The sequence below is a fragment of the Cervus canadensis genome, chromosome 22, assembly GCF_019320065.1.
Source record: "Cervus canadensis isolate Bull #8, Minnesota chromosome 22, ASM1932006v1, whole genome shotgun sequence".
Classification (NCBI taxonomy): Eukaryota; Metazoa; Chordata; class Mammalia; order Artiodactyla; family Cervidae; genus Cervus; species Cervus canadensis.
Window position 1 is genome coordinate 11168166 of NC_057407.1, and position 121896 is coordinate 11290061.

Here is a 121896-nt window from a genome sequence, read left to right on the forward strand (position 1 = left end):
TCTTCTTCTAGGGCCAGGATGTGCACATGAGCACTCAGGCTGTCAGAGCCCCTTTGGGGAAGCTACCCAGACGTGCCTCCAAGCTTCTTACTCCTCGAGGTGTGATGGCTTTTCGTGGAGATGGAACTTTTCCTTTGCAGGAGAGGGCGCCTCACTGCTGAGGACCAGGAAGCTCCTGCCGCATCTTGGGGAGAGCCTGTATGAGAGTAGGCCTGTCCTGGTCTCAGGGTGGCTCAGGCTGTCTGGGGAAGGCTTTCTGGTGGAATCCATCTGGCACTCACCAGACAGAATGCCTGTCCACCCAGTCACTGCCTCTCCTCCCTTCCGCCCCCGCTGCTGTCAGCCAGTCTGTGAGACTGAGCCACGTTCCTGAGACGGGAGGCTGTGAGGCAGCTGAGTTCTAGTCTGACGTTCTTCACCAGCGAGGAGGACCAGGGTGGACATCCCCCAGCACCTCATCCTTCGACCATGTGGGGCCCAGCCCCTCCTGGCCACATCCTCCTGAAAGGCCAGGCTCCTTCCTTCCCAGAGCCTCTCAGGTGCCCTTTAGGCAATGGCTTTGCATTCCCCACTCAGGACCTGGAGTGGGAAAAGCCCAGTCCCCAGCCTCCTCAACGCCCCCTTTAGCTGTGACTGCCTCAAAACAAAGCCAGTGGGTCAGCCGCTTGTCTCTCGATACTGCGAGCTCCGTCAGAAAAAGGGCATGGTTCTCATCAGTGGCAGTGGTTCTCTAGCAGTTGACCAGTGGCATTCACATATCTGCTGCTGCTCCTCAGACCCCGCGGTCCGGCCGTTCCTCCTTTCCCCTCCCCTCCTACAGTCCTTCACCTCAGCTGTTGCTGAAGGGCCACTGTTCCAGCCCTGGACTCCTTCCCGTCCACAGATGGACACCCTGTGTTACTCTTCGTCCAGGGCCCACTCTATCCATGGCATCCATGACATGTGGGGGCCAGTACCTGGGCCTCTATATGCTTCAAAGCACCCAGGGGCTCCACCGCCCTCCCTCCTCTCTGGAAGCAGAGGTCCCTGCTGGACCCAGCCTGACCCCTGGCTTCATATTCTTTGCCGCAGCAGGCACCGTATGAACACCAGTCCTGCCTAGAAAACTCCCGAGCATCCCAGGCCCAGCCAGTGGGCTCAGAAGCAGCAGAGGTGGGCAGAGCTTGTAGTTTACCACAGGCTCTTTAAGGGCCCAGGCCGTGCACCAGCTGTGGACACAGGCATCTTCTGCTGCCCACCCATCCTGCTCCCTGCTTCCCCATGGGGCCAGGCCCTAGGAGGGCCCTGACTCTTGACTTTGGTCAGAAGCGGCAGGGGTGCGCGGGCACACCTGTTCTCGCACGTGCTCACTCACCTGCACTCTCCCTCTCCCTCTCTTCTGTCAGTCTTGCCAGCCTGTTCCACGCTCCTCACCTCTTCTGTTCTCTTTTCTCCTCCTGGCAAGGCCGGGAGGCTGCCTCCTTGCTCTTCCTTCCTCTTGGCTTGCCTCCTGCCAAGTACTTTTCAGACAGCAGCTGACTCAGTAGCCATCCTCTTCAGTGGCGTCTGCCCCCGCCACTCTCCCCATGGGCCACCACCATGTCTTGCTTGGCCAGTGTTTTCTGTCTCAGGAGCTGGCATGCCATGCCCATGTGCTGTACCAAGTTCATACCTGGAGAAGTCCCAGGTGGTAGTAGAGGACTTCCCCCCTCAGAGGCTGGCTCGAGAAGTAACCTCCCTTCATGCCATCTGTTTTCGCCCTTCAGCGGTGCCAGCAGCCCCCAGCAGCTGGAGCCTGGATAGCGGAGCCCGAGAGGCCCAGCCCTTCCTGTCTGCCCACACGGGGTGCATCCTGGCCCCCCCAGTGCCTCCCCGAAGCCTGCTGCATGGTAAGAAGACCTCCAGCGGGTCCCCCAGGTAGTCCCCAGTCTCAGATCCTGCTCAGGGGTGAGGGCAGGAGCCCTCCGGGCTGAGAAGACCAGCCGACTCCACTGAGGAAAGAACCCCCCCACCGCAGCCTTGGAGTCAGTGAGGTCTCCAGGTGCAGCAGGTACACTCAGTAAGGCCTTTCTGAGCGCGGAGGCTGAAGACGTCGGAAGTGACTGTGCCCAGCGCGAGACTCCCCAGGCTGTCATCGCCCACAGCAGGCAGAGGGCCGCTGCTGTCTGTGGTCTGTCGTTCTGTGGGCTCTGATGCGCTCGGACTTCTCCATCTCTTGTGTGGCATGGGTGTCTTTACTCCAGCAGCCTGTGTTTTGGAGAACGTCAGTGAAGAGAGGTTTTCCCGTGGCCACCAGTGCCAAGGGGTCGCGGGAGACTCCTGTCCGTGCAGTTGGCCCCGGCAGCTCTGCTGTGATGCAGCCCGAGAAGGGCCCAGCTGAGGCTCCGCTTCTGTGTCCTCTGCAGGTCATTACTCCCTACACTTCGACGCCTTCCACCACCCCTTGGGTGACACCCCCCCAGCACTCCCCGCCCGGACCTTGCGCAAGGTAATGTTCTGAGGCGACAGCCCCCAGGCTGTGAGGGGAGAGACCCCTGAGGTCTGCCTGCCCTGTTCCTCCCGACAGCCCAGCCTGACAGAAGCTGGGGGTGTTGAGAGACATACTTGGGGTACAGGTGACGCACGTGTCCTGTAACAGATGTGATGGCGGTGGGGAGGTCAGAGGGTCCTGCAGACAGCAACACACGGCACCCAGTGTGAGCGCAAAGAGCAGTGAGAAGCCAGGGTGTAGGTATCAACACACCACAGTTCACAATGTGAGGAAATGTTAACTGTGGGAAGTCGTAGAGCACTTTAAACTGGAGTCCACTCAAAACAAGAAGCATCAGATACCAGACCTTTATGCAAAACTCATTAATTTTTCTGCAAATTGGAAAAGTCTGTCACAGATTCTAGCAGCTGAAGGCACTCATCTGGTCCATGGCCCACTAGGGTTCTTTCTGCCCTCCCCGACGGGCCTGCCGACCCAGCCCTTCTGTCTGTGACCCTACAGCCACAGCCAGAAGCCTGGGACCTGGCTTCATGGGGCACAAAGGCAGGGCCATTTTGGGGCCACAGAAATGCAGGTGATGCTGGGGCATCATAGGCTTGCTGGGGCCAGGGAGAAGGCAGGGGCTTGCTGATGGCTAAACGAGAAACATGCTGTTGATGAGTATTAAAGTTTATTAACATAGGAGACTCCTGGTCTTCTCATCCCGTGGCAGGTATGTCAGCCTGTCTGGAAAGAGGGATTCTCACGCTGCCCCCTTCTCTTTCAGTCGCCCCTGCACCCCATCCCAGCCTCCCCAACCAGCCCCCAGTCGGGCCTGGATGGCAGCAACTCTACGCTGTCTGGCAGTGCCAGCAGCGGCGTGTCTTCCCTGAGCGAGAGTAACTTTGGGCACTCCTCGGAGGCCCCTCCTCGAACCGACACCATGGACTCCATGCCAAGCCAGGCCTGGAACGCTGACGAAGACCTTGAGCCACCCTACCTCCCCGTCCACTACAGCCTCTCCGAGTCCGCCGTCCTGGACTCCATCAAGGCCCAGCCGTGCCGAAGCCACTCGGCCCCGGGATGTGTCATCCCTCAGGACCCCATGGACCCGCCTGCGCTGCCACCCAAGCCCTACCACCCCCGCCTGCCAGCCCTGGAGCACGACGAGGGTGTGCTGCTGCGAGAGGAGGCCGAGAGGCCTCGGGGCTTGCATCGCAAGGCCTCGCTGCCTCCCGGGAGCACCAAGGAAGAGCAGGCACGCATGGCCTGGGAGCACAGCCGAGGGGAACAGTGAGGGGCAGGGAGGCAGCTGGGACACCACCGTCAGTGAGCGGCTTGCCCAACCACCCCGGGTCAGAAAAGCAAGTCCCCCCGCAGAGAGTCCGAGAGGCCTGGCACTCAGGAGAGAACCGCCCCGAGTCTACGTTCTTCTACTGCCGTGAACTCGTGTGTTGCCATGTGCAGAGGCCACAGCAGCATGAAGGGTTGTGGCTTCTCTTTTTATTTCATTTTCTACATTTCCATTTCTATGGGTTTTCCTCTTTCCTTTGTGCAGTAGATGCTGTCTTCCTCCTGCAGTTTCAGACCACATGGAGCTCTAGATGGAGGTACTGCACCACAGAACCGCTTCGCGGGGCCCCTGGGGCAGGAGCCCAGGCCCTCCCCCCAGGGCAGCAATGCACAGAATGGAAATTGCACTAGGGACCTCTTCCTTTGCTGCGTAGACAGAAGAGCTAATGGTTGTATTCAGGGATTGCAGGGACCACGTGGACTATGTCACAGGTGGACAAGGGGGCTACAAGCCATTTTGCACAAATGCCTGCCCACCTGCCTGCTCTTCCATCCAGGAGTGTGCCCCTGAGGAGCTGGCGAGGCCAACCTGCTGGCACAGGCATGGGACAGCCTAACTGCACGCCCAGGGTGCACTGCCAGGCTTCCGTGGGCCAGCCCTGCCTCCTCCTCTACTTTGGATTTCCCGTCCATCATTTTTATTTCTGACTCTTCGCTCCCCTCCACTCTTAACATACCCCATGCCCTGCTGGAGGCCCGTGGTGCATGGATCTGCAGTGGTCTCCTAGCCTCTGGAGCTTGAGTGGGGGTTGGAGCCAAAGGGACTGCCCTCACCACCTTCCTCCCCGGGCCCAGGCAGCCATGTGTTGCGAGACAAGCTGATAGAGGAGTGAGGCTGGGGTGTGGCAGGGCCGGAAATCCTCTGAGCTTTCAGAAGTGGCCAGCATGCCTGTCCTCCAGCTCCTGAATCAGGGATTTTCAGCACTACCTCTGAGCAGCCGGGTGGCTGCCCAGCCAGGCTCCGAAGGCCTGAGGACTTGCAATCAGGTTCAGCAAGTTCCTGGGTAAAAAGGACAGTTGGCAGGGAGGGGGACTCCTCCTAGAAGCAGAAAGCCACGCAGGTTGAATTATCCCCTCCCAGGAGCCAAGTGCACGATCCCAGCTCCAGGCCCATGGGACCACCACTCAGGGTTCAGGGTGAGCAAGAGGGCAGTTTCTCCAGCCTCCGCAGTCTGTTGGGCAGAAGGCAGTGATGTCTTTATAGGAAACTTTCAGGTCAGGGCACTGATTTTCCTCTTGGTTTATTAGTTGGGGGAATAGGGTGGGGTGGCAATAGTATTTTACCAGGGTGCTTCTAAGTTACTTTTAAAAACTTTACAAAACATTTATTTGCTTGAGTTCACAACTTGACAGTCACGAGGCTGCCTTCTCCTTGCTGAGCAGCTACGTTCTCCCTTAGCTCCTCTTCCACTGGCCCATCTGACTTCCCTGGTTAGGGTGTCTTTCACCTGTAAACAAATGCCAACTTGTTTAACAGGAATGCCAGCAAGTAATTTATGAGCTAAGATGGGGGGCCACGTTACCTTCAGGGAGGCTGGGAGTATTTTATCACCAGTGTGGGTCCTGATACTTGAAGGGTGACTCCAAGCAGAGTGGGTCAGTCCAGGCAGGCCTGAACCATCTGGTGTTCCCAAGTGTAACAGTCGGGGACTAGCTTTGGATTTCTTAGATAGTTCACATTTTTGGTTTTGGGGCACTCCTGAACCTCAGTCCCTGGACAAGGCAGTCCTCATGTAAGAACACCTTCCTTCTCCACCTGGGGGCATGGGAGGGTAGAGAGGAGAGTGTGGGTTCCTTTGGTCTTGCCTTCTGCAGGGTGAGCCAGGTTTGTTTTCCCTCTCCATTTTTCCCAAATTCAATGAAAAGGACATATTCCAAATCCCCTTCCTTGGAGAATCAGCCAGTCTGAAGGGAAGTGGGAGGCCAGAGATGAGAATTCTCTGAAAAGATTGTGAAATACTGATTTTCATTCTTTCAAGCTTATTTGTAAATACCTATTTGAATGCTGTGTATTTGTACAGGAATTTGAGCAAAAAATGTATAGAGTGTGCTGTCCAATTGGTATTCAGCCCTATAAATGTGTTTTTAACCTCTGGCATTCTGTGCTTATTTAAAATAAGAAAACTTCTAACCATTTCTTTTGTGTATTTATGTTAAAAATAAGAAGTGACTTAATGGTCTTAACCTGTATCAGAAAGCAAAGTTAAAAGAAAAAAAAAAAATTTGTACTAGTGTCCCAAAAAAGTATTTTACTGTATATATTGTGGTAGCATGTTCTCAATCCAGCAAGTAATGTGAAATTTTAGATGTAAATATCTGCCACTTGCCTTCCCCCCTTTCCCCACTCCCTTGACTGCTGTTATGTGAATTAAAGATGAATTCCTGATACTGACCCACTGACTTCACTGACTGGGAGGGAGCAGCGCAAAGTGCCCCCTCCAACCCTTGCCGCTGGGCTCCAAGCCCTTTCAGCCCCATAGAAATCTCTTCTCCGTCCTGAGCACAGAGCCAACCTTTCCCACGTCCGGCCTTCAAGCACAGGGAGCCAAGACTTGCACCGGGAAGGAGGGCAGCCGAGGGCCCAGAGCGCTCAGCTGGAAAGCAAGAGAGCGAGAACCAGCCGCCTCGGCTAGGCTCCCGAGGCTTGTGAGTAAAAGGGGGAAGAAGGGGTCTTCCCGGGGGGGGGGCGGGGGGCCAAACCTCCGAAGCCGCCAATCTCCCAAGTAAGGCGGGATGCTTACGATCTCAAAGCCAGGCAACCAGTCCCGGCCCGGGCTCCCCTCTGAGCTCTGGGAAGACAGCCTGGAGGGGAGCCCCTCCTACGGGCAACCCCTCCTACCCGACATCTGTCCACCCCGACCGGGTCCTCCTGTCGACCTGTCGGAGCAATCCGGGCTCTCCTCAGCGGTTCCCCAAAGGCTGGTTCCCCAGCCCACGTGGTTCCTTAAGAAAAAGGAAAGAAATCTCTTCAGAGCCTTGCCTGCGGCCGGCTGCCCTCCCTGCCTGTTGGGTTGCGGCTGACCACAGAGCCCCTGACCTGCACCACGAGTCGGGACCAGAGCGGAGAAGTCCGTGGGCTTCTTCGGGAGGACTTGGGGCCCAAAACAGACAGTACACAGAGCAACTGAGCAGGCGCGGGGCAGCGGCCGAATCCCACTCCAGCCTGCGGCGATCCGTCTCGGCCACAGCCTCTGCCCCTACCAAAGATGGTGACTGAGCCGCTTCCGCCGCCTCTGCTGCCGCTTCCTGCGAGCAGCCCCGGTTCAATCAGCGGTCGACAACTGTCTAGGGCGGAGGGCGGGCGATGCCACCAGCCAATAAGGAAGGGTAGCGTGGAGCCGCTCTTGTGGGCTCCGAGGCGCGTGGACCAATGGGGAAACGGTGTGTGGGAGAGCGTGGGAGGGCGCCAGCCAATAGGGAGCCACGGCGCGCGGCCGGGACCTGGGGGCTGCTTCGCACGGCGGGCGCGGTTCAGTCCGGCGAAGGCGGCGGCGGCGGAGGGTGGTGGAGGATGTGGGCCACGCACGGGCTGGCCGTGGCGCTGGCTCTGAGCGTGCTCCCGGCCAGCCGGGCGTTGCGGCCGGGTGACTGCGAAGGTAAGGCGGAGTTGGGGGTCTGAGCGCTGTGGCCGGCCTGGCGGCGGCGCTGAACCCAACCCAACCCAACCACCAGAAGGCTGAGAGGCTGGGGCTGATGCGGGCGGGGGCGGCCGGCCCCAGCGGGGTCTGCGAGAGAGGAGAGACCAACGCCGAGTCTAGAAAACATTTCCTGGGCCTAAAAAACATTGTTCCGACGAGAACGTTAGGACTAGATCGTACAGACAGTTTGGCCTGAAACTGAGATAACGCCGGAGTTTTGGTCCTTAACCATCACTGGGCAGAGGCTCCTGGGAGCGGTTCTGGCCCAGGTTGGGGAGTCTTGAGGGCCGCCCGTGGGCACCGCGCCTGGTGTGATAGGGTTGCAAAGATTCATGTTGGGGTTCGGTGTTGCATTTGGGAATGAGTAGCATTTGCATTGGTTTTTTCTCTTCGGCCTCTAGTTTGTCCATTTATGAGGTCACAGTGAGCCTAGCTCAAGGACACGTGTTCAATCTCGGTTTAAACTTTATGGAAAGAGCAGATAGGGGCCATTTGTGGGTCATTAGGTGATGCTTGTTCCCCGCATCCCCTGGGTGTACTCGGGGACCCAGCAACCCGGAGCACGGTTCTGTCTACCTGTGGGCACCCGAGAAAATCCGGTGGCAGAAAAACTCCCCTTTCTCCGTGTCTCCTATTTAAAATTGCTGCTGGAGTTCCCGCCTGGTGAATTGGCCTGCAATTTGGTGATGACTGGAGCATCTTCCTTCTTTCTCTTTTCCAGTTTGTATTTCTTATCTGGGAAGATTTTACCAGGACCTCAAAGACAGAGATGTCACATTCTCTCCAGCCTCTATTGAAAAAGAACTTATAAAGTTCTGCCGTGAAGCTAGAGGCAAAGAGAATCGGTTGGTAAGTAGCTGTTTGGCCCTCCCCAGGCTGGCCCTTGCCAGCGTTTTAAGTATCCACTTCCCAGGCCTGGAAGTACAAGACCCCGCCCACTTGTCTATTGAGGAGGCCAGCTGTTCCTGTCAGTGAACTAATGTGGGTCTGAAGTGCTTTCTGTATTTGGCCATTGGGATGTTATTCTCTTAGTGTTGATTAAGCACCTACTGTGTGCTGGACACCGGAAATACCAGGGGAGAGTAGTGACAGGCAAATGATGCAGTGGGATGCAAGTTGTGCAGAAAATGGACCAGGAGGGTATGGTAGAGAGGGTAGGCACTAACTTAGACAGTAGTCAAGAATTTTTCTGAGACAGGGTCATCATTATGGAGGGGGAAAGAACCTTACAGGCAGAGGGAACAGCCAATGTGAGTGCCCAGAGGCCAGAGCAATCTTGGCATGAGTGAGGACCGGTGATGATGACGGAATGGGCACAGGGGAGGCTAGGGCTGAATTAAGGACAAGAGCCCTAATGAAACAATAGTTTTGGTAACCTCAGCTTCCCTGGCAGTCTCTGGTTTGTCTTTCTGTTTAAAGGTTTGAACCTTGGTGACTTTTAAATTCATCTGGTGACTGTCAGCTCTGGGACCAAGTGTGTACTAAGAGCCTGGGGTTTATGCTCAATCTGACTGCCAGTACAGATGGGGCGTGGGAAAATGAGGTCCTGGCAGAGACAGAAGATGTGTGCCTTGGAGGAGATAGCTCTCAAGGGGCACCTCCTGAAGGCCATTGTCCTTTCTTGCCACAGTGCTACTACATTGGGGCCACAGAGGATGCAGCCACCAAGATCATCAACGAGGTGTCCAAGCCCCTGTCCCACCACATCCCTGTGGAGAAGATCTGTGAGAAGCTCAAGAAGAAAGACAGTCAGATCTGTGAACTGAAGTATGGTGAGTGTGGCATTATTTAACCAACACTGAATTCTCTCTCTGCTCAGGCATTAATGAACTGTACTTTCTAGCCGGGGAAGGCAGGTGATAAACTAGAAACTTCATGAGTGAGTTACGTAGCAAGGTTGGTGGTGGTAAATGGGCAGGGGCACAGACTCAACCTTGCATCCTGGTGGGTGGAGGTCAGAAGAGGCCTCAGTGAAAGTGCAAGTCGCTCTGTCGTGTCTGACGCTTTGCCACTCCATGGACTGTACAGTCCATGGAATTCTCCAGGCCAGAATACTGGAGTGGGTAACCTTTCCCTTCTCCAGGGGCTCTTCCCAACCCAGGGATCAAACCCAGGTCTCCCACATTGCAGGCGGATTCCTTACCAGCTGAGCTCACACAAGGGAAGCCCAAGAATACTGGAGTGGGTAGCCTATCCCTCCTCCAGCAGATCTGCCCAACCCAGGAGTCAAACTGGGGTCTCCTGCATTGCAGGTGGCTTCTTTACCAACTGAGCTGTCAGGGAAGCCCAGGAGGTGACATTTCAACAGACTTTGAAAAGGAAGTGGGGGATTAGCCACTGGCACAGCTAAGGGAAGAGCATTACAGGCAGATGCAAAAGCAGCCAGTGCCATGATGGGTGGGCAGATCATAGAGGGCCTTGCATGTTGGTGAAGATTTGGGTTTTAGTCTGAGGGAAGATGAGAATGTTGGGATTTGAGCAGAGAAGAGATGTTGTCTGACTTGGCTTTAACAGGCTTGTCCTGACTGCACACTCTGAAGGCTGAGTGACTTTTACTATTTTGAAAAGAACAGCTGTGTCCCAACAGGAAAGCCTAAGGTTATGGGCACACAGCATCTCTTTTGCCGAAGAAGTTTCCAGTGGGAAAAACAGTTCAGGTCTTCAGAAAGAATCGGGTTGAGGAAGAGTTGTTCTCTTCCATAAAACTGAGACAGCACCAGCATGTTTTACCATGAATTGAGTGTCCAAGGCCTGCGTTTTACCCTGTTGTGTCAAGGATAACTGGTCTGAGAGTGATCCTAGTTTAGTGCTTCTGGCACAGATCTCTCTGTGATCACAGGTGGTCATGGAGAGTAAGCTCCTAACTCAAGAGCCCGACCAGGGTCTGTGTTAGGAAACAGGCCAAGGGGTCTGTCTGCTCTGTCGCCCTAGAACTGTCATTCTCTAGTGCCGTGAGCTCTACGGTGACTGTTTAGTAAGAGGCACTTGGCATGGGCGCCATCTTCCTCCTAGAAGGTTCCTTCTGTAGGGACCACATGGCCTCCATGTGTCCGTGCTGACACCTGCATGTGTCTCTCCCCTACAGTCAGTAGGTCTGCTTGTTTTAAGTGACAGTTTGGCTGTGCAAGGACTGTTGGGGTCCACAGTTGCTCCCACCCAGCTGGTTATTCTCCCTGCTCTCTCCTCCAGACAAACAGATTGACCTGAGCACAGTGGACCTGAAGAAGCTCCGAGTTAAAGAGCTAAAGAAGATCCTGGACGACTGGGGGGAGACGTGCAAAGGCTGTGCGGAGAAGTCTGACTACATCCGGAAGATTAATGAACTGATGCCTAAATATGCTCCCAAGGCAGCTAGTTCACGGACTGATTTGTAGTCGGCTCGATCCCTGCTGCTCCTGAGGGGGAAAACACTTCATTTGTGTCTACCCCAAACAGCCTTTTTGTAATTTATTTTTTAGGCAGGCTCCTGACAAAGTCAGGTGTGAAGCCTGGAGCTTTCCTGATGATGCTGGGTCTACAGCGTCCCCTTGGGGGAGATTCACTTTGTTCTGTTGCCGATTTACTCTAGGACTTCAAAGTATGTCTGGGATTTTTTTATTAAAGGAAGAAAATTTCTAGCTGTCCTTGAAGAATTAAAGTGAATACTGAAATAGGGTTTTACCCATGATGAAGATTTCACCGGTTTATGCTTTCCGGTTTACAGAGAGTCTTCAGGTGTATTCACATTTGTCCTTCAACCACCAGTCAATGCTGGGATGCCAGGACAGGACAGGGGCCTGTGGGGCTCTGCAAGAGTGGAGGGAGGAGGTGGGGCTTGATACCCCTGGCCCACAGGGACTGTCCAGAGATGGGGCTGGGTTGCAAGCAAGACTGAGGTTTAATGCAGTTTCCTGCAACGATGACGTCAATAACTGAGTATGTTCAGTACTGTCACATTTCTGAAGCTCCTCATGGCCTGGCTACCTCCATCAGTCACTATCCAGATCTGGCCATCTACTTGTTCAACTCAGTTTGTGGGTCCACTGTCAACCCTAAGCCTCTGGTACCTAGTTGGGGTTTTCCAAGACTGGCAGGAGTTGGTTTAACCAAGAGCCTGTGAGAGGCTGTCTTCTGCCTTTGTTTACCCAAGATAACCTTAACAGTTGAAGTCCTGAGAGGGTGGCCCTGGAGTCTGGTTTTTTAGTTGCTCTTTTGGGGGTTGGTGCCTGGGAAACCCAATGAGCAGCATGAACTGTGACTCAGTGGAGACACCTCTGCTGCTCATGCCCTCAGAGACCACCACAAGGGAAGGACTAAGAAACAGTGCTTCCTTGCTCTCACCTCAGGTCACATCATTTGTGCAGTTCCTAAATTCAAGATTGCCGACGTAAAGGGCCCCCTCAGCTGGCTGTGGGGTCCACTAATGGCTGGGAGCAGCAGGCCCACAATTTTCATGTCAGAAAAGAAAGAATGCACCTCTTAGGCCAGGTGTTCCCTATTTTGAGGAATGAGATGGGCTGTTATGGTCAGACAAGCAAAGTTTTCTGAGCCCCTGAAAGGTGTTGAGGAAATGCATGACTGGAACCAGAAATCTTAGTAGATGGAGCTGTTTCAACCTAGCAGCTGTGTTCTGGTGGCCTCTGTGTCCTGCAGGCTACACCAAACAGGGAAGACAGCCCAACTGCTACCTGAGGGTGACCCCCAAGGATATCTTTAAAAGGGTTAACTCCTTTCTGGAAGTTGCCAAGGAGACCTGGAACGTTAACAGGTGTTTCTTGTAAGACTCTTAATCTAGTGCACCTGCGTTAGCGGCTGCAGGCGCTCCTCGCAAAGGCTTCTGGTCGTGGGAGGACGGAAGACGCGCATGCGCTCTTACCCACGCCACGGTTTCTGTGGCTTAAGTTGGGTCAGGTCCTGTGAAGCCTCCGGTTAACTCTCCATGGAAAATGAAAGCCTCTCTGAGGGGGCTTGGCACCTGAACAGGATTTCCCCTTCATGTCACCACCATGGAGGTGGATACGAGAGCACTGGCCAGGGAGAGGTAAGCGTGGCAAACTGGGTAACTGCTGGGTTCGGCCTTCTCTTCGCCCTTGGTTCCGTGACCCTGCTCTTACAGCCCTCTGTACTCGAATGCCCACGCGGAGGGTGGGCCCCGTTGCTCTAAGGAGCCTAGCCTGTTCCCACCCTAGGAACCACAGGTTTTGTATTTCTGTGCCCAGCCAGGGACCCGACAGGTCTTGCCGTCTGAGTGCATAGCCACGATTCTCAAGACCTCTCGGGCGGGCTGCCACAAGTGAACCTGAACGCAGGGGATAACTCGAGATACGGGGTGTGGGTTCAGGTTGTTAATGCTGGACCCAGTCAGTAGATGCCAAGGCAGGGCTTGGGGGTGGTCACCCAAACCTAGTCCTGGGATTGAGGGAATATCCCATAAAGTTCAAGGCCTGGCACACCCGCGCCTGCGACGCCTCTAGCCAGGAGACCAAGGCTTCTGTCCCTCTCCAGGGCTCCAGTTTCTGTGGAGCCCCGGGCCTCGGCCACGCCAGCCGCACGGTGGCGCCAGAGCTCACAGTGCGGGCGGGTTCGCCCGCTAGCCACAGGGTCACGTGGTACGGGCGGCGCGGCCCGATGACGCACGCCCGGCGCTGCCCTCGCCCCGCCCACCGTGGGGGTCACGTGGGAGGCCGGCGCAGCCTGATAACGCGGCTCCCAGGCACTCAGCGCAGCTCCCGCCCCGCCCCGTCGCCGCGCCGAGTCCTTTTGTCCAAGATGGCGGCGCCGGGGGCGCTGCCTCCTCGGCCGCCGCCGCCGCCGCTGTGAGGGGCCTGCGGGCCGCCCGCCCGCCAGCCGCGCCGGCGCCATGAAGAGGCAGAGCGAGCGAGACTCCAGCCCGAGCGGGCGCGGCTCGTCATCGTCGGCCAAGCGGCCGCGGGAGCGCGAACGGGAGGCGGAGGCGGGCGGGCGGCGGGCGGCGCACAAGGCCTCGGGCGGCGCCAAGCACCCCGTTCCAACGCGGGCCCGCGACAAACCTCGCGGTAGCGGGGGCAGCGGTGGTGGGCATCGCGACGGCCGAGGCGCCGGGGACGCGAATCACCGTGCGAGCAGCGGCCGCTCCTCGGGCTCGGGCGCCGGCGGCGGGGGACGCGGTGGCAAGGCCTCAGGGGACCCAGGCGCTTCGGGCGCGTCGCCCCGCGCATCTCCGCTACCGCCACCTCCGCCGCCGCCCGGAGCCGAGCCCACGGGTCCCGGCTCCTCAGCGGCTGCACCCGAGTACAAGACGCTGCTCATCAGCAGCCTGAGCCCCGCGCTGCCCGCCGAGCACCTGGAAGATCGGCTCTTCCACCAGTTTAAGCGCTTCGGCGAGATCAGCCTGCGCCTGTCGCACACGCCTGAGCTGGGCCGCGTGGCCTACGTGAACTTCCGGCACCCGCAGGACGCGCGTGAGGCCCGCCAACACGCCCTGGCCCGCCAGCTGCTGCTCTACGACCGCCCGCTCAAGGTGGAGCCCGTGTACCTGCGAGGCGGCGGCGGCGGCGGCGGGAGCAGCCGGCGAAGCAGCAGCAGCAGCGCCGCCGCCTCCACTCCGCCCCCGGGCCCGCCCGCGCCTGCCGACCCGCTCGGCTACCTCCCGCTGCACGGCGGCTACCAGTACAAGCAGCGTTCTCTGTCCCCGGTTGCCGCCCCTCCGCTGCGGGAGCCCCGCGCCCGCCACGCTGCCGCAGCCTTTGCTCTGGATGCGGCGGCCGCCGCCGCCGCTGTAGGCCTGTCCCGGGAGCGGGCCTTGGACTACTACGGGCTGTATGACGACCGCGGGCGACCCTACGGCTACCCGGCCGTGTGCGAAGAGGACCTGATGCCCGAGGACGACCAGCGGGCCACGCGCAACCTCTTCATTGGGAACCTGGACCACAGCGTGTCAGAGGTGGAGCTGCGACGGGCTTTCGAGAAGTACGGCATCATTGAGGAGGTGGTCATCAAGAGACCCGCCCGTGGGCAGGGCGGTGCGTATGCCTTCCTGAAGTTCCAGAACCTGGACATGGCCCACCGGGCCAAGGTGGGCATGTCGGGTCGGGTGATAGGCCGCAATCCCATTAAGATAGGGTACGGCAAGGCCAACCCCACTACGCGCCTCTGGGTGGGTGGCTTGGGACCTAACACCTCACTGGCGGCTCTGGCCCGGGAGTTTGACCGTTTTGGGAGCATTCGGACCATTGATCATGTCAAGGGAGATAGCTTTGCCTACATCCAGTACGAGAGCTTGGACGCAGCCCAGGCCGCCTGTGCTAAAATGAGGGGCTTTCCCTTGGGGGGTCCGGACCGCAGGCTGCGCGTGGATTTTGCCAAAGCAGAGGAGACTCGGTATCCCCAGCAGTACCAGCCCTCCCCTCTTCCTGTGCACTATGAGCTGCTCCCAGACGGGTACACCCGGCACCGGAACCTGGATGCCGATCTGCGGGTGCGGGACAGGACCCCTCCACACCTCCTGTACTCAGATCGAGAGCGGACCTTTTTGGAAGGGGACTGGACCAGCCCCAGTAAAAGCTCTGACCGCCGAAACAGCCTCGAGGGCTATAGCCGCTCAGTGCGCAGCCGGAGTGGTGAGCGCTGGGGAGGAGATGGGGACCGGGGCCTGCCCAAGGCCTGGGAGGACAGGCGGAAGCGCCGGAGCCTCTCCAGCGATCGCGGAAGGGCCACCCACTCCCCTTACGAGGAACGGAGCAGGACCAAGGGTGGTGGGCAGCCTGCGGACCGAGGCTCCGACCGCACCCCGGAGCGTGGCCGCAAGGAAAACCATTCCAGTGAAGGGACCAAGGAGTCCGGCAGCAACTCCCTCAGCAACAGCCGACACGGGGCGGAGGAGCGGAGCCACCACCACCACCACGAGGCTCCCGACTCTTCCCACGGGAAGAAGACCCGAGAGAGCGAGCGCAATCACCGGACCACTGAGGCCGAGCCCAAGCCTCTGGAAGAGCCAAAACACGAGACCAAAAAGCTCAAGAGTCTCTCAGAGTATGCCCAGACGCTGCAGCTGGGTTGGAACGGGCTCCTGGTGTTGAAAAACAGCTGCTTCCCGACATCTATGCACATCCTAGAGGGGGACCAGGGGGTGATCAGCAGTCTCCTCAAAGACCATACTTCCGGGAGTAAGTTGACCCAGCTGAAGATTGCCCAGCGCCTTCGCCTGGACCAGCCCAAGCTCGATGAGGTCACGCGACGCATCAAGCAGGGGAGCCCCAATGGCTACGCAGTGCTCCTGGCCACCCAGGCGACCCCCAGTGGGCCTGGCTCCGAGGGGATGCCCACGGTGGAGCCTGGCCTACAGAGGCGGCTTCTCAGGAACCTGGTCTCCTACTTGAAACAGAAGCAGGCTGCAGGGGTGATCAGCCTGCCAGTGGGTGGATCCAAGGGCAGAGACAGCACGGGCATGCTCTACGCCTTCCCACCCTGTGACTTCTCACAGCAGTACCTCCAGTCAGCACTGAGGACATTGGGCAAGCTAGAGGAAGAGCACATGGTGATAGTTATAGTGAGAGACACAGCCTAGCCCAGACCTGGCCTTTGCAGCCTGTTCGTCACTAAAGCAGTTATTTTAAAATCTGACCACCGCCGCCCTGCACCCCCTGGCCCATCTTACACCCTTGATTTGAATTCTCTGCTGGGTTACTCTGTTTCATTTGGTAGGGGACCAAAGTCCTATCTCCCCATCAAAAACTAAGTTCTTAGGTTTGGGTTTTTTGTTTGTTTGGTTTTTTTTTACCGTGATGAGAAGGGACTCCTGTCATGTTGACTTCTAGTGTATGAAATACTGTCTGCTGTGTTCTGTATTTTTTTATTTTTTGACTAACTGTATGGAAAATTGTCAGTAAAGCCTTTGTCAGAGGATGGATTTTTAATCCTGTTCAGAGTCCTGGTTTAATCACATGATTTTCTCAAAGGATGGAAGACTGTCCCCCGCTGCCTGCACATATGCCTTCCGTCATCTTTCCACTGCCCGCGTGTCCCCCCGCCCTGCTGCATTGTGCCGGTCAGCCCCCAGCTCCATTCACGGGCGTTTCTACTTTGGGCTGAGAGCAAGTGGGTTTCATATCAGACCATGCCATGCCAGCCTCCACAGGGCCCATTGCACAGGAAGGGGTTAAGCCTAAGTCTAGCCAGCCGCCGTGGTAGTTTTTGTTTTCCTGCCATGAACAATGTGTGTGTCCGTCAGATTGAACAAAGCACCTAGTTTTCAGGCCTTTTTAAAGCAGGTGGACCTTAGCAGTCATGTGGTGTGGTAGTCATGGGAGGAGCAGCGCAATATTGGGGTCTTGGTGTCTGCGTCCAGCTTCCTTCTCTCGTTAGCCTCCCTTCTCCCCTTAATGCAGCAGCCCGGGGATACCCAGGTGGAGACGGTGCTCCTTCGGACTCCCAGGGGCACTGGTGGTCAAACGTTGGAGTGGAGCGGGAAAGCCCACTTTCCTTGGTTAATCCTTGAACTTTTCTCAGTGCTTGTGAATTGTGGCTTTTCCTGTGATGGTTCAGGGCTGGTGTGGGCCTCTGCCCGGTCAGTGGAGCAGAGTGAGGGACACGGGATCCCTGGCCTGAAGAGTTTTTGATGGCGGACAAAGGGTTAGGAAGATGCTCTTGTAAACTGACGTAACTTTCTCAGGTGGAAAGTGAGCGCTGGTACCTCGGGCCTCCCGCCCTGATACTGCTGAGGTGGGGACCACTGGAAAAAGGGGTTCCTCTCTGGGGAAATGTCACAGTTGCTGAGGTGTTGGGCAGTGCTGGAAGCCAAAGCCATGCAGGCTGGGGAGAAGTGGGGAGGCACCCCCAAGCTGGGAGGGAAAGCTGGCTTGCAAACAGCCCCAAGTTCTCTGACCATGTGTCTCTACAAGCAGTATGGCCAGCTTGGCAGATGAAGCCAGCAGTGTCGGGGACCAGGGAGGGACATCAGTCACACAGCAGTGGCCACCATAGAACACTTTTTCGGAATGTTTGTGGCGGTTTAGATGGTCCAAAAGCATCACTGTCAAGGCTGAGGGAGAACAGATGCTCCATTAAGGGAAATGAGCCCCCAGGTGACCGGGAACCATGGGTTCTATTGACATGCTGTCCCCTCTCTAGGTTTGGTCCACTACCCTGACTGCCACGAGACAGCGCAGGTGACAGCTGAGATGTTTTGAGAGAAAGTTCGTGAGATGGAGGCTGGGGCTCTGTGCGGACCTCATGAGAATACAGGCCTCTCCCCAGGAACAGTGAAAGAGGTGACTTTTTAAGACCTTAGAGATTTAAACGGGAAGGAAGGTGCCAGGGGAAGTACTGCTCCCTGGGCTTCAGCTGTTGCTAATGAACAAGCGCGTTCATAATGTGAAACTCAGGAAGTGTTGAATGTGTTTGTACTTGAGTTTCAGCCACATCTGCCAGGTATCTGAGCAAAGCAGTGTGGGGTGCAGACCACAGCTGCACCATCCCAGGCAGTGGGGACCACGGGGAGCCGGAGTGGCCTCATCTTGCTTGGAACAGGTGGTGGTGTTAAGTCATTCAGTCATGTCCGACTCTGTGCAACTGCATGGACCGTAGCCTGCCAGGCTCCTCTGTCCCTGGGATTTCCCAGACAAGAATACTGGAGAGGGTAGCCACGCCATCCTCCAGGGGATCTTCCTGACCCAGGGATCTCCTGCATTGCCAGGCGCGTTCTTTACCACCGAGTCTTCAGGGTTAAAGCAGGTGAAGTCGGGACAAATGCCCAGATCACAGGCAGAGTCACTTTGCTGCCATGAGCCCCAAGTGTCTTTGGGCTGTTCTTTTGCAGAGTAGGTGGTCAGGACCCAGAACACTACCTGGCTTTCCCCAAACAGAAACCTGCTAGGAAGTCTGGTTGGAGAGGACACTTGAACCCGTGCCTTGCTCACCCTTGTCAGGGATAGGTGCTCTCTGGCCCCAAATTGAACTAGAGTTTTCCTGCAGTGTGACCATTCTCTGCCTCAGACCCTCACCTCTTTCCTTCTTCCGCTCTTGACTTTTAAATTGGAGGATAATTGCTTTCCAGTGTTGTGTTGGTTTCTGCCATACAGCAAAACGAATCAGTTGTAAGTATATATGTGTGTGTCTATCCCCTCCCTCCGCCATCCCCATGATTTACGATGCTTCCCCCACAGGGAGAACTGCAGGCAACCAGTGCCTCCACCTGCAGTTCCTATCTGAGGTGTGGCTTAAAGGCAAAAACCAACGGAAGGTGAAATTTGCCTCATTGGTGGTTTGGTACTGTTCTGCATGTTCCTTCCTAAGGGACTGAGATCTTCGGCCTTGGCAGATAAAGAAAGAGGGCTGATGTTTCCTTTGCCTCCTGGGGTGCTTCCCTAAGGGTGTGTTGTCAGGTCGACCAGGATTCTGCGCTCTCGTGGCTGGCCCCCATCTCCACCCCAGAGACCTGTGGGTGGGTGCTCCCAAGGGCTGCTGGCAGAGTTCGGGGAGACTGGGGCTTGGTTGAGTTAATGACTAGAATAACAGTGTTTTTAGTGCTGCTTGACTTTTAGCCTTTTTTCCTGTAATGCACCAGCAGTCAGACTAGCCTACTGGTCAGGTGTTAGTTAGCAATCCATTTCAGCTGAGGCATGAAGCAGTTTATGAGCTGAGACCTCTGCCCTCCAGAGGACCACGAGGTGCCTGGCGTAGGCCCACTTCGGTGTGTGTGAGCCGTGTGGTGCCAGCCCAGCGGCGCTTCCTTTACTCTCCCCCGCTGAGTTTTAGCCATCTTGTTTACTTCACAGATTTGTCCTCACCTCAGCAAAGGGAGTAAAATCTCTTCAGTTAACAAAGGCCTACAACAGAAACTGGGGAAACTCAAAGGAAGAGAGACACTAGGTCTCCTCCTCCTTGTGGGAAAGAAGGGGATGAGGTGGGGTGAGTGAAGAGGTTAAGAGCATTTGGTACTTTGCTTGGTGGGAGCAGTTTAACCACAAGGCCAGCTGTCGAGGCCAGTGAAGCACCTGCTAACCCAGCCTCAGCTGCCCCCGAACTCCTAGGGTCCCTCCTCCTTGTGCTCCTTTAAGAAAACAGTAACGAGGGTCCCCCAGCCACAAGGATGGCCACAATGCTTTCACTCCTTAGGTCCATCAGCTCATGGCTCACAACACCCCAGGAGGGCCCCTAACACTCCAGCTCCCCCACATCTGTACTGGGGAGCTGCCTTCTTGCTTCAGAGCCCAGGATACCGGCGGGGGTGGGGGAGCGGCACGCAGTGGATGGTGCCTTGAGGAGCCCTCTTCCCCTGCGGGGCGAGCAGGAGACCAGGTTAGACGCTGATGAGGCTGCTCTTCTCCCAGAGCGCTTTGGGCAGAGCGCGCTCTCACCCCGGCTCGGGCTGCCTCTGGGAGGCGTCTTCCCTGTTGCCTGGGCTACAGCTGCAAGGTAAGGAACCCCATCCCACTTCAGTAAAAGAGAACAGGGAAAGGCCATAAACAAGCAGAGACAGACTTGTAGTTTTATTTTGTATTTTTTTTAAAATAAATACACTTTACATTAAAGAAAAAAGGCCTTTGATTTGTAATTTCCACATTGGGGAGAAAAGGAAGAAAAAAAGATTTTTGAAAAACTGAATCACAAAGAAAAATAGAGGGAGTGAACTTATATCCTAAGTTCCCTCAACTCCACAAAACCAATATCCACAATGACCTTGCTGCCCCCAAGCCGTGAAGGTGGGTGAACCTAGGCATTTACTCAGCAAACAAGCAGCGCCTCCTCCCCACCTCTGGCACAAAGGAAAACAAATTAACCTGACGGCATATGAGGCAACAAAACAGGTTAAAAAATCATATATTATATTTATAATAAAATATTCTTAATCCTTATCAATTTAAGAAACCACGATTTTCCTTTTCATTTAAATATGTGTGTAAAAATGCCTCTATATTGTTCTTTAGACATCATTTTCTTTCGTAGAAAATGAAGTGCAGGGACAAGAGACCTGGTGGATATAAGTTCATACCCTCAGTTATAAATGCCTTTTTTTTTTCTTTTTAAAGTTTTATAAAAAACTATTTCTTGTTCTTTAAGTAAAGAACATTATACAAAGAAAATATATTGTGAAATAACCCCAGAGACATGTTTGTTTTTTTTTTTCCCTTGAGGAAAGATATGTCCATCCTAGGAGAAGGGGAAAGCAGAATAGGGCCTAACCCCTGTTGTCTTTTTGTGGTTGTTATTGTTCTTAGAAGGACTCTCAGATTCCAGTGAGACTCTAAACCATAATTCTCTGAATGCAGGGCCAGGGCATGCAGTTCCTTAATAGAGCCCTGGGAGAGAGGGAAGGGAAGATGTTCTGAATTAATCTGACTCAGTTTCTCTCCTGCCAAGAATCTCTTCCACGTCGTGCTGACTCCTCACTCATTTAGAGATAAGATGATGTCATCTTCCAAATCGGAGTTGTCAGAGCTGTCGGCTGAAAGGTAAGGAGAGCAGAGACTAGATTACACACCAGGCCTCCAGGAAGAAAGCACCTGCATACACATTTATGCCTGAGCAAGGTTCATTACCAGGTTCCAGAAAGAAGAAAACACTCCAATTAACTCCTTGGAGCTGGCTCTGGAGACCACTATTTTGGCAGTGGTGGTTACCCCTGGGGTCTCTTGCTTCCCTTTCAAAAGACTTGGCTCTCTGGTGCCATCTTGCTTCCTAGAGGTTCCTCCTGCCTGAAATTCAAGCCCTAAAGGAACAGGCAAGCCCCCTCTGAAGCTCTTGCCCTTGGTGCTTCAAGTGGCTACAAAAAGGGTGGGGCTGAAAGGGGGGGAGGTGAGTGAGCCCCAGGGGTCCTTTGGCCTCTGGAGTCCCTGGGCACAGGCTGCAAGCACCCAGGACCCCTACAAAGGCAGGCTGATCCCAGTCAAAGATGACATTTCTGTTCAACTTCTCGGCCACTCTGTTCTCAGAAGACTTCATAAAGACACTGGTAGGCAACCTAGGATTCATTCCTCTGGAATTTCTAAATAGAATCTGCAGGGAATGTATTTCTAAAAAGATACAGGCCAGAGTGAGCAGCAATAGCAGAGAAGGGGTACCTAGAAGCTAGACCAGCAGGTAGTGACACCTGAAAGGTGGCGCTGTGGCTCTGGCCTTTTGCCTCACCATCTGCCCACCAGCCAGTGAACAGACCACACGAATACCTCCGGAAGGATCGAGGAAGAGGTGAAAGCAGGTGGTAACAGAGAGAACCCTGAAAATGACATGGATACACTTGTGTAACAGCACCTAGCTCTAATATTTACTGAGTGAAGGTAAAGAAAAGGTCTTCGTGCCCAGTTTGACTGCTCACAGCTCAAGAAGCTGTGGGACAATTTTAACAAGGTTTTCAGGGAAGTAGGCCAACAGGTCCTGACAGCCCTGCAAATGCCCACAGGCCCCGGGGTTCCCACGAGGAGAGGGACAGCCACAATTCCAAAGAGTTCCTCGCTGGCCCTTTGCCAGGTACCTTACTCCTCTGGGGACAGTTGAGGGAGAAGGGCATGTCCCCAAACCTTCACTCACTACAGTCTCCTTTAGGAAGACAAGTGAACTGGATAAAGTGAAACGGAGAAAGTGTGGCTGTGATAAAACGAAATCCTGAAGGTAAGCAAAAGTAATGGCTGGAAAAACCAGTGTTCCTGGGTCTGGGCACAAGACAGCCTGACCTCACTGGTGAGGAGTGGGGAAGACGGGATAGAGACCAGACTACTATCGGACACGGCTAAACTACAACTACGCCTCTGCAGCTTCCTTGCTGAAACAGCTCCAGGGGGAGGTGTCAGCAGGGAAGGGGGTGCCCAGGGACAGCACCGTGCCCTGGGCCCACGGCAGACCTGGGGAGACCCCCCCTGTGTATGTGTGATCTGTGAACCCACAATGCCAGACCCACCTGCCTGAAGCTATCTTAAGCATCAGCTGCAGAGCTATTAAGAATCTTAACTCATTACTGACCAGGAGATTTTTGCAGAAACTTGACACCTGTAGCTGGCGATTTTTGGCTTGGCTGTCCAAAAATGATTTCCGTTACTTCACTAACACCTTGCAGGTTATTACATTTCAGTAGTTACACCTGTGTGTGTGTGACCTGCTCAGTCATGTCTGACTCTCCAACTCCACGGACTGTAGCCCACCAGGTTCCTCTGTCCATGGCGTTTTCTAGGCAAGAATATTGAAGTGGGTTGCCATTCCCTTCAGGACTTGCCTCACTCAGGGATCCCACATTACAGGCAGATTCTTAACCATCTTGAGCCACCAGGGAAGCACACCTGTAAATCTTTTCCATCCCATGAGTGTTATTTTCACTTTCTCTATCAAAGTCAAATCACTATGGATTTTTGTCTTTGTTGGTCTAATATCCATGCTGTCTGAATCAAAACTATATTCTGAAGAACTGTCATGAGACACTAGTATATATGTCACTTGAACAATCAGAGAAACTATCTGCATACAATTCACCCAAAAATGCAGTGTCATTTTTGAAAATTTTAACAGTAATAAATATGCATTTATAATATACAAGGCTGGGGGGGAAAAACCTAATGGAGCAAAATCTGAATGATGATAATCCTAAGTTTTATAATGAACCCTTGATCATTTTTTTAAAGTGTGGAGCATTTTAAAAGTCTTTATTGAATTTATTACAATATTGTTTCTGTTTATAATTTGGTTATTTGGCTAACAAGGCATGTGGGGTCTTAGCTTCCTGACCTGGGACTGAACTCACACCCCTGCATTGGAAGTATGCAGCCTTACCTCTGGATCACCAGGGAAGCCCCATCCCTTAAAATCTAGCAACTACAGATGGTGATGTTAATTGTATCCCTCTCTAAAAACATATTTATATGTCTCCGGTCAATAATGTGTCACATGTAAGGACTAAGTGTAGCTGGATGAGGAGAACACAACCTTCTTTAAGCAAATGACTCTCAGGTACAAGGTCTGACAGCCTTCAGGGGTCAGGCACCGATTTCCCCCCTTCATGCTCAGGTAAGGGACTTCTTTCTCTGCCTTTCTTAGCCTTTTCTCATCCTCCAGAACAGAAAGAGGAGTCGAGTACACACTTTGCGCAAGCCATCGCGATGTCAGCACAATTCTAGAGCCCAGCTTGTCATCTGTAATGGCATTTTCACGTTATAGATACTCCCACCATGTTAACATGGTTAACATTCTCTGATCAACTCAGGGTTTCCCAGATTACCTCTTGGACTTGAAAGAAGGAATTTCCTAGAATAAACAATAAAGGCTAAAAGAAGAAGTAATTTTACAGACCAAATAAAAATGTATATTAACTGAAAATGGAAAGATTAGTAATACTCTTAGGTCAGTCAGGAGTACCAGCTGTTCCCCTGACCCACCTAATTTTAACTGAAGGGAAACAAATCTGTGCCCATGTGTCACAGGTAACGAAAGTGTTCAGTAAAACTTTCCTTTTTATTCCCATCAATATTGTCATTTTTCCCTTGCTCCTTAGTCCCTCTTACCTGGCGCTCTGACCATCGCTAGGGAAGAGAAGTCCTCCTTGACTGAATCACCTCAACCTCCAAGTACGAAAAGGTGTAAGTGGCAAACAGCAGATGGGCAGATACATATAAGGCACACCCTCCCAGCCCCATAAAGCGTCCTCAAAATACAACTTGGCCAAGAGGACTTAATGTAAGAAAGTCAGTCTCCTTTCAGTCAACTGCCTTCAATCCTAAGAACCTGATGTGTAAGATCCCAAAGAAAACAGATTCAGGTCACTGTGAAATAGGAGAATCACTCAGACACACACACAAACACACACACCCCTCACACCTACATACATAATGCCTTTCACCCCCAGCACCAAACATCTACTATGAAGAGGACTGCATTTGTTGGGTTTAGACCAGCACGGTTAAATTGTCTGTGATGATGTAGATGTTCTGTATCTGTGCTATACGATACTGTAACGAGCACTTGGAATGTGGATGTGGAAATGAGGGACTGGACATCTTAATGGCCTAGGTGGTTACTGGCTACCTGGTACCTACCGTGGCTGTGAGAATGCTGCCCGTGCGCTATGTGAACAGGGGCTGGATGTCACAGGTTACGCCCAGTCAGGCACCAGGAAGAACCAGGACCACAGCAAGCCCGAGTGTGTTCACAGTGACACACGTCACCAGTCACCAGTGATGCTGCCAAACATGTCCTCTTAAAACATGGGTATAGCTGCAGACCCCTGAGACTAGTAGCTGGTTTACTCAGGGCCCATTAGTATACTTGAGGGGACAATCTGACTTCAGAGACATGTTCTAAGCAGGAAGGACAAGCAAAACTGGAGCCTGTTCTGTAAAACGTAGAATAAGAATTTGTCCCCCAGCCTTTAGGAAGGAGTAGGCAAAAGCAGAAAGTAGGCGTTCCAACCCGCAGGACGGCTTTTATTTCCCACAGCTTTGGGAAGGAAGAGGTACAGCTCCCTGTGAGCAGCTGCAATTGACAAGCCAGCTCTAACGTCTCGGGAGAACTGCACTTTCGGCCTTCCAGGCTAAGGCTAATCCTCTGAATCAGGTCAACAAACTCCAGCTCGTGGGCCAAACCAAGCCCATCAGCTACTTACTAGAACAGAGGCACATGGTTCATTTACACCTTGTCTCTGGCTGCGCTCACACTGCAAAGGCAGAGATGAGTAGAGAACAGAGAACAGCCCACAAAACCCAAATGATTTACTGTCCAGACTTTACAGAAAGTACTGACCCTTGTTTAAACGAGGTAAGAGACATCTGGTGACAGACATCAAGACAGGGACACAGTGGAACAGAGACATGAAACTACTCTTCCGCAAGGGCCTGGGCGGTGACTCGTTCCGGGCGCAGAACCCCGCGGCTGCCCTCGGGGCTGGGTGGGCACAGGAAAGGGCCCTTCCCCGGCTGCCCAGGCTCACAGCGAGCCCCAGACTTACTGTCCCCCAGGATCAGTTCCACTTCCTCGTCTGCATCGGAGTCTTCGTCCTCCGCGTCCTCCCCCTCCTCCAGGAGGTTGGCCAGCTCCTCGTCGGAGGGTGAGAAGTCGTTGTCCCCGTCCTCCCCTGCATTCTCGTTGTTGTCGTCCTCCTCGAGCTCGGCCTCCAGCAGCTGGTCCGTGTCCAGCTCGTCCAGATCGTCGGTGTCGTCATCGTCCTCGTCGTCGTCTTCTTCCTCCTGCTCTTCCTCTTCCTGGTAAGAAAGCATGAGTCCATTAGCCGAGACACCAAGACCCAGTACACCTTGGCCACACAGGGAGTCTCTCCCCAGCTTCCCGAGGGACAGCAGTGGGAGCAAGCAGTAGAGAGCGCGGTGATCAGGTTTTAGCACAGACTTGACTCGTCAGTGAAGGCTGAGACAGGCGCACACAGGTCCCCCAAGATACGAAGGACTGGCCGCCCTCAAAGGCAGTGCTCGTCACACAGCCCTTCCCCAAGGAAACGGATAACACACTTCACAGAGGTCTCTGCCATCAATATTCTATGTTTCTAACTAATAATAAACCCAAAAGGGCTCTTCTCTCTTTCTTGCATCAACCAAACCAAATGAAATCAGTTGAGGTACTGGAATAAAAGCTTCTACCTGGAATCTAAAAAGCAGTGCTTTAATAAGACAAACAGTTGAGTCACTGGCTCCTAAGCCCTTTCAGTCCTTGTCCTCAATCTTATAATCACGGGCAAACCTCTGACACCGCTATCACAAGCATCCCATGATCTGAATATCCAACAAAATAGACTTTTACCATGTATATAACTCTAAGATACAGTATTTTCTGTTAAGCCACACACTACCCCCCAGTATGCAAGAGAAACTGTCCATACTTCATTCTTAAGAGCTCTTCCCAAAGGTAAGAAGATACCAGAAAACCAATGAAATGCTTGGCTCTGGGAACCCTGGGCTCTGGAAATGATACACTCTGGCATCTGCCACATTTCAGTTTTGCACCAAAATCCAAACTGTTTCCCTTCAACCAAGAGAGGACACAAAGACACCTCTGCTTTCCGAGGGATGGCAGCTGTTCCCAACATTCAATCACTAATCCTGCTGCTCGAACATCAACTGTGAGCATTGCCAGCAGCAACAGGATTCTAATTCCTGCAGTAATAAAATACAAGATTCATTGAACCAGAGCCTAATGAAAGTCACAACAGAACAAGCCATACACAGCAGAAAAAATATTTTTAAAACATGTTTGAAAGTGCTGCTTCATGCCAATCACTTAAAAACCAAGTGTATGCAGCTTATCCCGCCACTGGTGCTCACCAGCTGTCACGTGAGCCAGGCTCACATTCGGCACCGCGGCTCAGCTCTGTGAACCTCTGATAACCGGAGCCCCCACTGAGAGACTCTTTGATTTACTGTTTGGCCACTGATGGAGACTTTTCAACAATTTCTGGCCGCTACACGGGAAAAACTTTAAATACCCAGTATTCCTGGTGCCTGTACAAACACAGTCCATACTGGAGAGAGAGAGAGAGAGAGAGTGTGTGTGTACAGAACCCAGGACGAGTGTGTGTGTGTGTGAACAGAACCCAGGAGTGTGTGTGTGTGAACAGAACCCAGGACGAGTGTGTGTGTGTGTGAACAGAATCCAGGAGTGTGTGTGTGTGAACAGAACCCAGGTCGACTGTGTGTGTGTGTGTGAACAGAACCCAGGAGTGAGTGTGTGTGCACGCGTGCTGGAGTGTGTGTGTGTGTGGGGGGGGGGGTGCCTGTACAAACACGTTCCATACTGGAGTGTCTGTGTTTGTGTGTGTGTGTACAGAACCCAGTGTGTGTGTGCGCGCACACATGTGCAGGAGTGTGTGTGTGTGAACAGAACCCAGGACGACCTGCAACCCTTGCTGAACAGCCTCGCCACACATCACCTACACATGAACAGCTACTTAGCATTTATCCACTGGAAATGAACTGACAGTGCTTGGAGGCAGTAAAAATAAACTGACGCACGGACAAGCTTCTGGCCCCAAGTACAACAGCTCATACAAATAACTGCGAAAGGAGAGAAGGGTCAAAATTCAGGGAACTAATTCAAAGTGTTCACCAGATTACAAACTCTCGCCCCGCTTTTTCCAGGCACGTTTTCAGGGGCTTGGCCAAAATTAGTTCTAATTCATCAATAAAGTACCCCAGTTAAAAACAGTACATTAAAAAAGAGTATCCAGGGCCCTGTTTCTTAGGCTCTGGAATAGAAGATACATATGTTGCTCTGGAATAGAAGATATGTATGTTATTCCACATACAGATAGTACTATTTCTGATTCACAAGTGGCTATGTAGTGAATGATACACACACTCATCCCCTGTCTTCAGAGTACATGACAGGAAAAGACGCCCAGGCTTTGGGATCCAACAAGCATGAGTTAGAATCCTGGCTTTGCCAATTATGTGTTGTATGAACTTGGGCAATTTATATAAACTTTAAGTGTCTCAGGATGGCATAACTTTTAAAGGCCCGCAGTTGAGTAAATAAAAGGGTAAATTGTTCAAACAGGCATCTGTTATCCAGCAAGGAATATCAATCTTCATTTCTAAAAACATCAAAGCTCAGCTGATCCAGGAGAACTAAGAAAAAGCTCAAAAATCAAGAGCAATTCTAGAAAATAGGTCAACCAGTCTATTCACCATTCCAGATTCTTCCAGGAGCCTACAAACCCAACCTTAATCCTGCAGCAGAATAATTTACATATTTCTTCATCCCAGAAGGCCATGACGACAGATGTGACCATAACAGGAAAAGGGAAATGAACGGGAAGGAGAGATCTACCTGAACGTCCAAACACATCACTTAGTCATTTATACTCTGGATTTAATGGCCAATGCTTTAACATTTAGTTACACGTGGATATGACCATAAGCTCACTTTCTAACTTTTAAATCTGAAACCTGGAGCATGAAACAGAAGCTCAGAAGATCTATCCAAAATGCTGTGGTAAAATCTAATCCTGTGGTTGAACCCAAAAGAGAGTTGAGGAAGCAATTTTAAGAGCATTCTTGCAGGTTTCAGTACCTGCTTTGTAAAATGAGGCCCTCACCTCATCTACAGAACAAAGCTTCCACTAATTTGAGTGGTCAAAAAAGTGATCCAAAAATTATTACTTAATGAAAGAAACAATCTTGCTAGAATCCTGACTCAACTCCAGCCACATTTAGATCAAGGAGTATTGTTTTAATTCCCTAAGACCTCTCTTTCAGGGCTTAGAAACACGACTTCAGGGCCAGGCTGTTTTAAACTAATAAACTGTACAGAAAGAATTTCAAAGCTCTTTCCTTCTGGGTTCCATCTTAAGTCAATTTCATGGTTACCCAAAAGCCCCAAACCTGCAGATAAACCAGCCCACTCCCCTCCTGTTCAGGGAGCGGATCAGCTGGTGTGCACTCCCTCAGGTGTCCCCTCCAGCCAAGCATGGGTGTTTCCCGACTCAACCCTAGTGTGAGAAAGAAGCCAGTCTCCCTTCCTGTTCCTGACCTCAGTCCAGCCCAGGTCCTTATTACCACACTGCACCTTTCTCATGCCCACTCCACTCACAACCACTCTCACATCTGTCTGCACTAGCTTCTCATCTCTGAAGAGATTCAGCTTCCCCAAAGCTAAACTTATCAATCCACACAGGCTTCAAACTCTTTCCACCTACAGACTTTTGAAAAAGGTAACCTGAACCCTCCCTCCTGGCCTCCAGGTCCTCAACTTGCTCCCTCATCTACTCCTTCAGTCCTCCACTCCTCTAACACTTGACAGTCGGCTTCTGCCCACAGCACTCCACAGGAAATGCTATGTGCCCTGGAGCCAGGCTGCCTCGAAGAATCCGAACTGCTGGCACTGTGTTTGACTGTGGGCCATCAACTTAGCCACATAGGGTTGTTGTTAGAATTTAATGGGGGGAGGAGAGGATATATGTATGTAACCTCCTTGGAAAGTGCCTGGCATATACTAAGTGGTTGGTAAGCCTGCTGCTATTGTAGTAACCAGAATCTTCCTAAAGGAACATGAAGGCTTGAACAGCCAACCACAGGGCTTCTCTACAGTGACTGACGCTGACCAGTACTGGCCTCTGCACTGGGCTGACAATCTTGACCTCGTCCTGACCAAACCTCCTAAGCATAAAGGTTCCTACAACTTAAAATTTACTTCTGCCTTCATATTCCCTTTAAGTCATAAATCCTGAAACTCCCATTAGATAGCTCTACCCATCTGTACCAGAGAAACTTACTTCTGAAACTGAGCTCCAAGCACCTTCTAAACCTAGCACCTTTCCCACACCTCTCCCAGTGACCGATGAAGTCTCAAACAGCGGCCCCTTTCCCCCCTTGGACAGCTCAACACCCAGTTAACTTCCGCCACCTACAGACAGGGGCGCCCAGCACTCCTCTTGCTGCACTCACTTACTGCATTCTCCCTGCTCCTGTCTACCTGCAGTCTCTAAATCTCTGTGGTCTTATCCCTTCCCAGATTAAAAAACCCAGGAGAGCTCCATAATGCTGCCCAGGCTGCAGAATTACAACAGAAGCAGTGATTACTAAACAACCATTTAATGCCAACTTCTCTAAATAAATCTTAATTTCTTGTTACAGGACATGATTTAATTACACTAGTGGTTCCTACTCATGTATGGCCATCAGAATGTGTATTTTGGAGAACGGGGAAAGTTCTCCAAAGTAAACATGCCTAAACTCCACCCAGCGTCCAGGCTGACAGAACCAATCTTTACAAATGAGGCTTCCACAGGAGGGTTTTGGAAGGGTTCCCCAAGAATTGTGGCGTGCACCGTAAGGAATAACCACTTAACAAAACGGTTCTAGGTCGGCCGCTGGCTCCGAGTCGCACTTCCCTGTAGTGATTAATATATCCTACTCCTGATGACAGAACCAAAAAGGTGAATACAGGCATACCCTGTCTTTCTGCGATTATGCTCTGCAGATACTGTGGTTTCTTCGTGTTTTAAAACAAACTTCCGGGTTGAAGCAACCCTGTGTCAAGCAAACCTACCAGCACTGTTTCTCTAACAGCATTCGCTCACTTCATGTCTCGTGCCGCATTTTGTAATTCTCAGAATTTCAAACTTTTTCATTATTATTATATTGGTTACAGAGATCTGTCATCAGTGATCTTTGATATTACAACTACTATTCACTGAAGGCTCTGATGATGGTTAGCATTTTTTGCCAATAAAATAAATTAAGCTATATACACTGTTCTTTTTAGATACAGTGCGCACTGTTGAGACACAGTGCAGTGTGAACACAACACTTCTCTGCACTGAGAAACCAGAACACCTCATGTAACTGTGCTCCTTACTGCACCACTGGCTTTAACGCAGGAGTATGGAAGTGAACCCACAACATCTCCACGGTATTCCTCCCCTGGTACTACCACCGACCTGCCCTCCTCCTCTCAAAGCTGTCTTGCTCTCTAGGACTTAGTATGGGTTTTTAATTAGTACAGCATTTGTTTCTAAACCATTCAACATTCTTTTTAAATAGATGTCTATTTTTCAAGAGAAATAGCTTTTAGTCTGTACTGCCTTCAAAAATATAACGAATCTCTTAGAAAACCAAATCTCTGGTCCTACTTTAAAAACTGTTTCTGTAAAAACTAGGATTGCTTTTTTAAAAATACAATTAAAACCTAAGCCTACTGTCCTGACACGTCAACATGTCATATTTGCAAAATTTAAACTTGTTTCTCCTTCTGACACTTGTTCTTGGTGTTAACAATCCTTAAAAGCTATAGATTCACTTCAGGATCATAAAAACGCTTGTGTTTTTCTCTCCTCACCAGCAGAATCTAATTCGCCTACATTTTAAATTTCTTAGGGTGGGCGGGGGGAGCTTTTCAGGAAGCCCTGACCAAGCTTACCACAGGTGTGTATCAGTAAAGACTCTTACCATCCGCTTCTAGGCAGTGGAGAACACACAGGAAGCCAGCACAGTGTGTCCCAGATTCCAACACGGAGTGGAGAAAAGAAAGCATTATTCCCTTGTTTTGTTTTGTTAAAGAAATTTAAGATTAACTATAATTAGTTGAAACGTATTGGCTTTTCAAAATCTAGGAACAATGGAACAATGACCAATTCTAATCCTTGGTTTTATAATTTTCCTAAAAGCCAACATCAAAGTTGACAGAATTGATCTTTTTTAAAAAAAGAACACATGTACCAAATTTGGATAATACGAGTTTTAGCAAGTGAGTAGCTTATCTCTGCTTTCATCAAATGCCTGAAGACTGGCAAACTAGTCGCCTCAGGAATCAAATATTTACATGTTTTAATTCAGCAACACAGTGGTACAGTTCACCCTTTGTTAATCTCCAAGCTTATTTAAACATAAAGGCAAAAGACAACCATTTTTATGGTATGTAAATTATATCAATAAAGCTTTTTCAGTATATGTGCTGCCAAAGCGAGCACCAATAACGCTTTTTCAGTCAATAAAAACCATTTGTATGGGCACCTTATGCTGGACCATCTTAGCACACGGCAGCTGACCAAGCTTCTAAGTTTATTTTGCTAAGGTGAAAAGGCAAATTCAAAGGTGCCAGTCACAGGTGCCTGCACCCCTGAGCCATGTAAGTCATACCTGGAACATCTGAGAAGACCTAAGAGCAGATATCTGGACTAGGACAAAATTTTGAATAGCAAATGACATATGAAAATGAAGTCTCCAGTTTTAAAATCAGATGAAACAAAGGAAAATGAGTTAAAAAAAAAAAATCAACCGATACATGTAAGAGGTGATGAGAAATCTGAACACCTTAAGTGTTCCTCTGTGGTGATCTCTTGCTTCCACACCCTGCCACCCAAGATTCGCTTCTCATATATCACTCCACCTCTGCAAGAAGAATGAGGCCAATCCCAGTGACAGCCCCCCAGCATCCACAGTACTTAGCTTCTCTTTTCTTGATCTTCTCCTCAAACAGACACCAGGAATCACATGGACCCACCTGAAAACTCCTAAAGAAGACTGCTGCCCACTCTTTTGTAAACTGCAAGGACGTGGAAGAGCAGGGATAATGGTATTGATAAATAACTTCAGATAAACCCAGTTTTGCTGCACATTTACAGTTCAACATGTAAAATCCAGGAAGACTGAGACAAAACTGCTATGTGTAGTGATCTACAGTGATGGGGGTAGTGATGAATGAACAAGAACGTTAGTCTGCAGCCAACAGACTAACTAATACTACCAACAGGCGTAACTAATACACCAACTACAGCTCGACAACACCACCTTCTGTACCTACTCAAGAATAAACTACATCCTGACCCATGGCAGCTAAAGTGGAAAAGAACATGCATTAGGGAAGGTGGTGTCTAAGAAGCAGAAGGCCACAAGAATAAAAGGCCAGTCACTATTAAAACCCGACTCAAAGCAACCACACAACATTTGGAGCATCTAATACCACTTGCAAGCTCTGGTACCAAGAAATACTAGCAACACGTACAAGTTAAATACTGCTGAAGTCAAGAAAACATGAAGATCCATGCCACAAATAAACCCAATAAATTAAATAAAAAAATAAATCCATGTGAAGATCTCTCCCTTTCACCCAAATCTCATAAATGAGGTTTAAATACTGCAGGACCCTCTCATCCATGACACCAAGGACAGGCATGAAGCCCAGAAAGCATTACCAGAAACCTTTGTGTTACAGGGATTTTCTGGCTGCATTTGGTGAAGTGGTTTAAACTCTGAAGCCTAATCATCCTTTAAAATAAATTCACCATTTAAGAGCCAGAAGCCTGAAGTTGCCACTCCACCTTAACAAGTAAAATGTTCAACAAACTAAAAAAATCAGTAACTCTTACATTTGATAAAGAAGTGGGGTGAGAGGGCAAACCATTGCCCCTAAAATTGGAGGGACCAACATGCAAATACAGAGAATTACAACTTGCCACAGCATAAACCCAGAAACACAAACTTCCACAGGAACCAGTGCAAAGGCAGGAAAACCTGAACTACAAATAACCAGTGGCTGAAGAGAGTTCTGAGCAATGAAAGATATTATAGGTTTTACCTCTAGGAGCTTGACCTGGTTCTCAGGGTGAATGTTAGAGAAAAATTCCCTTGTGCCCCTGGCAGGGGGGAAGGGGAAAAATAACATGAAATACATCAGAATTCTGCTCTTCCTAAGGAGGACTGCCCTCGGGAGAAACTATCTAACCAGAGCCTGATTTGCTGGGGGAAGGCCATCTGTACTACAGATGTGTAAAGTTCACAGTATAGAGGTAGAGACTCATTAAAAGACTAGTTATAAGACCATAAAATGCTTTCCTTCCTCCACATCTTACCACCACATTACTAGAGGCCAACAACAGTTTTTTTATCCAGCACATCATGTCCAGCTATCAAGAATGATGATAAGACATACTAAAAGAAAAGAAAAAAGTTTAAACAGACAATGTAAGTAAGCATCAGAAACAGACTCAGATGTGGGAGGGATTAACAGACCAGGAATTTAAAACTTCTATAGTTAAGAAGTTAAGGGTTCTCTAATGGACAGCATGCAACAATAGATGGACAACAGAAGCAGAGAATGGAAATTCTAAGAAGGAACCAAAAAGAAATGCTAGCAATCAAAAACACTGACAGAAGTGAAGAATGCCTTTGATGGGCTTTATTAGCAGATGGACACTGCTAAGGAAAGAATCTCGGAGCATCAAGATATCTCAACAGACACCACCAAAACTCAGAAGGAAAGAAAACAAAGTGAAAAACACTGAACAGAATATCCAATAACTGTGGGATGACTAGAAAAGCCATAACATACAGGTAATGAGAATTCTAGGAGAAGAGAAAAAGGAACAGAAGAAATGCTTGAAATAATAACTGAAAACGTCCCCCAAATTAATGGTGGTCAGAACCCAAACCAAAGATCCAGGAAGCTCTGGAGAGAATAAATGCCCCCAAACCCCACACCTAGTCACATCATTTTTCAATTACAGAAAGTCAAAGATAAAGAAAAAATCCTGAAATAAGCCAGAGACAAAAAACACCTTACCTATAAAGGAACAAAAACAGGTCACCAGCCCAGGTGGGATGCATGAGACAAGTGCTCGAGCCTGGTGCACTGGGAAGACCCAGAGGAATCGGGTGGAGAGGGAGGTGGGAGGGGGGATCGGGATGGGGAATATGTGTAAATCTATTGCTGATTCATGTCAATGTATGACTAAACCCACTGAAAAAATAAATTAATTAAAAAAAAAAAAAAAAAAGAACTTAAACCATAGTTTTTGATTATTCAACTAAAGAAATAAAAGTCTATTAATATTTTAAGTAAGTACATAGTGAGACCGCTACACACCTATTAAAAAGGCCAAACTGGAAAACACTAACCGTACCTAATGCAGGTGAGCACATGGAGCAACAGGAACTCTCACTCACTGACGGCAGAAATGTAAAATGGTACAGCCGCTTTGGAAGTTTTTTATAAAACTAAACATACTTTTATCATACAATCCAGAAATAGCACTCCTTGGTGTTTACACAAAGGAGTTGAAAACTGATGTCTACACAAAACCTGTGCATGGTGCACAATGAGTTGATTTTTTGTTGTTGAGGTATAGTTATACAAGAGCTCTATTCTGAAGTGCCAAAACTTTATTCAAATTATGCCAGATAAACTGTGATACATCCAAACAATGGAATACTATTCAGCATTAAAATGAAATGAGTTACTAAGTCAGGAGAAGATACCAAACAAACTTAAGTGCATATTACTCACTGAAAGAAGCCAAGCTGAAAAGGCAACATACTGCATGATTCAACTATAAGACACTCTGGAAAGGGCAAAGCTATGGAGACAGTAAAAAGATCAGTGGTTGTCAGGGGCTGGGGGAGGGAGGAATGAATCAGTGCAGCACAGGATTTTTGGAGTGGTGAAACTACTCTGTACAATACTGCAATGGGGATAGCATCATTATACCTTTGTCCTAACCACAAAATGTCCTCACCAAGATTGCACCTTAATGTAATCTATGGACTCTGGGTGATACTGATGTGCCGAAGTAGGTTCACCAGTTGTAACCAATGTACCACTGTGATGTGGGATGTTGTTAATAGAGGAGGCTGTGCACACAGCAACAAGGTATTTATGGGAAAACTCTGTACCTTCTGCTCAGTTTTGCTGTGAACCCAAAACTGCTCTAAAAACTAAAGTCTATCTAAGAAAAAACAAAACTTTTGTACTAAGGATGTCATTTTCAGTAAAGTGCTTTATAAAGTAATATTTCCATGGTATCCAAGAAGAATCCCGACTCTTTTCATCTGTGCATGAGGACAGGGGAAGACAAAGCTAGCAAATTGCCCCTAACAGGGCCTCCCACAGAGGGAGGCACTGGTGCCTCCGGGCCAAGAAGCAAGGCCTGCAGAAGGCTCTGCCCTGATCCCACAGTGACCACTAACCCCAATACATACAAGTCTCCTTCTCCTCACTCTGCTCAGAAACCCGTTTCTTGAGATTATGAATTATCTCTAAGCTCTAATAAAATCTATACTTAGCCAAGTTGGAACATTCTACTGGAGACAGTGCAGATCAAGAGAGCACACACAGAGGACTGTAAGGTGAATCCGTTTTAGCTTGTTGACCCAGGTGACAAGGTTTACTCAGGAGGTTCATAACCTATAAAGCCCAATAGTGGAACACACACCTGAATCTCAAATTGGCACAACAAATTGCCCTTGCTTAGTCAGTGCTAAGTCCTGTCAGAAAAAAACATGAGTCATCAGCCCGTAGTATCAGACTCGCATCAAAAAAATACTCTTAAAATTACCACTTTCAAAAATTTTACTCAAAAATTATCTTAAATCTAAAGTACAAGATGCTGGGGAAGGATGCCAACAGAAAGCTATTCTCTGAGCCCTAAGCTCATTGAGCGTGATTTACCAAAGAACCAGGGAGGGATGAGGATGAGAGCAACAGCAGAGCAAATAGGAAGAAAGTGTGTGGCCTCTAAAGAGGATATAGAGCACCAAGACCAAACACCACCACAGTGGAAGAAAAAACGGAAATGAATCCAAGATCTGGAAAAAAGACATTTTATCTATTTTATTATCTACAACAAGAAAGTAAAACTCTAGTCATTCATTTTCAACTTTATATCACTCAGCAATAAATATTTCTCAGATTTGTCTAAAGAATCAGGCCAAGAAAAAGAATGTAGTGTGAGCCTAGTAGACAGGAAAGAGCTGCTGAAACTCAGTAGTTTGAGAAACTCTTCATAAATGGCATCAACTGACATACCACACAGATAAGCACCTAGCATAACACGAGTATAAATTAAAATCCCCTATGAAAAAGGAAAAGTTAAGATTCTGTGTGACATGATACCATCTACCCACATTTTATACATGTTTAACTCAAAAACATCACTATTTTCCCTCTATCTGCAAGCTCCTTCTAAACTTTGAAAACAGGTTATGGCACAGAACTGAGAAAATGCAAACCAGAACTTTACGGAGATTAAGCCATTTGTGCGATACAGCTCAGCAGAGTGACGTTGCTGTTGTGTACTGACAATAAGAAAATGGGCGCCTGTCAATACTGAAGCCAGACAAGGCACTGGTTCTGATGGTGAGTTCAAGGGAACCTCTAAAACAAAATCAGAGATTGCTGACCTGCAAATTAATCTATAAAGGCAACTCACAGGATCATCAGGTACTGGTTAAAGTCTTATAATAACAAAAATCTGCTTTCTTCTGAAGAGTTTCAGTGATCAAGGACACATGACAGGCCTTGAGAATATGCCAAGAGGTTGCAAACACCCCTATAGCAACAATCTCTAAAAATAAATAAAGAAAAAACCCTATGGCTAAAAGCAGAAGTGCATAGTATCTATAAGCAATATTCAGCAGAAAGAAATTTCCAAGACAACTGACCTGGTCCTCCTCTTCGTCCTCATCCTCTGCCAGACGCTGCCTGCCCACTTCATACAGCCTGCACACGGTGTCCATGTTCAGGGCATCCATGCTGCCTTGGTTCTGAAATGGGGACACCCAGTCCACAAGGAGAAGTTAGTTTTCAGAAGCCCACATCCACATCTCAGTTATGACAGACCCTCAGAGAGGGAAAGAAAAACATGAAGAGAAGGCCTGGGCAGCAAAGGAGAGGCCACCATCCCTGGAACAACTCTGTTCCAAGGATGCTCAAGCAAGAGAGCAACTCCTCTGAGAAAGGTCTGACAGTGAGTCCAAGATAAGAGGAGATGGGACAGTCCACACTGCTCTGTATCAGAATTTTCCTACTACTTCTCTTACACTGTGTATCTCCCTGTCAAATGAATATATTATCACAGTCTATCACCATGAATGCATCAGTTTTAAAACACATTTTATATCAGACAAAATGCTTGGAGTATAAGTTGATCTTAAATATCAGAATAAAACACTGAGATTTCTTCTAGCTCCCTTTACCTCAATGACAGCAAGATAGCAGTCTTTGGTGTCTGTACACAGGTCAAAAATGTTCCGTTTCACATCAATTGTCGCTGGAAAACAGAATGTGACAACACTTAGGACTGGACTACTGCTGTGCTCTTAAAACAAGTCTTTCTGTTCAAGGTATTCAAGGTGACTATTTATAAATATTTCCATAACTCATCTGCTTTTCCAAAGCAGAAAAATTGTAATTCTCTCAGAAAATGGAGGATCTTAAATAAGGAACACCAATACAAGGCAAAATCATCAATGTCTGACACTTCACACTTACCTATAGGTTTGTAGTCAGTTGCATTAAATGTTCGGAAGGATGATCCAAAAGGGCTTTTCATCCTCTCTTCCAATAGGTCATCTTCATCATCTGCCTGCAACATAGCTAGGTGGGAGGGGAAGTGGGACAGGGGAGCGAAACACTATTAGAATCAGAAACATCCCCTATTCACAAATGAAAAATATCAATGGACAACCAAGATTTCAGAGCATCCCTGTCATAAATTTCTCTCAAAGCATTTTTTTTCCTTGCATATCCAAACATCCTCAACCTCTCATCTAGTTTCCAAGAACTGTTATAGCTGAAGGTGCACAAAAATTGCAAGACAGAGAAGATTTTTCTATAAGTTCATAATGATACACTTGGGTAATTAAGTCATAAAATTTCTTTGTATACAGGATTTTGTGCTCGCTTCGGCAGCACATATACTAAAACTGGAATGTATACAAGATTTTATCGTCAAAGCCAGTGGCCTTTCACAATAAATCAACACTCTTCTCATCAACAAACTTTGTCACCATCTGTACTACTAAAGCTTATTACCTCCATACATCACGGTCCCCGTGTGGTTGAACACCACGCGACACTGATCGAGCGCAGGAACCGTGTGTAAAAGATGGAAGGTTCGAAGGTCCCACTAGGAGGGCAGTGGTCAAGGAAAACCGTTTTTCCCAAAACTTATCTAGTTTCACGAGGGAAATTCTGAAATATCACGTTCTTTTCTCCCTCCATCTAGGTATTAACACTTTAAAAATCAATGAGATTAAAAAAAAAAAAAATCAATGAGATCAAGGTAAAACAAAAGCACAGAGAACGTCTATTTCTGAAGAACGGCCTGAACATCTCCTGTGATAGCCTCAGGAGCTCCCTTTCTCCCAGTAACAGCGCTTCACTTGACTCTTCTGACTGGCATCCTTCCAGAGAGAGATAAAACTCAGCCTGACACCAGGGGAAGAGGGAGGCAGTAATCTGGTCACTCTTCCCAATACAAAAAGAAAAAAAAAGCCAGTTAAAAGTTGTCAATTACCAGTATCAGTAAGAATCCACTGGAGATTCAATAATACTTCAAACCAAGAGGAAAAAACAGGTTATTTACCTGTACGGGCACTTCAACCAGGTATTGGTAGGAAGATAAAATTATTTCTGCATTACAAGCTAGATAACAAATGGCAAGGAAGGCAGGGGTGCAAAGGATACAATCTCAGTATTAATGATGACCTCCAGCCCATTCGGATGGAAGACGCCACTGATGTTCATGTTGAACTTGTCAAACTTGTGGATGGCCTGTGCAGAGCGGACATCCCAGAGGACGCCATCATTTAACACAAGATCATCTGTAGGATTAAAGGTGGCACAGTTCCTCTTGTAGTTGTTGGCAAGATCTGGGTTAAACAGAGTCAACAGCTTGTTGCCAGTCTGAATATCATAAATCTTTAGAGAAGAAGGGGTGGGAAGAGAAAAATCAGACCAATCCGTCCACTGACAAATTCAAACAGACGCTGTGTAAAATAGCTCCCCCACACTTTGCAAAAGCCCAATAAAATCATAAAAGCCCTAATACTGAAAATAACTAAAAAATAGGAAGACCACACCCATCCAAGCAAAGTTTATGTGCTTTGAGTCAAATTTCAGGTTTTTTGAGAAGTATTTCCCACAGGTAAGAAAATGAGAAGTAAAACGGCAACAGGGGTAAGAAAACCCTCTTCTTCTCCATTCCCCTTTCAAGAAAAAGAAAACGTTTCTAAGATTGAAACTGAGAAACTCTTCATGTGGACTAACCAACATTACTCAAAGAATACTTTTGAATAATTTTCTTATACAGGTTACTTTTTGGAGAAGGAGATCAATGAAATACCCTTTTCTCCTTAAAATCTCTCAATATACTCTTTTAGGGCCCTACAACACTAAATGTTCCAAAGTTGACAATGTGCAACCCATTGAGAGACCAGCTCTTTCCCATCAGCTTACAGACATGCTGTAATATTTCCAATCTTTAAAAAAAAAACAAAAAAAAAACCTCTTTTAACAGAGCAACAAATAAGGAGACACCACAAGGAAACAAACAAATTCAGGTCATGGGACAAGACAACTAGCCTGGTCTCTTCAAAAGTCAATGTCATGAAAACTGGAGAAATGGTTCTTGGCTCTAAAACATTAGTGAGACATAACAACCAAATGCAATATGTGAATCTTGGCTGGATCCTGGTTCAAAAAACAAAAACAAAAACATTTGAAACCAAACACATCAGGAACAATCGGGAAAACTGAGTATGGGATGAAAATTAGATGGCATTTGGGAATTACTGTAAATTTTCTTATATTTCATAATGAGTGTGATTATGTAATAAAATGTCATTAATGCTAGGATATACATGTTATAAGATACGAGATAAAACGTCACAGTGTTTGTAACTTACTTTCAATGATTCAGAAAAACACACACATTTACACAGAAAATATGGCAAAATACTAAACTGATTAATCTAGGTGGCAGTTACCAGTACTACTGCTTCAATTTATCTATGTATTTTAAAACTTTGAAATTTAGCTTGGGAGAAACCTTCCCTTCACCACTCCATACCACCCCCACCTCAGGCTACTACCCTCACACATCCCTGTTTTTCAGCAAACCACGTCAATAGACTTATCTATATTGTCTCCACCTCTCTCCTCCTGCTCTCCCGTGAACCCACTCTAATCAGATTTTCACCACAGCGCACAGAACTAGCTCCTGACATGGTTAACAATGACCTCCACATAGTTACTCAAAGATCATGTCTCAATTCTTTCTTTTTTTGTCATACCACATTGTTTATGGGATCTTAGTTTCCCAACTAGGGACTGAACCCAGGCCTTGGGCAGTGAAAGCCTTGAGTCTTAACCACTGGACCAATAGGAAATTCCCTCAATTCTCATGCTTTGCAACCTATCAGCAGTTTCTGACCCAAATCATCAATCCGTCCTCAAGAGTTTTCCCTTGCCTTCAATGGCATGTCTTTTTCCTAAGGTCTCCTGCTATCTAACTGTCCACCCTTTTTTGTCCTCCTTCCCAAGTTCCTGCTCATGCTGCAATGTCTAAATACTGGCCCAAGCCAGGACTGTCCTCACACTTCTCTTCTCCAGCCTCCTGAATGATCTCATCCAAGATCATGGTTCATGCTATCAATACATAGACAACGCCCACATTTCTATCTCCCATCCCAGACTTCTCTCCTGAACCCCCCATTAGTATATTCTCTATTTTAATGTCTAACAGAATCACAGACTCCATGTATCAGAAGCCCAGGGCCCAGCTGTGTCACTTCTCATTGCCTGCCATGCCCACCCAAGCCCAGCTCCACTGCAGCTCTCACATGAGCTGGCACAAAACCCTCTCCTAACTGGAAAGCCTCCTCTTGCTTCTCTCACAGAAACCAGACTCACACTTTAGGAATTTTACATCCAATCACATGCCTTCTTAGTCACCCTCCAGTGTCCATCTCATCCACAGGAAAAGCCAAAGGTCTTAAACAACACACAGCTACAAGAGGCTACAGGGTATGCCCCCCACTGACTTCAGTTCTCACCCCCCTTCTCCTTCCCGCCTCCCAGGTTTGGCTTTTCCCTTGCCATTCTGCATCTCAGATCACTTTCCCCAATGTATCTGGCATGACGCCACACTTCCTTCAAGACATTGCTTAAACATTATCCAATCACTGACACGTATTTCCTAGATGAAAAAGAAGTTCCCCACACCACCACCAAGCACTTCCTATCTCTTACCCTTCTCTCTTTACCTTGGTAGCACTCACCACCTAACATACCATGTATTTGCTTCTTTTTGTTTACTGTCTCCCCTATATGGATCCACCAAGACAGGAACTTTACTTCATAGTGTTTTAAAGTATCCTATGTGTTAATGAAACAGTTCTCACATTGTAAGATTGTTCAGTCTTTTTACATTTTTCCCATATAGCTTGAAACTACTTCATTACAATTCTAGATTCTATCTGGAAAGAATTATCACTGAGTAATTTCTGGTTGCCCACAGGACTTAAGTAATCAGACTCAGTCCAATAAATATCAGTATAAAGAGACAAATCACCCTGAAAAATGTGGATTCTTAAATACTTACATGGGCAATGTCTCCCTTCGTGCCTATGACCCGGTCCTGAGAATGCTTACTGAACTCAACATAATGATCTTCTGTAAAGGAATGCCTACGAACAAACAACAGAAGTACTGATGTAACTGATCTTCAGAACTTAATTATTTAACTGACTGAAAAGAAAGTGATCCTCAGTCTCTTGCCTGACTATATGCACCTGAAGATTCTCAGCTCCCAAAGAGGAAAAAATTGTACACATAAGATTAAAAAGAAAATTCCCTCCATCAATTTGTCCAAGCAGATTCAAAATGAATGAATGGGAACTACTTGGTTAAAACAATGGCTAACAGGGTACACATGCCTCTGAAATATGCCCCAGCAAAGAGCGCCACTATGATAAAATACAAAGATGTGCCATTCTGGATCAGTGAAGGGTCTGTTGTCTGATGGGAATGTATATACTTGGTAAGAATACCCAGGAACCAAGAAAAAGAAAAATCTTATTAAACATGCACCACAGATGAGGAAGAGAGAAGTCAGCAATAAAACATACAGCATTCCTCTCTTCCCCAAAAGGCTCTGAGTCAAAGAATCAGACGAAGGGGATAAACTGTAAAACAGAGACACTGAATCATAAAAGTAGATACATACTTCATATCAAATACTGATTTCATTCCCCAAAGTGCAGACAGAGGCTGGCTCCAGGTAGCCGATGTCAGCAGCAAGGATCCATCCTAAAAGAAGATGGGAAGACCAAGGTGGGTAATCATGTGTTTACATAAATGCCATCTTTCATTAGCATTCTAAAATTTAACATATATTGCTGGATTATAAAGAAAACAAAAAAACTTTTAGGAATCAAGAAATGGTCAAGCGGCTAAGATTTAATATGCACCTCCTATGTCACAAAAAATAACTAAATATGAGAATATTTAATCCTCCTGAACTAGTAACATGAAATACAATAGTTTCAAGGGTGTGGTGGGTGGGGGATGATGAGATGTCAAACATGGTTTCTCCTTTCTTAATATTTGGCCTTATTTCTACATCTCCCTCATCTGAAATACCAGTCAACTGAAAACAGCTGTTAGACTCTGTAGCTAAGGATTCTTAAAAGATTTTTCAAAGAGAAAGCCCAATAAAAGATCAATTTGCTTTATTTTTCTTCCCAGCTCATCACCAAATTTACTTAATCTATATTCCTTATGATTCCCCCATTATAATTTTTTTCAAACTTTTTGTTTTGTATTGGGGTATAGCCAGTTACCAATGCTGTTATAGTTTCAGGTGAAGAGCGAAGGGATTCAGCCATACACATACATGTGTCCCCTTTCCCCCAAACTTCCCACCCATCCAGGCTACCACATAACATTGAGCAGAGTTTCATGTGCTATACAGTAGGTCCTTGTTGGTTATGCATTTTAAATATAGCAACCTCCTTCACTTTAAAATGAGGAAAATTATCCTTGTCATCTTAACAGTCTTGATTTGTAGAAACAGCAAAAGCGTTGATTTCGTCCATAGAGTGGTACTAATAACAGTTATATTTACAGTGGATAACCAACAAGGTCATACTGTATAGCACAGGGACCTCTGCTCCATGTTATGTAGCAGCCTGGATGGGAGGGGAGTTTAGGGGATAATGGAAGCATGTATATGTATGGCTGAGTCCCTATGCTGTCCACCTGAAACTATCACAACATTGCTTATCAGCTATACTCCAATATAAAGAATTAAAATAAATACTACTACTAGACTATGACCTACCACTGGGATCATATAATGCTTGTTTTCCTAAAAATTTACAGTACTTACAGATTTTCTTCCAACACAAAAACTTTTCTGGTCATAGTTAATAGATAATTTCAGTATCAAAATAAAGCAAATTAAAAATCTATCCATCTATCTTTAGGTCTTAGAACAATGACTGGAAAACATAAGGGCCATATAGTACATACTTTAGGTTTTGCAGGCCACAGGGTCTGTGTTGCATGCAACCACAATACTCAACTCTGCTGTGGTAGCACAGAACAGCCAGGACAATACATGAACATATGAGTAAGGCTGTGTTCCCAAAAAACTTTACACACGAATACAGGAAACCAGTCAGCCCACACACCTGCAGTCCGCCAACCTATCCTAGAAGCATGACTGAGCACAACCTAGGAAGGGAGCTTTACCCTGGAGGGCTCCAGGTGTGTGATGGCCGAGTTGTGACAGTTATAGCTGGCCTCCTCCTGCCCGCTGAACACGTTGTAGAGCTTCAGCTGCCCGGTGCAGGTGCCCAGCATCAGGAAGCGCTCCCGTGCGGAGAACGCACAGCAGGTCAGGCCACTCTCATCCTCGTTGGCTTCCCGAAACACTGAAATAGGACGGAACCTGAACCAAAAGAGAGAATCAGAGACAAAGAACATGCAAAGACTGGAAAAAACAAAACTGTTAGAAGGACAGAAAGAAAAACAGCCTTTCTGTTTCAAGTGGGTTCTTCCAAATTATAAGTGACCATCAGTGGTTCATCTTCATTTTAAGAGAGAGAACTGGACCTTCACTTAAAAATGTTAACAATAACAAAAATTCCCATGTGAAAAACCTGAGATCCCATGACTTCTATGTAAGATTTTTTAGAAAAATATGTATTTGGCTGTGCTGGATCTTAGTTGTGGCATGTGACCTCTTAGTTGCGGCATGTGGGATCTAGTTCCCTGACCAGGGATTGAACCCAGGCCCCCTGCATTGGGAGTGTGGAGTCTTACCTACTAGACCACCAGGGAAGTCTCAATGTAAAATTTTTAAGGAATTAGAAGAGGCAACAACTTGGACCAGCACCAGTACAAACCTGAGAGCCGCATCAGGAACAGAGTGTGGCATGGGTCCTAGAAAACGTACTAACAGAACAAGGACAGAGTGTCTTACATTGCCAGTAATTATACAAGGAGCCCCTGGGTTCCCCTTGACAAAAGGGGTATAGTCACACTGCTCAGGTATTCACACAAAACGATAATTCCTGGTATTTCAGGCCAACAAATGGTCTTCTGGAGTTATTACTTTATGCTGATATTGCCCACATACTCTGACTTAAACAGAAAAATCAATCCAATTCCCAGGGAGTGAGGTAACCTCTCCTTACCTGCTAAAGATAAGGTGCCTGTCAAAGCACCCGCCATCTACCCCTCCATACTTTGGGAATGATGCCCTGCGGTTTAGCCTTGAGGTAAAGTTTATTGGCGCTTGTCGCCTCTGTTTTGGCTCAGGACACTGATGAGGAGTAAAGAGAGAGAAGGGTGGGCAGGTGGCAACTGGGTTCTTGCAGCGAGCATGCTGCTCTCTAAGATATTCTGTGATGATACTGTCCAGCGTAGGCGGGGAGGGAAGGTGTCTGTCCAGCTGCTTTTTTATGGCTGGGCTCTGGCTGTAGGCGCCATGGTCCGACTTCTGCCGCAACACTCTGATTTTCCTGCCATTGCAGGGTGATGGCCTCTCTCTGATAAAACTGATCCTACCAATCACAGGGGAGTTGCCTGCATGAGATGGACCAGGCAGAGCTAGTGAACCCTGGGGGACCCGCGGCTGAGAATGAGCAGCGGGGGCAGAAGGGGCAGAGGTACCCACAGCAGCATGGCTACCCAGTCGAGTTGCAATGCCATTGGCGATGCGAGGGGTGCGGGGAAGAGAAACAGGAGAAGCAGCAGCAGTGACCGGGGTGAAGGCAGAAGAATGCGAGGCAGCAGTCATGGGCAGGTCGGCCTCTTTAGTCAGCACAGTGGCTGTCTCCCCAAGCCCTTTAGAAATGAGATGGTTTCGGATCAGTAGAAGCAGCTCTTTCTCAGGAAAGGAGATCCGTGACTGGGCAACAACGTCGGCTTTCTGCAGACGTGCCAGGGACACATCGGTGCCGATGAGAAGCGGCTTTCCTGACACCCGTTCGATGAGCTCAGCGGCGTACTTGCAGAACTTGACGTGGTCACTGCGCTTGTCCTGCAGCACAGGCTCTTTCATCAGCTGCTGGATCTGGCAGCTGCTGAAAAGGGGCAGTTTGCTGATGATCTGCCGCACGGTGCTACTGCGAGACAGGCCCACCAGGGCCTTGCAGGCTAGGGCCCGGATCTGGTCTGCATCTGTGATGGGCATCTTGACGGACAGTAAGGACAGAAGCACCTTGATACCGTTGTTGGACTGCACCACGTTCCACATCTTGGCCAGAGTGTGCTCACTGCTTTTGGGAGTCTGAGGCAGCTTCCTCCGAGGCGTTCCAGAGATAAACTTGCCAATACTAGAAATTCTATTATCTGGGCCACACACACAATTGATGATAATCTGAAGTGCTGACTTCTGAATTTCAGCATCATGAATAAAGAACTCACCCTCAGCCACTCCCAAAATAATGCTGATACCTATAGGGGGAAAAATTTTTTTATATTATTCCTCATAACACTAATGGCCAACTTCAATGGTTATTTCAGAGTCAAAATTTACAGTTCTATTCACTGTGTCCAAAAACCACTACAATACTGTAAAGTAATTAGCCTCCAATTAAAATAATTTTTTTAAAAAAGTGTAGCAGTTTTCTCTTCAGTTCAGTCACTCAGTCGAGTCCGACTCTTGTGACCCCATGGACTTAAGGGTAAGGAATAGTCTGTATACAATGCAGTCAGTTCTACTACAATGTATCTTTATGACAGAATACCTCATATGCAGTTTTTAAATATGGGAATGATGTCAGTATTATGTGGAAGTCACCAAGGTTCATGTACAAGCTTTCCTAGGTAAGTGGAAAAAACAGTGGGAATAAATAAAAACTTACTGCAGGAAAGAAAAAGTCCTCAGCCTGGCTGCTATAGTGGCGGCAGAAACCCTTTCTTCTACATATGAAGAAACTTTCTCCCCAGGTGCATTTCTCCCCTAGTGCATTCTAGGGCCCACAGCCACTCACATGACTTGCATGCTCACCTTAGCAGCAGCCCTCATCAGTCCTGATCTTAATAAAGGGTTTTTTCCTTTTGTTTTTGTGTACAATAACTTATTCATTTGTGCTGCTTGCCGATTATTCATTTTGAGTTGCTTAAGTTTTTTGCTATCTGCCCCAACCCATTTTTCTTATAAATTCTATTTTCAACATAACACTCTGCAGAGTTCAAGGTTTTCAGGAATGCACTTGTACTATTATAGCAAAAATGCCTGTACCACCCAGAAAACCTGAGTTCACTAACATGACTCCCTTATTTGAAACTGATGGCATGACTTAAAAGAACTTAAAGGGTACCCTCCTTTGCTACCTTCTGTTCTAACACTGCAAAATTAGGTCAGTTAAGTAACCACAACCAGAACGGCAGAGGAAAACAAAATCACGCAATGACAAAAATGGCAAGGTACAACCTACCTACAGTGGAGACGGTGGAGCCAGCCTCATCCAGTACATCCACTGATTCTGCCAACTGGAGCTGAATTTTTGGCACAACAGTGAGAATAGCCAGGACATCCAAAGCAAAGCGCACAGTGTCATTCCTGGACAGAAAGAAGAATTAGTCAAAGGGAAACTCGGATACAGCCACAAGAAACAATCTCTGTTAAAAGAGAGACGGACAGACACAGAGAGTGGGTCAGAACTACTTACTACCTGAATGAATGCCATGGCTAGGCATCAAGAGAGGATCTGTAAGTCACCACAAAATTAATTTCAAAAAACATGGGTATGGAATTTTCATCTATCAAACTGCTAAGATTAAAAAACAAAGGATAATCTCCAATGCTGGTGACGATGAGCAGAGACAAATGCTCTCAAACTTTTGGTAGGAGAAGAAAATAGGATTCTCCTCTTAGAAAACAATTTGGAAATATGAAACAAGGTTCTTAAAATGTTTGTAACCTTTGGCCCAGGAATTTTACCTTTAGGAATTTGTCCTAAGGAAATAATCAGAAGTACAAACAAGTGTTTATGGATTAAGATGTCCATTATCACATCATGTAAAACAGCAAAAGAATTAAGAAAACTTACTCAGAAAACAGGAATACCTGTGTTAAATTATGGTACACTCATATGATGGACTACTTTGCAGTTACTAACAATTATTTCAAAAAAACTCCTAAGGACAAATGAAAAGGCTCAAAAGACAACAAAACCAAGATATAAAATTTTAAAGCCGACAACACCAAGCACTGGCAAGAAGGGAGAGAAAATGAAAACTCCCATAGACTGCTGTGGGAGAAGTCAACAATATGAGCATTTTCCAAACAATCTGGCAACATCCACTAAAGATGAGATGCAGGCACATTACAACTCAAATTGTACACATCACATCCTCAAGAGAGACCTTAAAAAGAAGTTCATGGTACACCCATTTGACAGGAAAAAAAAGAGAAAAAGACACTAAATGCCCATCAATAGGAGAATAAACCATAGTATAGAAATGTGCTTAGTCACTCAGTCATGTCTGACTCTTTGCAACCCCATGGAGCCCACCAGGCTCCTCTGTCCATGGAAGTTTCCAGGCAAGAATACTGCAGTGGGTTTCTATTTCCTACTCCAGGGAATCTTCCCAACCCAGGGATTGAACCCACATCTCCTGGGTCTCCTGCATTGGCAGGCATATTTTTTACCACTGCGCCACCTGGGAAACCCAATATGCAAATATAAGAATTCAAATATGTATCAACATATAAATCTCAAACACTTAAGGGTGACTGAATACCTGAAACTTATATTAAAAAAATAAGTAAAAGTAAGGGTGAAGAAAGCAAGCACGATAAGACTTTATACAATTTTAAAACATAAGAAGAGTACTATATCATTGATTACACACCCACACATATGCATAGCATAAAAAAAAGAATGGAAAGAATGCACACCAAATTCAGAAGAGTGGTCACTCTGGGCTGGGCAGCAGAAATTAGGAACTGAGAAAGCAACATGCCAAAGCTGAGTATGGAGTAGTTGTTATATTAATCTCTGTATCTTCATATAATTTGAGGTATTTCATTTAAAAGATTAGTTTAAAGACTATAATCTCAATTATGTCTATTTACAGAATTATGGAAAAGAGATTAAAGAAATTAACAGAGGCTAAGAATAATTTCCACTTCTAAGGTTTTGTATATTGTAAGCAAGACCTTCTAGAACAAAACGATGTCCTTTTCATCATAAGGGACTGGAATGCAAAAGTAGGGAGTCAAGAGATACCTGTTTGGCATTGAAGGGACTTCAAAAGAGGTTCATGGTACCACTCATTTGACAGGAAAAAAGAAAAAAGACGCTAAATGCCCATCAATAGGAGAATAAACTACAGTATAGATATGTTTGGCCTTGGAGTACAAAATGAAGGATGGCAAAGGCTAACAGTTTTGCCAAGAGACTGCACTGGTCGTAACAAACACCCTCTTCCAACAACACAAGAGACGACTTTATAGATGGACATCACCACGTGGTCAATACCGAAATCAGACTGATTATATTCTTTGCAGCTGAAGATGGAAAAGCTCTATATAGTCAAAACAAGACGGGGAGCTGACTGTGCCTCAGATCACCAGCTCCTTAGTGCAAAATTTGGGCTCAAAATGAAGGAGGGAAAACCACTGGGCCATTCAGGTATGACCTAAATCAAATCCCTTATGATTATACAGTAGAAGTGACAAATAGAGTCAAGGGATTAGATCTGGTAGACAGAATGCCTGAAGAACTATGGATGAAAGTCCCTAATATTATAAAGGAGGTAGTGACCAAAACCATCCCCCAAAAAAGGAAAGGCAAGAAAGAAAAGTGGTTGTCTGAGGATGCCTTACAAATAGCTGAGAAAAGAGAAGAGAAAGTGAAAGATATATTCAACTGAATGCAAAGTTCCAGAGAATCGCAAGGAGAGATAAGAAAGCCTTCTTAAGTGAAAATGCAAAGAAATAGAGAAAAACAATAGAATGGAAGAGACTAGAGATCTCTTAAAGAATATCAGAGATACCAAGGGAACATTTCGTGCAAAGATGGGCACAATAAAGCACAGAAACAACAAGGACTTAACAGAAGTAGTAGAGATTAAGAAGAGGTAGCAAGAATATACAGATGAACTATACAAAAAGTTATTAATGTCTTGGATAACCATGATGATGTGGTCACCCACCTAGAGGCAGACATCATGGAGCACAAAGTCAAGTGGGCCTGCCTTAGGAAGTATTACCACGAACAACACCAGCGGAAGTGACGGAATTCCAGCTGAACTATTTCAAATCCTAAAAGATGATGCTGTGAAAGGGCTGCACTCAATATGTCAGCAAATCCAGAAAACTCAGCAGTGGCCACAGGACTGGAAAAGGTCAGTTTTCATTCCAATCCCAAAGAAGGGCAATGCCAAAGAACGTTCAAACTACCATACATTTGCATTCATTTCACATACTAGCAAGATTATGCTCAAAATCTTTCAAGCTAGGCTTCAGTAGTATGTGAACTGAGAAATTCCATATGTACTAGCTAGATTTAGAAAGGCAGAACCACCAGAGGTCAAACTGCCAACATCCACTGGATCATAGAAAAACCAAAAGAATTTCAGAAAAACATCTACTTCTGCTTCATTGACCATGTGAAAGCCTTTGACTGTGTGGATCACAACAAACTGGAAAATCCTTCAAGAGATGGGAATACTATACCACCATACCTGCTTCCTGAGAAATCTGCATGCAGGTCAAGAAGCAACAGTTAGGAACAGACATGGAACAATGAACTGGCTCAAAATTGGGAAAGGAGTATGTCAAGGCTGTATATTGTCACCCTGCTTATTTAACTTATATGCAGAGTACATCATGCAAAATGCCGGGCTGGATGAAGCACAAGCTAGAAACAAGATTGCCAGGAGAAGTATCGACAACCTCAGATAGACAGATGATACCACTTTAATGGCAGAAAGTGAAAACTAACTAAAGAACCTAAAGAAAAGTAACTAAAAAGCTGGCTTAAAACTCAACATTCAAAAAACTAAGATCATGGCATCTGGTCCCATCACTTCATGGCAAATAGATGGGGAAACAGTGGAAACAGTGGCTAACTTTATTTTTCTGGGCTCCAAAATTGCTGCAGATGGTGACTGCAGCCATGAAATTAAAAGACACTTACTCCTTGGAAGGAAAGTTATGACCAACCTAGACAGCATATTAAAAAGCAAAGACATTACTTTGTCAACAAAGGTCCGTCTAGTCAAGGCTATGGTTTTTCCAGTAGTCATGTAGGGATATGAGAGTTGGACTATAAAGAAAACTGAGTGCCAAAGAATTGATGCTTTTGAACTGTGGTGTTGGACAAGACTCTTGACTGTCCCTTGGACTTCAAGGAGATCCAGCCAGTCCACACTAAAGGAGATCAGTCCTGGGTGTTCACTGGAAGGACTGATGTTGAAGCCCAAACTCCAATACTTCGGCCACCTGACATGAATAAATGACTCATCTGAAAAGACCCTGATGCTGGGAAAGATTGAGGGCGGGAGGAGAAGGGGACGACAGAGGATGAGATGGCTGGATGGCATCACCGACTCGATGGACATGAGTTTGCATAAACTCCGGGAGTTGGTGATGGACAGGGAGGCCTGGCGTGCTATGGTTCATGGGGTCGCAAAGAGTCGGAAACAACTGAGTGACTGAACTGAACTGTCCCTTGGAAGAATAGCTATGACAAATCTAGACAGCATATTAAAAAGCAGACATCACTTTATTGACAAAGGTCCATATAGTCAAAGCTATGGTTTTTCCAGGAGTCATGTATGGATATGAGAGCTGGACCATAAAGAAGTCTCAATGCTAAAGAACTGAAGCTTTCGAACTGTGGTGTTGGAGAAGACTCTTGAGAGTCCCTTGGACAGCAAAATCAAACCAGTCAATCCTAAAGGAAATAAACCCTGAATATTCACTGGAAGGACTGATGCTAAAGCTGAAACTCCCATACTTTGGCCACCGTATGTGAAGAGCCAATGCACTGGAAAAGATCCTGATGCTGGGAAAGGTTGAAGGCAAGAGAAGAAGGGGGTGACAGAGGATAAGATGGTTGGATGGCATTACCAACTCAATGGATGTTGAGTTTGCACAAACTCAGGGAGACAGTCAAGGACAAGGAAGCCTGGCAGGCTACAGTTCATGGGGTCACAAAGAGTTGGACACAATTTGGCCACTGAACAAGAACAAAGAATAATTTTCATTTCTAAGGTTTTTGTATATTCTAAGCAAAAACAAGTATTTAATTCTATTTTTTAAAGTAAGCTTTTAATGGACATTTTTTTCTTAAGTAATCCACATACGGACTTACCATTCAAAAAATGTATTTATAACCTTATTATCCTTTGAGTTTTCATCATCTTTAAAGCAATGTTCTCCAAGTAAATATAATAACCTCCTTTAATACTCTAAAAACAGTGATTCTGAAAGTATGCCTGGGGACCCTAGGAGTCTCTAAGATCTTTTCAAAAGGTGCTGAGATTTTAAAAATATTTTCTTACAGGGATATTAAACTTGATAACCAATATGCCACTAAAATACCCAATAAATCTAGGAGAGGAAACAAAAAAAATAAAAAAATAAATAAAAATATTTTCATAATAACACTAAGATGTTATTTTTCCTTTCTCACTCTCCTTCCCTCACGAGTGTATACAGAGCTTTCCAGAGGCTATGTCATGTGTGATGTCACAAAGGGTTGAATACAGAAGCAGATATGAGACCTATTAAGCCAGATATTAATTTCTAATATGCTAAATATCAATAGATAAAAAACAAAAGCTCTTAAGGGTTCTAACAATTTTTAGTACAGTTAAAGGAATCTTGAGACCAAAAAGCTTGAAGATGGCCACTCCAAAAGTACTCCTCTAGATTTAACTATCCTAGGATTTAGAGTAAGAAACCTCCTGTCTTTATGGCAGTGGGTGGATAGGGCAAGGAGGTCAAGAACCACAGCTTATAAACTTTGTTACTTTGTACTCTCCAGACTCCTCCTTATCCAAAACAATAGCTTTCTTTTTGCATCAACCTCAAGTAGAACCTACCCAACTGCCTGATTCCATTGGCTGTTTTTCCCTGAGCTTTGCCCTGCTTTGTTCTTATGGTAAAAACCCTACCAAAAGCAAAAAATACAGCTGTATGTGAAGGTCAAATAAACATCATATATGGGTTGCCAAGCAGTAGCAAGACATTTAAAGTCTAAGTACAAAGAACACTAGACTCCAGTCTCAGGATGACTTCAACACAACTCTGAGAGCTGTAGCCACATAGATTGCTTAACTTCTCTAAGAGTACAGATATGACCCTTACCCATGGTGCAGTATTTATAATCACCAAGACCAAGCACTCTATAAATTTAAAGGTATTTATCACACTTAATCTAGTTTCTCAGATTCAAATCCAAAATTTTAATTCAATTCAACAAATGTTTGTTAAGCATATACCATGTGAAAACCAATATTAACATTAGCAAATAGCCAATCTGTGAAGCCTCTCTCTGGTCCCACCTTGCATAATAGGTCTTCCAATTGCAAGCAATAGAAATAAGCTGCAACAAGAGCTGGACACAAGACAGCTTGAGGAAGACTTCCGCTGGTTCCCAATACAGCTGTGCTGGGCCATATTCTATCAGAAACTCCATCATTTCCACAATCTGTTCATGAGTATATGAACACGCCTAAAAGGACAGAGTTATATTATTAAAGAGCTCTATCAATCTGCGTGCTGTTTTCTCCAGCACAGCTCAATGCTCAAACGAGTTTAATAATAAAGCTAAGTAATAAGTCTTGACACATACTTCTTGAGTCCACAGCCCACATGTGAAATAATATATATAAATGATGCTTCATCTTTTATTTGTAACTAGACTCATAATACATTCTGCCAAAAAAGGTAACAAAATGTTCAAATTACTGGTGCATGTATTTCACACCTTAAGAAAAAGAAGCACCACATAAAATAATTGATTTCTTTTTAATATGTGACTTTTAAAACATGCACTCATCTTTGTTCTAAAACATACTAATTTCAAAAATGATAGTGAAGTAAATTATAGATGCACCAGGTTTCAGAAAAAAATTCCACACAGAAGCAGCTAAAATATCTATCTAGTACTTTCCATAGAAAAAAGTCCTTTCACACACATCTCAGTTTATCTTTTAAGTATCCCAGCAAAGTAGCAAACTTATAACTGGGAGCAAAGTAAGTTCTCGATACATCCATTTTCTTTTTTTTTTTCCCTTTGGAGCATGCAGCTAGGATCTTAGTTCCCTGACTAGGGATTGAACCTGGGCCATTGAAGTTGAGTCACATAACCAATGTACAGCCAGAGAAGTCGCTACACCCCTACATTCATTTCATTCTGCCTCCTCACAGTGCGAGTATAATCCATTAATGTACACCCCACCTGGACTCCACTGATATGAAGGTGCATTTCAGGCCCAAGATGCTACAGACAATACTAACAATGTTTCTTTTCAGACAAGGTTCTCTCACCTTGTATGGAGGTTGAGGATGAACAAGAATGCCACCTTCAGTCCTCTGAAGAGACTGCTTCACTTGTTCCAATTTAATGGCCAGGTGAGCTTCAAAGTACTTGCGTAAGGCCATGCAGGTATGTTTCCCAGTTTGCCGGCTAGCGAATATTTCATCATCACTGAGAAGTGCACCCTGATCTTCCAAATTTAGAATCTCCAAAGTACTGATCTATTAAGAAAGGGGCAAAAGAATGGGGCAAAAAAGAAAGAACAAAGGAAAAGTAAAAGGAGAAAAAAGTAGAAAGATTTCAGTAGATTTTTATGCTCAAGAAGATTGATAAACATCAAAGTACATCTGTCTATACACCATGTTAAGAGCAGACATATGAAAACAAAACACTAAACCTACATTGAAAAATTACATAGCTTTCAACCATGTTGAAAGACACACAGGCACAAAACTGCTTTTAGAACAAGCAATTCCTCCTGTGAGATTACTATCTTCAAGGCAAGTCTACAATGGCATAGTCCTCTGACCACTTAAGAGGAAGAAAAAGTTGTGAATGAAGGAGGAATAAAGACTTTATCCATAAAAATGACAGAAAAACCCCTCCAAACGCTTTCTCTCTTTAGTGCTGCTAAAGGGCAGCGACGTCAAGCAGGACCCCTACTCCTCACAAAGAGAAGCCACTGAAGAACCTCACCAAGTTCACCAAACGACGAAGACCATCATAGCGGTCAAAGAGTTCCAACACAGCCCGGAAGGAGAAGCAGATTGAGAAAAACATGGTAGCATGGCAGCATCCTGAGGCATGCGAACACTCCATTAGCCACAGTGTGTAATTCACCACATCAGACAGAACATTGTGGGGATGCATGCAAACCTGCAAAGGATAAAAATAAAACACAATTTTTTAAAACTAGGGGGAAAGGAACTTCCAGAAGGTATAAAAAATTCACCAGTGTACATAGGTATCTGCAAAATACAATAATCATTCCGGAGTAAGTCATTCTGATTTAAAGCTTAAGCTGCAAATAAAATTTTATGACCATCTATTCCAAGGCTGAAAACAATCTAAATTTAGAGAAATGTTTAAATTCCACCTAAGCTTTCCGAGTGTCAAACTTTGCAAATATTTATATCCTTTAATGCTCACAACGCTCTGTTACACAGGTATCAGGATCACCACTTAACTAATGAAGTAGCTCAGAGATGTAAGGGACTTTCCCAGGCTGATAAAAAAGTTGATAAAAGTAAAAAGTAACTGAGCTGATAAAAGTAACTGAGCCTTCTGATACTGAAGTCTACAAGTTCAGTATCCATTCACTCACTGATTTGTTCTCACAAATGGTGCTGACTCCTGTCAGACAATGAATTCTGAAGCATTACCCAGCTTTGTTTGGCACTTTTAAAAACCTTAACCACTTTTTAAAATCTTAACCACAATTAATTCTGTACAAATACAGATCAGGTTACTACTCTCAAAAGATTATGTATCTTTGCAGAACACTAGATCTTAAAGAGTAAAAAAATTAAAATCAGAAGATTACCCCATTAATAAATTTGCACAGAAGAAAAAACACACCACTCAAGAGGAATTTACCAACTTCACTCTACCAGAAAAGCTACAATCGCATAAAATATAGAAGAATGCTCCAGATATAGAAACAACAAGGGTGTCTAGGGATCCATTTCTTTTCTAATGTAACCCACTTACATTTAAAAAAAAAAAAAAAACATGAAATAAAAAATCTTAACTGGAAAAACAGAAAAACCAGAGGGGGTACCTCTGGAGCCCTATGAACAACTGGAATGATTTTACTATCTTTACCACAAACTATCGTGTTAACATACACAAAGCATCATCTGTTGTTTTTATAATTGACTGGCTCGAAAATGCAAAATGTAACTCTACTGAGGGACACCTGAGAAGAGCCTGAAAACAGAATGCTCAGTAAAGATCAGACATTCATGTTACTTGCTCCTTTCATTAAAACCTAATCCAACTATTTAATTTTCTTATCCAAAAGCTTTTCTGTGAATGCACGAGAGTAGTCCCCACCCTATACCATTCCCATACATCTGAATGGACTGGACTTACTCTTTCCATGGCATCCTGGTTGTAGGACAGGTAATACAAGCACATTGATACACCAGTTGCAGCCATAGAAGGACGAGGAATTTCCAGTAATTTCTGTACTCCACCGTGCGCAACAAATTCTGTGGCAAACTTATTGTGGAGCAGGAGAGATGCTAGGTGCTACACAAAGAGGATACATATTACCATGAACAAATCTCTTCACAGAATATTAAGTTGCTAAATACAAAGACTCCTTAGACGTAGACAACCACACCTTCAAAACAGAAGTAAAACCAATACTGCTTAAGGGAAACAAAAAAATAAGCAAACAAAAACTTTAGAATTCTGTAACATTCCCTCCTAATACCAAAGGTTTTCATGAAGGTGAAAAACAAGAAATGAAGACTACTACTGTACATTATGACACACTCCTATAATCGTTCTACTATTACATAGTTTCCCTACCCGATTTTTGTCACCCTTTCCATTTTAATCCTTTTAAACATAATCAGCTCTATGTTTTAGCTTTGGCTCAGTCACTGATTCACCCAAAACTCTGCTTTCTTTTAAATTGATACTTGATTATATCCTCAAAAACAATCTTCAGCAAATTATAAAAACTAGTACATTTCTGGTACTAATCAGAATGCACTTTAAATAGACTTTATTAATAATACATTTCATTAAGTCTATATTAGACAACTTTCTGTCGTCTTTTAAGTTTTGCTACCTTGCTATCCAATTCTTACTAGCCTCTCTGGGTGGACCTCAACTTCTGGGCAATCTAAGGGCAGGCAGTGCAATGCAAGCAGTAGGCTACTCAATGACTTTGAATCCAGGCCAATATGGATGCGGCCTCCAGAGAACTAGAGCTCCCCCTCCTGTTTCTCACACCAAAGTGTCTTCTGGGTCATGAGACAGGCAGCAGGTACAGACAAAACAATACAGATTTGTAACCGATACTTGTACAAATTTCACCAAGGTCAATAGGTGTGTACCCTCTTCAGAAGTTCTCTCAATACACAGACTCGGACTAATCCTTATATATAATTCAAACCCCTTCCAGGTTTACTTTTCCTGTCTGATACACAAACTTCTACCACCCAAACCTTTCCCTAAGAAACAGCTAAACCATGTATGGTTCCCTCCCTAATACTCAGGCCATTGCATGTGCTTTTTTCTCAAAACCACTACCATAAAGTGGCAGTTCCACTGCCAGAATCAGCAGTAGGGAAAAACAGAGAACAAACAGGCTCAATCTTTACCAAGAACCTTAATTCTAGTTGGCTCAACACAGCCCATAACCTGGCTCACCTCACTCTTGTGGGCAAAGACTCTATTTTCACTCCTTATACTGTACCTCCGTATAAGGTCTAGTTCTTAATTTTTTAACACATTTTGTTTCTACTAACTTCAACACTTACCCCTTCTCCTGCACAACTGAGTCTTCCCTTTGAACAAAACCGTACACATAACTTTCTACACTTTTTATTTCCCCATAAGAAGGATCTCTTATCTGGTTTTACCCTGTTCATCCTTATTTCATTTTCTCTAATCCCTTATATGATTCTGCATAGAAACAGGTGAATAATGGCACCCATTATAGGTTCTCATACAAAGACCTACAGAAATAGCAACTGCCCAAAGCCTTTCTTCCACTATTTCCTTTTCAAGACAGGATGCTGCATATGAAAGCAATACCTTGGGCCACTGGAGACAACTCTGACCTCCAGCTTCATCCCACTGTTCAGAGTAAAATCATGAGTTTGCACACTTTATACACACACACACAGACACACACACTGCATTCCATACACATTACTCCAATTTATGTCTGATCTCCTCCAAACTTAAAATTTCTGGGGTCTGCAAGTCAAATTTCATCATTTCTATTTAATTCCAATGCACTTTGGAACTGTGCTGGCCCACACAGTAGTCACTGGCTACATGTGGTTAATTTACTTAAAATTAAGTTAAAAACTCAGGGGCTCAGTGGCACTAGCTACATTTCACATGCTCGTTTATGGCTAGTAGCCGCTGTACTGAAAAGCACAAAGAACATTTCTATCATCACAGAAAGTTCTATTGGACAGTGTAGCTCTGGAATATCAGGAATGAAATTATACCTTGAAAGAGTGAGAACATCATCTCTTTTGCAGAGGTTTTGTCTAGAAGCTACTATTTCTCAAGGAGAACAGACCATTCCTTCCTTTGTGCCCCAATACTTCTGTCACAACATCTATAATATCTAAAAGAAATCATAGGCTTACATGCCTGGCTCTCTCAACCAAATGATAAGCAGCAGAGACTTAATTTATTTGTCTAATCCTGTAAGTATCACAGAACAGTACTGTGTCCATTAGTTACCTGTTAGGTAGAACTGTAATAGCCACAATGTTATTCATTCAACTTAACCTCTCTACCTTCAGATTACCTTAATTATCATAAAGAGGTATGGATACCTGCCCTCCTATATTTAGCCCCTTTGCAACCTAGAAATTCCTTTACTTTCACAGAATTTGGGTATGCCTCTATTTCTTTATTCATTTTCTGATTTATACTTTATCTACTCTAGATAACCTAACATCATACAATATGTATACAGTTAAACTTGGTAAGCCTCAACTCTATTTAAATAAGAAATTTTCATTTGTTACTACTGACACATCTGGTAATAGAAACATTCTAAACAATAAAATCCAGAGATGTTATATACCAAAACACATAGACAATCCACATTAATTAAATGCTCAGTAACTAATATTTTAAAGTACTTTACCTTGAGTGCCTCAAATGTAAGCAGGACATCATTAGTCTGTTTTAAGTCAATGTAGAACATCATCAACTCCCGTGACCCAAGCTGCATGAATATGGGAAGTAACTGAAATGAACACCAAAGACATGTCTTAACATTTGAATTTATTTTCACATATTTCCTGACAGAAGACTAAAGAAACTCTTCTTCCCTCCTTTATAAACATATAAACACATTTTGTTCGAAAAGACCTTATCAGGAGTGACTTCCATATGACTTTACCAGTTTGACACAGACTTTTCTGTATTAGAATGAAAACACATCATTGTATAATATGCCACCACAAAATACCCCAGAAATAAACACAGTAGTCTTGAAGTGTGAACACTACTTTTCCCAGTAAGCTTACCTCCTGATATTCTCCTAAAGGGGTCAAATACTGGAGAATAAGTCGCTGCTCAATAGCAGGAGTCATAGGATAAAGGGTATAGTTGGTGCCAATCACCCAGGGGGACATTTCTGACCAGCTGCTATTGGACAATTCAACAAACATGCGGTCTGGATCAGACGATGAAAAACCCAACTTTTGCTTGGCTTTCCTGAAGCTCTCTCTGTCAGCCTGTTTGGTTGACTTGTTTTTCCTCAATGCCCCTTCTTCAAGTTTGGTTGCTGAGTTCACTCTGCTACTGGTCTTGTGGCCTGACTCAAGATGAAAGGAGATCTCCATGTCTCCAGAAGCTTCCTCTTGTTCGCCATCCACTACATCTACAGCCATGTCGCCATAGTCCATATCCACAGCTTCTTCATCCAGAGGCAAGAGGGGTTCAGAGGAGAGCTTTCGTGGGCTAGGACGCTTGCTTTCTTGCCTTGAAGTTACTTCCTGAAGCTGTAGCTCTCTCAATCTTCGAAGCACTAATGCCACCTATCAACAGATATTGGAATTAAACAGGTTGATCTCTTCTGTATCTTAATTTAAACAAGTCAAGTAATTCTTTCTTCCATTTAAGGATACTCAGGCAGTTATCTCAATGACTGGTAAGAGTACAGATCTGACAAGTATGCTGACTTGATTCCTACAGCTTGATGAAATATAATAATGGCTAAAAGTCTCATTCCCCATAAAATTTCCAGGAATCCAAACCAGAAGATTTACAGATAAAACCTAATTCACAACACATCTGTCTGGATCATGCTGGACTGGACCATCACATTTGAAGGGGCAGACACTAGGTATATTCACAATTTTTAACATATGTCTGAAAATCAAACACGAAGGTTTTTCAAACTTTTATCTGTATTCTGTTAAATACTGTCATCCACATTACACATAATTACATAAGCTATTTTTCAAGCTCACCACTTATGTTTTCCTTTAGATACTCATTTTTTGGTCCAATCAAAAACTGTAGTATTATGCTTAGTTTAAAAAAAAAAAAAAAAGAGTGATCAGGCCTGCAACTTATTTTAAACTGCATTTAAAAAAACTGGTGAACAGACAGAAAAGAGGGATAAATGGACAGATGAGTACGTCATAAATATAAATACAGTAAATGCTCACAATCAATGTAAGTGGTCTATATACAGGTATTTGCTGTAAAATTGTATTTTGCTATATGTTTGAAATTTTTCATAATCCAAATGTGGGAAAGTAAGAGGGAATGGTCCTGTTTATCTGGTATAAACTATCATGATCTTTGACAAAATGAAAAATTGCTATATTAAAGTTAAAAAAAAGGTACAGTCAAAACTCTTACATAAGGTAGGAGCTGAAATACTGATATTATAGCTATACTTTAGTACAATGAATACGAATGAGATCTACTGACTCAACTTCAAATAGCAAGAAAGAATGAGTGAATATACTATCTTGCGTGAAAAAATCATTCTGACACGGTCCTTACCAGCTGTGAATTTTCATCCCTGTAGTTGGCAGCAATGTCTTGATTTTCCATAGCACCTCCTAACAGACCAGTAGAGTATGTCCTCAGTGGCTGATCAGCCTCTCGGGCCCATTTGAAAAGATTCTCAACAATTCCTTCCTTTAGTAAAGGAAATGAAATAGTACAAATCAGGTGGGTAAAGATTTCATAATTCAAGATATAAGCAATGACTTGTTTATAAAAAAAATTTTAATAAAATATTTCAATATTGCTCATAAGATTACAAAATGTAAGCAAACTAAATGTACTATAGTAGGTGGTTTAAAATAACTGTGCATCTGTGAAACAGTCCTATTTATCCACTAAAACTCAAGCTAAAGATCAACTATCACATAATGTAGCTATTAAGACCCCAAAGGTTCCATAACCAATCGGGGAGCACTAAAAATTCTATGTGGCTCTTTGAAGTTCACAATGCACAATTAACATTATCAATGTCTAAGAAGTCCTCCATAAAACAAGTGTTTAAACTCCACATATCCCACTCTTATTTTTTATTATGAAATAAAATACATAAACATGTACAGTCCAAAGAAAATGAAAATCACCTCTGTGATTTACCAATGAGTTTAAGGGCTTCCCTGGTGTCTCAGATGGTAAAGCGACTGCCTGCAATGAGGGAGACCCAGGTTTGATCCCTGGATCGGGAAGATCCCCTGGAGAAGGAAATGGCAACCCACTCCAGTACTCTTGCCTGGAAAATTCCATGGATGGAGGAGCCTGGTAGGCTACAGTCCATGGGGTTGCAAAGAGTCAGACACCACTGACAGACTTTACTTTCACTTTCTTTCACCTTAAGAGAGAGAAACCTCCCATCTGTCCTTCCCTATGTCATCAACCTCCTTCCTCTCCAAAGGGTATCTACCTTCCTAAATTTTAATAATTTTCTTGTAGAGTTTTTGTTAAATGTTATAGGCTTTGAACTGTATAAACTGTGTGTGTCATAGGTATTTTCCTGCAACTTGTTTCTTTTATTTAACATTATGTTTTTTACATTCATCTATACTGTTATGCTCCAGTACTCTTGCCTGGATAAACCCATGGACGGAGGAGCCTGGTAGGCTGCAGTCCATGGGGTCACGAAGAGTCGGACATGGCTGAGCAACTTGACTTTCACTTTTCACTTTTATGCATTGGAGAAGGAAATGGCAACCCACTCCAGTGTTCTTGCCTGGAGAATCCCAGGGATGGGGTTGCACAGAGTCAGACACGACTGAAGTGACTTAGCAGTAGCAGTATACTGTTATGTGTAATTGTCACAAACAGTACCCAACATAAGACAGGCTTTACATACAATTTACTTAATCCTTGTATCAACTTTGTATGATTGGGCAAAGTGTTATATTTACAGAAGAGAACACTGTCACAATGAGGTTAAGTAACTTACCCAAAGTCACAAAACTAGTAAGTAGCAGAGCTGGGTGGGGTCTTATCCCAGGCAGCTTACTTCCAAATGCTCTTCACCTCCATGTTCTGCTGCTATTTTGTTCACTTAACTTTTACCTTTTTGTGTGTGCAAATATGTCCCTAGAGTAGACACCTAGGAACAGAACTACTAAGTCACAGGTGTGTATGCTCAACTTTACTAAAGGCAGCCAAACCATTTTTCAAAGTGATCACAACAATTCACATTTCCAACACTGAATAGTCCATTTTTTTTAATACATCTTTACTAAAAGTTGACCACTATCAGACTTTTTACTTTTTGTAGTACAGTGGGTATGAAAATTTAATGCTTCATTTTAATTTTCTCATTTACTAATGAGGTTTAGCATTTTTTTTCATGCCTTGTGATCATTCATACTTCTACCTTCTGTGAAATACCTATGTCTTTTACCAGTGTTTCATGATAAGCACAACTTCTTAATTTTATGTAATCATATATAATAGTATTTTCTTTTAAACTTTGTGCACTTCATATCTTAAACTCTTCCCTAAGGTCATGGTGTCATTCTCCTATATATTTCTAAGTTTTAAACTTTCTTCAAAAAAGTTATTAACACTCTGAACAATACACTGAGAAATTTTGTTTTAAAATACTTACCGATGTGAAAATAAACATATCATCTACTTCTTAAGTGTCTTTCATTCTTCTTTCTGAACATCACAAAAACTTTAAATACTAACTCCAACTATTCCTTTCCATTACATGTTACCCAGAATTTGTTCCCTCTTCTGTCCCCCCAAAATCGTAATCATTATTTCTAGGTTTTCAGACGTTCTCTGAAGACACTTTCTACTATGGCCTCTACTGATGCTGTGGCAAAACTTGCTGTGAATTTGCAGGAATCTTTTTTACTCTAGTTGCTTTTAAAATCTTTTTGTCTTTGGTGTTCTTTTTTGGGCTTTCTGAATCTGAGTGGTAGTGTCTTTCATTTATTAAGATCCTAGCCTTATCTCTCTGAATACGGCCTTTTTATTCCGTGTGTACGTGTGTGTGTGTGAGAGAGAGAGAGAGAGAGAGAGAAAGAGAGAATCTGAGTGGTCACGTCTTTCATTTATTTATAAGATCCGAGCCTCGTCTCCGGAGAAGGCAATGGCACCCCACTCCAGTGTTCTTGCCTGGAGAATCCCAGAGATGGGGGAGCCTGGTGGGCTGCCGTCCATGGGATCACACAGAGTCGGACACGACTGAAGTGACTTAGCAGCAGCAGCAGCAGCCTCGTCTCTCTGAACACTACCTTTCTATTCTCTGTGCGTGTATGTGATCTTTGTGCCCTCACGGCACAGCATGTGGGATCATAGTTTCCCAACCAGAGATAAACCTATACTCCCTGCAGTGGAAGCATGAACTGTTAACCACTGGACCACCAGGGAAGTTCCTTCTATTCTTTTTCTGAAATTCCTTTTAGATACATTCAAAATTTTCTAATTCTAGTCTCCATATCTCAACTTCTTTTGTAATTTTCTTCTCTTTTCTAAGCACTTCATTACTGACTATCCTGTCAGATATTCAAGTTCATTAATTCTATCAGTAGCTATGTTGAGACTTTGGTCTACATCTATTAAAATTTAAAATTCAATAACTGGAATTTTTATTTCCAGTAGTTCCTTGATTCATTTTCCAAATGGCCATTTTTTCCAGTCTTAGAATTCTGATTCCTCTTTTTTTTTTAACACTCAATAATTTTTAACTATTTTAACCATTTTAAGTGTGCAATTCAGTGGGATTAAATACATTCACAATGTTGTATAACCATTACCACTATATTTCTAGAATTTCATTATCCCAAACAGAAACTCTTTATCCCAGCTTTCAATAATGGAGAGAACTGAACAGAAAATCAACAAGGAAACAGAGGAGCTGAACAACACTGAAAACCAATTCAATCTAAAAGACATATAGCGAATACTCTATCCAACAAGAGCAGAATACACATTTTCCTGAAGTACAGGTGGAACATTTCCCAGAATAGACAATATGTTAGGCCACAAAACACATCTTAATAATTTTAAAAGGGCTGACCTCTTACAAAGATTTTTTTTCAATGGAATGAAATGCGAAATCAATAACCCAAGAGAAAACTGGAAAATTCGTTACGTGGAAATTAACAGTCATAACCAACCAACGGGTCAAATTAGAAATCACAGTGAAAAATTAGTACCTTGAGATTAATGATAACAAAAACACAGCACACCAAAACTGGTGGGATGCTGCCAGAGCAGTGCAAAGAGCAAAATTTATAAGTACATAAAGTTAAAAAGAAAAAAGGTCACAAATTAATAACCTAATTATATACTTCAAGAAACAAGAAAGAGCAAATAAAACCCAAAGATAACAGACATAAAAATAATAATAAAGTTTAGAATGGAGATAAAATACCAAATAGAAAAATATAGAAAATTAATGAAACCAAAAGTTGTTTTTTTGAAAGGATCAAAAAAAAATTGACACAGGGCTTCCCTGGTGGTACAGTGTTAAGAATTCACCTTGCAAAAACAACGGACACGGGTTTGATCCCTGGTCCGAGGAGATCCCACATGCCGAAGAGCAACTAAGCCCATGCACCACAACTACTGAAGCGTGTGAGCCCTAGAGCCCAAGCTTTGCAACAGGAGAAGCCACCACAATGAGAAGCCCGGGTACTGCAACAAAGAGTAGCCCTGACTGGCCACAACTAGAGAAAACCCAAGAGCAGCCACAAAGACCCAGCACAGCCAAAAATAAATAAGTAAATTTTTTTTTTTAACTGACAAACCTTGAGCTAGACTGACCTCAAGAAAAAAGGAGAGAAGACAAATTGCTAGAATCAAAAATCAAAGGGAAGGCATTATCACCAATCTTACAGAAACAAAAAGGATTATAAGGGAACTCACTGGCAGTCCAGTGGTTAGGACTCTGTGCTTTCATGTTTGAGGGTACAGGTTAGGTCCCCGCTCAGGGAACTAAGGTCCTGCAAGACATGTGCTGCACAGTCAAAAAAAAAGAAGTGAGGGAGGATTTCAGGAGAATACTATAAACAAAAAATTTAGTAACTTAGGTTAAATGGACAAACTTCTAGAAACACAATCTACAAAAACTGACTAATGAAGAAACAGAAAAACTGAACAGACCCATAACCATTAAGGAGGGTTAATCTGTCATCAAACCCACCCCAAATAGAAAAACCTAGGACCAGAGGGTTTAACTGGTAAATTCTACCGAACATTTAAGGAATTAATACCAAGCCTTTTAAAACTTTTCCAAAAAAATTGATGAAAAGGGAAAACTTCCCAACTAATTCTATGAAGCCAGGATTACCCTGATACAAAGACAGTGCAAGGAAACTAGATATCCCTTATGACTATTGGTGCAAAAATTCTCAAAAAATACATGCAAAATGAGTTAAACAGCATTGTAAGATTACTGAATATACCACAACCAAGTGAATCTACCCAAACACGCAAATACAGTTCAAAATGCAAAAATCCATCTATGTAACAGACCACATTAATTGAATTAGTGTGAATTAATTTTTGTGAATTAGTAGAAAACCACATGACAGTGTCAGCTGATAAGAAAAAATAATTTGACAGAAGTAAAAGCCCTCTCATTAAAAACCACTTCATAGGGCTTCCCTGGTGGTCCGGTGGTTAAGAATCCACTTTGCAATGCAGGAGACACTGGTTCAACCCCCAGTCCAGGAAGACCCCACAAGCCGCAGAGCCCATGTGCCACAACTATTGGGCTCTAGAGCCTGTGAGTTGCAACTACTGAGCCCACGTGACTAAGCCCATGCTCCACAACAAGGGAAGTTAACTGCAATGAGAAGCCTATGCACCGCAACAAAGAGGAGTCGAGGAGTCCCCTGCTCACCTCAACTAGAGAAAGCGCATGCAAAGCAACAAAGATCCAGCAAAGCAAAAACACACACACACACACACTTCATAAACTAGGAACAGAAGGAAATTTCCTCAACACAATTAAGGACAGTTATGGGGAAAAAAAAAAAAAAAACCAACAGAAACAGAGCTAACATTACATGCAACAGTAAATTAAAAACTGACAGACTTTCTCCAAAGGTTTAAGAACAAGACAAGGATGTCTGCTTTCACCACTTCTATTCAACATAGTTGTTGTTATTCAGTCACTAAGTTGTGTCCAACTTGCAACTGGCAAGAAAAAGAAATTAAAGGCATTTATTTTGGAAAGGAAGAAATAAAATTAGCTCTGTTCACAAATGACATGATCTTATACATGAAAAACTCTACAGATTCAACACCCCCCGCCCAAAAAAAACTTGTTAGAACAAATGAATTCCACAAAGTTGCAGAATACAAAATCAATACACAAAAACCAGTTACATTTCTATGCTAGTGATGAAAAATCTTAAAAGGAAACACATCCAATCATTATTTAACTGCTGACTCTTAATCATGGAGGATTATTTGCTGGGATACTTTGTGATTTTTTTGTAAACTCACTTTTCCTGAAAATCGTTTTTTCTGTGAGAATCCCTTCTGGCCTGGATTGTGAGAGCTTCCCCCCAAGAGGAGTTTTATATTTGCTTCTGCCAGACAACCAAAGAACATCACTGATCCAGAACAATGTTGTTACTGTTGTTCATCGACTCTGGGGTTGCCAATCATATAAGAAAACTTTCAAACATATACCCAAGTAAGTCCCATGCCCAGAATTTGTCAGAGACTACCTGCCCTGCCCCTTAGACTGAAGTCAGAGACTGAGAAATCTGTCATCTTCCCACAGCATAAAGCAGATATTTTTCTTTTCCACTGTTTCAGTGACAGTCCCTTGGGAGTCCCAGTTTTACGTGGAGGTCAAGATCCCTGTTCTAACTCCTCACCCAAGATTCTGTCTCTTGTCCTCAATTATCACTTCTGTTTTACAGTTCCATCTTCATTTCTGGCACCTAGGGATTTCACTAAGAGTTTTTTTACAGTTTACCTGGAATTTGCATTTGTGTGCAATAGGAGAGTTTATAGGTTACCCTGGTTATTCAGCTTGACAGATCTGTGTAACCCCTTCTATATTAAAACCATTTTTTTTCTCTCTCCTTCTGAAATACCATAGATCATGCTTTTCTTCCTACCTCATGGGATACTGTGAGAATTAAGTGACAGATGCAAATAAAATGCTCGGCACAGGCCTAGCGCTCAATAAATAGTAGCCATCTACCTAACTGACCCCTAATATGATGGATATTTTCATCATAAAACACCTATTAAAATTTTAGGGTAATCTTGCACTGGGAAGACCCAGAGGAATCGGGTGGAGAGGGAGGTGGGAGGGGGGATCGGGATTGGGAATACATGTAAATCCATGGCTGATTCATATCAATGTATGACAAAACCCACTGGAAAAAAAAAATAAATTAAAAAAAAAAAAAAGCTACGGTAAAAAATAAAGATTTGCCAGACTCTGCTGCAAAAAAAAAAAAAAATTTTAGGGTAATCTTAATGTTTCAGAGTATGAAATTTTAGAAATAGTGACCTAAAAGGTACAATTTCTGAGATTTCATTCTCTCCAATTTTATCCTTCTGACCTCAAATAACTTAAGACAACCTCAAAGAAATAAAAATGTTATTTTTATTATTTAAGACAGAACTCTTAAAGAATTAAGTCTGTAAAGGTTCTGACCTGATTGGATTAAAAGCATACACTGACAAACTAAACAGTGTGTGAAAAACCTGGTACATATACATTATAATAATATTCAGTTCCATAACACTTAATAGAATGAAGAAACTATACAGCCAAATAATTTTAAATAAAATTTAGGAAATCATTTAGGTGGCAGATGTCCTACTCAGCTCATGTTCTCCTAATAAATAGATCAAAAATACACTTACATGTGGAACAATTGTCACCAGAATACCTACAGAACGCTGGCAGAAGACCTCAGACTTCCAAAAGGACAAGCAAATCCCCAAGTAACTGGGTAGGACAAAAGAAAGAGAGAAAGAAAGGCGGACAGGACCTGTGCACCTGGGATGGAGCTGTGAAAAAGGAAAAGTTTCAAAACTCGGAAGACCCTTCACTGGCAAGGAGATCAGCTAGGACAGAAGGGGAGCTTCAGAGCCTCAGAGGAGAGTGCAGCAACCAGCGTGCAGAGGGCAAAGCAGGGAAAGCCCTGCAGAGACCGTCGGCGCCCCCACCCGCCCCTCTCCAATCCCAGACGCCTGCCCTGCTGAGGAGGCCAGGGGCTGCGTCCTGAGGCGACTAAGGTGTGGTGCACAATGACCAAAGGAGTACGGGAAGAAGCCTGGGCCCACCAGAGAAGCCAGACCTCGTTGTTGGGGGTCCTGTGAGGAAAGGGGTGGGTACCCCATAGAAGTTTCTTTCTCTGCATGTTCTCTCAGGTGGCAAGGCACCAACCTACACAGCCTCAGAAGTAGGCACGAGCCAGCACTACCACCTCGGGCTCCAGAGGCAGGTGTGGCTGGCTGGCTAAGGGTCCCAGGACTGAGCTCCAACCAATGCCCCCATCTCCCCAGGAGGCACAGGCAGAGCGCTACCATCAAGGGTCCCACAATCAGGTCATGCACCTGCATAGCTTCTACCAAGGGGATAACAGCCAGCACACACTGAGCAAAGGCTATAAGAACCCAAACCAAAAACAGCCCTCATGCCAAAAAAAACAGTAAAACCACACAAGCTACTCAGGGGAAATTCCCACAAAAAAACAAACCCTCCAAGACTACAGTAGATAATTATTTCTCCTAAACTCACAGAGTAAGAGAAATATAAAGAACATGAAGAAGCAGACAAACCACTCCCAGTCAAAAGATCAAGAGAATTCCCCTGAAAGAACAAAGAGTAAAACAGATCTCTTCAGTCTTACAGACACCAAGTTTAAAAAGAATGTAATGAAAATACTGAAGGAATTAAGAAAAACTATCAATAGAAATGCAGATTACTATAAAAAGGAACTAGAAACTATAAGGAGGAGCCAAGAAAAATTAGAAAATTTGCTTGCCAAGGAGAAAGCTGATCACTGAGGAAGGCTTTCTTATCTCTCCTTACTATTCTTTGAACTCTGCATTCAAATGTGTGTATCTTTCCTTTTCTCCTTTGCCTTTAGCTTCTCTTCTCAGCTATTTGTAAGGCCTCCCCTCAGACAACCATTTTAACCAAAGAATAGCAAGCCTTCCTCAGTGATCAATGCAAAGAAATAGAGGAAAACAATAGTATGGGAAAGACTAGAGATCTCTTCAAGAAAATTAGATACCAGGGGAACATTTCATGTGAAGATGGGCACAATAAAGGACAAAAACAGTATGGACCTAACAGAAGCAGAAGATATTAAGAAGAGGTATACGAAAAAGATCTTGATGATCCAGATAACCACGATGGTGTGATCACCCATCTAGAGCCAGACAGCCGGGAATGCGAAGTTAAGTGGGCCTTAGGAACCATCACTATAAACAAAGTTAGTGGAGGTGATGAAATTCCAGTTGAGCTTTTTCAAATCCTAAAAGATGATGCTGTGAAAGGGCTGCACTCAATCTGCCAGCAAATTTGGAAAACTCAGCAGTGGCCGCAGGACTGGAAATGGTCAGTTTTCATTCCAATCCCAAAGAAAGGCAATGCCAAAGAATGCTCAAACTACCGCACTCATCTCACACGCTAGCAAAGTAGTGCTCAAAATTCTCCAAGCCAGGCTTCAACAATACGTGAACCATGAACTTCCAGATGTTCAAGCTGGATTTATAAAAGGTAGAGGAACCAGAGATCAATTGCCAACATTCGTTGGATCATCAAAAAAGCAAGATAGTTCCAGAAAAATATCTACTTCTGTTTTATTGACTATGCCAAAGCCTTTGAACATATGGATCACAACAGACTGTGGAAAATTCTTAAAGACATATGAATACCAGACCATCTTATCTATCTGCTGAGAAATCTATATGCAGGTCAAGAAGCAACAGTCAGAACTGGACATGGAACAAGAGGGGTTCCAAATTGGGAAAGGAGTATGCCAAGGTTGTATATTGTCACCCTACTTATTTAACTTCTATGCAGAGTATATCATGTGAAATGCCGGGTGGGGGATGAAGCACAAGCTGGAATCAAGATTGCTGGGAGAAATATCAATAATGTCAGATACACAGATGACACCACCCTTATGGCAGAAAGCGAAGAACTTAAGTGCCTCTTGATGAAAGCGAAAGAGGAGAGTGAAAAAGTTGGCTTAAAACTCAAACATTCAGAAAACTAAGATCATGGCATCCGGTCCCATCACTTCATGGCAAATAGATGGGGAAACAATGGAAACAGTGACAGACTTTATTTTTTGGGGCTCCAAAATCACTGCAGATGGTGACTGCAGCCACGAAATTAAAATACAATTGCTCCTTAAAAGAAAAGCTATGATCAACCTAGACAGCATATTAAAAAGCAGAGATATTATTTCACAGACAAAGGTCCCTACAGGCAAAGCTATGGTTTTTCCAATAGTCATGTATGGATGTGAGAGTCGGACTATAAAGAAAGCTGAGTGCCAAAAAACTGATGCTTTTGAACTGTGGTGTTGGAGAAGACTCTTGAGAATCCCTTGAACTGCAGGGAGATTAAACCAGTCAATCCTAAAGGAAATCAGACCTGAATATTCATTGGAAGGACTGATGCTGAAGCTGAAACTCCAACATTTTGGCCACCTGATGCAAAGAACTGACTCACTGGAAAAGACCCTGATGCTGGCAAAGATTGAAAGCAGGAGGAGAAGGGGAAGACAGAGGATGAGATGGTTGGATGGCATCACCGACTTGATGGACATGAGTTTGAACAAGCTCTGGGAGTTGGTGAAGAAGAGGGAAGCCTGCTGTGCTGCAGTCATGGGGTCGCAAGAGTCAGACACAACTGAGCGACTGAACCGAAGGAGAAAGCTGAGCTCAAGGTAATGAACAGCAGAATGAATAATGCAGAAGGAAGAATAAGTGATCTGAAAGAACAATGGAAATTACCCAAAAGAGTAGACAGAAAATGTTTTTAAAAGTGAAAGCAACATAAGAGACCTATGGGATAATATAAACCAAATCTATGCATAATAGGGATTCTAGAAGGAAAAGAGAAAAGGGGACTGAAAGTGTATTTAAAGAAATTATGGCTGAAAAACTCCCAAACCTAAAGAACATCTGAGAAGCACAGATGGTCCCAAACAAGATGAACACATACCTAATGAGCCCACACCTACAGTAAGACACGTGAAAACAAAAATGGCAAAAGTGAAAGACAGAGGAGTCTAAAAATGGCAAGAAAAAAGCAAGGCGTTAATTACAGGGAAACCCCTAGAGACACTGCAAGCCAGAAGAGAGTGGCAAAATATACTCAAAGCCTTGAAAAGAAAAAATCTGCAACCTAGAATATTCCATCAAGCAAAATTATCATTTAGAACAGGATGAAAAATAAAGAGTTTATCAGGCAAGCAAGAAGTAAAAGAACACAGCAATACTAAGCCTATTATCATATAAAAGAAATATGAAAAGGTCTTCTCTATACAGGAAAGAAGCAAGAAGATATAGAAAGATCACAATTGGAAAGTCAATCACTTAAATTAGCCAGTATACAGATCAAAAAGAAAAAAAAAAAATCCTATTTGAGAAAGTGATGATAAACATAGGAACAGCAAAAGGATAAAGATGAAGATATTTTTAAAAAGACATCAAAATCATAAAATATGGGGAAGGAGAGTCAGGAATAAATTTTTTTTTTTTTAGAATGTGGTCAGGCCTGTATGACTATCAGTCTAAACGAAGCAAATAAGAAAGGGTTAACATGTATGAAAAGCAGGACAACCACAAATCAAAAATATACAATAGATTCACAAAAACCAAAAAGAAGAGAACATAAGCATAAAATAAAAGGAAACAAAACAAGAAAGAAAAAAGAAAATGGAACAAAGAATCAATTGGAAAACAAGGTTTAAAATGGCAATAACTATATATGTATCACTAATTACCTAAAGGTCAATGAAGTGACTGCTCCAATAAAAAGACATTAAGTAGCAGACTGGATAAAAAAGTAAGAGCTTTGCTGCCTGAAAGAGACTCCCCTCAGGGCAAAGGACACACACAGGCTGAGAGTGAGAGGACTGACAGACACACAGAAATGCAAGAAAGGGGGAGTCAGTATTCGCATCAGACAAAACAGACTTAAAAGGCAAAGGCCATAAAGCAGGACACTATATAATGGTAAAAGGATCAATACAAGAAGATTTTACATTCCTCAACATATATGCACCTAATATGCGTGTGTGCTTAGTCACTTCAGTTCTGTCCAACTCTCTGCGACCCTATGGACCATGGCCTGCCAGGCTCCTCTGTCCATGGGGTTCTCCAGGCAAGAATACTGGAGTGGGTTGCCATTTCCTTCTCCATGCACCTAACATAGGAGAGCAGCCAAATACATAAAACAAATACTAACAGATATAAAGGGAGAAATTAATGGGAATACAATAGGAGACTTAAACACACCACATACCTCAATGAACAGATCCTCTAGACAGAAAATCAAGAAGGCAACAGAAATCAAAAATGATATAATAGAAGAGTTAGACTTAATTGATATATTTCAGGACATTACATCCAAAAACACCCAGATCACATTGTTTTCAAGTTCACATGGAACCCTCTCTAGGACTGACCACATACTAGGGCAGAAAATCTCAACATTAAAAGAAACTATTTCAAGCATCTTCTCTGATCACAATGGCATGAAACTATTAATAGAAATCCAAAGGAAAACAAATGAGAAAATAATAATAGAAATTCACCATGAGAAGAGAAATGAGAAATAAACAATTGCATGGAGACTAAACTCTGTGCTACTAAAAAGCCAAAAGGTCAAAAAGGAAATGAAAAAATAACCTTGAAAAACACAACAATGAAAACACCACCATACAAAATTTATAGCATGCAACAATTCTTAAAGAGACCTTCATAGTGATACAGGCCCTTCTCAGTTTAAAAACAAGAAAAATCTCAAATAAATGACCTATCACCTGCAAGAATTAGAAAAACAAAATCCAAAGTAACCAGAAGGAAGGAAATAAAGATCAAAGAGTAAATGAATAAAATAGAGGTTTAAAAAACAGGGAATTCACTAGCAGCCCAGTGGGTAGGACAACACACTTTTACAGGGCCTGGGCTGATCCCTGGTTGGGGAACTAAGATTCCACAACCAGCACAGTGCAACCAAACAAAAACAAAACAAAAAAAGAAACCAAGAGCTGGTTCTTTGAAAGGGTTAAAAAAAAAATTTGAAAAACCTCTGGCCACGTTCACCAAGAAGAGACAGAACACAAATAAAATAAAAAATGAAAAAGGAGAAATCTCAACCCATACTGCAGGAATACAAAACAACTAAGAGAATTCTATGAACAATTATATGTTCATAATTTGACTTGACAACCTACAAGAAATAGACAACTTTCTAGAAACTATACAGCCCACCAAAACTGAATCAAGAATAAATAATTTTTTTTAAGAATGAATAATTTGAGCCAACTGATCACTACAAGTGAAACAGAATCTGTTATTAAAAACAAAACAAAACAAAACCTCCCTACAAAGAAAAGTCCTGGCCCAGGTGGCATCACAGGTAAACTGTATCAAACATAAAAGAACTTATACCAATCCTTCTCAAATTCTTCCAAAAGACTGAAGAGGAGGGGAGGCTCCCAAAGACATTCTAAGAAGCCACCATCACCCTGAGCACAAACACCGAAAAAAAGATATCACAAAAGAAAATTGCATGCCAATCTTTGATGAACATAAATGAGAAAAATCTCAACAAAATAGCAACTGAATCCAACAACACATGAAAGATAACACACCATGACCAAGTGGGATGCATCCCACATTCACAAGAATGGTTCAACATATGCAAAGTAATCAATGCAATACACCACATAAACAAAAGGAAAGTAAAAAACCACATGATTATCTCAATAGATGCAGAAAAGGCATTTGACAAAATTCAACATTCATTCATGATAAAAACTTTAATCAACATTGAGTATAGAGGAACAAATCTCAACATAATAAAAGCGATTTCTGACAAACCCATTGTCAACACAATGCTCAATGGTGAAAACCTGAAAGCATTCCCACTAAAATCTGGAACAAGACCAAAAAAATGCCCATTCTTACCACTTCTATTCAACATAGTATTAGAAGTCCTAGCCTCAGCAATCAGACAGAGAAATAAAAGGTATCCAAATTGGAAGGGAAGAGGTAAAGCTGTGGATATATGCAGATGACATGATACAATATACAGAAAATCCTAAGGACTTGACACAAAAATTACCAGATCTTATAAATGAATACAGTAAAGTAGCAGAGTACGAGATTAACATGCAGAAATCAGTTGTGTAAATTTCTTCACACTACCAATAAAATATCAGAAAGGTAATGTAAAAAAAATAGCTTCTTTTAAAATCACACTAAAAAGAAAAAACAACCTAGGAATAAGCCTGATCACAGAAGTGAAAGACTGAGAACGATAAAACATTAATAAAGGAAATTAGGAGAAATCAAAGAAATGGAAAGATACCCTATGCTCTTGGGTTGGAAGAATTAATACTGTTAAAATGGTGATACACCCAAAGCAATCTACATGTTGAATGAATCCCTATCAAATTACCCATGACATTTTTTGCAGAACTAGAATAAATAATCCAAAAATTCATATGGAACCATAAAAGACCCAGAATTGCCAAAGGAATCCTTGGGGGAATGGGGAATCAAGAGACATAACTATCCCAGAGTTCACACAACACTACAAAGCTACAGTAATCAAAACAATGTGGTATTGGTACAAAAAGAGATACCCACATCAATGGAACAGAACAGAGCCCAGAAATAAACCCACACATGAAGACTGGTCAACCGATCTTCAACCAAGGAGGCAAGAATATAAAATGGGAAAAAGTCTCTTCAGCAAGTGGTACCGGAAAAGCTGGAGTCATAAATCAATGAAGTTAGGACACAGCCACACATCATGCACAAAAATAAACTCAAAACAGCTAAGACTTAAATGTAATTCAGGACACCATAAAACTTCTAGAAGAGAGGATAGGCAAAACATTCTCTTGACATAAACTGTACCAATGTTTTCTTAATCTACCAAGGCTTCCTGGTGGCAAAAAATGGTAAAGAATTTGCCTGCAATGCAGGAGACCCAGGTTCAATCCTTAAATTGGGAATATTCCCTAGAAGAGAAAATGGCAACCCACTCGAGTATTCCTGCCTGGAGAATGCCATGGACAGAGGAGCCTGGAGGACTACAGTCCATGGGGTCGCAAAGAGTTCGACACAACTGAGCAACTAACATTTTCACTTTCACCAAGGTAACAAAAATAAAACCAAAAATAGACAAATGAGACCAAATCAGACTTAAAAGCTTTTGCCCAGCCAAGTAAACCATAAAAAAAAAAAAAAAAAGAACGAATAGAAACCCTACAGAAATATTTGCAATGATGCAACCAACAAGGAATTTATCTCCAAAATATACAAACAGTTCACACAACTCAACAACAAAAGACAAGTCAATTAAAAACAAAAAAATGGGCAGACCTTAATAGACATTTCTCCAAGGAAGACACACAGCCAGCCAGTAGGCACATGAAAAGATGCTCAACATCACTAACTATTAGAGAGAGAAATCAGAACTACAAGGAGGTACCATTTCACACCAGAGATGTGTGAATGGCCATCATTAAAAAGTCTATAAACAGGACTTCCCTTGTGATACAGTGGATGGGAATCCACCTCACAATGCAGGGGACACCAGTTCGATCCCTGGTCCAGGAAGATCCCACATGCACCACAACTGCTGAGCCCCTGAGCCACAGTTACTGCAGCCCACGCCCCCCAGAGCCTGCAACAGGAGAGGCAAAACCACCATGAGAAGCCTGTGCACCACAGCTAGAGAGTAGCCCCCACTCTCCACACCTAGAAAAAGCCTGTATACAGCAAAGAAGAGCCAGCACAACCAAAAATAAATAAGTAAATATTTTGTTTAAAAGTCTACAAATAACAAATGCCAGAGAGGGTGTGGAGAAAACAGAACCCTCCTACACTGTTGGTAGGAATACAAATTGATGCAGCCATTACAGAAAACAGTATGGAGGCTCCTCAAAAAACTAAAAATAGAGTTAACAGGATCCAGCAATCCCATTGCTGGGTATACACTCAGACAAAAAGACATATGCATCCCTATGTTCAGAGCAGAACTATGCACAACAGCCAAGACACAGAAGCAACGTAAGTGCCCATCAACAGATAAATGGAAGAAGGTATGCTTCTGTTACAACAGAACACTACTCAGCCATAAAGAAGAACAAAGTAATGCCATCTGCAGCAACATGGATACAATTAGAGATTTTCACACTAAACGAAGTCAGACAGAGAAAGACAAATACCATATGAGATATAACTTAATTGTGGTATCTAAAATATGGCACAAAAATCCAGGGAATCTGGCCTTGATGGCCAGTGGGATTTGGTTATAGGACTTCTACAGACTGGGGTAAACAGACTTTAGTCTTGGAGGGCACAAACAAAATACTGCGCACACCAAGATCCAGAGGAATGGAGCAGCGACAAGAGACTGAACCAAGACTACCTGTGAGTGCTGGAAGGTCATCTGTGGAGACGTGGGTCAGCAGTATGTGTGATTACACATAGTAATTAAGCCGACAAAAATTAAAGACAAAGGTAATATACTAAGAAGAACTGATGCTTTTGAACTGTGGTGTTGGAGAAGACTCTTGACAGTCCCTTGGACTGCAAGGAGATCCAACCAGTCCATCCTAAAGGAAATCAGTCCTGGGTGTTCATTGGAAGGACTGATGTTGAAGCTGAAACTCCAATACTTTGGCCACCTGATGTGAAGAGCTGGCTCATCTGAAAAGACACTAATGCTGGGAAATACTGAAGGCAGGAGAAGGGGATGACAGAGGTTGAGATGGTTAGATGGCATCACCGACTCAATGGACATGAGTTTGGGCGAACTCCGGGAGTTGGTGATGGACAGGGAGGCCTGACCTGCAGTGGTTCACTGGGTCGCAGAGTCAGACACGACTGAGGGACTGAACTGGAACTGGAATATATTAAAAGCGATGGGAAAAAGGACAAAAAAATATACAAGGGAAATCCCACTGGGCTATCAGCTGACTTCTCAACAGAAACTCTACAAGCCAAAAGGGAATGGCACAATATATTTAAATGACGAAAAGGGAAGAAGCTATACCAAGAATATTCTACCCAGGAAGACTCTCATTCAAATCTGATGGAGAAATCAAAAGCTTTCCAGACAAGCAAAAGTTAACAGAATTCAGCACCACCAAACCAGATTTACAATAAATGCTAAAGGCAAGAAACACAAGAGAAGGAAAACAACTACAGAAAACAAACCCAAAACAATTAAGAACACAGTAATAGGATCATACATATGGATTACCGTAAATGTAAGTGAATTAAATACAACAACCAAAAGACACAGACTGGCTGGGTGGATGAAAACATGTGCATGTATGTACTTCCACTTACCACAACACTGAGCTTGACCCCTGCAAACTATGTAGTTATTTTATATTGTTAACTTAATCATGTTCCCATTATTGCTTGCAACTGTAATTGTTTTATTTTTTTTCCGGCTATTGATTGTGAAAACTGATAAATACCTTTTACTTCTGTGATTATGTAATTATTACTTATACCATTGTATCATAAGTGGTCAACAGAAAAATAATAGAACTCTGTATCAAAGGTACAATAGAAAAAAAATGTAATCAGTTTTTAAAAATCCAGATTAATGCATATCAGAATTATCTTCATATTTTTTAAACAATACAAATGCCCAGGTATTGCTTTTTTTTCCTCCAGAGATCCAGATATGTCTCTAATAAGCAGTCATGGGGAACACATGTACACCTATAGCAGATTCAAGTCAATGTATGGCAAAAACAATACAATGTTGTAAAGTAAAAAAATAAATAAATAAATAAAAATTAAAAAATAAAATAAAATAAAACCAACTGGACTATATGATTGATGATCTTTTACTTTTACCTAGTTTGTTTCACTTTTTCTATTTCATATTCAGTACTTCCATTTCATTTAGTTTGTTTTCCAATTTCTCCATCTCTTTTTTTTTTATGTTCTTTCTCAAGTCTTTATCAAGAAAAGCTTTCCAATATTTATATGTTTTAGAAAACTTACGAATTTTTGCCTAAAAAATTCATGACATTCTGATTCCACTTAGAATTAACAGACTTAGTATTTAGTTTGACTTAGTATTAACAGAATGCAAGCTTTCTAATTAAAAAACAGATATGCAACAAGCAACAAAGGTTTACTGTATAGAATAGGGAACTATAATCAATATCTAGTAATAACCTATAATTGAAAATAATTTCTAAAATAATATATGTGTATATGTATAAATGAATCACCCTGCTATGCACCTGAAACACTGCAAGTCAACTAAACTTCAACAATACATATACAGTGAGAAAAAAATAAACTAAATATAGCACAGATGGCCCTATCTACAAAACAGAAACAGGCTCAGACAGAGAACAGACTTGTGGTTGCCAAGTGGGCACGTGGGAGGATGACAAGGGATAGACTAGGGGTTTGGGGGCAGTAGATATAAACTATTACATTTAGAATGAATAAACAACGTCCTGGCGCATAGCACAGGGAACTAGATCCAATCTCCTGACATATACCATAATGGAAAAGAAAATGGAAATTTACATATATATATAAAAGAATGTATATCTATCTATCACTGAGTCACCGTGCTGTATAATAGAAATTAACAACACGCTAAATCAACTATACTTCTACTAAAAGAAAAAGGAAGCATAAACAAAAAAATAAAACAAAACTTAAAGGTATTCCACCATCTCAGAAAGTGCAAGCCAGCAACTTTTTTTTAAACAACAGCTAGAACAGAATCAGCTTAGTACCTTATTTTAAAATAAAAAGAAACTATAAGGACATACAGAACAAAAGGATAAACAATGTTCAAGAAAACTCTTCCATAAATATAATATGTGGGTTCCAATGTAAAATGTGCAACTATGGGTTCACAAAGTCTGAGAAACATAGCTCTAATGAGTCTTAACAGTAGCTCTGTGAAACACCAGTAGCCAACCTGTCCCAAAAATAATGATTTTTCTTTTTTGGCCATGCCCCCACAGAATTCAGGATCCAAGTTCCCCAACCAGGTATCGAACCCATGCACCACACAGTGGAAGCAGAGTCTTAACCACTGGACCACCAGCAAAGTCCCCTAAAATAATGATTTCTGACTGATTAATTTACACTCAGCAGTGCCCACAGAACTGGAAAAGGTCAGTTTTCATTCCAATCCCAAGAAAGGTCAATGTCAAAGAATCCTCAAACTACTGTACAATTGCACTCATTTCACATGATAGCAAGGTAATGCTCAAAATCCTTCAAGCTAGGCTTCAACAGTACACGAACCAAGAACTTCCAGATGTACAAGCTGGATTTAGAAAAGGCAGACAAACCAGGGATCAAATTACCAACACCCCTGGATCATAGAAAAAGCAAGAGAATTCCAGAAAAACATCTACTTATGCTTCACTGACTGCGCCAAAGCCTTTGACTGTATGGATCACAACAAACTGTGGGAAATTCTTCAAGAGATGGGAATACCGGACCACCTTACCTACCTCCTGAGAAACCTGTATGCAGGTCAGGAAGCAACAGTTAGAACCGGACACGGAACAATGGGCTGGTTCCAAATTGGGAAAGGAGAACGTCAAGGCTGTATATTGTCACCCTGCTTATTTAACTTAAATGCAGAATACATCATGCGAAATGCTGGGCTGGATGAAGCACAAGCTGCAATCAAGATTGCTGTGAAAAATATCAATAACCCCAGATATGCAGATGACATCACCCTAATGGCAGAAAGTAAAGAGGAACTCAAGAGCTTTTTGAAGAAGGTGAAAGAGGAGACTGAAAAAGCTAGCTTAAAACTCAACATTCAAAAAACTAAGATCATGGCATCCAATCCCATCATTTCATGACAAACAGATGGTAGGAAAATGGAAACAGTGACAGACTTTATTTTCTTGGATTCCAAAATCACTGCAGGTGGTGACTGCAGCCATGAAACTAAAAGACGCCTGCTCCCTGGAAGAAAAGCTATGACAAACCCAGACAGCATATTAAAAAGCAGAGACATCACACTGTGCCCACAAAGGTCCCTATAGTCAAAGCTATGGTTTTTCCAGTAGTCATGTATGGATGTGAGAGTTGGACCATAAAGAAAGCTGAGTGCCAAAGAATTGATGCCTTTGAACTGTGGGGTTGGAGAAGACTCTTGAAAGTCCTTTGGACTGCAAGGCAATCCAACCTGATCCTGAATGATCAGGAATTCAGGAATTCATTCCTGAATATTCACTGGAAGGACTGATGCTGAAGCCGAAACTCCCAATACTTTGGCCACCTGATGCAAAGAACTGACTCACTGGAAAAGACCCTGATGCTGGCAAAGATTCAAGGTGGGAGGAGAAGGGGACGACAGGGGATGAGATGGTTGGATGGCATCACTGACTCGATGAACACAAGTCTGAGTAAACTCCAGGAACTGGTGATGGACAGGGAGGCCTGGTGTGCTGCAGTCCATGGGGCCACAAAGAGTCGGACACGACTGAGCTACTGAACTGAGAGATGATTGGCCTACAGTAACAAGCAGGAAACTTTTACAAAGACCAGTAAAAACATCAGTAATCATCTACAAATCTTGTATATACAGATACACTGTTGAAAATGCCTAATTTTCATCATGCTTTTCAAAAGAATTCAACATTAAAACATTTTTCACAGAACATAGATTTCTTTTGGCCTCCCACAATGGTAACTAATGAGAAATTTTTAAATCCGGTCTACACAGTACTGCAAACTATAGCATTAATAACAATGTTATTCTCTAAAATGCATTATATGGTACAATTATGTAATAAATTCTTAATTGTTAAGAAAAATCTATTTCCAGATCTTTTGCTTGGTTTACACATTTAACTATATTGAGACTTCCAGACTGCTTCAGAAGATTAAATTTTTAGTATCTAAAGAAAGCTATGTGGCATACCCAATTCACACTGCAAATTCTTAAAGGCAAAGGACAAAATATTTACATTACTTCTAAAATTGAGCAACTAGGTTTTTACAACTCAAGTATACAGTCATTATCAAATTACCATTTTCTGGTTTTCATAGCACTTATTCTTATTTGAAAGTATCAGTTTGTGTTTGTCCATCCAAATGCTTATGTAAATATAAGCTCTTACCTTGCTGACAAATTATTCTCAGCACATAACATAAAACAGCACAGTACACCCTTCAAATGTTAACTGTGAATATAAAATACCATCAAGAACAGGATAGGCTTCCTCAGAATGGAATGTCCATCATTGGGGAAGACTACTCATCATTAAGAATAACAGTCTGAATTATTACAGAAATGCAAATCAAAATTACAATGAGGGGCTTTCCTGGCGACTCAGTGGTAAAGAATCCACTTGCCAATGCAGGAGACGTTGGTTTGATCCCTCATCTGGGAAGATCTCACATACCAGGGAGCAACTAACACTGTGTGCCCCAACTATTGAGCCTATGCTCTAGAACCCAGGAGGTGCGACTACTGAGCCCACGTATACCACAACTACTCAGAGCCTGTGCTCCGCGAGAAGCCACTGCAATGAGAAGCCCTTGCACAGTAAGTGATGAGTAGCCCCACTCCCCAAAACTAGAGAAAGGCCCACATATCAACAAACATCAGCACAGCCAAAAATAAATTTTTTTTTTAAATATCTTGAGAAAAATGACAATGAAAACACAACCATACAAAATCTATGGGATGCAGCAAAAGCAATTCTCAGAGGGAAATTCAGAGAGATGCAAGCATTTTTTAAAAACAAAAGAAAAATCTCAAACAAGCTAACTTATCACCTAAAAAAATTAGAAAAAAAGAACAAACAAAACCCAAAGTCAGCAGAAGGCAGGAAATAACAAAGATAAGGGAGGAAATAAATACAACAGAGGTTTAAAAAATAGAAAGGGAATTCCAAGGAGCCCGTGCACCACAACAAGAGAAGCCACGGCAGTAAGAAGCCCAGTGGTCCAGTGGTTAAGACTCTGCACTTTTACTGCCAAGAACCTGGGTTTGATCCCTGGCTGGGGAACTAAGATCCCACAATCCTTGTGGTGCAACCAAAAAAAAAAAGAGAGAGAAACCAAGAGTTCATGCTTTGAAATAGTGTTTAAAAAAAAAAAACAAAAAACTAACAAACCCCTGGTCAGGTTCCAAGAACCTGAGAAGAAAAGAGAGAACCCGAATAAACAAAATAAGAAATGAAAAAAGAGAAACTCAACCCATAGCATAGAAGTACAAAAAACCTTAAGAGAAATTTACAATTATATGCCAACAAATTTGACAACCCAGAAGAAACAGACAACTTTCTAGAAACATTCAGTCCTCCAAAACGGACTAAGAAGAAACAATTTGAACAGACTGCTCACTAAAAGTGAAATCAAATCTGTAATTTAAAAAACAACAACTGAAGAACTTCCGACAAACAAAAATCCGGGACCACATGACTTCACAGGCAAGGTCTACCAAACACACAAAGAAGAATTTATATTGCTCCTTCTCAAATTCCTTCAAAAGACTGACGAGGAGACTCCCAAAGACATTGTATGAAGGTACCATCTCCATGATAGCAAACTCCAGACAAAGATACTGTCAAAAAAGAAAATTACAGGGCTTCCTTGGTGGCTTGGGGGTAAGAATCCACCTGCCAATGCAGATGGCATGGGTTCAACCCCTGATGAAGATTCCACATGCCACTAGAGAGTAGAACCTGCCTGCCATAACTAGAAAAAAAATCTACGCAACAACAAACACCCAATACAGCCAAAAAAAAAAAAAAAAAAAAAGAGGGAAAAAAAAATTGAGGAAAAAAAAGAATATTACAGGTCAATATCCTTGATGAATACAGACACAAAATTTCTCCACAAAATATTAGCAAACCGAATCCAACAACAGCTGAAAAACAGGACATACCACAACCAAGTGGGATTCATCCCAAGGTAACAAGAACGGTTCACCATATGCAAACCAAATGTAAAACACCATATAAACAAAAGAAATGTTGAAAACGACGCAATCATTTCAATAGACACAGAGAAAGCATTTGAGAAAATTGATTATCATTCACGACAAAAACTCTTACTGCGGCTTCCGGTGGCTCAGTGGTAAAGAACCCACCTGCCAATAAAGGAGACACAGGTCCAACCCCTGACCTGGGAGGATCCCACAGGCCGCAGAGCGACCAGGCCTATGCACCACAACTGCTGAACCCGTCCTCTAGGGGCCAGGAGCCCAGCTACTCAGTCCATGGGCTAACCCACACTCCCCAGTAAGAGAAGCCACTGCAACTGGAAGGCCGTAACCACAGTGAGTAGCCTCCATTCACTGAAACTACAGAAAAACCTGTGCAGCAATGAAGACCCAACCAAGCCAAAAGTAAAATGATTACATAAATTTTTTTAAAAAAACCCTCTTACCAAAGTGAGTACAGAGGGGAAATATCTCAACATAATAAAAGCTATTTCTGACAGACAGTCAATATAATGCTCAATGGTGAAAACCTGAAAGCATTCCCACTAAAATTTGGAATAAGACAAGGATGCCAGCTCTTACCACTTCTACTCAACATAGTATTGGAAGTCCAAGCCTCAGCAATCAGACAAAAGAAAGAAAGAAAAGGTATGCAAACTGGAAGGGAAGAGGTAAAGCTGTCACTATATGCACATGACATGATACAATATACAGAAAACCCTAAGGACCTTCACACAAAAACTACTAGATCTTATAAATGAAATAAGTAAAGCAGCAGGATATAAGATTAACATTTAGAAATCAGTTGTGTGTAAATTTCTTCACATTACCAATGAAGTATCAGAACGGGAATGTAAAAAAACGATACTTTTCAAAATCACACCAAAAAAATAAAATACCTAGGAATAACCTGACCAAGAAAGTGAAAGACTTATACACTAAGAACTGTAACATTTCAATAAAGGAAATTAAAGAGAATTCAAAGAAATCATAAGATATCCCATGCTCTTGAACTGAGAAAATACACATTGTTAAAACAGCAATACTACCCAAAGCAATTTACAGACTGAATGCAATCCCTATCAAATTACCCATGACATTTTTTGCAGAACTAAATTATTTGAAATAAGTAATCCAAAAGTTCACATGGAACCGTAAAAGGAGGAGAATTGCCAAAGGAATCCTGAGGGAAAAAAATCAGGAGACATAACTCTCCCAGACTTCATACAATACTACAAAGCCACAGTAATCAAAACAATGTGGTACTGATACAAAAACAGACATCCAGATCAATGGAACAGAACAGAGAACCCAAAAATAAACCCACACACCTAACCTCAATGACTCTTCGACCAAGGACGCAAGAATATAAAATGGGAATAAGACAGTCTCTTTAGCAACTGGTACTGGGAAAGTTGGAGCTGCATGTAAATCAATGAAATTGGGATACACCCTCACATCATGCACAAAAAAACTCAAAATGCCTTAAAGACAAAAATAATACCTAATGCCATAAAACTTCTAGAAGGGAACATGGGCAAAACAGTCTCTAACATAAATCATACCAATATTTTCTTAGGTCAGTCTACCAAGGCAATAGAAATAAAAACAAAATAAACAAATGAAAACTAATGAAACTTAAAAGCTTTTCCATAGCAAAGGAAATCATAAAACAATGAAAAAACAACCTACACAAGGGGAGAAAATACAGGCTGCTGTTGCTGTTTAGTTGCTAAGTTGTGTCCAACTCTTTTCCACCCATGGATTATAACCTGCCAGGCTCCCCTGTTCATGGGATTTTCCAGGCAAGAATATTGGAGTGGGTTGCCATTTCCTTCTCCAGGGAATCTTTCTAACCTAAGGATCAAACTCGGGTCTCCTGCTAGGAATGTGGATTCTTTACCACTGAGCTACCTGGGAAACCCAAAAACAACATAAACAGCCAGAAAGCACATGAGACGGAGAAGGCAATGGCAACCTACTCCAGTACTCTTGCTGGAAAATCTCATGGGCAGAGGAGCCTGGTGGGCTGCAGTCCATGAGGTCGCTGAGAGTCAGACACGACTGAGCGACTTCACTTTCACTTTCATGCATTGGAGAAGGAAATGGCAGCCCATTCCAGTATTCTTGCCTGGAGAATCCCAGGGACTGCGGAGCCTGGTGGCTGCCGTCTAAGTGGTCGCATAGAGTCAGACACGACTGAAGCGACTTAGCAGCAGCAGCAGCAAGCACACGAGAAGATGCTTAACGTAACTATTAGAGAAATGCTCAACAAAAGTACAGGAAGGGCTTCCCCAGTGCCTCAGTGGTAAAGGATCCACTGGACCACGCAGGAGACATAGGTTGGAACCCTGATCTGAGAAGATCCTGCATGTTGAACAACTAAGCCCACTCGCCACAACTATGGAGCCTGTACTCTGGAGCTCAGGAGCATAACTACTGAGCTCAGAAGCTTCAACTACTGAAGCCAAAGAGCCCTAGAGGCCATGCTCCTCAACATGAGAAGCCACCACAATGGCAAGCCCTTGCACCACAACTAGAGAGGAGCCCCTGCTTCCCGCTACTAGAGAAAAGCCCAAACAGCAACAAAGACCCAGCACGGCCATAAATAAATAAATACAAATAAAATGATTTAAAAAAAAAGAAGTATCACCTCACATTGGTCAGAATGGCCATCATTAGGGGAAAAAAAGAATGGCCATCATTAAAAAGTCTACAAAATAAATTCTGGAGAGGGTGTGGAGAAAATGGAACCCTCCTAAACTGTTGGGGAGAATGTAAGTTGATGCAGCTACTATGGAAAACAACACAGAGGTTCCTCAAAAAATAAAAACAGAGTTACCACAATCCAGCAATACCAGTGTGGGCATATACCCAAACAAAAATATAATTCAAAAGGACACATGCACTCCTGTGTTCACAGCAGTACTATTCACACAACAGCCAAGACAAGGAAACCAGCGACATGTCCAGTGACAGATGAACGGATAAAGATGAGGTGGTACATGTACACAATGGAATACTACTCAACCATGAAAAAGAATGTACTAATGTCATTTGCAGCAACATGGATGGACCTGGAGATTATCACACTAAGTGAAGTAAGTTTGACAGACAAAATCAAATATACAGTATCACTTATATGTGGAATCTAAAATATGGCATAAACGAACCATTTACAGGCTCAAAGACATAGAGAACAGACCTGTGGTTGCCAAGGAGGGCGGGTAGAGGGAGTGGAAGGACTGGGAGTTTGGGGTTAGTAGATATAAACTACTAACCATAGGGTTGCATGCAGTTGGACTCAACTGAAACAACTTAGCACACACGCACACATGCATGCATGCATATTACATTAGAATGAATAAACAACAATGTCCTAGGGCATAGCAAGGGAACTAGATCCAATCTCCTGGGATACACCATAATGGAAAAGAATATATATACACACATATATATAAAGAATGTACATATGTGTATAACTGAGTCACCTTGCTGTACAGCATAAATAAATATAACACTATAAATTAACTATACTTCTACTAAAAAAAAGCAGCAAGCATAAACAGGAAAAAAAAGGAAAAAATGAAACAAACTCTTGTGTCTCCTGCATTGGCAGATTTTTTACCACTAGCGCCACCTGGGAAGTCCTAAAGTTTTTCCAACATCTCTAAAGTACAAGCCAGCGAACTTTTTAAATAGCAGTTAGAACAGAATCAACTTAGTAAGTTACAACCAGCTTTTAAATAAAGATATGAAACAAAACTATAAGGACGCATTGCACAAACAGGTAAACAATGTTCAAGAAAACTCTTTCACACATATATTATACGGGTTCCAATGTAAAATTAAGATCATGGCATCTGGTCCCATCACTTCATGGCAAATAGATGGGGAAACAGTGACAGACTATTTTTCTGGGCTCCAAAATCACTGCAGATGGTGACTGAAGCCATGAAATTAAAAGATGCTTGCTCCTTGGAAGAAAAGTTATGACAAACCTAGACAGCATATTACAAAGCAGAGACATCACTTTGCCCACAAAGATCCATCTAGTCAAAGGTATGGTTTTTCCAGTAGTCATGTATGGATGTGAGAGTTGGACCATAAAGAAAGCTGAGCACCAAAGAATTGATGCTTTTGAACTGTAGTGTTGGAGAAGACTCTTGATATCTGCAAGGAGATCAAACCAGTCAATCCTAAAGGAAATTAGTCCTCTATATTCATTGGAAGGACTGATGTTGAAGTTGAAACTCCAATACTTTGGCCACATGATGCGTAGAACTGACTCACTGGAAAAGACCCTGATGCTGGAAAACATTGAAGGCAGGAAGAGAGGGGGATGACAGAGGATGAGATGGTTGGATGGCATCACCGACTCGATGGACATGAGTCTGAGTAAACTCCAGGAGTTGATGATGGACAGGGAGGCCTGGTGTGCTGTAGTTCATAGGATTGCAAAGAGCTGGACACAAATGAGCAACTGAACTGAATGTAAAATTACCGCCACCAAACTCTAGGAGTGGGCTGCTGCTGCTGCTGCTAAATTGCTTCAGTCGTGTCCAACTCTGTGTGACCCCATAGATGGCAGCCCACCAGGCTCCACCGTCCCTGGGATTCTCCAGGCAAGAACACTGGAGTGGGTTGCCATTTCCTTCTCCAATGCATGAAAGTGAAAGTGAAGTCGCTCAGTTGTGTCTGACTCTTAGCGACCTCATGGACTGCAGCCTACCAAGCTCCTCTGTCCATGGGATTTTCCAGGCAAGAGTACTAGAGTGGGTTACCACTGCCTTCTCCGTAGGACTGGGCTGCCTCAGGCCAAACTACAGGGAGAGAACACAACCCCACCCATAAGCAGGAAATTGGACTAAAGATTTACTGAGCATACCCACCAGAACAAGACCCTGTGTTCCCCACAGCCAGTCCCTCCTATGAGAAGTTTGCACAAGCCTCTTATCCTCATCCATCGGAGCACAGACAGAATGAAAACCACAATCACAGAAAACTAACCAAAATGATCACATGGATGACAGCCTTGTCAGTGAAACTACAAGCCATGCCATGTAGGGCCACCCAAGACGGACGGGTCAAGGTGGGGAGTTCTAACAAAACGTGGTCCACGGGACAAAAAATGGCAAACCACTTCAGCATCATTGTCTTCAGAACCCCATGAATAGGGTGAAAAGGCAAAAAGATATGACACTGAAAGAGGAACCCTCCAGCAGGTCAGCAGGTGTCCAATATGCTACTGGAGAAGAACGGAGAAATAGCTCCAGAAAGAATGAGGAAGCTGAACCAAAGTCGAAACGACGCCCAGTTGGGGATGTGTCTGGCGATGAAGGTCAATGCTATAAAGAATAATATTGCATAGGAACCTGGAATGTCAGGCTATCGAATCAAGGTAAATTGGAAGTGGTCAAACAGGGGATGGCAAGAGGGAACATTTTAGGCATCAGTGAACTAAGATAGATGGGAATGGGCGGATTTAATTCAGATGACCATTATACCTACTGTGACCAAGAAGAAATGGAGTAGCCCTCATAGTCAAAAAGAGTCCAAAAAAAAAAAAAAAAAAGAGTCCAAAATGCAGTACTTGGGTACAATCTCAAAAACTATAAAGTGATCTCGGTTCACTTCCAAGGCAAACCATTCAATATCACAGTAATACAAGTCTATGCCCCAACCACTAATACCAAAGAAGTTGAAGCTGAACGGTTCTATGAAGACCTACAAGACCTTCTAGAACTAACACCAAAAAAAGATGTTCTTTTCATCATAGGGGTCTGGAATACAAAAGTAGAAGATATATCTGGAGTAACAGGTAAGTATGGCCTTGGAGTACAAAATGAAGCAGGGCAAAGGCTAACACAGTTTTGCCAAGAGAACACATTGTTCATAGCAAACACCCTCTTTCAACAACACCAGAGATGACCCTACATACGGACATCACCAGATGGTCAATACCGAAATCAGACTGATTATATTCTTTGCAGCTGAAAATGGAGAAGCTCTATACAGTCAGCAAAAACAAGACCTGGAGCTGACTGTGGCTCAGACCATGAGCTCCTTAATGCAAAATTCAGGCTCAAATAGAAGAAAATAGGGAAAATCACTAGGCCATTCAGGCATGACCTATATCAAATCCCTTAGAATGATACAGTGCAAGTGACAAATAGATTCCAGGGATTAATCTGACAGACAGCGTGCCTGAAGAACTATGGACGGAGGTTCCTAACATGGCACAGGTGGTGGTGACTAAAACCATCCCTAAGAAAAAGAAACACAGCAGGACAAAACGGCCGTCTGAGGAGGCCTTACACAGAGACAAGCAAAGGAGAGAAGCAAGAGACAAAGGAGAAAAGGAAAGATATACCAGACTGAATGCAGAGTTCCAAAGAACAGGAAGGAAAGATAAGAAAACCTTCTTAAGTGAACAATGCAAAAAAATAAAGGAAAATAAGAGACTGGGAAAGACTCGCGATCTCTTCAAGAAAATTATAGAGATACTGAGGGAAAATTTCATGCAAAGATGGACAGAAATGGTATAGATACAACAGAAGCAAAAGATATTAAGAAAAGGTGGCAAGAATACAGTTATACATACATCTTGATAACCAAGTTATATACACATCTTGATAACCAAGATGGTGTAATCACCCACCTAGAGCCAGACAACCTGGACAATGAAGTCAAGTGGCCCATAGGAAGCATTACTACTAACAAAGCTGGTAGAGGTGATGGAATTCCAGCTAGCTATTTCAAATCCTAAAAGATGATGCTGTGAAAGTGCTCCACTTAATGTATCAGCAGATTTGGAAAATTCAGCAGTGGCCACAGGACTGGAAAATGTGTTTTCATTCCAATCCCAAAAAAGGGGAATGCCAAAGAATGTTCGAATTACCACACAATTACACTCATTTCACAAGTTAGCAAAGTAATGCTCCAAATTCTCCAAGCAAGGCTTCAACAGTACATGAATGAAGAACTTCCAGATGTACAAGCCAGATTTAGAAAAGGCATCAAATTGCCAACAACCACTGGATCACAGAGAAAGCAAGGAAATTCCAAAAAACATGTACTTCTGTCTCATTGACATTGTTAAAGCCTTTGACTGTGTGGATCACAACCATGGAAAATTCTTAAAGAGATGCGAATACCAGACCACCTTACCTGCCTCCTGAGAAACCTGCACGCAGGTCAAGAAGCAACAGTTAGACCCAGACATGGAACAAAGACTGGTTCCAAATTGGGAAAGGAGTACATCAAGGTTGTATATTGTCACCCTGCTTATTTAACTTACATGCAGAGTATATCATGCGAAATGTCAGGCTGGATAATGCACAAGCTGCAATAACCTCAGTAAACAGATGACACCACCTTAATGGCAGAAAGTGAAGAAGAACTAAAGAGCCTCTTGATGAGAGTGAAAAAGGACAGTGAAAAAGCTGGCTTAAATCTCATCGTTCAAAAAACTAAGATCACGGCATCCGGTCCCATCACTTCATGGCAAATAGATGGGGAAAAGTATCAACAGTGACAGATTTTATTTTCCTGGGCTCCTGATGTCTGCTGACAGTGACTGCAGCCATGAAATTAAAAGATGCTTGCTCCTTGGAAGAAAAGTTATGACTCACCTAGACAGCTTATTTAAAAGCAGAGACATTACTTTGCTGACAAAGGTCCATATAGTCAAACCTATGGCTTTTCAAGTATTTATGTACAGATGTGAGAGCTGGACCATAAAGAAGGCTGAGCACTGAAGAATTGATGCTTTTGAACTGTGGTGTTGGAGAAGAGTCTTGAGTGTCCTTTGGATGGCAAGATCAAACCAGTCAATCCTAAAGGAAATTAATCCTAAATATTCACTGGAAGCACTGATATTGAAGCTCTAATACTCTGGCCACCTGATGGGAAGAGCTGACTCATTGGAAAAGACCCTGATGCTGGTAAAGACTGAAGGCAAGAAAAGACCATAAGACTATACCTAACATTACTAACTAAATCTATAATTACTGGAAATAATTATGATCCTGCTATGCCATGATGATACCATACAAGTTCTTCTGCCACTTTAAAGTCAAATTCCCGTCAAACAACAACTCAGAACCACAGAGCCCACATGCTGCAACTAAGGACTGAAGATCCCTCATGCCACAACTAAGACCTGGCACAGCCAAATAAATAAGTAAATATAAATATTTTTTAACAACTACAATGAGGTATCACGTCACACTGGTCTGAACAGCCATCATCAAAAATCTATAAAGTATAAATGCTGGAGAGGGTGTAGAGAAAAGGGAAATTTCCTACATTGTTGGTAGGAATGTAAATTGGTACAGCCACTATGGAATATGGAGGTTCCTTAAAAACCTAGAAATACAGCTACCATATGAGCCAGCAACCCCACTCCTGGATATATAACCAGAGAAAACCGTACGTAATTCAAAAGGACACCCACACTGCAATGCAACACCATTTACAATAGCCAGGACATGGAAGCAACCTAAACATTCATCAACAGAGGAAATAAAGAAGATGTGGTACATGTATACAATGAAACATAACTCAGTCATAAAAAGGACTAAAATAATGCCGTTTGCAGCAACAGGAATGGACCTAGAGACTGGCATACAGAGTGAAGTCAGTCAGTATGAGAAAGATAAGGCTAACGTAGCTTATGTGTGGAATCTAGAAAAATGGTACAGATGAACTTATCTGCAAAGCAGAAACAGAGTCACAGATGTGGAAAACAAACTTACAGTTACCAAGGAGGAAAGGGGAAGGTGGGATGAACTGGGAGACTGGGATTGACATATATACTATATGACATATTACTATATATAAAATAGGTAACTAATGAGAACCTACTGTATTGCATAGGGAACTCTGCTCAATGCTCTGTGGTGACCTAAATGGAAAGAAAATCTAAAAAAGGGTGACTATATGCATACACAGCAAGATATGATTATCTTGCTGTACAACAAAAACTAACACAACCTTGTAAAGAAACAATTTTTTAAAATTTTAAAAATTAAAAAAAAGTTTGGATAGGATCAAAAATCTACTCTAAAAACATAAGATCTTAAGATTTTAAAAATACTGTACACGAACAGACTTTTGGACTCTGTGGGAGAAGGCGAGGGTGGGATGTTTCGAAAGACCAGCATGTATATTATCTATAGTGAAACAGATCACCAGCCCAGGTGGGATGCATGAGACAAGTGCTCGGGCCTGGTGCACTGGGAAGACCCAGAGGAATCAGGTGGAGAGGGAGGTGGGAGGGGGGATCAGGATGGGGAATACATGTAACTCCATGGCTGATTCATGTCAATGTATGACAAAACCCACTGAAATGTTGTGAAGTAATTAGCCTCCAACCAATAAAAATAAATGAAAAAAAAATAAATAAATAAAAATACTGTACACATAAGCAGCGAGTACTATTTAAGTACTCATTAAATAGCTACTTTAATTTTTTCTTGATTTCTTAAGTTTTTATAATATAAATTACTACTATAATAAAATATAATAAGAAAAGACTATAGCAATTATTTTAATAAAGAAAAATCAACAGAGCACCATTCAATTAAATAATAAAATGATGGGACTTCCCCCTGGTGGTCCAGTAGTTAAGAACCCACCAAGCAATGCAGGGGATGCAGGCTTGATCACTGGTCAGGAAACTAAGGGGCTTTGTGGTGGCTCAAACAGGAAAGAATCTGCCTGCAATGCAGGAAACCCAGGTTCAATCCCTGGGTTGAGAAGATCCTCCGGAGAAGGGAATGGATCCCCACTCCAGTATTCTTGCCTGGAGAACTCCACCGACAAAGGAGCCTGGAAGGCTACAGTTCATGGGGTGGCAAAGAGTCCGACACAACTGAGCAACTCACACACACACACGAACAGGAAACTAAGATTCTACACGCTGCAGAGCAACTGAGGCCGAGTCACAACTCCTGAGCCCACCAGCCGCAATGAGAGTTTGTGCACTGCAACAGAAGATCCCACACGACGCGACGGGGAACCCACGGACCACGGACAAGACCTGACGCAACCAATAAACAAACATTTTTTTGAAAATTTAATAAAACAATGACTTTTCTTTTTGCTAAGTACCTTTTCTTGAAAGACAACAGCAGTTTCCAGCCCGGGCATGATGTCCAGTAGGAGTCTGCAAGCTGCAGTGTTTAAAGGGGGCTCTCGGCTTGTCATCACATATGCATTCACCAGCTGTAAAGAAGAGCAATACTTTTCATCTGAAATTCAACCCAATCAAATTAATGAAGTCTAATAAATCCATACCATATTCTCATAGCTTGCCTAAAGAATATTAAAGAAGACTGTAAGACTATACCTAACATTACTAACTAAACCTGTAACTACTGTAAATAATTATGATTCTGCTATGCCATGATACCATACAAGTTCTTCTGCCACTTTAAAGTCAAATTCCGTTCAAACAACAACTCAGCAACCACAGAAATTAAAACTCAAGAGTTATCACAAAAAAATCGCCTCCCATCCTTACACTTTTTCAGAAGGATAAAACAGGGCAAGATAAGCCTCCCCTCACCCCTCCCTGATTCTTGACAATGATTAATGAAAAAACTTTGAGTTTTTTATATAAGTATATTAATAATGCTTTCTTTTTGGCACTCATCAGATCAAAAAAACACTGGATCTCTAAGTGGCACTGTGTTCTGTTACTGGATATACAACAGTGGATAAGACATAGTCCCATCACCAAAAGGTTCATAACCCAAAAAAGGTGACAGCCGGGAAAGACAAGTATCATAAACACAGGACGCTGCAGAAGCCTGGAGGAGATTACAAACCTTGCAAAGGAATCAGAGAAGGCTGCAGAGAGGAAGGGCTCCAAGCAAGAACATGAAGGACAAAGGGGAACAGCTAATGAGGGGTGAAAAGGAAAGGAGGCAAAGGGCAAGAACTAAACATTGAAAGAACAAAGGCCATGACAAACAGGTTTATAAACCAAAATAAGAAATTTAAAGTTCATCGTGAGAGCAATGGGAACCACTAATGCACTTTAAGCAAGACAGCTGAGTGCCATGATCACTTTTTTACATTTGATGAAGCGTTCCGGACTATAAGTAAAGAATGGGTTGGAGGAAGACAAGATGAGAAACCAATTAAGAGGCTATTGCAGTACCAAGAGAGATACGGTGTTGGCTAGCCTAAGGTCTGGGAACAAGGGCAGAAAGAAGTCAAGGGATTTGTGAAGGCTAAGGGGTTAGGGACCCATAAGACCTATAACTTCACTGAATAAGAGAGCACAGAGGAATAAAGGGGGCTTTCCAGGTGGCGCCAGTGGTAGAGAATCAGGAGATGCCAATGCAGGAGACTCGAGAGATGCAGGTTCAATTTCTGGGTCAGGAAGATCCCCTGGAGGAGGAAACGGCAATCTGCTCCAGTATTCTTGCTGGGAAAATTCCAAGGACAGAGGAGCCCAGTGGGCTACAGTCCATGGGGTCGCAAAGATGAATCAGACATGACTGAGAATGCACAAAGGCTAGAGGAACAAAGGAACTTCTAGCTGGTTAGGAAAGGACACCATTACTGAGCTAGAGAATAAGAAAAACAGACTACGGGGCAAGCAATTAGACATGCAGAACTCAAGGTGCCTACGGGAAATATCCACGTGGGGATTAGGAGGCAAGTTAGAAGTGATCTGAAGCAGAGGGGAGATACCAGTGAAAGAGAAGTAAAGCTGAGAATTAATATACATAGTTAACTACTGAGCCCTCATGTGTCAGGTTCTACACCAAGCATTTTCAGACTTAATTTCATTCAAGGATTACAAAAATATTTTAAGGTTAATAATTATCATCCCCATTTTATAGATTAGGAAAATAAAACTTGGAGAGGCTTAAGTTGCTGAAAGATCAAAATGTCAAAGAACAGTAGAGCTGCATTTAAACCCCAAAAGTGGACCCCAAAGCCCATGCTCTCAAGTATCATGCTATTTGCCTCCAAAAACAAATGTAGTAATTTACTGAATTATTTACTGAACTACTACTACGTTTAGGAGCTGAATACATACTTTTCCCCCCTCATTTACTCAACAGACCTGAGTTAAATAACTCAGGTTATTTAACTTTCCTTCCTTTCTCTACTCCCTGCACATGTCCAGTGCATAGCGTGCACACATATAGTGTGCACACCCACAGTGTCAGTGCAGAAGCATGCTGCACACAACACTCTTAATTTTTCTATTCAGGAATCCAAGAGAACTTCCACATTCCCAAGTTCAAAATCATCTCACTACAGTATGAGCACAGATGCCTTAAGAACCCTCACCAATATGCAACTCAACACCAAAGAGAAAATACCTTGGCCACAGCCAGGACTTTGGTAATAAAGAAGTCCATAATTAGTCTTATTTCTTTGAACCAATACCACATTAAAAAATCTATCCACTCTATTCCCAACTTTGTCAAGGCCTCAGGAGGAAGCAGACTATTTACAGAAAAATAAAGGTACAGCATCTGTTGATGATAATCTCTGGAGAAAAGTAAGAAGCAAACCTACTGCATTCATGAAATCATCATTCTTGAAGAGTATTCTCAGCAAATGGCCCAGCATACACTCTGGATCAGCTCGACCTGCCGAAAGAAGAGGGGAGGAGCAAAGGAATGAGTAAGTCATCCCAGTTAAGCAACTCAGACCTCTGGAAAGGAACCAGGGTGGTTGTAAGTACCATTAAAAGGCCAGCAAAAATTAACAGAAACGAAGAAAAGATTCTCTTGATGAACTAGATCTCATTAGAAGCATTCTTTAAAACCAAAAAAGACAATAAAAAACTTCAAACACTACTTTCTAACCTTCCCATCTCCCAGTATACTGTCTACACATCAAGGTCAAATTAAACAAATGAGCATAAGACACAGACCAGCGTCACTCAGAGTATACAAGGTCTATGGAAGAATCATAAAGGATCCTAAGAGAACAAAAACGCCTGACCTCCCAAAGAGAAAAAGGAAGGAAGCATAGCTTCTCTTGATGGGTGGCCTGGAGAAGACAAGCTCCAAAGTCCAGTCTCTCAACTATAAAGCCAACAGCAGCAGTAGTATGTCCTCAAACCTGTAACAACAGGCCAGGTTTGAGAGAGAGGGGAGTCCCACCAAGCTAAAGATAAGGTAAACTTGGTCATTTTAACTTCTGAGCTCCTAGAAAGAGAAAGGAGGCCAAGAACCTAGGATTTACTCAATATACAGCCTAAAAATGAAAGAATTCACTAATCATTGGGAAAATTATCGGTTTGCTTTTAAAACAGGTGTCATCTATTTTATTTAATTTTCCTTTCAGAGTGGCAAGTTTAGTCAAAGGATACAATTTAGGATGAAGATTTTAAGTTGCTGATAAAAAGTTTTTACCAAGCTGTAATTAACACCTCAAAGTAATTCACAAAACAGAAGTTAGAGAATAGCCTCAGAAAAACAAATGTGGACCTCAAATTACCTAACTTTATCTGTTTATAAATGATGAAACTAAGACCCCCTTTTCTTTTTTAAAGAAATTATGCCTAGCGACAAATATGTTTTAATATAAGGGAGTGGGAGGAAATAAATTGTCTTTAAATTTCTACTGAAAAAAGGCATTCTTCTCTCCCTTCTTCCTTGTTACCATTTCCAAGGCATCCTTTCCAAGGCAACATCACTAAGCATGATCCTCTCTTTTAATTCTTTTCACAGTCCCATGAATTAACTTCTTTTCACTTTCCCACTTTTTCTTGCTCTTTCTGCCTTACTGAAGATGTGAGTTCAATAAGCAAAAGAGTTCTCAAAGTCACAAGTGGGGATGTCTAGGACAAGAGCAGCAGGTAACATCACATAACCACCAGACACTCAATCTGAAATGCCTAGCTTATTTACATTTGGGAATAAAAGTCTAAATAACAGAAGTATAACACTGGTACATTCAGGTGGATACACAATGTCCTTATTTTTATTAAGTTCCACTCATTTCACTGTCTTTCCAGTTACAAGATCTCAGTCTCTTCTCTCCAAAAAGAACTGCTTCTGGTTTTATAAATAGAAAATTTATATGTAGTGTGGACCCATACGACTTAAGTTGTGCCCCCTGGTAATCTACCTTCGAACATAAAACGGCAGTCTCAAGTCCCACACAGTTCTGTATTATAGCAAATTCCATGCCAAAGCAGGCTGGGTCTTCGTGGCTCACTGACCCAAAAGAAAACCACATTAACCTGAGGTAGCATATTTTAGCTATTGGAACATTAAAGTAGACATCAAGAAGTCCATTTATTATTCAAGGTTCCAAGTATCAACTTCATAACTAAGAGGTATTAAATGCATTCTCAACCACATTTCCCCATTAGTAAAAAGATAATTAGTGTTGTTAGAAAGATGAAGGCACATAGAGTATAACATCTTTTGGTTCAAAAGTCAAAAAGAGAGAACATTTTTTTTCTTTTTAAATCTTTGTAATCATTTCAACTAATAAGGTATATCTATATAATCTAATTCCTTTAAGTACTTGATAAATGTTAAAAATATTTCCATTTTTCCAGGAATTTATTTTTCCTTGCTGCCCCTACCTTGAGCAATATTTTAAGAAATTCTATTTCAACTGAAAAACAGTCCTTATAGTAAGCAGTTTTCTTTTTTAAGAAAATTAGAGCCAGAATTAAGAAAACACAGATCTCACCAGGATGTCGATCATCAAATGGGTCTGGATCCCCCTTACGATATTCTTCAGTTTCTTTTTCAATCAATTCAGACATCCTAATACAAAGGGAAGACAAGGTCAATGCTAGACAAGCATACAAAAAAAAAGATGTTACCACCACCTAAAACAGTCAACGCAACAAAGTACAAAATAAAAGCAAAAAATTAGAAAGAGGGTGTCATCCTGACAAACATAAAGTTCTAACCAACCATCTCATAAAACAATTTCCACTCCCAAATTCATTCTTCTCTCCAACTCTCCTGTCTCAAAGAATAGCACTACTATCCCCTCAGAAGCCAAAAACCCAGGAGACATCCTTAAATCCTTCCTTTTTCTCCCCTTCCCCACTGCAATAATTCTTATTAGCTGTAACCACAAAATATCTCCTGATTTCAATCATTTCTTTAAGTCTTAACCAGAAATATCAAGAGCATACTGTTTTGGACTCTCTACTCTCAAAATAGTAGACTCCAGACCTCTTCTACTGTTTTTTTTTTTTTTTTTCCTTTTTTTTCTTCTACTGTTTTTGACTTTGTTCATTACTTACCCTCTCTGTGCCTAACCTGTAATATGAGGATAACAGTGCCCATCTTAGAGTTTCCCTGAGGTTTAGTTAATATATATGTACTCTGCTTAGAACAGAGCTTGACATCAGAGCTACTTAGGTGTTGTTCCAATGAAAACTGGGAATCAAAAACAAATGGGGGGGTTCATGAGGAAGGGAACATATGTATACTTATGGCTGATTCATGCAGATATATGGCAGAAACGAACACAATATTGTAAAGCAATTATCCTCCAATTGAAAATAAACAAATTAGGGGAAAAAAAAGAACAAACAGGGCCTCCCTCACAATGGCTCAGTGGTAAAGGATTCACCTGCGAATGCAGGAGACATGGGTTCATCCCTAATGCAGGAAGAACCCACAAGGTCCCAGAAGACTCGGAGCAACTGTAAGTCCATGCACCACCATTATTGAGCCTTGGAGCTGCAACTACTGAGCCCATGCACCCTAGAGCTGGTGCAACCCAAGAGAAGCTCACATGCTGCAATGAAGATCCAGCACAGCCAAAAAATAAAAGAATAAAATTATTATTTTTAAAAAAGTAGAAAACCAGTTAATCTAAGGCAGATACTGATGTGATGCAGCAGGAGGGAGCCTTCCGGAGGTAGTTCTCAAGTTCTTTAAGTTGATCTAGGTGATGATTTTACAAGGAAAGAATCCATCAGAGCATTATACAACACACAGTCATCGCTTGGTATCTGTAAGGAATTAGTTCCAGGACCTCCCAGGGACACTAAAATCCTTCAACCGTCAAGTCCTTTACATAAAAATGGCATAGTACAGTTGGCCCTCCACGTTCACAGATTCAAGCAACCTTGGGTCAACTATAAATTACTGCACTGGCCAAAATGTCCGTTCAGGTTTTTCTGTAACCTCTTACAGAAAATACTGTAGGAAATAACCAGTGAACTAACAACAGACCCACAATTTGAAGGATGGTAGGCATTTTGCCCCTATCTAAAACATACTTTTAACTCATCCTACTGCATCTTTAAATTCTCAGCCTAACCTTGAGGATAATACTTTACGATCTTGCTCCATGTAATTTTAGCCTCCATTCCTACCTTATATATTCACCCTGCACTCTGGTGGAGCCCATTTCCTCCCTGCCACAGAAACATGCCCAGTTCATTCTCCCCTAGATAGATACCTTTTTCAGTCACATTTTCACTTTTCCTAGAAAACCTTTTCATCAATATATATTCTACTAACTTTCAAGCCCCTGTTCCAAGGAACCTTTACCACATCCTATATTGGAAAGCCCACTGGATTTGGAGTTAAAACCCAGTACCCTAACCTTAGCTTTCTACTGCCTGGCTATACAAGCAGTCTTTTTCAAGTAGCTCAGAGGATGGCTATCTTTTAACAATGTGGCTCTCAGTGATACTTTTAGTAACAAATGAAGAAGCTGTCCTGATAAACAAAAGGTCTGGAATATTCACAAACCATCTGCCCGAGTTACCACTTCATTACATACTATTCTGTACCACTACCCACTTTTTTTAGATCCATTTAGTTGCCTCCCAGATAGTTATCTCCTTGAACACAGGGTTCCTCTAGTTTAGGCTTTGCATTGCCGAGTACCATGATATAATGACAAAGTTCAGGTGCAAATACGATAAATAATATGAAAAAATCCTGAAAATAAAGTTACTTGTTTTTGGCCTCGCGGCACAGCATGCAGGATCTTAGTTCCCCAACCAGGGACTGAACCTGGGCCCTTGGCAATGGAAGTGCCGAGTCCTCACTACTGGATCACCAGGGAATTCCCAAAAATAAAACATTAAAACACATTTTTTTGAGCAATTTAGTGAGTCTACCATGAACAGTACCATTTATAACTCTCTCCTCCTTTCAAAATTACATCAATAATCCACATGTTAAATGCACAATATTTAAGATTCTTTAATTCATATGGCTACATCTCAAGTAGCTTGTGATTAGTTCTTAATCTCCAATGCCTCTACAAATGAAAATATACTTTCCACCAGTCAACAAAAATCCTTTCCCTAAAATAAAAAACTGTACTTTCACATGTTTCGCATCTATCAAGAGCAGTTATGAACAAAGCATTTATCCCTGTTTAACCTTTCATAAGACCATAGTTCTTTTTATCCCTAGAGAATAGATCACTGCCTAAACAAAATTTTTTTGTTATATCAAAGATTAGATATTAAAGAGCCTGTTGTTTCAAATGCTTCCTGTTAACAAAAATCACAGGCATCCCTCCCTAGTCTTTATTTTTCACTCTCTCTCCTTAACACAGTCATTCAATAAAATTATGTACCACAGTTCACTATGTACCAGACAAAGGGCAAGTCACTGTCTGAAGAGACACGAGGAGACACCAATAAAACTGAGAAGTAAAAAAATGAGAAAGTAAAAAAAAATGAAAAAGAAAAATGAAAAAATGAAAAGAAAATGAAAATGAAAGAAAAAAAATGAGAAGTAAAAATCAGAAAACTTACAGTTTATTAAGGAGACACATGTAAAATGATAATTACAGTACAAGTGGTAATTAAAATGAGGGAAAGATTTTTTTAATCAAAATATAGTTGATTTACAATGTTAATTACCACTGTACAGCAAACTGATTCAGTTATACGTATTCATACATACATTCCATCTTTAAATATCCTTTTCCATGATGGTTTATCATACGACATTGAATATAATTCTCTGTGCTACAGTAGGCCCTTTTTGTTTATCTATTCTACGTATAAAAGACTACATTTGCTAACCCCAACCTCCCCTCCCACCCCTCCCCCAACTCCCTCCCTTCCCCTCAGCAACCACCAGTCTGCTTTTCTATGTCCATGATTCCATTTCTGCTTCACAGACAGGTTCATTTGGGTCATACTGTGTCATATTTTAGATTTCACATATAAGTGGTATCATATGGTATTTACAGACATGATTCTTGAACTGCTTCCTGAAAGGAATAGAGCTTGCCAGGCAGATATACCAAAGAAAGACTTTTCAGGCCAAAGATATAGCAAGTATAAAGGCAAACAGACACTGGAAAATATGGTACTGTTCCTCACTGAAAAAGAACAACACTATGAGGCAGAAAAAGGAAGTAGGGGCCAAATCATAAACAGCATCATAAGCCACTCTGAAAAGTTTACATTTCATCTTGTAGGGAAAGGGAGCCAGAAAAGAATTACGAGTTGAGGTATGACAATCAGATTTGTGTGTGAAAAAGATAAATCTTTCCACAGAGAGAATGTTGTATTAGAAGAGGGTAAACTGGAGACAGGGGTAATGCATACTGCCTAATAAGTCAGCCAAGATATGATCAATACCTAATGAAGAGAGAGGGAAGGGAAAGAAGAGGAAGCAGAAATCCTCAGGGCTTAGTGATTAGGTTGTGCTAGGAAAGGAATACACTAGGGAGAATGATTTTCAGTTTTTGGTTTAAAACCATCTGCTCCAAGGCAGGGAGTACTAAAGTACCTGCTGGGAACGAAGAGGTAGGCAGGATGATGATTAGAAGCCCTATTTTGGACACAGTGCATTTCAAGTGTCTGTGGAACAACCAGGAAAGGATGTATACACCAAGCAGCTGAGAAACGGGTCTGAAATTTTTATAACAGAGAGTCTGAGAATAGTTTTTTAAATCAGGGACAGAGGTAAAACTATCTAGGTAAAATACCTAGGGTGGAGAGAGAAGAGAACCACCAACAAAACTCTGGAGCTAAAACACTGGCAGAAGAACCTAGGAAAGAGGACGACAACAAAAGGGCCCGAGAAGAAAAGGAAGCAATTTTAAAAGCTTCAAGACGTAGGGACATAAAGACTAATTCTGACAGGGGAAAAAAATGGATTTAGAATTTCCAAAGTGATAATGTTCTATACTATTCTCCAATGTTTCTTTTTTCTTTCTTGGCCATGTTGCACAGCTTGCAGGATCTCAGTTCACCAACTAGATGCTGAACCTGTACCCCTGGCAATGAAAGCCCAATTAATAACCACTGGACCACCTGGTAATTCCCAAATTTCCTTTTAAAAAAAAAACACTTAACTGGTCATACCTGGTAAGAATGGGTACCATGTCCTGCCCACTGCCATGTTCCTTTTCCCACTGCTCCAGCAGGGTAGTGAGCTCAGCTTTGGAGTCCACATGTACCGCTACTGTAGTCATGGCTTGACCTAGGCAAGAAGCAAAACACAAACACATAAATAAACACAGGCAAATAAATCTGACGTACTTCCTACAAAAAGGAAAGTGAGGAGCGAGGGGAAAAAGGATGACCAAACAAGGAAAATAAAAGTATGGGAAATTTAACCCTTGGATAATTTTATTTGTGGTACAGTGCAAAATCTGGGATTGGGGACCTGGATACTCATAAAAAGTCTGACAAACAAGTCTTTCCACCTCTCTCAAGCTGTTTGCTAGACTTTGGGAACTGGATCAAAATCATGATTTTTAATCTTTCTATGAGCAGGAATTCCTGAGAATCAGGCAAAACCTATGGTTTCTTTCTCCTCTCAGAAACACACATACATGTATCCCTGCTTTTCAGAAGTTCACTTTATGCCACATCATTTTTATGGCATCACTGACTCAATGGATATGAGTTTGAGCAAACTCTGGGAGATAGTGAAGGACAGGGAAGCCTGGAGTGCTGCAGTTCTCTCAGCTCAGAGAGTCAAACACGGCTTAGCAACTGAACAACAATTTTTATGAAAGACCTACATTAGTATCTGTTTTTGCTAACCGAAGGAAATCTGAAGAGGATTTTTGCTTTTACTGAAAAAGGCAAAAAGCAAAAACAGCCTTGTGTTGGTTTCGCAGCAAGCCATTCTCACTGCTGCAACCCCAAGCAGAGAAAGGCGCCACCAAGCTCCTTTCATACGAACTGCAATAAGCTACTATAGCTCTGAACTGTGCCTATGAGCATCTGGGCTTTATCTCAATTTTTGTGCATCCATTAGCAAGACGTGTCCTAAGGCAACTGCTTCATTTTATGTTACTTCAGTTCACGAAAGGTCTCAGAGGGACACTCTACAACCTGTACCTGCACATTATTATGTACAATAATCCCAAATCGAGATCTGAGGTCCAAACCTGGGAATCCCAAATCTAAATCTGAGGGCCAAACCTGTGAAGCTGCTCTTTTTTTTTTTTTTAAAGATACAAAATATAGCAAATACTCCCAGAAAGACTGTGTTCTTCTAAGTCTTCAGGGGAAAGTTCTATGAAAGATAAGCAACATATTCCTGTTAATTCTTAACAAAAGATCAAGAAATGAAGTGGTTATCATTACTAATATAAAAGCTGGGAAGGAATATTATAAACTAATTTGTTCCTCAGGCTTCCTAACCTATCTCACAGCTCCTGGAAGGAGGATAACAGGCTGGAGAAAGGCAGAAAAAAAGCTGCTGAGCTGAGTGATGAGCCCAGGGGTGCAGGACAGGGAGGTGAGACAGGCTCTGGAGTAGCCATATAAGACATCAACTCAGGGAAGAGAGGTTTACAAGGGACTCCAGAAGGGATAATAAATGAGACCCAAATAAATGTTCAGATAGTTTACTTCTCTTGCCAAAGCAGTCTTCAGATCAAAATGTCAAATCCTGACATACAAATGTGTATTTTCACAGACACAACAACCCTTCTATAAAAACTTTTGTCCAAAAAAAAAAAATCACTAGCTCATCTAGGAGTATTTGTTCATTCTTCTAAAGGCATCTAATGTAAGATCAAAAGAAATACATTTACCATCAACCCTCTAAATTTCAGGCTTCCCTCATGGCTCAGTCAGTAAAGAATCTGCCTGCAATGCAGGAGACCCGGGTTCGATTCCTGGGTTGGGAAGATCCCCTGGAGAAGGAAACAGCAACCCACTCCAGTATTCTTGCCTGGAGAATCCCATGGACAGAGGAGCCTGGCAGGCTACAGTCCACGGGGTTGCAAGAGTTGGACACGACTTAGAGGCTAAACCACCACCACCACTCTAAATTTAACCATTTAGTCAAATTGAGGCAATTCTAATAGTAGACAGTGATTCATGCCACCTGAGCTACCCCTAAATCCAAAGGAGAATATTTTCAAAACAAAGTTAAAATGCTTCTTTTCTGCAAAGAATCCACATTTTCAGTTTTCTAGCCAAAGTTACAAGAGAAATACTGCAAAAATGTGACCAAATAATATGGACTTGTGACTTCAACTTGAGAAGACCCAAGGTATATTTTTGACTGCAACCGAACTATAAATGCATTTTTAAAAATAAATTTACTTAGAATAGTTATGAAAGTGAAAGCCACACAGTCATGTCCGACTCTTTGCGACCCCATGGACTATAGCCTGGCAGGCTCCCTATCCATGGAATTCTCCAGGCAAGAATACTGGAATGGGTCGCTATTTCCTTCTCCATGGAATCTTCCCAACCCAGGAATTGAACCCAGGTCTCCCACCCTGCAGGTGGATTCTTTACCATATGAACCACCAGGGAAGCCCCAGAATAATTACAGGTTTATTTTTTTTTTAAGTTGTGAAGACAGTAGAGAATTCCCATATACCCGTCACTCAGTTCAGGTTCCCCTAATATTATCTTATAGTGACGTGATCTCAAAATTAAGAAACTGAAAATCAGTACATTACTTTAACTAAACTCCAGATCTGACTCACATTTCACCAGCTTTTCCATTCACATTCTTTTCCTGTTCCAAGATTTCATTCAGGATACATTATTTTTAGTTGTCATGTCTCCCTAATGTCCTCTGGTCTGTGACAGTTTTTGAATCTTCCCTTGTTTTTATGACCTTGACAGAATGGGGTGATGATTTTATCAATGTTTCCCCCAATTTTATCAGTGTTTCCCTCAGTAAAATTTTATGCTGAGGTAAGAGATCTAAAGACTGGGTAAAGTAGTAACACATGCTAACAGCAGTTAATCTCTTACAACACATCCTAAAAGTGCAGGAGAAACGGCTTTACTGGTGCATTCTACCAAACACTTTAATGAATTAACATTACTCCTCAAATTATTCCAAAAAATTAAAGAAGAGGCAGACTTCCTAATGTAGTACATAAAGCCAATACTACCCTGATACCAAAGACAGATAATGATATCACTAGCAATCTACAGACTAATATGCTTTATGAAAACAGATGTAAAAATCCTTAACGAAATACTAGAAAGATGAAAACAGCAGGACATTAAGAGGATGAGAAACCATGACCAAGTGGGATTTAGCCCAGGAATACAATGGTGGTTTGACATACGCAAATCAACTGAAGTAACACAATACATTAATAGAACGAAGCGGGGCAGGGATGACCCTGTGATTGACATAGAAGAAGCATCTGACAAAATCCAACACCCTTTTGTGAAAAACACTCGCTAAACCAGGAACAGAACTTCCTCAATAGGGCACGGTAAAGAGCATTAATTACAAAAACTCACAGCTGACATGGGCTTCCCAGGTGGCTCAGTGAGTAAAGAATATGCCTACAATGCAAGAAACGCGAGTTTGATCCCTGGGTCGGGAAGATCCCCTGGAGGAGGGCACGGAAAGACACTCCAGTATTCCTGCCTGGAGGATCCCAGGGACAGAGGAGTCTGGAGGGCAGCAGGGTCCATAAGGTCGCAAAGAGTCAGACACAACTGAAGCAACTAACAGCTAACACATACTCAATGGTGAAAAGACTGAAGGCTTTCCCCCTAAAATCAGAAACAAAACAAAGAAGTCTATTTTCACAACTTAAGCACTGTGCTGAAGTTCTAGCCAGAGGAATTAAGACAAAAAAATAAAAAAGCATCCAAGTTGGAAAGGAAGAAGTAAAATTATCTTTATTGACAGATGACATGGCCCAATATATAGTAAATCCTACAGAACTGACAAACACTACTGGAATTAATAAACAAGTTAGCAAAGTTATAGAATACAACATTAACACAAAAATTACTTGTATTGCTGCACAGTAGCAATAAATAATCAAATACGAAATTAACAATTTCACTCAAAATAGCACTAAAAAGAATAAAATGCTAAGGAATCAATTTAAGCCAAAGGCAAACAACGTCCTCAAAGAAAATTACAAAACATTGCTGGAAAGAATAAAATTTAAAAAAACCTAAATAAATGGAAAGACATCCTGTAGTCACAGATTAGAACACTTAATATTGTGAAGACAGCAATATTCTCCAAAATGGGCAATTGTCAACACAATCCCTACAAAATCTAATGATCTCCTTTGCATTAGAGCAAATAACAATTCTAAAATTTATGTGTAACTGCAAGGACTCCTAAATGACCAAAATGATCTTGAAAAAAATAGAATTCACACATCTGACTTCAAATCTACTATGTAAAATAATCAAAATTCTATGATACAGGCATAAGGAAAGACATATATACCAACACAATGGAACCAAGAGTTCAGAAATAAAATCTCACACTTATGCTCAACTGATATTCAACAAGTAGGCCAAAGCAAGTCAACAGCGAAAGAATTTGTTGAAAGACCATTACTAGAAAGACTAATGGTCTTTCAACAAATTGTGCTGAGACAACTGAATATTCATGTACCAAGGAATGAAGCTGGATCCTTGCTTCACATCAGATACAAAAATTATCTCAAAATGGATCAAAGACTTCAATATAAGAGTTTAAACCATAAAACTCTTAGAGGTAAACACAGGGGTAAATCTTCATGACTTTGAAATTGGCAAGAGATGTTCATCTGACATCAAAAGAATAAGCAAAGGAATAAATTGGACTTCAACATTTAAAACTTTTGTGCCAAATACATTATCAAGAAAGTGAAAAGACAATCCATAGAATGGAAGAAAATATTTGCAAATCAGAGCTGATAAGGATCAAGTATTCATAATATATAAGAATACCTACAACTCAACAATAAAGAAACTTGATTCAAAAATGGGCAAAGTGGCCAAAATAGCTCAGGTGGGAGAGCATCAGACTGAAAAATGGGCAAAGTTCTTGAAGAGGCATTTCTCCAGTGAAGATGTACAAGTAGCCAAGAAGCACATGCAAAAAATGTTCAACATCGTTAGCCATCAGAGAAATAAAAATCGAAACTACAGTAAGATACTAATCATACCTACTAGGATGATCAAAACCAAAAAATTGTAAAAGTACCACGAGCAAGGATATGGATAAACCGGAATGAACACTGCTGACAGGAATGCAAAACAGTATAGCAGCTATAGAAAAGAGTTCAGTGGCCCCTCAAAAAATGTTTAAGAAAAAGTTAAACACAGAATTACCGTGACCCAGCAGTTCCACTTCAAGGACTATAACCAAAAGAATTGAAAACAGATATTCAAACACTTGTACACAAATGTTCAAAGCATACTCACAATATTCAAAAGATGAAAACAACCCCGAAGATTCATCAACAGATGAATGGATAAACAAAATGTGGCTATATTCATACAATGAAGTTATTATTCAGTAATAGAAAGGAATGAAGTACTGAGATATGTTATAGCTGTGGATGAATTTTTATAACAATATGTCAGGCAAAAAAACTCCAACAGAAAAGGTCACATATTCTATGATTCTACTTCTATGAAACATTCAGAATAGGTAAATCCATATACAGAAAGCTGCCGAATGGTTGCCAGGAGCTTGGGGGAGGGAGAAGTAGGGAGCGACTGCTTAATAGATATAGGGTTTCCTTGTGAGGTGATGAAAATTTCTTGGAACTAAAGGAGGTGATGGTTGCACAACACTGCTAATCTACTAAATGATTAACGGTTAATTTATGGTATATGAATGTTACCATTTTTTTAAATGAGGGGGGAAAAGGTCCAAGAGGGAATGTCTCTTGGATAACTTAAGCACTCAGCCTAGTAGGGCTTATAAAAGCAAAGTTTAAAGGAAATAATATCTCTAATGAAGGTCAACTCAAGTGTATTAAAATAGTAAAATTTAAAAAAATAAAAATAAATAAAATAGTAAAATTTTAGGAGTTCAATTTAAAAACACACATGGACTTCTAGTATCATTTTCAAAATTTCAAATTAACTATGCCCAAATATAACTGTAACTTTGGGAAAAATCATTTGCCTAGAGAAAATATAAACTTAAACTAAGACAATAATATCAATGAAAATTCATTTTACTCTGTATGAAAGACTATTAACAAAATGCAAAAGGTGTAGCCATCTTGTTATGGACAAGACAGTGAAGGTACATTACTAATTCCATGTTTCAAAGTGAGTTCTTCAAGTGGTATGAAGAATTTATGGCCAGTCTAATAATGATACAACAGTTATCAATCACTAAATATTAGTATGAGATAGACACTTGATTATTACCCTGAAATTTTACTGCCATATTGTCATTTTACAGATGAGGAAAGGGGCTTAGAGAGGTCCCCAAGGCCATTCAACTGGTACTTGGTAGAAAAGGGGTTCAAGCATTCAAATCCCAACTCTGCCAACATACCTGTGAGATCTTGGTCAAGTTACTTAACTTCTCCAAACCTCAATTTCCTTATCTGTAAAAGGGAAATGGTTGTTGTGAGAGTTAAACAATAATCCTGTCCATAAAATGGAATAATATAAAGCTCTACAAAAGATATGTAGAGGGAATTTACTGGTGGTTCAATGGTTAGGACTCTACCTACCAGGGCCCTGGGTTCAATCCCTGGTTAGGGAACTAAGATCTCTTAAGCCACACAAAGACGACAAAAAGTAGAAAATCCTTTATCCCAAAGGATGCCTGCCGAAGTATTTAGGGGTGCTGCACCTGCAACTTATTTTCAAATAGTTCCACAAAATATATACCACATATACGAGGCAAAATAATAACAACTGCTGACTCTAGATGGATAAACAAGTATTCATTTTACTATTCTCTCAACTTTTTAATATACTTGAATTTTTTCCTAGTTAAAAAGCAGAAGAATACTAAGAAGCATTTCCTTTCCTATATGGACCAACTCTCAGTATATTGTCAAGTGATAAAACCACAGTTTGTGTGTGTGTGTGTCTGTCTGTCTGTCCCTGGAAGAATACCTAAGAAACATAAAATATTACTTTTGGGCAGGTAACTGACTTTCTGAAGGATAAAGGTAGAAGAAAGATTTTTCACTGTATCACTATCCTAGCTCTACCACTGTCCCACTATTTTGTTACCTTTTGTAACTTTTGAATTAAACCATAAAATCTGTCTTTTTGTAATACACAGTACTGTATAGCCTGTTAGCTTAAAAACTATCCCAAAGCCTAAAAAAAGTTCACGGTAAGGAGAGATCCCATAAGGTTACGATTCTGAAACAGATACTTGTACGCAATCTTTATTTAAAACACAGACACACACACTGGGGAAAAACACAAATTTGGAGCTTCAAATAAAATTTACCTAATAATTAGTATGACATGTGAGATCCTGTATAGCAGCAGTCTATTACTGTCCATAACCATGACAGAAACAACATAAATAATTTGGTAAGAAACCAACTTCCCTCAATCACTTCAAACTAACAAGTGGCTCATTCTACCAGACTCCTCCTCTATTAAGTCTCATTACTGTACAAGAGAACAGTAAAACGCTGTGCTCAACAACTAAGATATTTTGAGCATAAAAGGATTTCCTTTATAGTTCCCAAATTCTGTATCTATTTCCTTTGTATTAAAAAACATATTACCACTCAAAAATGGATAACTGCAATATACAAAACCCAAATTTTGATACCATCAAGCAGAAGAACAGTAAATTCCTAAAGAGTCTAATACAAGTTCACATAAACCATTAAAGGTTTAATGAGAAGAAAATTACAGAACATTGCCAATGAACCTCATTCCGTACATTAACAAAGCGTTTAGAACAAGAAGATGCTACTAATAATTAAAACACGTAGACTAATTTAAAGGCTTCATTGAAAAGACAAGAGTAAGGAAAAACTGAGGCCAACGTGACATGAACGAGTCATCTGGGACTCAAAAAGAACCTCTACGAACAGCCCCAAACTACTTCCTCAACAAAAACGATACCGAGCGCTAACAGTGCAGTAAGAGGAAGTGAGACGCAAACCGTCTAAGACGAGAGAATTAAGCAAACGAATGACACTCAGTTAAAAACAACTATAACCCTCGTTAACAGGATCCCAGGAAGGTTGGCGGGCGCGCCAACGTTTGGCTCTAATCTGCAGAACCTCACACCTCGCCTTCCGCCCCTCCCCACCACCACGGAGGGGGGGGTGGTGGGAGGAGTCCCGGGAAAGCCCCGCCCCACCTCGCCCGAAAGAGAGCCGGGCGGGTGCAAGGGGGAGGTGGCACGAGGCCGAGGGAGGAGAGAGCCCGCCCAGGTGACTGGAGCTAGAGGCGGAGACACAGAATGGGAAGGGGGCCGCCGTAGGGCAAGGAAGATGGAGACCACCCCCCCACACCCTCCATCTCGCACAGAGCGAAGACTAGGAGGACTGGGAAGTAAAAGGTGATGAGCGGAATGAGAAGCGCCCCTCCCCCAGGCAGGGGCGGGCACACCCTTGCCCCCCACTCCGGGCGGAAGAGTTACTCTTGGGAAGCTTCTTTTGCGGACTGGAGGAAGAACGTGGAAGCCCCGCCCCCCGAGCCCCAAATCTGGAGGAGTAAAAGTCTAGTCAGGCCTTGGACCAAGCCTCCCGGGAGGCCCGGCCCGCCCCCTCCCAGCCGGCGGCCCAGGCAGGTGCCGCCCCTCCCCCAGCCCGGCGCCCACTCTCCCGCCCGCCCGACCACGCACCCTGTCCCCTCGCGCCCCTCTCAAACAGCCGTCCCCCTTCCTTCCCCACTCACCTTCCCGGGCGGCTCCGCCGCTCCCCCCTGCCCCCGCCAGCGGCCACAGTTCACACACACAGCCTCAGGTCCCGCACTCACTCTCCCTCACTCACACACAGCGCGACCACGGCTCCGGAGCGGCCCACATATTATGCGTCACTCTCGTGCTACGTACCCTGCGCGCGCGCGCGCGCGCGCGCTCCTCCCGACTTGGCGCGAGGACTGCCGGCAGGAGGCGGGAGGAGAACACCAGGGCGAGCCCCGGCGCCGCTTGGGAAATGAAGTTCCGCCCCTAGGGGCGGGACCCACCGAGTCGTGGTTGGCGCGTGGGCATTTTGCCCCGCGCGTTGACTTCTGGGGTTTGTAGTTTTAGTATAAACGCGAACTGCTACGTACTTATTGGTTGCTCAGGAAGACGGAAGCGAAAAGTGAGGCTCGATCCTCCCAGGCCAACACCGGAACTGCTGGGTACCTTCTCAGTACTTTATTCGGCCCTGTGTGACATGTAAAGTCTTTTAGTCTCCCATTTGCTCCATTGGACCTAGAACATACCAGGATCTAAGAAAATATTTCCCAAAGCGTGTGAGAAATCACGGCACTCATTAAACAAAAGGCTTTGGTTTTTGTCTTTCTGTTCAAGACCTAGCCTGTAGAATAAAAAAAAATTCATCCTAGGTATTATATGTGAAGCAGAGAAAAGGAAAGAATCAAAAGGAAATAGATTAAGGCAGAGCTGACTTCGGACGTCATCTAATTTCTTTATTTTGCAGCTGGGAAAAGTGAAACCGAGAGTGTGAGTGACTTGACTAACATCACACAACCAATTAGCAACAGAACCAGAACGACTCCTGACTCCGACTCTGGGATCCCTTTTTGGAGACGTGAAAGGTAAGCACCACAGCTGAGCATACTCTCTCCCTAACGGAGATCCTACCCAGCCTTTATTCCTAGGAGTCCTGAACAAGTTCCTACGCATTTTTATGGCGTCCTCACAGCAATTTCACATGGGAAAAATGGGACACAGCAAGTCTGCTGCCATGCTCAGGTTCCATAGCTAGTAAGAAGCTAGCCTGAGCCTGGATGCTGGGTCTCTTAATTCTGTTGCTCACAGGATCGTGTTACCCGCCTTTAAGAAGACACCTCCTTCCTTCACTTAGGTTTGTAACTTTAAACAGCTGATGTTCAGGCACAAAATTCTAGAATGTTGGGTGGCAGCACGGAGACATGTCACCTCTCTGCAATGCCACACAGTTTTGTTCTCTGTGCCTCTGGGATTTTGCCCATCTCAGTAATAGCCACTAGCATTTCCTTTGACTTCATAGCTCTGAGCCAAGTGTTTTACCCACACAACCCTCACTACCACCCCCATAGGGTAGGTACAGTTCGCCACCTCCACAGAGGAGAAATCTGAGCCCAGATTGGCTCCCCATGGAATGGGGCCCAGGTTTGTGGGTGCAGAGGCTGTGGACCAATAACTTTCCTACATCCGTCTTCCAACGCTCCTGCAGCTGACTTTCATGCTGTGATTCCGTGGACCATGAACCCAAAATGCATGAGCATGGAGCATTCAAGCCTTAGATACCCTCCCTCTATCCATGAGCCAGCCAGTGCGGTGCAGCTTCCCCACCGACTGGGGTCCTGAAAGGCAGACCTCTTCGTCACCCAGGTTCCCAGTTCCTTTACTCCTGTCACAGCCTCAGCCTGCCACCAGATGGCGCTGCTCATCTTCAGAAAATCAGCCTGGGCTGGATAAATGATGGGAATAAGGGGTATATCCCAGAGGCCCTTTGGAGAAGCCAGGGCCCAGGGGGGTGGCGGAAGCAGAACAGGAGATAATCCAGAGCCTGTCTAGCAACTGCTCCCTCCATAATCTGTTCTGTAATGCCTGCGGCCCCCCTACCTCTGCCAAAAGCTCCCCACGTACACAGCCACACACCTGTAGGCACTCCTAGACTCCCCTGGGCTGCACACACATTTCATACACACTGACACATTTCTTAGGTCAAGCACAGGTACCAGAGACTCAAGCACTCCCGCGCACTGCTACCAATCCTCACAACCAGCCTTTTCACATTTAAGTACATGGCGAACACAAAGCTACAAATAATCGGGCCCACACTCTCAGCTTGGCCTGGCACATCATGCCGGAGTCATTGGAAAAAGAGATTCCTTGGCCTCTTTGGAACAACATTTCTGGACTCTGTCTCCCTCCACCCTGCCTCTTCCCGTCTTCCGCTGTGGTGCACCTCAAAAAGAAGCATCAAGGGGCAAGAAGTCATACTTGCAGGGCTGCCCAGTGGCAGAAGGAGGGCAAGAGGAGCTCAGCACCAAGTCCCCCAGACTTAGGTATGCTCCATCCGGCCTTCATCCCCACACATGCCCATGCACTGGGCTAGGAAAAAAGTGATAACACCAAGTCCTCTGCACTTTGGCATTCTCCTCCCCTTCCCCTTGTCTCCCCTATCCCTCCCTCTTCCCTTTTCCACCTCCCCTTCTCTCCCATCACATGCTTCCATGTTCACTGGACCCAGGTGCTCCCATCACAACTCCTGCGCCTCCTCCTCTCCCCTGCATCTCTTCCCACTCTGCTGTTGGTTGAACAAGACTACTGGAAGTGTCCAGGAGTAACACGTCCAAGCTCCGGGGACCCCAACCTCGGCCAAAAGGGAATTCTAATCATTCCCTGGGTGCCTTCCTCCTTCCTGGGAGCCCCCTACAACCCCCTATAAAGATGGAACACTGCCCTCATTGCAGAGGCAGTGTGCAAAGCAAGCACCCCTGCATGACTGCATCCAAGTCCACTAATCCCATTTCACAGAGTGAAAAACTGCCGAGGCTGCACCTCATCCAGTGGTCGCAGACATTGCAGTCTCCAGAAGTCAGCCCCCCTGCCCCTGCCTCCAGCCCACACAGGAATCAGGTAAGAAATGAAACAGCAACCCCCCTTCAGCCCTGCCCTAACTCCCATGTAACCAGGGGCCCAGCCAGAATGAGGAGCTCCCTGCAATATTTAAGACAGACTTCTCTATTTTTAGTTCTTCTTCATCTGAAATTAAAATGGAATTGGACATGCTACATTTTATCTAGCAACCCCACCTCAGAACTACTGCTCAGCCACAGACCACTGCCAGGACTCCCCTCAGTGATTCCCCGGGTCTCGCTTAAATCATCTGCAAAATAGTTAGGAACAGCTGCCTCCCAGTGGGTCTCATTAAAGGTTAGAGGGGCCAGGCAGTCAAGGCTGCCTTATCTAAAAGTTCATCTGGGTGATATCAGGTTCAAAGTCCTCCGTTGTCTCTTGAACCCTGTCACTGATGGTCACAGATAAGAAAAGTTTCTTTTCCTCTTCATTGGGAAGTTTGTAGAAAGAGATAGGTCATCAGCTGAGTCTAGCTTTGGAGGTCCACAGCCCTGAGTCCTGACGCTGCTGCTCCCATTGCCCGGCTGTGGGACCGTGACCTTCACCTCTCAAGCTTCAGTTTCTCCAGCTGGAGAATGGGAATAGTGCCTCCTTCCAGCCTTGCTATGAGGACTAAATGTGATCATGCCTGTGAAGTGCTCATCTTGGGGCCTGGCACACAGGAAGTGCTAGCTAAGTGGTGGCTATCTCTATCCTAATTTTTCTTGGCCTCTGGCTGTCCCTGCTGCCGTCCTGCAGGACCACATCAGCCCTGGCTGATTTCTCTTTGCTCATCGTATTACTGCCTGCTTGAAGAGCTCAAGCTTTTCTCATCAAAATGAGAAATGAGCTCCTTTCAAGAAAAATCCTAAGGCACATTTTCAGACGCACTGGGAAACAGTGGAGTAACCATCCTTAGGGATCATCTTTCCACTCTGTGGCCCAGCACAGAACTCTGAGTGGGTCAGAGGGTGGATTTAAGGGGATCGGCTCCTAGGCCTCCTCATGCCTGAGAAGGCTGCTATCGATCAAGGGTGAGGGCAGTCAAGGCCATGTCGCCCTCCCCAAACCAGTCTGTCGACCCTCCTCCCTGCTGAGATGAAGCCTGCATCTGGAATCCTGCTCAGGGTACACTTATTCCTTTCCCTGGGCTCCTCTGGCTGGATGGTGATGTCACAATCAAAGTAGAGGCCACGGGGATAGCCAGAGATTATGTTCCCGGGCCACCCTCACAATGGACCTGCCCAGCACACACAGGGGCTGGAGCATGCAAAGGCCCAAACTGTCCTCCAGGTGCTCCCAGGACCTGTCAGATCCCCGAGCCTGGCTGCCCGTCATCATCCTTCCTGACTCCTGGGGCCCTGCTCTTCCCAGAGGCGGTGCTCCAGGTAAGAGTTCAAGGTTGGTGAACAGGTGCAGGGGAGGTAGGGAGAAAGCAGCCCCGGCCTCTCTTGCCTTAGGTTTCTAGAATTGTAAATACTTTGGAAAAGAAACAACAGTAAAGTCAGCATTGAGGAGAGACTCTGTTGCTCTTTTAACAATGCCTGTTTGTAGCTATGAGACTTCTACAGGATTCAGGACTCTCTGGCCTTCAAGTATCACTTGAAGGTGCTCTGAGGACTGCTTGGGGAGACCATGATGAAGACTCAGGTCAGATAAAGCTTCCCACCCCATCAGTTCCTTCACTGGAAGGGGAGGCTGGGAGCAGAATGACTGATGAGCGGAAGCTGGTCTGACCCCCAATTCAGAGATCAGAGACCCACCACCACCACCTGGAGTAATCACCAACTGCCCCACCCCCAAACTCAGTGGCGATGAACCTGGACCCCAGAGAGATACTGGCAGATGTGGGCAGGAGCTCAGTTAGACCTGGGAGCCAAAGCCATCAAGGTATATGGGTGGAGGAGGGGTGGTGTGCTTCTAAATGCAGAGGATGTCGCGGGCTCTTACCATGAGGCACTTCTTCATTCCCTCAGAGGTAGGGGGTGTCTCTCCATGAAAAGTCACATGATGTTCCTGAGGGGAGCCCCTCGGCCCACCTCCTGCTTCACCAGCCCAGACTTGTCACAGGGGGCCTTTTGTGAAGTCACAAAGCTGGCTGCCTCCTGCCAGGACCAGAGATCAGGACAGCCACGGACTACTGGGCATGACTTGGGGGGATGGAAGTCTTCATTCAGAAGTGGCCTTTGGACTCTTGACAGGGGTCTGGAGGGCCTCAGGTTGTAGGGAATGAAGGACTCTGTTGGAGACCCAGGGAAGCAGGCAGTGTCTCAGATCCTGGTCATTGCCAGGAAGTGAGAACAGCTGGGGCTGTTTGGCTGTGGGTTTATCCCTCAAGGGCCTGGGGTAGTGGGGAAGGAGCATAGGCCGCAGCTGAGTACATACAGAGGTCCTGATCACTGATGTTCTGGGGGTTTCGTGGCAAAGAGAGGTTAAGACCTCCATCTGAACTGGGGACCAGATCTTCCCCTCGGCGCAATCCATCCATGATCATCTGCTTATTGACTCCACCTGCTTCTTGGGCAAGTGCACGTGGCCAGAGTCTGTTGGCGTTAATAAGCAGCCTTGATGGCACCTTCGTCTGTGGGACTGCTCAGAGGTAGAAGACTGTCAGAAGAAATGCAAGGCCCCAGTGTTCACTCTCTCCAGAGTGTTGACATTCCTGCCCCGAGAGGAGCCAAACCAGGAGAGGAAACGGGAGAGAGAAGAAAGCCTCACTCCAAGAAGTGTGGGAAGTCAGCCACTATTGTCAAAGGTCATGGTGGGTACGGGGAGGGTGGGGGGAGCCACTTGCCAGGAACCCTGTTCTAAAAACTGATGAATGAATCTCTTTCCGTGAAGTGAATGATTCCTGTGCCTAGCCCTATAACTGAGTCCCTTGAACTGAGACTGTAGCACCCAGTGGAGACGACAGGTCCTGTCCTCAGGGGCCCACAGTCTAGGAGCTGAGTGACCAAGCCTGGCTGCCCCCCTTACAGAGAAGGCTAAGGTCCCAGAAAATGGTGGGGCAGCCTGGAATCAGGGGCCCCGCCTCCTAGGCCAAGGCCTTACATTTCCCTGAAGGTAAGAACAGGTTAGAATCTTGAGGGGTTTTAACAGTTGAGCCCAGACAGCTTCACACCGCCCCTGAGCGCCTGCAAGTCTGGGTCTTGGGGTCGCTCATTCTTTGGGGAGTGGCTCTTCCCCACATGGCTCCTCTCTTGGCCATTTTTGTCGCTGCATTCAAGCCAGGCCTCCAGAGAGAACCTCCTGCTGTCCACTCCATGAGGCCCATGGGTGTGCTGTGGGAATAGACCTGGCCTGAGGGGTGAATGACTAGAGGGTGACTCTGGGCGAGATTCCCCACCCATTCCTCATAACTTTACTAGATCCATGGTTTTCAAATTTTGGTAGCATTATTTCAGCACAGAATTTTTTTTTTTTAACCCAGTTTAAATCATGTCCTGTTCATCAAGTAGGTAAAGGAACCATATTGGAAGTTGCAGGGCATAGTGTGCCAGAGTCCCTACCAATTCTGAGGAACCCACTACAATTCCAATAAACACAGTTTTGGAAAAACACATGCCCCATGACCCCCAGACCCTTCCAGGTTTGGCCTGCCCGTGAAGCTTCAAAGCCCAGGCTTCAAGGAGGATGAGAGCAGGAAATGCCATGTTTAGTGGCCACCTCGAAGCCCTGACCCGAGTAGCTTCCCCACAACCGCTTCGAGTTTCTGGTTCTGACTTATTTACAACTGCCTGTGCATCCCCAGCCCCCCTCTTACCTGACCTTCTCCTGCGAACTTTGCTTCTCCATTGCAGGCTCTAAAGGCAGCATCCAGCCCTCTGCGGCATGAAACCCACATAGAAGTCCTAAGTCAGGAACACACCAGGCACCTTTCTGTAGCTGAGGTCAGTAGGCAGCAAACAGGAGACTCTTCCTTCAAGCTTTGATTTACTCTCTCCTGACACCCTTGTAGCTTCAAGAATTGTTGTTTTGTTTGTTTGTTTTTTAATACAAAATGTATCCGATTTCATGGAGCTGATAGCCTCATCTCAGAGCTGGAAAAGGCCCAGGGCCGCCTGAGTGGGGGACAAACCTTGTCCTCCCCATTTGTCTTCCCCTAAGATGCAGAGCAGAGGGGACATGGGCAAGGTGGGCTCTCCACGCCACAGGCCAGCAGAGGCCTGGATTCCAGGCGCTTTTGTTCCAGAGAATCTCTGAGAAGCATCACATCCTTGGCTGCTCTCAGGAGGACCACAAATTCAGGAGAGCAGAGTAAAGATGCTGTGGCACTTGTTCCAGAGAAAGGCAGCTACGTGGTAGCTGGGAACACAGGCTGCTCTGCCTGCCTTCATGGCTGGGGCCGCAGGGCAAAGAGCAGACGCTCGCTCTTGCCAGGATGGTGAGGGAACAAACAGCGACCCTCAGTAAGTAGACAGACTAATGGCGGTTTCTAGCCCTGGCCGCACATTTGAATCACCTGTGGCACTCTTCTGACCAACCAGTGCGAAGACCTTATTAATTCCACACCAATCAAACCAGTATCTTTACAGGTGGGGCGCAGCCATCTTTATTTTCCGAAGCTCCCCAGGTGACTAACTCACAGCCAAGGCAGAGAACCCATGGCCTAGGAGGAGAGATTAGCATCAGACAGGATTTGGGTGGAATGGTCTTCACCCTGAGATGGGGCCTAGTGGCTTGAAATCCTGGAGGCCAAGTAAGCTGGGCTCTGCTCTCACTGGAATCCATGGGGCCCCCTCTTACCTACCTACCTTCACACCTATCTACCTGCCACACAGACTCCAGAGCACCTCTTTTGGGAAAAGCAGGACAAAAGGCTCAAGGATCCAGCCCCAGGGAAGGAGAGTGTGCACTCTGGTTTAGAATCTTTTCTCTTACAAGATTTTTTGATGGGGCCCGCTTTTAACATCTTTGTTGAATTTGTTAGGACATTGCTTCTGTTTTGTTTCGGTTTTTTGGCAGAGAGACATGTGGGATCTTAACCTCCCCTACCAAGGATCAAACCCACACCCCCTGCATTGGAAGCACAGAGTCTACCACTGGGCCACCAGGAAAATCCCCTCTGGCTCAGAATCTTGACCGTTTCTTTCTAGCTGGCCCTGACAGCCCTTCTGAGTCTCCATCCTCATCTGTCAAACGGGGCAGTATTAAGTGTGGTTGCAAGGAACACCCAGCTCATAGGAAGAGCTCCAGAGATGGGGCTGTTAGCAGCAGTTAGCCCAAACTCAGTCCGTCAGCCCAGACAGGGCCCTAGTGATTACCTGTCTAGACCCTTGCTTTTTGCACAAACACCTGAAAGTCCAGAGGGGAGAAATTTTCCCAGGCCACGCAGCCAGCCAGAACCTTAATCTCCCTCCACCCAGGCAGCTTTTCATCAGAGCGCCCTTCCTTAGCTCCTCTCATCCAGCAAAACTCCAAAAATGATCACTGGGGCTTCTAAAGAAATAAGTGAAGATTTTAACACATCTTTCTAATGTCTTCATTGAGATGCCGGGTTGACCTTTGGGCCAGAGGGTGTACTCAGCTCATTTGGCCCCTTGACCCTAATGCACTGTTTGTCTCCTGTTGCTTTTGACATTCTTAGTACTCTGGTGCCAACTGTGTGGGCCCCTGGGTATGTAAGATGGATGCCACCGGGGCCTGGGCCTGGGGTTAGGAAAGGCAGAGAGGTCAGGGAAGAGGCATGGCTGGTTTTCCATATAAGCCTGTTTTGTACTCTGAAGCCACTGAACATGTACTAATAAAAATAAAATTGGTATTAAAGAATAAAGCTATGCTTGTCATTGTACATTTCTCAAAGCCCATAGAATGGTCAGGCACCAAGAGTGAACCCTAACATAAATTGTGGACATTGGGTAACAGTGATGTGTCCACACAGGTTCATTGATTGTGAAAAGCGCACCTCTGTTTTGGGGGATGCTAACGGGGGAGGCTGTACATGTGTGGGGAAAGGAGGTTTGGGGCAACTCTAGTTTCTGCTCAGTTTGGCTGTGAACCTAAAACTGCTCTAAAAAAGAGTCTAATTTATCAACAAGCAAATAAAGTAAAACTGACATTCAGATACTGGTACCCTCCCCCTGGTGTTTGCAAGAATTATATGACCTAATGGACATAAAGGGCTTGGCCTGACCCTGGTGACTGCTCAATGTGAACTGACTCTCAGGTTTTATTCTGAGCCATCTCTGTCGCATGGTTCCCTCTCAGGTGCCACACTCGTGGGAAGAAGCTGGTGGGAACAGGCCCTGCCCACCCTTTATCTCAGGATGCTGAGACACCAGAGGCTTTGTCACTAGCTCAGTCACATGGTTTGACTGGTGATGCTACAGCCAGGCCTCAGGAGACAGTTGCTAACCTCCATTGGGGCTGAAGTTCTGCACTCGGTCCAGGCTCCTGCCAGGCACCAAGCACTACTTTGTGCGGTTCTTCGAAGTGTTCCCTCATCAGTCCTGTGAGGGTAGGCATCATGCTCCATTTTGAGAGATGAGTAAGCTATGGCTCAGTCACACACTGTGTGACCAAGTATGCAAAACCGCTCAGCTCTGTGGACAGAGAACAGAACTCCTGTCTGGAAAGGAGGCACCGGCGGTGGGCCTTCTGCCAGCACACCAGGGACTTCTTGGCCCGTGGCACTCGACCACGGGGACCCCTGCCACCCAGCGGCCTAGTAAACATGCCACCTTGGACAACAACAGCTTCTTCCCAGAGGGGCTGAAGCAGCCCTGTGACCTCCACCAGGTGTTGGGACACCTGTCCTGGGGAGGCATGAGAAGCATGCCAGCTCCCCGCCTTTGAGGGCCTGGGATTGAAGGTGCTGGAGCAAGAAACCTGACTTCCTCCAGCCTTTCACACCCATTGTAGGCGGCTCCTGCCTCCTTTTGTGAACCCTTGCTGGCTGCCTCCTCCAGGTGAAAGGGAGATGAGGAGGAGGAACTCTGATGGAGAGCCAGACCTTCAATGTGGTAGCTTGGTGCAATCTGGGAAGGCTACCTGCAGGTGG

At 43.7% G+C, this 121896-nt stretch overlaps 4 protein-coding genes and 1 long non-coding RNA gene across 18 annotated transcripts in view; 4 read left to right on the forward strand and 1 right to left on the reverse strand.

Moving 5' to 3' along the window:
* The window catches only part of DOCK3 (dedicator of cytokinesis 3), a 288068-nt gene extending 281874 nt beyond the window's left edge, over positions 1-6194 (forward strand). For 6 of the 7 annotated variants that reach the window (XM_043443221.1, XM_043443222.1, XM_043443225.1 and 3 more), the window contains 3 exons: positions 1746-1868; positions 2385-2467; positions 3237-6194. In XM_043443221.1, the coding sequence (XP_043299156.1) occupies positions 1746-1868; positions 2385-2467; positions 3237-3746 (716 nt within the window). In that variant the 3' untranslated portion in view covers positions 3747-6194. The remainder of the gene's footprint in view (positions 1-1745; positions 1869-2384; positions 2468-3236) is intronic. The other variant, XM_043443227.1, reaches the window with a different exon arrangement.
* Positions 6195-7241: 1047 nt separating this feature from the next.
* MANF (mesencephalic astrocyte derived neurotrophic factor) lies at positions 7242-11063 on the forward strand. The gene is made up of 4 exons (XM_043443234.1): positions 7242-7398; positions 8162-8289; positions 9071-9212; positions 10630-11063. The coding sequence occupies exons 1-4, from the start codon at positions 7314-7316 to the stop codon at positions 10812-10814; spliced, it is 540 nt and encodes a 179-aa protein (XP_043299169.1). The 5' UTR covers positions 7242-7313; the 3' UTR covers positions 10815-11063.
* Positions 11064-13142: 2079 nt separating this feature from the next.
* RBM15B (RNA binding motif protein 15B) lies at positions 13143-16313 on the forward strand. Its single transcript, XM_043443233.1, has one exon. It carries the CDS (start codon positions 13280-13282, stop codon positions 15962-15964), a length of 2685 nt encoding a protein of 894 aa, XP_043299168.1. The 5' UTR covers positions 13143-13279; the 3' UTR covers positions 15965-16313.
* A 3558-nt stretch (positions 16314-19871) lies between these two features.
* On the reverse strand, positions 19872-112191 carry DCAF1 (DDB1 and CUL4 associated factor 1). Of its 5 annotated transcripts, XM_043443229.1 has the most exons (26): positions 112016-112137; positions 109686-109737; positions 103298-103415; positions 98677-98753; positions 96538-96611; positions 94105-94218; positions 61341-61478; positions 59849-60361; positions 59464-59565; positions 56706-56864; positions 55308-55487; positions 54623-54832; positions 53635-53804; positions 47550-47674; positions 45300-46563; positions 44353-44551; positions 42824-42906; positions 42200-42284; positions 39283-39516; positions 38629-38722; positions 38086-38190; positions 37791-37864; positions 37257-37358; positions 31269-31277; positions 25322-25574; positions 19872-20842 (listed from the first exon to the last, which is right to left on the reverse strand). In XM_043443229.1, exons 3-26 carry the CDS (start codon positions 103405-103407, stop codon positions 20784-20786), a joined length of 4533 nt encoding a protein of 1510 aa, XP_043299164.1. In that variant the 5' UTR covers positions 103408-103415; positions 109686-109737; positions 112016-112137; the 3' UTR covers positions 19872-20783. The 5 variants fall into 5 exon arrangements, with proteins under 5 accessions (XP_043299164.1, XP_043299165.1, XP_043299163.1 ...); XM_043443230.1 differs by lacking the exons at positions 109686-109737; positions 112016-112137 and adding an exon at positions 112173-112191; XM_043443228.1 differs by lacking the exon at positions 109686-109737 and having other exon boundaries at positions 112016-112163.
* LOC122424957 lies at positions 111554-120820 on the forward strand. 4 transcript variants are annotated; one of them, XR_006264631.1, is made up of 5 exons: positions 112354-112465; positions 112768-112885; positions 114816-114917; positions 116190-116284; positions 116873-120820. It is a non-coding gene; the product is annotated as an uncharacterized LOC122424957 (long non-coding RNA). The 4 variants fall into 4 exon arrangements; XR_006264632.1 differs by lacking the exon at positions 112354-112465 and adding an exon at positions 111554-111677 and having other exon boundaries at positions 114816-116284; XR_006264629.1 differs by having other exon boundaries at positions 114816-116284.
* The last annotated feature ends 1076 nt before the right edge of the window (positions 120821-121896 follow it).

Excerpts from the sequence above, each read along its gene's own strand:
- MANF (XM_043443234.1), top strand. The coding sequence starts at position 7,314 with ATGTGGGCCACGCACGGGCTGGCCGTGGCGCTGGCTCTGAGCGTGCTC. Across the intron at positions 8,290-9,070 it reads GAGGCAAAGAGAATCGGTTG|TGCTACTACATTGGGGCCAC; the intron begins GTAAGTAGCTGT and ends TTCTTGCCACAG. Across the intron at positions 9,213-10,629 it reads GATCTGTGAACTGAAGTATG|ACAAACAGATTGACCTGAGC; the intron begins GTGAGTGTGGCA and ends TCTCTCCTCCAG.
- RBM15B (XM_043443233.1), top strand. The coding sequence starts at position 13,280 with ATGAAGAGGCAGAGCGAGCGAGACTCCAGCCCGAGCGGGCGCGGCTCG.
- DCAF1 (XM_043443230.1), bottom strand. The coding sequence starts at position 103,407 with ATGACTACAGTAGCGGTACATGTGGACTCCAAAGCTGAGCTCACTACC. Across the intron at positions 98,754-103,297 it reads ATGGTACCCATTCTTACCAG|GATGTCTGAATTGATTGAAA; the intron begins GTATGACCAGTT and ends CCTTTGTATTAG. Across the intron at positions 61,479-94,104 it reads CTGTTGTCTTTCAAGAAAAG|GAAGGAATTGTTGAGAATCT; the intron begins GTACTTAGCAAA and ends CCTTTACTAAAG.